This window comes from Anolis carolinensis, unplaced genomic scaffold, assembly GCF_035594765.1.
Source record: "Anolis carolinensis isolate JA03-04 unplaced genomic scaffold, rAnoCar3.1.pri scaffold_8, whole genome shotgun sequence".
Taxonomy (NCBI): domain Eukaryota; kingdom Metazoa; phylum Chordata; class Lepidosauria; order Squamata; family Dactyloidae; genus Anolis; species Anolis carolinensis.
The window spans coordinates 13003869-13148047 of record NW_026943819.1 but is presented as its reverse complement, the minus strand read 5'-3'; the positions used below and the strand labels follow the sequence as shown (position 1 = coordinate 13148047).

General features: G+C 41.9%; 1 long non-coding RNA gene and 1 pseudogene across 1 annotated transcript; both read left to right on the top strand.

Moving 5' to 3' along the window:
• The first annotated feature begins 6141 nt into the window (after positions 1-6141).
• LOC134293504 (tRNA-splicing endonuclease subunit Sen34-like) lies at positions 6142-7070 on the top strand (annotated as a pseudogene).
• A 26926-nt stretch (positions 7071-33996) lies between these two features.
• LOC103281113 (uncharacterized) lies at positions 33997-91311 on the top strand. The gene is made up of 3 exons (XR_507578.3): positions 33997-34812; positions 79963-80167; positions 90475-91311. It is a non-coding gene; the product is annotated as an uncharacterized LOC103281113 (long non-coding RNA).
• The last annotated feature ends 52868 nt before the right edge of the window (positions 91312-144179 follow it).

The following is a 144179-nucleotide window of genomic DNA, read 5'->3' as shown; positions in this document are numbered from 1 at the left end:
CACCAACCCCCAGAGTCAGACATGACTGGACTTAATATCAGGGGAAACCTTTACCTTTTTAACTACAATAATCACATCTTTGTTTTCAGATAGCTTAGTGTACACACACTTCAATTTATGCACAACATTATTTAAAGTATTGTGTGAAATTGCCTTCAGGCAATGTGTATAAAATGTCTATGAAACGTAAGTGAATTCTACTTTGAGATTTGGGTCTTTTCTCCATGTTATCTCATTATGTACGAATACACAAATATAGACATTCCAAAATCCAAAACACTCCTAGCATTTTGGATAAGTAATAGTCAGCCTAACATTGCACTAATGTTAGTGTTGTTTCTATAGCAATCAATCAACACAGTCACCCCGTCCTTTCCTTTCTTAGATGTTACAAATACACCCTCTGTTAAATATTCAAAGGCATGACAACCACAAAGCATATTCCTTCCTCTGGGTGGCACATTTCCCCCCCTCCAATCCCATAGGCTGTCAAGATTGTTCCCTTGATCTCTGCCCTATGTTCTTCCAAATTAAATTTCAACTTTTTAACAAATCTTCTGGAGAGTGACAAGTCAGGGCCCGAGCTGTCTTTTAATACACAAAAGCATAAATAATGCCATCCATCAACTCTGTCACTCTGAGAGATGGATTACTCATTGTCTACATCCTGGAACGACATGGAAGGAAAATTTCGGGGGAAATGCCTTTTCCCTCTCTTGTTTTGGGTTTGTGGTCTGCTCCGTTCCCTCATTTTCCCCCCTCTTCATTTCTGTTTGATTCTGATTAATGGTGCTGTCAGGGTGGAATTCCACTTGCCCGGGTAATGAGTTAGGAATATATTCCCTGTCACAAACACACCAGATGTCAGGAGCAGAAGGGCCCGGGAATGCCATAAACAATATATAGTTTCTTCCCAGTCCCTTGACAGGCCAATATGCTACATAAGGTCTAATTTATGTAGACAAAATGCAGGCAAGGGGCTGCAGTGGTGGAAAACTAGGCCAGAAAACCAGGACTGTGATGTAGAAGAAGGGGAGAGGTGACGGGAGGCAGAATGCTGGGTGGAACACTAAACAGCATGGAGCACTCAAAATGAGAATGGGCCAGGACTGCTTCAGTTTCATTAACCTGAGCTTGAAATCATCAACAGAAGCTAAATAAAGTCAATGTGATTCTAGGCTACACCAATAGGAGCTTCTGGAATATTGTGTCCAGTTCTAAGCACTACCGTTTAGGAATGATATGGGCAAGCTGGGATGTGTCCAGAAAAGGGCAAGCAAAATGGTCAAAGGTTTGGGAACCAAGAACCATGCCTTAGGAGAAATGACTCCGTTCCCTTCCACACAGCTTTATGAAATCCACATTGAACTGGATTATATGGCAGTGTGGATTCAAATAACCCAAATCAGATATTTTGGATGATTTGTCTTGATATTCTGGGTTATATGGCTGTGTGAAAGGGCTCTGAGGGAGCTGGGAATATTTAGCTTGGGGAAAAAGGCTGAAAGAGACATGATAGCCATATTGAAATGTCTGCAAAGATATCATATTGAAGATGGAGCAAGCTTCCTTTCTGCAGCTCTAGAGATTCGAACAGCAAATTGCACCCAAACAATAGGAAAAAACATCCTGATGGAAAGAGCTCCTCTACAGTGGAATATACTACTTTAGAATGTGATGGAGCCTCCTTCTCTGGAGATTTTAGAACAGGGTTTGTAGCAACCTATACACCAGGGGTGTCAAATCCATTTTTAACATGGACCACATTAGCCATATAGTTGCCTTCAAAGGGTCATTTGTAATTGTAAGATTATATAAATGTAACTATGTTGCCCTGGCACTGAAAGTCTCACGGGACACACGGTGGGCCAGATTTGACCCGTGGGATTTCCATTTGACACATGTGCCATAACCAAAAAAATAAAAAGGAAGAAAACAAAGAGCTCAAGATCCAGCACACTATAGATGGGGTTTTCAGTAAAATAACAATAAATTTGTACAATGGGATTTGTGACTTTTTCATACTACAAAATTATAGCACTTCTTTCCCATTTTAACTGCCATACTTCCATTCAATGAAAAGCTGTGGTTTGCACTGGAACTCTCTGGCTGAGAATTTGAATGATGCTTCTAAATTACATTGGATGAAAATATGGCCACTAAGGTGAATAAAAATGCTATAAATCTGTAGTGTGAATGCCTCACCTCTAGGTGTGTAGAGATATTATGGATGTAAAGAATGCTTACAAATAAATAGATACTAATTCAATTGTTATATTTACACACTGCCTTCCATCTCACCAGGGCTCCTGAGGTGGTGCACAAAAGCTAGTTTTTATCGTGTCAGAAGCAACTTGAGAACATACTGCAAGTCACTTCTGCTGTGAGAGAATTGGCCATCTACAGAGACGTTGCCCAGGGGATGCCTGGAGGCTGACAGATAGGAGCTCACCCCATCTCGCGGATTCGAACCAGCAACCTTCAGGTCAGCACTCCAGTCAGCACACTCATTGCGCCAAGGCTAAAAACATTAAAACAACACTTAGATGAAAACTTTTTAAAGCTACTAAAATAATATTTTAGAGCTTCTGCAAAAAACTATACATATTGTTACAGAACAGTTTGCTCATTCTGCAGAGAGATATTTCAGAATTGGGGAGACTTTGGTGAAAAAATTGTTCACAAGTTGGTTTTTGTGTGCAACCTCCCTCCCAAATATATATATTTGCAGAGACAATAGTATCAATCTATCTAGAGATTATGGGGGTTGAACCTGAAGCCTTCTGCATTACTAGCATGTGATTTATCACTGAGCCACAACATTTTCCCATCAATGGCATTTCAGTGAAAAACATGTTCCATTAATCCAAAAAGCAACACATTTCTCTACACTGGCAATTGTAGAGATCGCTAGGGCATCATTGTTTTTCCTGATCATACATGAAGACACCATGGGCTGAGCGTGGGATGTTGAGTATACAAAGCACATAATCTACAGAGACATGAATGCATTTACACATTAAAGATTTTACCCATCCAGACATATTTCAACCAGCCAACCCTTGAAACATACTAACGGCAAGAGAGGCCCGCTAGGTACAAGCAATATAGTGTTTTCCATAAACATCCAGCTGCTGGCGGGCTTGCATCAACAATGCCTTTTCATCTAAATCATTAGCTTTTCTTTCCCTTGACACAGAATGTTCTCATTTAAAATTGGTTCATTCCTTCTCAGAAAGCCACTAATCAGAAACAGAGCCTACAAGGCTGAAATAAAGGAAATAAAATGATATATTACTGCAGCTTTCATTGTATGAGCCTGGGGCCTAGGCAGGTAAGTGTAGGAAGGGGGCTTTGTTTCGGTAACATTAGTTTTGCTTGTATTCCATTGATCAAAGGAACACATCACTAAGTATGTACACACAGAGAAAGACACCACACACCTCAACATTATGTTACAAAAATTGGGGTAGTCTGGACCCAATCAATACCTAAATCAAGGATTTCTATGCCCTGGGCCAGTGTTTCTCATCTAGTGGTACAAATACGATAAATACTGGCATAATGTAGGTGGAAAGTAAACATTTTGGCCATTAGAAATAATACCAGTACTCATAATAGAAATTTATTGTCTCTTCTTTGTGTTTTTTTGTACATAATTACTGGGGTTAAGGGTGCAGTGATTGCAGAAAAAAATGTAAATAAAATAACTATTTTTAACCCGAGAGAACACCTTTCTAGGAATCTCAAGGTCCGCTTCCACAACTCTGTTTCACATGTGCCTTATACACATAGTCTGAAGGTAATTATATACAAAATATTTTTCATAAATCTGTGCATCCACTGAACCATAGGAAAGCTAAGGAATCACTATATCAGTCACCCAAGTGGACAACTTTTGAGAATTTCAGAATTTCAGATAAGTGATACTGTATAATTTTATGTCATTAGGTTTTAGTGGATGATGTACCAAAAAGGAGTCAAATGAGTTCCCCAGAGGCCATCAAATGTTGTAATGGCACTTCTGGTGGGACTCCGTGAGATTCTGTTTCTGAAGTGCATGGGAACAGAGCCTGAAGACCTTTATCAGGTGTTGGGTGTCAATCAACTCCTGATAGAGAAATATGTGGTAAAGTGGAGGAAAGATAGGGGAAGACTATCATGTGGGATGACTGGCCATCTCTAAAGACAGGTGGGAACATTGTAAGATAGTTTCACGCCACTTTCTCCTCTTTCTCCTGCTTTACCCCCACCCGTCTGATGAGATCCTAAGAGTGTGTTTAGAAGATCGCTTTGGAGTTTTGCTAATCGGGTTTTATAATACATCTTACCTAGAAAGGGGGGGGGTGCCATTTGCTGCGGAAGAATATCTAAGATCGTATCTGAAAAACACTAATGTTGAAATTACTATGAAAACCTTACAGGCCTTCATAAATCCACTAACAATTCATCAACAAACATTGTAAACTCTGTGATCACAGTTTAGTAAAGTTACTTTTTAAAATTACATTTCCTAGGATCCTCTCACCATACTGCTTGGGTAGATACTGTGAGTTGAGCCCAAGAAAGAGTACCTACTGATTTCTGGCTATGTGCATTACCTACTTTCTACTAGGCTATTGTTTCTGAAAGTATAATCTTGTAGGCAGGAAAGTCTGTGAATAGAATTCTTAATAATTTTGAAACTTACAATCTTCAAATAACTCGGCGTGAACATTTATTAATGACACTGCAAATCCATGCGCTGATTTGTGACGTTTTTGCAGGAAGTAGTGCTTCTGAGTTCCTGTAAGCCCAAGGGTATGCACATGTATTTAAGAGAGTGTGTAAAGCAAGACCAAACAAATGACTCATGCTAACCTGCGCATCGATGGCAGAACATATTGCAAAGATCAACCCCATTCCAGCTTGTGTTCAATTTGGAAATGCCAAGGATTGTTTCATAGTCTTCTGCGATGTTCATTATAAAAGTCCCCAGATGGCAGATGGCTATTAGCTCACCATGACCTATATAAATGTCAAATGCAGAGCTATTGCCCCAGTGAAAATCTCAAAATAAATAACAACAGGAGGGATGCTATTCTTCTGTCACTGGGATTTAAGGCTTATGAACTTATGCTAATTTATCCCAAAGTCAGCTATGGAATGAATCTTGTCCTTTCAGGGGGGTACACTTAGCACCTGTTTGACAGTGAAGTCAAATATCATGTGCTTCACCTTCCTCCTTCTTTCCTCCTCCTCTTCCTCTTCCTCCTCCTCTTCTTTCTTCTCTCCCCCTCCTCGCTCCTGAATATACTTGCCAGCTTTCCCAAGAGGAAACAGCCACATATCTGACATTGCAGAGTATATGCTAGTTGGTATTGATTAGAACAGACCCAACAATACTGGTGTCAGCTCTCCCTGATGGAACATGGCAGCCTTTGTTTGCCAGTATTATACAGCACTCGTGTTAACAATGATTTCAAATAGTTTGTTGTTGCCATTATTGATTACTTGGACTGAAAAAAAAAATCTGAGAAAGGTTTTGGATTGTTAAGGACTCTGTGAGAGTGATGTGTCTTGACAAAAATCACTTCTTCCACGTGACGGCCAATATACTGACATCATTGTTTTAGATTGCCTTGAATTATATCATATGTAAAACCTATGGTAGAACAAAACAAAGCAGTAAAAAAAAAGATGGTAGAACTTCTCCTTCTCCCATCATCGGAGGTCGCAACGACCATCCCAACGAGACTTACTTTATGTACCGGGTCCTAGAGAAGTGCACTTGGAAAGGACTAGATGCAGAGCTTTTTCTATTTCTGCCCCTGCCTTATGGAATGCCTTGCCGCCCTATATGAGAGCCATGCGTGAGTTAGGGCCTTTTACCCTAGCACTCAAGACCTGGCTCTTTACTCGAGCTTCTAATCTATGTTAATTTTATCAATATTTGTATGTATGTATTTTTATCCTTTACAATTTTATCTTGTAAATCGCCTAGAGCATCTTGGATGGAGGGCGATTAATAAGTAATTAAATGATGATGATGATGATGATATATGTGTATATTTGCAACATTCTTCAGGAAGTTCATGATTGTAAATAGGACCATCTCACTCCTCCCATTTTTATCGTCACAGAAACAAAAGGTAAGCTAGGATGAAAATACGCTACAAATATTATTATGTCTGGCAGCTGCTGGAAAATGACTTGGCAATCCTGTGTAAAAATCCAGCATACCCAGTCCTTAGGAAGGATACAAACCAGGAGGTGGCTGCTTACCAAAAAGATCTGGAGGAAAACTATCAGGAGCAGTTTTCACCATGTGGCTAAACAGCAGAAGGCCCTCCTGGACACTCTGACAGGATGTATAGCCCAGCGCTGGGCAAAGAAGAGACAACAGGAAGGTGAAGAAGCAGAAGAGCCTTCCTCCAAGCTTGCAGAGCTAGAGCCCAGTTTTGTGCTCCCTTGAGACTCAGTGATGGTCCGGCTCCCAATAGAACAGATCAACCCAGGCCAAAAAGAAGTTGTGGACTGGCATGGACCATCCAAAGACTGGCCAGACAACCAGACCACGAGGCACATTACCATATTTTCTGAAACCTCTGGGAAAGGGGCTTCTATGTCACCAGTGGGAGCAAGTTTGTGGGCAACTTCTTTATTTATCCAGGTGATCCCATGCTGTTCCATGCCCATTTCATTGCCCTCTGTGTCCCCTGAGATACCTCTCTCTCCTTGTGTGACATCATCAGCACTGGACGGCTGGGTACCGATGTCAGGAAGACCGTTTTACTCCTGAAGATGCGACTGTGATATATACATCCTTGCAATGGATGGAGATGCACTGAGAATGATCTATAGTTATATCTCCTATGACTGTGTCTTGAAGGGGTAACATGCCTCTTTTAGTGCATAGGAATAACTATGTTTTTAATGTTCATAATTTTATTATTAATTTTGTTGATTGTGTTGTACTTTGTGTTTTATATTGATTTGAGGTGTTACTGTTTGTTCTATTTTATGTATTTTATTGTATTGTACTTTTTATTGGGGCCCCTGGTGGCACAGTGTGTTAAAGCACTGAGCTGCTGAACTTGCGGACCAAAAGGTGCCAGGTTCAAATCCTGGGAGTGGAATGAGCACCCACTGTTAGTCCCAGCTCCTGCCAACCTAGCAGTTCGAAAACATGCCAATGTGAGTAGATCAATAGGTACCGCTCCAGCAGGAAGGTAACAGTGCTCCATGCAGTCATGCTGGCCACACGTCCTTGGAGGTGTCTACGGACAATGCCGGCTCTTCAGCTTAGAAATGGAGATGAGCACCAACCCCCAGAGTTGGACACAACTGGACTTAACATCAGGGGGAAACCTTTACCTTTTACTACTTTTTATTATAATTTATGTTGTAAACTTCCCCGAGCCCCTTTGGGAGAGGGGCGGGATATAAATAAACATCATCATCATCATCATCATCATCATCATCATCATCATCATCTTATTATTGATATATCCTACCATTTATTACACTTACATTCCAGAATATTTCACCAAGGAATGAAAATGTAAATGGTTGATTGGTTGCTACTTTGTCTCACTGACCAAAACTTACCTAGTGAATTTCATGGCTGAATGAAAATTTTAACTGGTTTCTCCAAATCTAGTTCAATATTTTTAAAAGGGGGTTACAGAGGTCCTATCTACACTGCCATATAATGCAGTTTTAAACTACATTATATGGACAGTGTAACTCATATAACAACTGCTTTGAAATTCATTATATAAGTCCATACTGACCATATAATACATTATTAATACATGGCAGTTACAAATGCTGTATGTTACATATTGGTAACTTTCTAACAGGATCCTGGTCACAATTTCTTTAAAAGCAATTACATTTGCTGTAGGAAAGGAAACACATATTGTATTTACTTCTAATAACGAGGCAACCGAGTAACCTGCACCTTTCGTATGCCAGAAATTATTTCATTACTGCCATATCTTCACATTTAGGGGATAGTCTTAACTGGTTTGCGTGCTGTAAAACTGCGGTACCAGTTACGGAGTCCCATTTTTCATCCATTTAAAGCTGATGCTTAAATAAAATATTGAAAGCAAACAGGTTAAGAAAAAAAATTGCAACAGCTTAAAAGTAAAAATTAGATAGAACCTGCTGTTTTATTAGATTTATATTATCCTATGACCTATTATTACAGCTATATTCCACCATTTATTGCAGTTTTATTCCAGATTATTTCACCAAGAGGCTCATGAAAGTGTATATAGTTGCCACGTTGTCTTACTTATCTTTGCATCAATCCCATGAGTTAAGCTAGGCTAAGAAATCAGTGAGCTCCTTATCTTTTCTGAAACTCTACCAGGTATTTAGCATCGCTACGATTTTTTAGGGGCCTCGGTGGCGCCTAACAGTAGTATCATTATTTTTGATACTAATGATGAAATTGACAATGAAACAGAAAAGGTCAACCTGTAAGAGCACAAACACAAGTGAAATCACAGCAATTGTCTTTCCTGTGATTGATGGTGTGTTATTTCATTTTTTTATTTTGCAATCCAGCAAAAATTTAGTTAATTTGAATTTGATGCAGATAAAAAGCAGGCTTTCCCCACTGCATCCTCTGGCATGCGTATTACTTTATTTGCAGAGCCATAACTGTGGTGCTCTGGAGAATAGAGTCAGCCAAAGCCTCCATGTGCTGCATACTATAATGTAAATTGCATACGTTGTGCAAAGTTGTTAAAGCGAGTGAGCAGCTGATAATGTGCCTAGAGTTGCTGTGAATGTCAGTTGTCATCTGCATGAAGCAAGCTTTTCCCTTCTCATCTATTTTACCTTTCTCATAAACCTACAAATATAGAAAGATCCCGAGCTAACAGATTCCTAATACATACTGGTTAAACTTTTAGAGCTAGGCCAAATGTTGGAATATGTCTGGAGTGCACATGGGCTGTGTCTGCGTATTCCTGTTTTTGTTTATTGCTTAGCAGGGATTGAAATGTGTTGGAGAAATCTGACAAAATCCAGTATTTGTGTCATCTTTCCAGGCTCTCTAGTCTCCTTTTCTTTCCCTCCTCTTCTCCGTGTGTTCTTTTAAAGGTCCCTTTAACCTTTCCTGTGAGGATATCAGTGTGGGGACTGGCTATCTATATGATCCAGTGCACAGTATAAATTTTCCTAGCAGAGAATTTGTCGTGTGCAGATGCATTTTGAAATGATATCTATCACTCCTGTCAATAGCATTCTTGTAATTTTGAGTGGGAACATTGTGAGTTTATGTGCACCCAAGGGACCGGGCAAGCATCATGGAAATGTGACCTTTAGCAAATCACAAAGAAACAGCTGTTGCAAAACAGAAAGATCTGTTTTGAATGAGAGTATCTTTCATGTAGAACTAACTACCCATTAGTTTTACTATTATCACAACCCCAGATTCTGAATCAACAGACCCACCCCTCTGAATATACCTTTGACTCCACCATCCCAGGGACCCATAACCAACAACTGTTCCCACTTGGCAGGGCCATGCCTGATTAATCCTCTGCCTTCTACTTTTTCAGCAGCTTTTTCAGCTTGTCCTCATAGTGCAAAAGTAGATTGAATTCAGAATTCCCCAATTGATCACATTGATTAGCAAAGAATAGCATTGCAGCTTCAAAACTTGGCTGCTTCCTGCCTGGGGGAATCCTTTGTTGGGAGGTGATTAGCTGGCATTGATTGTTTCTTATCTGGAATTTCCCGTTTTCTAAGTTTGTTCTTTATTTACTGTCCTGATTTTAGAATATTTTTAATACTGGTAGCCAGATATTATTCATTTTCATGGTTTCCTCATTTCTGTTGAAATAGTCCACATGTATGTGGATTTCAATGGCTTCTCTGTGTAATCTGACATGGTGGTTGTGAGAGTGGTCCAGCATTTCTGTGTTCTCAAATAATATGCTGTGTCCAGGTTGTTTCATCAAGTGCTCTGCTATGGCTGACTTCTCTGGGTTAGTCTGCAGTGCCTTTCATGTTCCTTGATTCGTGTTTGGGCAATGCTGCTGCATTTGGTGGTCCCTGTGTAGTCTTGTCCACAGTTGCATGGTACATGGTAGAGTCCTGCAGAGGTGAGAGGATCCCTCTTGTCCTTTGCTGAACTTAGCATTTGTTGGATTTTCTTAGTGGGTCTGGAGATAGTTTGTAGGTTGTGTTTCTTAGCTTCCCTACGTCGTCAGTGGTTCCCTTGATGTATCACTTTTCCTCTGGGTGGACGTCTTTCCTCTGGGTCTTTTCTCTCGTATCTTGTTCTTGACCTTGTAGCTCTTCTGATGTCTGTGGTGGAATATCCATTGGCCTGTAGAGCTCAGTTTAGGTGGTTCAGTTCACTTTGTGGGAGGTGGGGTTTACAGATTCTTTGCCAGGGCTTTAATTGTGCTTCTTTTTTCACTTGGGTGATGGTTGGAGTTTTTATGCAGGTATCTATCTGTGTGTGTAAGTTTTTTGTAAACTGTGTGGCCCATTGTGTTTGTGTTTCTTTTCTTTTTCTATGTGCTATGTTTGTTTGTGGGTGCTTTCCTGTCTGCCTTGGGTGCAAGGAAATTTGGCTCATCCCAGTACATTTGGGTATTTACGGCAAAGACCTTGCTGCATACCATGCTCAAATATACAGCTGAAATGGGAGTTGAATACTCTGCACAACTGATGATAAGAAAAGCAGAAAGGTAGAGTGGGGCAGTTGTACAAAACAGGTGATGAGACAAAACAAAATAAATGAATCCCTTTCCTCTGATATTTGCCCTATGATATCAACAAATCACTTCGTTTAATGATAGGGCTAGTCTTGGTAGCCAATAATTGATTTGCTGTGTAAAAATCAGCTCTCTCGCCTCTTTCCTTTTTTTGCACATATAATTTAAAAGAAATCTGTTACCGAAGCAAAAAAAAATATTCCAGCTCTCATCTCCTTTATTCCTTGTGAAGTGGCTTCCTCTTATCCTGTCTTGCAAGTTTCCTATGATTGAAATTTGAAAGCATGTAGTTGTTCATCTGAGAGTGATTAAAGAGCCTCATTTCTTGGAAGAGTCAGTACTCATCATCTGCCGTGATGAATGAGTGTCTAACGTCCCACGATCCCATTATATTGTGATTAATTGTGCCAGTTTAAGTCAATAATTCATTTGTTAAAAATAGGTTTGCAAAGTATCATTTGTCTCTGGGGAGCAATCAGAATATTAAAAAAATCATTTGCTACTTCTCATTAAATTAGTGTTGGGAGTTCTCCTGAAAGGTTCTGTTCATCAAACATTTATTGCATGCTTATTTGATAAGAAGTTGTATTTGTCTAAAATTATGTCTGCTAACAGACATAATGGCTTGTGTTTTCCGAACATTAATGAAAGGGCTTTAAGCCTAAATAGGTGTGTAACTGAAAGGGATAGGCTGGGGCTTAGGATGAGAATGATTTCTGCATGCTTGTTTTAGGAAATTGAAAGGAATAATGTCCTCGTTTTTCAAATAAACTGGGGACATCTCCCCTCCTCTTGGTATGACACTCCTTTAATGGCAGGTTGAGCATCTGCAGAGAGAAATATAGGGACCCCAAAGTCTCATATTTATAAATGGCTGTAAATGCTGCATTCATATTCATTGAGCCATTAAAAGATGCTCTCAGCTGCAAATGGTTCTAAGAGGAATGTATCGAGAATATCACCTAGTTTGTTACTAATGATTGTAGCCATAACCAGATAAAGCCACGTTTGCGTAGTATCATTCTCTTCCAACTTCTGTAATATTGCTACAGATATACTGATAACACAGATTAGATGGTTTCGCTCAAAGGTTCAAAAGACAGATTCCAGGCCAGGAACACTTATGTTGCAATAATTTAGTTCTCCCTTGAGTTGTCAGAAGAATTTTTTGTGATTGTTCTTAAAATGAAATAAATAAAATAAAAATCTTAAATGGAAATGGCACTAGTAAACTTATTTATATTTACTGTGTCAAAAGCAAATTGAGGATACAGTTATAATGTATTTAAAAACACAAACAAAGTTAAAAACTTGGCATTATACTAGATTTCCTTTGACAAGAAGCTGGGCACTTGGAGTGCCTCTGGTGTCGCTGTGACAAGGTCCTCCACTGTGCATGTGGCAGGGCTCAGGCTGCATTGTAGTAAGTGGTCTGTGGTTTGCTCTTCTCCACACTCACATGTTGTGGACCCCAGTTTGTAGTCCCATTTCCAAAGATTGCCTCTGCATCTCGTTGTCCCAAAGCTCAATGTGTTCAACGCCTTCCAAGTCGCCCAGTCTTCTGTGTCCCCAGGAGGCAGTTTCTCATCTGGTATTAGCCATGGATTGAGTTTCTTGGTTTTAGCCTGCCACTTTTGGACTCTTGCTTGCTGAGGTGTTCCTGCGAGTATCTCTGTGAATCTTAGGAAGCTGTTTCTTGATTTAAGGCATTGGCATACTGGCTGATATCCGAACAGAGGCTGGGCTGGAGATGTCAATGCCTTGGTCCTTTCATTACAGGCTGCTACTTCCCAATGGATGTCAGGTGGTGCAATAGCGACCAAACAGTATAATTTCTCCAGCAGTATAGGGCATAGACATCCTGTGATAATGTGGCATATCTGTTGGTTGTCATCCTGGACTGCACAAGTCTCAACTAGTTATGTAGAGGATAGGATTAGACTGAGGGAACCCTCTCTGTATTCCCATGCATGCCTAGACAGGCCTTGTGATGCCTCATGGGCCCTGTAGTCCTGTTCCTAGTACTATTGTGGCAGATGAAGATGAAAACATGGGGTTTTCGCCGGTGCAACAAGAGCCGGAGTCTCTTCACCTGCCGGATGTTGACGTTTGCCCTCAAGAATTCAGCAAAACAGGCCTTGGGCAGGAACCCCCTCCGTTTCCCAGGAAAGAATCTTATTCTAGAGACAGGGGAGTTAGGGAGGCCCAACGGAGGAGTTTACGGATTGCAGCCAAACAACAGACTGATTAGGCCTGCTTCCCTTGGGAAATTCTAACGAGTCTTGCATCTGGACAGAGTTGGGTTTCGCTTCTTGTTCTCTAGGGAAAGAGATTTGTTGGCGGGAAAACGAGACCCAATATAGGTGTTTGGCGTGAGAGATTCTTTGCGGAGTCAATTGATCAGCTTCAGGAGAGAGATCGTGTGTGGACTTCGTAACCCCAGTTCCTTGCTTCCCGAATCAAGCTTCAAGCCCTTGCCTTGCCTTGCCATGTAACCACGGACCCTGCTCCACGCTTCATGTTTTGCCTTGTCTCCAGTCACGGACCTAGCCAAGTACCAAGTTTATTTCCAGCCTTGTTGTCAAGCTTCATTGGACTCTAAGACTCTGTCATTTCCCCACACTATTGCTTGGCAATAGTGTGTGTTTCGGTCAAGTGGATTAAAACTTTGAACTCTAATATCATTTATTGGACAATACATTTTTGGACTATATTTGACCTCATTTGAAAGGTCTGCTTCTGAACTATATTCTTCACTTGTTTTTATTGCTTTTATATATTTCTTTAATAAAGATATTAGATAGAGACTGGCCTCCGTGTAAGGTTATTGGTGCCCAGCAGCCAGGGTTCTGACAGGCCTTTGCTGTTTTCCCTCTCTTCCTTTCCTGTTTACATCCACTTCTTCACCTTGTTGTAGTAGTAATGTGAACCCTTTAGGGATGAGGCAACTTTATCTAATTGGAATGTTAATTGCCCCAAAGGCTTGGACCTTTTGGTCAGCCATTCCTCTTCCACCTTTGTCTTCGACCTGAGAGAGGGCAAAATGTAGCTATTTAGATATTTTGTTATTTTTACCTTCCTTAGTAGCTAGTAGGGTTGTCCAAATATTCGTTATGTTTCTCGTTTTGTAATTATTTTGGATTGTTCTCGTTTTTTGAAACGAGTATTGAAACATTTTCCCTGGGCGCAACTGGCAATGTAATTCGAACCATCGTTGGCCCATTCTCTAATTGTTTCTTAAAATTTTCGTTAAATTTTTTCCTTCCAAATTTTTTTAATTTTTTTTTAAAAAAATAATTTTTTTGTTTGTTTCTGCAACCTAACATGAATGGGAGCCTAGCGCAGCCTAACATGGTTACCGCTCCCTGGCCAATCAGAGACTTCCACGATGGCTGAAAAAGGTGGGGGCTTGCGTCCTCCGCGTCCACGTGAGCCAAGCCATTCTGGACTAGGATACCGAGGAGAGAGGGTGGTTCGCACGCGCTGGGAAGCTGCTTGCTTGCTTCGGGGAGAGAGGGCTAAGTGACTGTTCTGGCTATAGGGGGTAGAGTGTCTGTCTGTTGTTGCTGGTTCGATATTGTGGTTTTTTTTGGGAAATTGGCTTGGGGCTTGTGGCAGAGTCCTTGCTGTGGCTTTAGGGAACTTTTATTTTCCAAAGGACGTCTGCGTTCCTGCAAGTGCAGAGCTTGGGGTGCTTTACTTTTCTACTCCAGAGGGAGTCCCTTTGCCTTTCTGTTTTCTTTTTTGGAATTTAGCAATCACCACATCAGCCCTTCTTTGCAATCCTGAAAGGGGGGGGGACTTGAAAATAATAGCTTCCAAAGGATGTCTGCGTTCCTGCAAGTGCATTGCTTCCCTCCCGCTCCATTTGTAATCCCAAGCCTTGGGCTGAGTGTTATTGCAGCAATCACAAAGACACACATTGTTTTCAAACCTAAAGGGTACATTGGAAGAAATAGTTTCCAAAGGACATGGGGCACCCACCAAGGCATTGCTTCCCTCACGCTCCATTTCTATTCCCAAGCCTTGGGCTGAGTTTTATTTCTGCAATCACAAAGTCAGACATTGATTTGATTCAATAGAGGGTCCACAGCAATTTATAGTTTCCAAAGGACGTTGCCAATCCTGTCAAGGCATTGCTTGGCGTGTGCTGCATTTCTAATCCAAAGTCCTCAGCCAGAGTTTCATTTTTGCAATCACAAGGTCAGCCAGTGGCACCATTGATCAAAAGGTTCAAAGGCAATTTATAGTTTCCAAAGGACGTTGCCAATCCTGTCAAGGCATTGCTTGGCGTGTGCTGCATTTCTAATCCAAAGTCTACACAAGTAGAAGAGGGACTTTTTACAGTGATAAGAACCCAATTGAACAGGAAATGAGACTTTCAAACCAGGAACAGGTTTCTTCAAATATTGAAAAATAGTATATTATAAAAAGTTATGAAAATTCGCCAAAAATCATAGGAGACAGGAAACATTCTGCAATTTGTTGAGCAAAGAGTGTGGAATGTGTTCTCCCACTGTACCAAATTTGATGAGAATAGCTCAAGAAATGAGGGCGGGAGACCCCCAGAAAAGTCCCCCCCAGTTTCCTGTTTTTTGGCAATTGCGCATGTGCGTCCGCCATTTTAGAAACATTTTAGAAACATTACGAATTTTCAGAAATATCCGAAAATTTTGGGTGAAAAATTAAGAAATAATTTCTATATCGAAGAGCCGGCACCCCCTACTTTAGAAACGAGAATTGAAACATTTTTTCCATCAATCGGACAAGCCTAGTAGCTAGCCTAGAGAGCTAGTTAGCTCCAAGAACTTTTTCTATCTACAATGGATTTTTTTTTACCTCAATAAATGATTTTTGAACTTTCAAGGAGACTTTGCAATCCTTTGCCATCCTGAGAAACAAAGGCCTCTCCAAGCTCACTACACATAAGTTTCTGCTGCTTATGAAACGTGGTTCTGCCACTCTGCTGTATTTTTGAGGAATCACCCCAAAAGAGGGTTGTTCTTGAGTCTAACTGCTAGGCTTGAGCGATCCATGAAAAAATTGATTCTAAACTCGTTTCAAAAGTAGGGGGCGCTAGCGTTTCGTTTCTGATGTCATTTCCAAATTTTGCCCTCAAAAATTTTCGAAATTTAACGAAAATTCGTTAGTTTCAAAAGTAATTCGTTAATGGCGGACGCGCATGCACAGTAGCAAAAAAATAGCACGTGGGGAGACTTTACAGGACTCTCCCGCCCTCATTTTTCTTCAAACTTGGTACAGTGGTAGAACACATTTAACACTGATATCTCACCAAAATTCAGAACGTTCCCCTTATCCTCTGATTTTTGGCGAATTTTCATAGCTTTTATAATAAACCATTTTTTAATAATTGCAGAAATCTGTTCCTGGTTTGAAAGTCTTATTTCCTGTTTCATTGGGTTGTCTTTACTGTGAAAGTCATTGTTCTACTTGAGAAACTTTGTTTTTGTGGCTGAAACTTTGTTAAATTGGTGGACCAAACCATAATATGTTCCATCCATGTCGCTTGCACAAAGTTCAGGCAGTGTCATAGATTTTGCCATGTTTCTATGACAGAACCAATTAGGAAATGACATTTATCACCCAGGAACAGAAATCATAGTACACCATCAAATCATTCCTGACAGATGGCTATCAGCCTCTGAATAAGGAAATCAGTTCCTGGTTTGAAAGTGCTATTTCCTGAGAGTCATCTCTGGTTGTTTGAGAGTTTGTATTAATGCTATGACAGTCGACTCTCATTTAACCGGCACCCATGGAGAGCGGTCAATGTTGGATAACCGAGAGTCGTCTCTGGTTGCTTGAGAGTATGTATTAATGCTATGACAGTTGACTCTCATTTAACCGGCACCCGAGGGGAGTGATTGATGCTATGACAGTTGACTCTCGTTTAACCGGCACCCGAGGGAAGTGGTTGATGCTGAATAACGCAGAGTCATCTCTGGTTGCTTGAGAGTTTGTATTAATGCTATGACAGTTAATGCTATGACAATGTTTGACCCATCCACTGATTTTTGGGGATTTTTGAAGCAACGTTTTTTAAAAATGTTAGCAGATCGATGGCCACGCCTCCCTGTCCTTCTTCCTTCCACTTTGATTGGCTTGCTAAGGCTTCTGGGAAATGGAGTTTTTGGCTCATAATGGCGACTTGCTTCATTTCCACTTAAAAGAATGGTCAAAATTCAGAGGCTTCGTTCTCCTGCCTTTTGAAAGCTATTATGAAAGCAACATTTTTTAAAAATGCTAGCAGATCGATGGCCATGCCTCTCCCTCCCTCTCTCTTCCGCTCTGATTGGCTGAGAGGCATGCCAACATGGCTTCTCCTCTCAGAGGGGCTACAGCTACATCCGAAGACATCAGAAACAAACGAAAAAAGGTACTTTTTTGATTCAAATTCGTAATATTTGTAAGGCAGTGAGCAGATGTTTCAAATGTCAATTCAAAAGTACTTGCGGAACGAATTTTTAACGAATTTAACAAACTAACGAAAAATTTGCTCAAGCCTACTAACTGCTCAATAGATTCCCAACAATATCTCATTGAGAGCCACATCCACTGTTTTAACATGGTGAGATGTATTCCACACTGGGCATGCATATTCAGCAGCAGCAGAGTAGCAAAGCGCAAGGGCAGATGTCTTCACTTTATCTGGTTTGATCCCTTGTATGATATTATTTCTAGCTCCCACCTTTTGCTTGATATTCAAGCTATGTTTCTTGTAAGTCAGAGCACAGTCCAGAGTAACTCCCAGGTATTTTGCTGTGCTGCAATGCTCCAGTGGAATTTCTGGGAAAGAAGGGTCAGTGGCCCAAAGTCCAGAATTTGGGTGGTGATCTTTGGTTGGGTCTTTCTTCTTACTATTTCAAGCTTTTGCATTGGGGCCACCTGCATATTAATAGATGAGTACCCTATATATTCATGTATAAATCTAAAAATCAACTGAAAAACCCGGGTTGATTTATCCATGAGTCAGTGAGATAACTATATGTTAACACTTATGAAAAAGGAGAGTAGTGGTGGAAGGCAAGAGCTTTGTCAGTCTTGGGAAAACCTAAAAGAAGCAATGGCCTCCTCTTCTCGCTCTGCCATGATGCTGTTTCTGGCCACCTAAGAGAGCAATTTCCCCTGTCAATGGGATGCGATTCAACTTATTAATGGGTCATATCAAAATCCATAATGGGAATATTATTTCAACTATTTTTGCAATTCAGTTTTAAACCAATCCTCACCTTGAGGAGGGAGAGTGGGAATAATAATAGATAACCTTGTTCTGTTAAGGGAAATATCCCTTATTCCTCAGCAAATTAAAGGAGGAGGAAATAAAACAAAAAAGGGAAAAAATACTGAATCATGGTATCCATTTAGGGAAATATGTACATTAAGGATTTGAAAGGGTGCAGCCCTGAATAGGTCTGCTTTTATTTTAGAAAGATGGCATACAATTTATGAATCTATTGTTTCTCTACAAGATTGGCTTCAGCCTTGTTGCTTGTGTCTCCTTGATACCTTATAACTCCAGGTTTTCTTGGGAACCTGCCCAACAGCCAAAAGGCACTGCACAAACTCTTCATTGTTTACAAAGCTTGGGGTTTGACAGCAAGTTCCTGTAATGTGACAGCCTTGGCCAAAATATATGCCACTGCTACAGGGACACTTGGCGAGAGCTGATGAGGAAGACACTTTTTGACATTTGAATGAACAGTTACACATCTGTGTGAAGCATCTCATTGTAAGCAACTCCCTAAACAGAAGGAAACAGGAAGTGAAAGTTGGCTTAAAAGGGCCAGGACTGGCATGGCACGGTTGCGGGCTCATTACCTCAGTGGAAACTGCTTGTTCTCCTTCAAGGAAGTAGATTGCCATGTTATATTGCCTTGTTCCAAATATTTGACTGAAGTATCTGGAAATGGAGGATCATAGGTCTGGACCACTTCAGACTGTATCTCACTCAGGTGCAAAGTTATACATTTGAATGCATCCCCAATGACCTACCCTGTTTTCCCGAAAATAAGACATCCCCCAAAAATAAGACCTGGTAGAAGTTTTGCTGAATTGCTAAATATAAGGCCTCCCCCGAAAGTAAGACCTAGCAAAGTTTTTGTTTGGAAGCATGCCCAGCACCTGCCAAACAGAACACCAGAGCATGCAGGATTGGTAAATGTACATACCAGTTGTACATGGAAATGATGGTAGTAACAAGAAATTCTTGATAGGATTCAGTTTGTCTGTTTATGCTGGTTTGTGATGACAACTACTGTACAGTATATAATAAATGTTCATTTTTTAGTTCAACAATAAATGTGAATTCTTCTTCATGGAAAAATAAGACATCCCCTGAAAATAAGACCTAGCACATCTTTTGGAGCAAAAATTAATATAAGACACTGTCTTATTTTCGGGGAAACACGGTATGAGTCATGCCCACAACAAACACAATGGTCAATTTGGTATGCAGAATGAAACTGTGGCATTCACTGTCAAGGATCAATAGATCAAGTATCCAAAAAACACCAGCCAGATCTTCCAACTGTCCTGATTAATAATAATAATAATGATGATGATAATAATAATAATAATAATAATAATAATAATAATAATAATAATACTTTATATTGGGGCGGTTCACAAAACACTCAAGGTGTGACACAAAATACAACAAATGCAAAACAAAACATAGATAATAAACAGTCAACACATCATAAATTCACATTGGGAGACAATCCCAATTAATCCTTTGTTATCCCATTTTAATTGCAGAATACTACTGGTGTAAAAAAAATTTACTCACCAATTCAGTACTAAATAAAAACCCACATTTAGTTTTTTGAGCAACGTGTTGTCGAAGGCTTTCATGGCCGGGATCACAGGGTTGTTGTATGTCTTTCGGGCTGTGTGGCCATGTTCCAGAAGTATTCTCTCCTGACGTTTCGCCCACATCTATGGCAGGCATCCTCAGAGGTTGTGAGGTATGGATAAACTAAGAAAGGAAAGGAAAGAATATATATCTGTGGAGAGTCCAGGGTGTGGCAAGAGTCCTTTGTCACTGGGAGCCAGCATTAATGTTTCAGTTAATCACCCTAATTAGCATTGGAAATGTTTTGTCTCATGCCTGGGGGCATCCTTTGTTCAGTCAAGTCCTCAGAGTTTTGGTTCCCATCTATTGTTTTGATTTTGGAGTTTTGTAATACCGGTAGCCAGATTTTGTTCATTTTCATGGTTTCTTCCTTTCTGTTGAAGTCGTCCACATGCTTGTGGATTTCAATGGCTTCTCTGTGTAGTCTGACATGATAGCTGTTGGAATGGTCCAGCATTTTTGTGTTCTCAAATAATATCCTGTGTCCAGGCTGGTTCATCAAATGCTCTGCTATGGCTGATTTCTCTGGTTGAATTAGTCTGCAGTGCCTTTCATGTTCTTTGACTCTTGTTTGGGCGCTGCATTTAGTGGTCCCTATGTAGACTTGTCCACAGCTGCATGGTATCCGGTAGACTCCTGCAGAAGAGAGAGGATCCCTCTTGTCCTTCGCTGACCGTAGCATTTGTTGGATTTTCTTTGTGGGTCTGTAGATAGTTTGTAGGTTGTGCTTCTTCATCAGTTTGCCTATGCGGTCAGTGGTTCCCTTGATGTATGGTAAGAACACCTTTCCTCTGGGTGGATCTTTGTCTTGACTCTCATGGCTTGTTCTTGGCCTTGCAGCTCTTCTGATGTCTGTGGTGGAGTATCCATTGGCCTGTAGAGCCCAGTTTAGGTGGTTGAGTTCACCTTGGAGGAGGTGAGGTTCGCAGATTCTTTGTGCACGGTCTGTCAGGGCTTTGATTGTGCTCTTTTTTTGACTTGGGTGATGGTTGGAGTTTTTATGAAGGTATCTATCTGTGTGTGTAGGTTTTCTGTAAACTGTGTGGCCCAATTGTTGATTGGGTTTGCGGATGACCAGAACATCTAGAAATGGCAGTTTTCCTTCCTTTTCTTTTTCCATGGTGAATTGGATGTTTGGGTGGATGCTGTTGAGATGGTCCAGGAACTTGCTGAGTTCTTCCTCTCCATGGCTCCAAATTGTGAAGGTGTCATCTACATATCTGAACCAAACAGTTGGCTTTTTTGGTGCTGTTTCTAGGGCCTGTTTTTCAAAGTATTCCATATAGAAATTTGCTACTACTGGGCTGAGAGGGCTAAGATAAAACCAGCTGAAGGTGCATCTTTCTGAAGGTTACCTGTGGCCAATCGTGTTGTTTTGTTGCTTGCTTGAGGGATTGCAAAAGTGCTTCTAATTTTTTTTATTTTACAAAAATTACAGAACAGCAGAGGCATGGGAGGTTATATGGTTATGCAAAAAGATGACCACAGGACCATGTATTGGCAAATTGGTGCAGTTGTCTCAATGCAGAAAGCTGTGCTTATCCCCATATGTTTCTGCTCTCTGTGATCTTGCAACTGTTGTGGAACAGCAGCTTCATGTAATAAATTCCTAGGACTCTGAGATGCAATGATTCAAATCCATGCCTAATCATGGAAAGTGTGACTAAGGGCAAGTCACACCTTCTCAGCAAGAAAAGAAAGCCAAAGCAAAAAACAAACAAAAACAAAAAAAACCCTCTGAATAAATTTCGCCAAGAAAATGCCATGATAGTTTCACCTTGGGATTGCTATGACTTAGAAATGACTTCAAAGCACACAACAGCAACAACAATCTGTCTGTCCCACTAAGCAGAATAAATTCTGCCAATGAAAAAAATAGGAACATTTGCATGAGAGCATCATCAATATAGCATACCAAATTTAACTATGTGTGACACTGAATGTTGGTTTCCTTATTATTATTATTATTATTATTAAACTTTATTTGTACCCCGCTAGCATCTCCCGAAGGCCTCGATGCGGCTTACAAAGGCCAAGGCCTCAACACACAATATAACAATACAAAACAAAAAGCAAATTAAAAAGAATTAAAACAGTATAAACAACAAGCAATAACAATACGCTAAAACACAATAGAACTGGGCCGGGCCAGAGTAATGGGTACAAGATTAAAAGTGCTGATGTGACAGGTGATATATAAGGCTTATAGGGCAAGTGCAGAGTGCGATATGCGATCTTAATTCTAATAAAGTGCTTATGGGACTTGGTATTGGAGATTTCCTATTAATCTGGGAAGGCACATTGGAACAGCCAGGTCTTCAAGTTCTTTCTGAAGACTGCCAATGTAGGGGCCTGTCTGAGATCCTTGGGGAGGGTGTTCCAGAGTCGGGGGGCCACCACAGAGAAGGCCCTGTCTCGTGTCCCCACCAACCGTGCTTGCGATGCAGGCGGGATCACGAGCAGGGCCTCTCCAGATGACCGAAGTGAACGCGTGGGTTCGTAGACGGAGATGCGGTCACGGAGGTAGGATGGTCCCAAACCGTTGAGGGCTTTGTAGGTAAGCACCTGCACCTTAAATTGGGCTCGGAAAATAAATGGCAGCCAGTGGAGCTCCTTGAACAGGAGGGTTGACCTCTCTCTGTAAGGGGTCCCAGTTAACATCCTGCCTGCCGCTCGTTGGACCAGTTGGAACTTCCAAGCCGTTTTCAAGGGCAGCCCCACGTAGAGCGCATTACAGTAGTCCAGTCTGGAGGTGACCAAGGCATGGACCACCCTGGCCAGATCAGCCTTCACGAGGTACGGTCGCAGTTGGCGCACGAGTCTCAATTGTGCGAAGGCCCTCCCAGACACCGGCGACGCCTGGGCCTCGAGCGTAAGCGATGAATCCAAGAGGACTCCCAAACTGCGGACCTGTGGCTTCAGGGGGAGTGTAACCCCGTCCAGCACAGGTTGCCACCCTATACCCCGGTCAGGTTTACGATCGACCAGGAGGACCTCTGTCTTGTCGGGATTGATCTTCAGCTTGTTCCTCCTCATACAGATAGACACAGCGGCCAGGCACTCGTCCAGCACCCGAGAGGCCTCCTTGGAATTAGGTGGGAAGGAGTAGTAGAGTTGTGCGTCATCTGCATAGAGGTGACACCCAACTCCAAAACTCCGGATGACCTCTCCCAGCGGTTTCATGTAGATGTTAAAGAGCATCTTTCTTAGGAGCCCCCGTGGCCTAGGGGATAAAAGCCTCGTAACTTGAAGGTTGGGTTGCTGACCTGAAAGCTGCCAGGTTCGAATCCCACCGGGGGAGAGCGCGGATGAGCTCCCTCTATCAGCTCCAGCTCCATGCAGGGACATGAGAGAAGCCTCCCACAAGGATGGTAAAAACATCAAAACATCCGGGCGTCCCCTGGCCAACGTCCTTGCAGACGACCAATTCTTTCACTCCAGAAGCAACTCCGGTTGCTCCTGACACGAAAAAAAAAACATCTTTCTTTTTTAAAAAAAGCCAACAAATACATAGCCTTGTCTTATACAAATCATTTGACTATACTCCCTTTCACACTTGCCATCTCGTGGTTGAATTAATCAATGTTTATGAGCTCAATAATTCACATGCAGGTGCTGGTGAAGACATGCAGTAGGCTGCTGAGAAATACACTTTGGTGTGATTTATGGCACAATAACTTATGCATTGTCAGGTCTCATTGTTTAACCCCATAAAAATGCCATTAGTAAAAATAGTTTCACATTTTATCCCCTTATTTGTTCTTTGACAGAAGTCCCATTCAACCGTGTCAAAGAAAAAGATTCATGGGAGAGGGCAGAAGATGCAGCCAATACAATGGCTGGGGGAACCTAATGCTAAACCAAATGCTTAGGTCCCCACATATCTTCTCAGCAATGAACCAGATCTTCAGACTAGTATTTTACATAGAGAATGTCCCTACCCATAATTCTGACCAATATCTGCCTTTGTCTGTAACACTCACAGAGATATTTGAGGATAATTTCTCATATTGGAAAATATTACATTGTGGTTTGTCTGCCTCGTGCAATAAAGTCCTTAGAACTAGCTATTAAAATGTATATTAGAGGAACTGAATTATGTTTTATTAGGAGACTGAAAGTTTGACTATATATCCCTTTATTGCAATGCATGAGGATGCCATACACCTTGCCAGGCATTAAAGTATTTCTTAGTGTTGATGGCTGGATTTCAGTTGGTGTTGATCTACTCTCTTCACAAAGTCTAATCTCTATTGACTTTTGGCTGACCTTTTGTGAAATAGTTGTCATGCTGATCTTGCTTACCTAAGAAGTAACGTCTCTGTAAGTGCTGAGCTACTCAGGTTGTGCAAAGTCTCAACTAGCATTTTGAGTATTTCTGGCAAGTCTTAACAGACTTCCTTTGGGCTGACATAAGGTACTTACCAAGATCTACCTCTCCACAAGAAGATCAGTGACAATCCTGGGAGCCTCCTGACTCTGCTCCTCCTTTAGCTAGTGTCACTGCCAATGCACCCAATCTCTCAAAGCATACAAACAGTTAAAGGAGTGGGGAGATAAAGCACCTTTACTGTCATCAAATCTCATCTGAACTGCAATGTCCAGTTCTAAGCATCACCGTTCATGGAGAATATTGAGAAACTGGAATGTGTCTAAGCTAAAAAAAGATTATCAAAGTTGTGGAAGACCAGGCATTTCTTCTTTTTCTTCAGCATTTGTCCCACTTGATGGCAGGTCCACTTCCCTGGCAACAAATGGCATTTGTTGGTGCCATTTCACCCAGTCGTGCACCTGATCAAGGTGCATGCCAGCAGTCTTCAGATCATTATGCAATAGATAGATTTTTGATTTCAGGTGATCGGGCATCTTCTTGTCACAGAGTACACCTGCTACCGAGTGCCATTTCATCCAAGCTGCGTTAATCCATGTGGTGACTTCATCAAAAAGGTTGCCATCTGAAGTTGTCCTCAATTGGAGATACAGTAGAGTCTCACTTATCCAAGCCTCGCTGATCCAAGCCTCTGGATAATCCAAGCCATTTTTCTAATCAATGTTTCAATTTATCGTGATAATTTGGTGCTAAATTCGTAAATACAGTAATTACAACATAACATTACTGCGTATTGAACTACTTTTTCTGTCAAATTTGTTGTATAACATGATGTTTTGGTGCTTAATTTGTAAAATCATCACCTAATTTGATGTTTAATAGACTTTTCCTTAATCCCTCCTCATTATCCAAGATATTCGCTTATCCAAGCATCTGCTGGCCCGTTTAGCTTGGATAAGTGAGACTCTACTGTACATGAAGGTGTCATGGAACCCAGTTACAGGGCTGAATTACCAAGCCCTGGACTGGGAGTCATAACATAAACAATCCTAGAAGCACCTGGCAGAAGAAGATAGAATATGCCTGGGAACTTGGGGTTGAAAATATAAACAATTATAATTGGTCTAGTGTGTGAAAATGGTAGTAATGTGAGATTGGGGGTGGGGATTGATGATGATATTTACGTGTGGTGTTACGTAGCATCAGAGGTGATAAAAATGATTGTATGTAAACATTAGGTCATTCTTGACTTTTCCAAAGTCGTGTATTCTTCAATAAAGATTGGATTTGAGAGCAGCTATCTCTGATCTGCGTTCAGACTGATCCTTTGAAGTGAGCAGGACAATTAAGTCAAGAAACCCGTTCTCACCCTCCTGCGAATTCGCAGTGAAGTGATAATGAGTGGAGAAGGAGATCAAAGCCCTGACGGAGCAGAGAGGCCTTTGCTAGGGGCTCGGCCGTTGGCGGAAGAAACGTTGCAAGCCATAGCTTCCTCTACGGGGTACCCCAAGCCGGACGGCGTGACCCAGAGGATTCCCAGAGGAGGAAGAGGCGTTCCGGCGGCGGCAGAAACCAGTTGGGGATCTGGAGGAAGCATGCCGGAGACCGTGGCCCTGCGGTTATCCATCCTGGAAACGAATTTATCCAGGCTGTCGGAAACCGTGGGGAGGTTGGTGCCACTGTTGGAAGAAAATCTCCAGAAGGAACCCACCCGATATGGCACCGAGACAGAGCCACGTAAGGAAGGAGTTTGGAGCCAAAGGGGCCAACGCGCCTCAACGCAGAGCCCCATGGCGGCGAGGAGCGAGGGGGATGAAGAATACTGGCAGGAACTGGAGTTCCGGGACAGAATGGCGCGCGAGGTGGAGCACCAGCACGCTCGGGGAACTCTGAGACCACCGACTCCAATAGAACTTCCTATCCAGCTTCCAACCCCCCGAATGGGCGTCGGGGTGGAAAGACCCCTGGGGCCAGGAATTGGGTCCAGTGGATTAGCAGATGAAGGCGGAGAGGAGCCGGAGACCCAGGAAGGGGAGGAGAATATGCCGTACGGCGAGGAAAGGCGAGATGCGGGGGCTACAGCGAGGCCCGAATTCGGGTGGGTGGAAGGACCGACAGCAGCGGCAGAATTTCGGGAGCCGCGCAGGACGACCGCCGGAGTGGGGCGCGGCGTGTTAAAAGGAGCCGTCCAAGGAAACCCGATGCAACCCTTCCCCATGCCCCCCAGACAGCAGCAGCGGGCCGTAGAATGGATGCAAAGGAGGGAAGATCTCAAACTGGAATACGGAGGGGAATCATCTGAACTGAACTTTTTCCTCATTAGCGTCAGAGGATATATAGAAGACAATGCACACACATTCCCCTCCGAAGCAAGCATGGTTCGGGCCATCGGCAACACGCTAAAGAGAGGAGCGGCCAGCTGGTATGTACAACTACATGCCAGAAGCGACCCGTGCCTAAGGTCAGTGCCCCGCTTCCTCGCCGCACTGGAAAACCGGTTCCGAGACCGGCTAGAGCAATTGAGGGCTCGAGACCAGCTTAAAGGAATAAAGCAGAGGGACAAAACGGTGCCCGAGTACGCAGAGGAATTCCTCCATCTCGCAGAAAAGGTACCAGAGTGGTCTGAAGTGACCAAAGTGGAAATATTCAAGGAGGGACTACGCCCCGAGGTTTTTAGTTGGGCGGCACATAGAGACGACCCAGAAACACTACGGGGCTGGATACAACTAGCGGGGCGCGTTGAATCCACCCTAGCCCAAGTGAAGCGTTTCAGGGGCGGCGGCGGCCAGCAAAGACCGACGGCGAGAGGTCGAGGAGAAACGAGGAAGCAGGAAAGGCCCGGAGCAAGGCCGGGGATCCCCTTCAAAGGAGATGACAACAAACCCAAACCGGGATGCTTTGTATGTGGAAAGACGGGCCATCGAGCAGCGGAATGTTGGGCCCGGAAGGGGGAGCCGCCAAAACCCTCAAAGCCCAAGCCAGCAGTCGGGAGGCGAGCGGAGGAGGAGATGCGAGCCCCAGAATCTCCGGAAAGGCTGGTGAGTCGAGACAAACGCATGCTAGTAGTGCCGATCTGCCTATCGGGGCTAGAGAATCGGGCCACCTGCAGGGCATTCGTGGATTGCGGTTGTTCTAGGAACATTATAACTCCGGAACTAGCAGAAGCACTGAAATGCCAGCAGACATTTCTTGACTCCCCAATTGCATTTTCGCAGCTAGATGGATCAGTTGCTGCTGGGGAAGTATCTACAAAGGAAATGCAAGGGGTCCCATGTAAAATAGGCAAATGGGAAGGAAGAATATCCTTTGTGATAGCCCCTATTGCCACATACCACGTAATACTAGGGATACCGTGGCTTGAACAGGCAAACCCTGAAGTAGATTGGAGAGGGAAGAGCCTGGCATTTAAAGAACAACAGACGCGATGGGAGATAAGCAGATTAGCAGGAGAGGAGGACGAGGGAGATGAAGCAGGCGAAATAGACCCACAGCTATTGCCGCCGGAATACAGAGACTTTGTGGATGTTTTCAATCAGAAAGAGGCGAGTAAATTACCCCCCAAGAGGAATGTAGAAGTAGAAATTGAAATAACCCCAGGAGCAACCTTACCGAAACCAAAAGTATATCCCATGTCTGTTCAGGAGAAGGAGGAATTGAGGAAATATATTGATAAGAACCTGGCCCGAGGCTTTATTAAGCCATCCAATTCTCCTCTAGGAGCCCCAGTGTTATTTAGAAGAAAGAAAGACAACTCCCTAAGACTGTGTATCGACTATAGAAATTTAAATGCAATTACTAAGGACAATAAATACCCTATGCCATTAGTAAAGGATTTAATTACCGTATTGAAGAAGGGGAGTATATTTACTAAACTGGATTTAATTGAAGCGTATCATAAATTAAGGATTAAACCTGAGGATACTTGGAAAACTGCATTTTCCTGCGCATTCGGCCATTTTGAATATAAAATTTTGCCATTTGGATTAAAAAACGGCGGCAGTTGCTTTATGCAGCTTATAAATGAAATACTGCACCCATTATTATATCGAGGGGTATTCATATTTCTTGATGATATCTTGATTGTAACTGAAGATAAAGAAAAGCACGTGGAATTGGTGCGGGAAGTTTTACAGAGACTAAGGGAAGCAAAGCTGTATGCAAAATTATCCAAGTGTGAATTTAATAAAACTCAAATTGACTTTCTGGGATATCGGATATCTCCAGAAGGATTAGCTATGGACCCGTCTAAAGTATCAGACCTAAAAGAATGGGGAGTACCTCAAACAAGGAGGCAATTGCAATCATTTCTGGGGTTTGCAAATTTTTATAGATCCTTTATAAAAGGCTTCGCACAAATAACCGCACCCCTTACTGAACTTTTAAAAACAAAAGGAAAAGGTGAGACAGCAAAAGTGAAAGCTCCTGGCGCCAAACTGAGTTGGACGCCGGAATGCCAAAAGGCATTTGAAACCCTAAAAGGATGCTTCACAGAAGAACCCATCCTAAAACACCCCGATATCAAAAGCCCTTTCATAATCCATTGCGATGCTTCAGATTGTGCATACGGGGCAGTACTATTGCAAAAGGATCAAAATGGGAACTTAAAACCTTGTGGATATTTGTCCCGGAAGTTCAGTGAAACTGAAAAATGCTGGCCCATATGGGAAAAAGAGGCATTAGCAATATTAAAAGCCTTAGAATGCTGGCGACACTTCCTCGAAGGGAGCGGAATCCCATTTGAAATTTGGTCCGACCATAAGAATCTCCAGTATTTAAAATCTCCTCGAAAATTGTCCCCCAAACAAATTAGATGGGCGCAATACTTCAGCAGGTTCGATTTCCAATTAAAGTTTTTCCAAGGGAAGCAAAATGTCTTGGCAGATGCTCTTTCACGCATGCCTCAACACGAAGGCCTGGCCGCAGCAAAAGAGGGAACAATATTCTCTGATAAACAATGGGGTTTAGCGGTCAGGACAAGAGCGCAAACACAAAAAGAGAACACTGCTATTATTGAACTCGACGGGGAAAATAATTGGGGAAAAGAACTGAAACAGTCTTATGAGGGAGATCAGTGGATCACATCCAATTCGGAAAAGGGGGAGCAGAAGAGGGGATTTTGGTTCGTGAACAAAAAACTGTATATCCCAGCAATATTAAGGATTAAGATTTTGGAGCGTTTTCACAATAACCAGAGCGCTGGTCATACAGGAATCACAAAAACAACAAAGGCAATAGCAAAACATTGTTGGTGGCCAGGAATGAGGAAGGACATAAAGAATCATGTTGTTCAATGTGATGATTGTGCCAGAAATAAATCAAGAGGAGGGAAGCCAATGGGATTATTACAAACAGTAGTGGAACCTACCAGACCTTGGGAATGTGTAGCTATGGACTTTGTAGGGGAACTGCCGGTCAGCAAAGGACATCGTTATATTTGGACAGTATTAGATTTATTTTCTAAACAGGCCCACTTTATACCACTGACGAAATTACCATCGGCAGAGAAACTAGCTGAATTATACATAAATCATATTTACAAACTTCATGGATGTCCCAGTAGGGTGGTCAGTGACAGAGGAGTTCAATTCACAGCAAAATTTTGGGAAATTTTTTTGGAAATGCTGGGAGCAGAAAGGAGTCTAAGTTCTGCTTTTCACCCCATGACAAACGGAGCAGTGGAACGTACTCAGCAGACACTTGGGCAGTTCCTTCGAATGTATTCTAATATAAGACAAAATGACTGGTCTAAGTGGTTGGCTTTTGCAGAACTAGCTTTTAATTCGACTATACATTCAGCAACAAATAAAACTCCCTTTGAAATAGTTTACGGGTATGAAATACAACCTCTGCCCCAGTTGCCAAAATGGACAGAGAATGAGGAAACAGGGGCAGGGAAATGGAAAAATCAAATGCTAGAATGCTGGGGTCAAGTGACTGCATCCTTAAAGGAAGCACACAAAAAGTATAAAACATTCGCAGACAGAAAAAGGGTGGAAGGCGATAAATTGGAGAAAGGAGATCTAGTATGGTTAAGTACCCAAAACATCAAATTGGGGCTACCTTCAAAAAAATTGGGCCCTAAATATATTGGACCATTCAGAATACAGAGTGTTATCAACGAGGTGACTTTCCAGTTGGCGTTGCCAAAAAGTTTGGGGAAAATACCATCGAAGTATTCCATCGAAGCTTACTGAAAAAGTATAGGGGTACTTTGGACAAAATGGACACATAGAATTATTGTTTGGTTTGTTTCAGATTTGTGATGAAAGAAGAACCGAAGAGGAGGACGAAGAAAAGGAGGGCACCATGTCATGGAACCCAGTTACAGGGCTGAATTACCAAGCCCTGGACTGGGAGTCATAACATAAACAATCCTAGAAGCACCTGGCAGAAGAAGATAGAATATGCCTGGGAACTTGGGGTTGAAAATATAAACAATTATAATTGGTCTAGTGTGTGAAAATGGTAGTAATGTGAGATTGGGGGTGGGGATTGATGATGATATTTACGTGTGGTGTTACGTAGCATCAGAGGTGATAAAAATGATTGTATGTAAACATTAGGTCATTCTTGACTTTTCCAAAGTCGTGTATTCTTCAATAAAGATTGGATTTGAGAGCAGCTATCTCTGATCTGCGTTCAGACTGATCCTTTGAAGTGAGCAGGACATGAAGGTGTTGACTTTTGGGATATCTACCCCGTCTGCTCGGATGGTACCAGTCTCCTCTTCATTGGTCATCAGGTACTCCACCTTTTTAATGTTGAGGTGAGTCTGTTCCTACATGTTGATGCCACTGGAGACTTCCCAACAATGGTCAGGGTGAGCTGAATGCAGACACTCGGCGACAGGCCTATTTAAGTGACGGGTCGGCCAATGGAGGACCTTCAATGTCACGTCACATGGTTATTGCCCATGGATCCCCTATAAAGACTACAATGCCCGTGGATTTACAGGAACCAATGTCCTCTCATAAAGCCTGGTGATAGTGGAAAGTATGTGAGGGTCCCTGATTCAAGGATGGAATTAGGGGCAACGAAGCTAGCCCATGCAGTCATGCCGGCCACATGACCTTGGAGGTGTCTACGGACAACGCCGGGTCTTCGGCTTAGAAATGGAGATGAGCACCAACCCCCAGAGTCGGACATGACTGGACTTAATGTCAGGGGAAACCTTTACCTTTACCTTAAGCTAACCCAAAAATGTCACAACTGTCAAGATTCAAGTTGCGACACTGAATGTGGGCACTATGAAGGATCATTTGTTTGAGGTGGTAGCAGTACTTGAACATCATTAAATTGATCTTGTGGAAAACCAGCCAGATTAGGAAATTCTTAGGGTTTGTTTAGATTGTAAAAAGAAAGACTATGAGTTGACATGATAGCCATCTTTAGATATCTGGAAAAAAAATTGGATCTTACTTTGACATTGTGATAGTTTGGACTCTCGCTCATTCAAGATTTGCATTATTAAAGGCAAAAAAAATATAATGATCTACTAAAGTAGTGATATTTCTTAGTTTTAAATGTAAAAAATTACCCAAAATTATCAAGTGGTTGCATTATGGCAGAGCACCAGAGACTTACTGCTGATTAGACCGCCCACAGGACAACTCATTTGCCCACGTTATAAATTTGATTCATACAGGTGATTCTGACAATTCTTATCCCATGTGTTTTTGTACTTTGAAACTGAATATATTATCCCTGTTCATGAGTCCAGAAGACAATCTCAGACAGTCTTCTTCCTTTTTTGGGGGGGGGGGGGGGACTGTTTATGATGTTTGACTACTGAATTGTGATGGGTGCAGACAGGAAGTCCCCTTGTGTTGTGGGATGGGCTCTGTCACCTTTCATTGCCTCAATTGCTCAGAACTGTTTTAAAATGTGGGAGGGCCAGAGGGAAGGTGGAGACAGGATACTCAAACAGGCATTAATGGCTTCTTGGCCCAGGATCCCCAAATCTGGAGTCAGTACTTGAAAAGCAATACTTCAGTGAGAGTAACCTTGTACTTTCCATATGATTTGAGGTACACTCTCACCAGCCTTGACTGGTGACACTAGGCTGGCTGTGGCTGCTAGGAGCTGAATGTATAACAAATGGAGGTCACCACTTATTGCTGCTATTGTAAACCGAAATCTAGCTGGTGTAAGGCATTTTAAAACACAGTGATTTCCTGGAACAACATGTGTGAAAAGACAAAGTATTCCTACTGCCTTTCCACTTCCTGTAGTTTTTCTCAAGTCATAAATTGTTGCCAAAAGGAAGGAAGTAGAGGATAAAAACACTGGCCTAGTTTGCATTTCTTTCCCCACTCTTTTTCTTTGAAGAAAGAAAAGATTTTCTTCAGTTACTAATTCTGCCCAGGCTCTCCTCTGAGCAGAAACCCAACTGTATCCCTATTAAATTATATAGAGCGAGTCCAGTCCTTGGCTGTCACCGGGACCCATCAGTCCTAATTTATCGCCCCAGGAAACACAGTACAATTATGGTAATAAATAATAATAGGATTCAGTACATGACAACATGACTGATGGAGCCTCTCCGAACTCATTTACATTGCTTTGTGTTGCAATCACCCTGCCTCTAATGTGATGCCAGGCAAATGAGCCTTTTGAATATTGTGCAATCTATTGCTAGTCAACTGGCACAAAACTCACTCAATAAATCTTGTTCAAACACATGCCTTTAATGACAGGTAAATCAACAATGAAGTAATTGTATTTAATGCAGTGAAAGGCTGGACAAAAACAGTGACCTCAAAGTGACTTTTTGTAAAATGATATGATCTGCTGCACGGGGTGTATCTTGGGGTTTTTTTCCTTCCTTTTAAAGTGGGAACTCCTTGCTCAGATGCACACCACAGAACTAATGAAAGTGTTCCCTTCGTATCCTTTGATTTAGTGCTTGACCTCACTAGCAACTGGTGACCCTCGATGAGTTGGTTTAGACCACATAGCTCTTAATGTGGAGTAGACCCTGGACTGCATTTGACTTTCAACCAATTAAACCATATATTATAAAGTATGATCGAAGCATGTGTGTTCCTTAACTCTCCTCCCTCCTTCTTGCCTCCTCATCTCATCCATTTAAAGCAAAAAGGGAAGAAATTTATTTGTTTATAGAGGAAAAGACCCCTGACTGGTTTCTCCACTGATGTAATATAAATAAAGGCTGCTGGTGGGGGGCAGATCTGATCAAAGCCAGGTCACTGAGCAGGCAGGTTTTAATCCCTCTTCTCCTTCACAGTATTCCTTAAATTGTTCTTTAAACTTCAAACTAAGTGAGGGGAACAGGGATTAAATCCTACTTTGATCAGATCAGCCCTCTTCCCGCTTGCTGCATTTATTCCCTAATGTAGAAACCCATTTTTCCTACAGTAGAAAAACCACAAAGCTTTGGAAATTTTAGTTTAATGTTGTTTGATAATTCCGTATACCATGGTTACGTATACGTCAGTTTGCCTTAGATTTATTACACAGCCTTTTGTATTTCTGGCTGGATAATTCAAATTAAAGAAAAGAGATTCCACTTGAAAATTAGGAAGAACCTACTGATAGTAAGAGCTGTTTGCCAGCAGAAAAGATGCCTCTGAGGCTCTTTCTACACTGCCATATAAAATCCAGATTATCTGCTTTGAACTTGATTATATGGCAGTATAGACTTATACGGTATAATCAAGCTCAAAGCAGATAATGTGGATTATCTGATTTGATAATCTGGACTCTATGGTAGTATAGAAGGGCCCTGAGTCTTCTTTCAAAGGGATCGGAATGGATGGTCTTATGGTCTTCCAACTCTAAGGTTCTGTGGTTGGAATGGAAATTCTGATATCTGGACTTCACAAGCTTAGAAAAATAATTTATAGGAGTCTTGGGTCACCCGCTCATTCTTGGCTGTCTCTATATTCTTAAATACCAGCCCTTGTTTCTCAGCTCTATCCTTCTTTCTTTCCCAAGTATGGCATTGGTGGAAATATCTGAGAGGTCAGTGTGAAACCAGTAAGGTCTGACTATCTCCCACAGCTCTTGTAGTTGATGGCTCCCATATGATGTAAATTGATTAGTGGAATGGCTAGAGGCAGCAGAGAAGAATAATTAAGAAAGGAGGAGAATAGAACAACAACATCCTTCAATTTTCGAAAATTGTTACCAGTTGTGTGCATCACAGAGCTTGCTCATCCATGCTGACAATGTCAGACCAAGTTCACACAGTTTTCCCATTTGGACTAGGCACCAGGCCTTTGGGATTCTAATTACAAATATATCTTCAGTGTTGATTGTGGTTCTTTTTCTCTGAGTTCTGTGTTGTATCTATATCTTTCTTAGGAGCATGACAGATATTTGGCACCAGGGCATTCCCCAGCAGGAACACCAGACATCCGTCACCAGGTGCAGAATCTTATTATAGACCGCGGTGCTGCTAGTGGATTCAGTATGGGGTGGGGAACGTTTTTGGCTTAGTTTGCATGGTCGACTGCAGTTTGTTAAAGTTGGCTTGAGTGTCAAAATTTAAAACAGGCCTTGGCTTCAGAGTCACATTTGCAGCGAGAGGCTTCTTGGAGTTCTGTGCAGGGGAAGCGTTCCTCTTTGAAGGTGCCAAGCCCTGAAACCTCTGAAATGATGACAGACTGGTCTGAAATTGAACCCTGAAGGATGGTTAAGAGATGTGTGTGTCTGAATTCTTCACCCAGTCCAAAAGCCACCAAGGAGAAGGAGGCTGCAATTTGTGATCTGAGCCATTTAGAGTTGCTAAATGTCATTTGGATCATGGAAATATGATCCACAAATGGAAATAAAGTCATTGGTGACATCTAGTTAGGTTGCAAGGCCATACGCAAAAAAAATGAAGACGTTAATGGACTGGAAGTTTCAACCGCCAGGTAAAAAGTCTTGAAGCAGCAGGTGGGTTGGGTATAAAGAGAGCAAGCTCAGAAATGTATGGTTGGATGAAATTGGTTGTAGTACATATTGCTTTTGAGAAGCAGTGCAGTGACCCCAAAATGTTTACTTGGTCTTTAATAATCATGACATTTAAAAATGTGAAGGGGAGTATAGTGGGCCTATGACGATCACTCAGAGCAATAGCAGACTGAGCTTTTGAGAAAAGACTTACTTCCATGCCTACTTCATTTGAAATCTCTCATGGATTTTAGACATCCATTAAAATATTTTACTAAAAATACATTTTCTTAATGGATTTTTTTTCATGGTGTTTACTATGTTTTTTTTTGCTGCTGCTTGTAAACTTGTTTTATGCTGTTGTTATCTGTGCTTAATCTCTTTTTGTTGCTTCAATGCCTTAGGTTTATTTTTAATTTTGGTTACACTACTGTTTATATGTGTACTGTTGCTTTTATTATGTTGTTAAATCTCAGAAAAAGAAATTGAGATGCAAAACTCTTTTTTAAAAACTCTACAAACCTGTAATGTTTTAAAAGCTTACACTAGAAAAATCTTTATTTGAATGCTCATAAGCACACCTGAAAGAGCACTACTTGCTCAAAGTATTTTGCTTTCCCAAAAGACATTCCAGATCTAGAGATAACCTAACACAATTTAAGATTACCCCATGTTGAATCACTATAGGAAACTATCAGATATGCCATGTGACGACGGCAGTTCTGCAAATGTCAAAAATATAGATCTGAATTAGAACTAACCATCAACCACCAGAAAGAAAGGTTCCAGATGTTTTCCCCCATTTCTGAGCTAATTTCCAAAACTCTATGTATATGTATGTGTGATACTGTAAAAGTAATAGTCAGAAATTCAGTTTGGTTGTGAAATAGAACTATGTATATCCCATCTGTCCTTATTTAATACAGACAGGAACATATTTTCTCAGTTTTGTCCTTCCTTTTGTTCCTGATATAATGGATTCAGGACTTGGAAGGTTTAGCAAGGACTATGACACCACTTTGCACTCTCCTCAGAGTTTAACTTTGTTTGCCCAGTAGCAGAAGGGAGAAATGGACTTTTTCAGCAAAAGTTTAATTTTACAACCAACCCTGTTGTAATCCATTGTATTTTGCAGGGGTTAAGGATCGTATCCCATGGACTGAGAGCTCAGTTTTCATGTGCTCCAGAAATGGAGTCTCACGGAAGCCACCAGATGATGTGAGGGCACTTCTGGTGGGACTCCGTGGGACTCTGTTTCCACAGCCCAGAATGCTTCTTCAGGAGTCAGGTACTACCCAACTCCAAACTGAGGAAAGCAGGGGAAAGTGAGAGAAAGATGGAGCTCAATGGGGAAAGAACGTGGGATGGCTAAGCATCCCAGAAGACAGACTTTGACAGGGGAGAATGGAGTAGGACATTTTCCCCTGCTTTCCCCTGTGCCTGTGGGATGAGGTCCTTAGACTCAACTGAGCAAGATTCATTAGCTTTACCTTCCACACTACAGGGTTATAGTGTTATGACTTGCAGGATCCCACAGTTGTATCCCACAAAATCCTGGAATTTGTAGTAGAGTGAAGCACTAGAGCTCTCTGGCTGAGAATCCTATAAACATCTTCCAACTGCAAATTCCACTTTTTCATAGACACCATGAATGTTAAAGAGGAATCATTTAAAACTATATCAGATCTTTTACCCTATCACATGCCTAATCGCAATTTTTGAAATGGTTAGTAAGGAAATAATTCTCCAATCTTTATCACTTTTTTTCTGGGCAAAAAAAATGGTACTGTTCTATTATCGAGGCGGACTCCAAAAAGGGGCCTAGACAGAGAAGAATAGTGCATTTTATTTTTTTTTGGGGGGGGGGGGGGGAGAGAGAGAGTCGAAGGAGGAAAACCACTTTCCCTATTTTCACTGGTTATCCCCCCCCCCCCCCCACCTTTCCCATATATTGAACGATGGTTGTTTTGATGACAGCAACATGGGTGTGGGGAATAACAGGAAAACAGGGACAAATTATATAACTCCTTCAACCCCGTTCACCCCATAAAATGGACTATCCTTCTCTGTCTGTTGCCCCCTTATGGCTTCTGCCCAGATAGTAAAGGTAAAGGTTTCCCCTGACGTTAAGTCCAGTCATGTCTGACTCTGGGGGTTGCTGCTCATCTCCATTTCTAAGCTGAAGAGCCGGCGTTGTCCGTAGACACCTCCAAGGTCATATGGCCGGCATGATTGCATGGAGCGCCGTTACCTTCCCGCCGGAGCGGTACCTATTGATCTACTCATATTGGCACGTTTTCGAACTGCTAGGTTGGCAGAAGCTGGAGCAACAGCGGGCGCTCATTCCGCTCCCAGGATTTGAACCTCTTACCTTTCGGTCTGCAAGTTCAGCAGCTCAGTACTTTAACACACTTTGCCACCGGGGTTCCCTGCCCAGATAATGTACCCAAAAAAATAATAATGAAATGAGAGAACCTTTTTGTATAGAGTCAAATAGGTCATCTTACCTCTGTCAACAACCCCCCAATGAAGGCACACAACAATGAGAACTATGGTATGGCATGATGTCCAAATGAGGACACTGAGTCCAGGAAGGCATATTATTTGATTGATATTGTGTCTGATATTTGATTATTTGATTTTTTTCCCCAGCATCCATTTCTTTATTTCTTTCTTGTATTTGTACCTTTTCTGATATGATTTTTTTTTAAAAAAATGTGAAAAAACGTGCGTTATTAATTCTTTAACTTGTGGTAGAAACTACACCTTGCTCTGCTGAAATAGAAATCATGACCAATCATCCCATTTCCTGGCCCTTCATTCCAAGATGACAAAATCTAGAAGAGGAACAAAGCAGGGAGTAGATGGTTTAGCACTTCTAAACAAATGTTGGGGTCATGATCCAACCAGCTCAACATCAGAGGAAATTAGGTTGCTAGGATCCTGGGATTGTTTATTACTCTTCAGTTTTAATTAGCTGCAAGTAACATCACATCAGGTTCTGCCATGAACACTCAACCTGTCAGCATGGTTTTACTGACTCTGACAGATTAAATCAGAAACAAGAAAATCAACGTATCAATAATGGGACTTGACATTAAGAAAAACCTGGAAAGTTCTCAATTTCATTGTGTCTTAGATGTGCAAAACTTTGTGAGGCAGTGGACAGGCTAAAGAATTGTTTGGACTGATTATCCTGCTTGGTTCTCCATTATTTCTGCTTGCCTTTAGTTTTTATGTAGAGTTCATTTCAAAAATTTAAATGCCAAAGTTGAGAAAGACGCCTTCAGACATAGGTTGTTTTTGTCACCATACAAAGAGATGAATAACATTCTGTGGATCCATATCCCACCTGCTCCGGCAGAGAGAAATGGAGCCATATGATCAAAACTAGCTAATTCTATTTATTCGTTATATGAATTCTTTCATGTTAAAATAGAGCTAGGAAACCTAACCATAGGCAAAGAATATTGGGAATTGCAGTTTAGCAATAACTGGAGGAGCACACTTTGCCACAATTGCCTCCATTTTGAAGTGTAGTCCCAATACATTAACTAGGAGATAGGAATGGAAAAATATTCAAAAATATTTGAGTGTCAAGAAACCATGTTGAGAAGAATCAATTTGAGTTTGAGACATGCTGCTCAATCACATAGTCATTTCCAACTCTTTGTGACCGCATGGACCAGTCCACGCCAGAGCTCCCTGTCGACCGTCACTGCCCCCAGTTCCTTCAAGTTCATGCCAGTCACTTCAAGGATACCGTCCGTCCATCTCGCCCTTGGTCGGCCTCTCTTCCTTTTTCCTTCCATTATGATCTTTTCCAAGCTTTCTTGTCGTCTCATGATGTGGCCAAAATACTTCATCTTTGCCTCTTGTATCCTTCCCTCCAGTGAGCAGCCGGGCATTATTTCCTGGAGGATGGACCGGTGATCCAAGGCACTCTCAAGATTTTCCTCCAGCACCAGAGTTCAAAAGCGTCTATCTTCCTTCGCTCAGCCTTCCTTATGGTCCAGTTCTCGCATCCATAGGTTACTATGGGGAATACCATTGCTTTCAGTATGCAGACCTTCGTTGCCAGTGTGATGTCTCTGCTCTTCACTATTTTGTCAAGGTTGGCCATTGCTCTCCTCCCAAGAAGGAAATGTCTTCTGATTTCCTGGCTACAGTCTGCATCTCCGGTGATCTTTGCGCCTAGAAATATAAAGTCTGTCACTGCCTCCACGTTTTCTTCTTCTATTTGCCAGTTATCAATATGTGTGGATGCCATAATCTTGGTTTTCTTGATGGTTTAACTGCAGCCCAGCTTTTGTGCTTTCTTCTTCCACCCTGGTGATAAGGCTTCTCAGCAGTTATGTCCTCACTTTTGGACATAGGTGCTTTTTATATAAAATGGCAGTTTATGTTCAGCAAACAATACTTTCTGTTAAGAAATGCCATAAATCCAAAGCTGTGAATAATATTTCCAAGACATTCTCACAAGATAAATAAAAATTGCCAAATAACATATTGCTTCATTTGAGAAGAAATTTAATTCCTTGATCTTCTGGGTTATATGGTTGTATGGAAGGGCCCTAGAATGAAGCCAGGACAAAGACCACCGAAGCCCATCACATGATGCAGAGCTGTATTCAACAGGGCTCTGTCCTCGCTCCATCCTGGAAGTGTCCTAGGATGGAGCCAAAATAACATGGGAGGCCTCGCAGGGATCAGCAGAGGGGGAAGCAGAGCGGTGATGTTTCCCCCCATGTGATAGGAAAAGCAACAACACGGAACATGGGGTAACGGTTTTCCTCACTGCTCCACGGATTTGCCACACTGCTCGGAGAATCCCCCCATTGTCATCCATATTAGAGATCTCCATATGATGAGGTACTAAGACCAATGGTGCTTGCAGTCCAAAATGTGCCTCCATTTGCTTTTCTTTGATATATATATATATATAAATGGTCAATATTTTTATATCTTCAATGTCTGTGCAGAACAGGGAAATTCAGCAGGAGTTTAAGGTTTCTAGGCTGTATGGCCATGTTCCAGAAGTATTCTCTCCTGACGTTTTGCCCACATCTATGGCAGGCATCCTCAGAGGTTGTGAGGTGGCAGGCATCCTCACAACCTCTAAGGATGCCTGCCATAGATGTGGGCAAAACATCAGGAGAGAATACTTCTGGAACATGGCCATACAGCCTGGAAAACATACAACAACCCTGTGATCCTGGCCATGAAAGCCTTCAACAACACATTCAGCAGGAGTTGCTCTTCACACATCAAATGCTGAAATGTCTTCTTCATCCAAAAGACAAGAGGTGGTTCCAGTCAACACTCTGGCAAACATTGCTTTCTCTTGTAGAAGAAGTGGAGATACAATCCCCATCTTTCCCAAATAATCTGTGAATGTGCCACTCATGTTAACCCAAGATAAATTGGGAGCGAGGATAGGAAGTGAGCAGAGGAGTCCATGCATTCCTATGGATTTGGTGGAGCTCTTAAGATGTAGAAAGGCAATGGTGCACTTCAGACTGGGAGCCTCTTCACCTGGCGATTCATAACTGCTTCCACCTCACATGTATTCTTCTCCGCACTAGTCAATGACTGCATTTCCATCTAGGAAAGCCCTAGAAGCAAAGCTGACTGGCAGGAGGCAATTTCTGTTGCTTCCCTGCAGCCTCCAACCCTTCCCTCGCCTCCCCATGATGTTCTTTATAGGAGGAATAAACAAACAGCCATTAGCAATTTTCTCTCTCTCTCTCTTTCTCTTTGGTCTCTCTTGCTCTCAGGGCCATAAGCTGGATCCCCGAGAGGTGGCTTGTGGCATTTATTAGACCAAGTGGAAAACTGCTTGTTTCATCATAGAAAGCAGCTGGAGAGAGAATGCTTTGCAAAGGCATTCACCACTGACCTCCCGAGCATCTGCGGGATGCCAGGGCATTGCAGAGGGAGAGGATTTACCCCCTTCATTTCCTTTTCTTTCTTCTGTGCACTTCTTTCCCTCTCGCTCATTCCCTTCCTCCCCCCTTGGCTCCCCCCTCCTTTCCGCAGTGTCCTGACCTTGCAAGGCCTCAGTCTCCCCTATCCATCTCCGGGCATTCATTCTCTCCCGTGAACTCACGCTGGGAGATTAATTGCCGCCATCACCCCTAATCCATCACACTTCCCCAAGATTGTTTTGACATCTAGTTAATTTTTGGCTGATGATTTATCAAATTCTTATTACCGTGCTCTGAAAGGGGTCATTTATTGTGTTGATTCATGGTAATGATAAAAGGAGGAAGCTTTTTGAATTTTAACTACTAGCCTTTTGCCCAGCTTGGTTTAAAAACAGAGAGAGAAAGAAGAAGAGAAAACACAGAAAAGAGAATCAGTAATTCCTAAATGTTCTGGTGGGCGAATAGTCCTTCCCCCTTTTTTAAAAAACCTTCCTTATTTGTTTGAGGGAATTAATCTGAAAGAGGTTAATATATAGTAAGATGTATTTTTAGAATTCGGGTCTGGCCTGTGTTTCAATAGCATCCCCTAAGGCTCTTTAAACCTTTTATTACCCTATAATATTACCTAAATGTCTACTACTATTTTATTCATATAGAACTTAATAGGGAGTGATGTCAGTCATGTACCAGTGGAAATATGAAACACACCTCTTGGCCAAGCCATCGGGCAGTTCCAGTATTTACAAAGTACACAGAATTTTTTTAATTTTTTTTTAATTTGGTATGACTTTTATGTTATTTCCCCTGTCTCTATTCCTCCCGATTTTAATTTGTTTTTTCATTAAAAAAAAAGATAAGCCCAGATGGCTTATAGTATAGATGCATACTGTGATGCATGTTCATTTTTGTAAAAGATTTAAACATCTAATATGTTGACTTGGAAGGAGACACAATTGAATGTATTACAAGTATGAAAGTACATATACCTGAATCATCTACATTGTCTACATCAGATGGATATCAACTTACAATGAGACTGTCAATGAGAGACCTCCAAGCACACTTCTATGATCCTTATAAAGCAGTGGTTCTCAACCCGTGGGTCCCCAGATGTTTTAGCCTTCAGCTCCCAGAAATCCTAGCAGCTGGCAAACTGGCTGGGATTTCTGGGAGTTGTAGGGCAAAACACATGGGGACCCACAGGTTGAGAATCACTGTTCTAAAGCATCTGGAAGGAACAAAGTTGGGAAAGTACAGTCTGTAAGATTTCATTGGAATTGTTTTTGCATTGGGTTTGTTCTTTTGTTCTTGTTTATTTATTTATTTATTTATTTTTCGCAGTTGCTTTTTTGATTAAAACATGCCCCATGAGTGCTCAACATTTAATGCAAAACTCAATATACTCAGAACCTAGAGAAACTATTCCTTCCTCCTGTCTACCAAGAAGATCACTTTTCACTTTACTAGTTAGTGACCACTGTGCAACAGACAATGTAAGTTGTTTGATGCAAGTTTGCTCAGCTATGTATTACTTCTGGAATAACAAAGCAGTGAGTTTGTTTTGCCTTGTTGTGTTGAAACCAAAATATTCCCGAGTCATTCTTGAGAGGTGAATCAATTGTGTTTTGTTTATTCACTTGTTGAGACCATTTATCCATGCAATATCCTAAACTATCATCATCTTGCTTCAGACCTTTGTTGATTGGTAAAATTTCTTAATATATACCAATTTACATCACACTGAGCAATCTGTTACCATTATAGCAGGGTTGCCATAGTCTATACATGATGGACATGTATAAATATGCAAAAGAAAGTGATAGGGAGGAGGGAGAAAGCTTGTTTACTGTTTTTTGGACCAAATTCGGTTTTGGGACTTGCAGAGTAGATGCATTCTTATGAAAACCAAACTGGTTTTTTTTCCTCCCGAATCCCATTCGTCAGCTCTGCCCCACTTGAATCAAAGGACATTGATTCATTCGGTACCATGGGGTTCTGTTATATTTATGACATATGTTCAGATTTAGAACTGCCATCTATGCAGTGTCTTATTCTAGAACAGTGGTTTTCAAAGTGTGTGGAACCCTTGGAGCTCCACGGTTCCCCCCTCCTCCTCTTCCTCCTCCTCCTCCTCCTCCTCCTCCTCCTCCTCCTCCTCCTCCTCCTCCTCCTCCATTCTCCTCCTCCCCTTCAAGCTTTCCCTCCTCTTTCCTGCTCCTCCCCCCCCAACTTCCTTGCCCCCCCTCCAAAAAAACTTTTTTTCTTGCCTCTCTATTACTCCTATTGCTCCTATTACTTCTACTACTACTACTACTACTACTACTACTGCTACTACTACTATTATTATTCCAAAGGCTGGATGGCTATCTGTTAGGGGTGCCTTGCATCAAAAAATTTGTCAATGCCTGAGATATATACATTATATATAATATATAAACACTAGCGGTGCCCGCCACGCGTTGCTGTGGCAAAGTATGGTGGTATGGGAAATCAAGTATTGAGAAATTGGTGGTAGTTAAGGTAAAGGGTAAAGGTTTTCTCCTGACATTAAGTCCAGTTGTGTCTGAGTGTGTGGGTTGGTGATCATGTGTATTTGTAAGTTGAAGAGGTGGCATTGTTCGGAGAGTCCTTGGAGGTCATGTGGGTGGTATGACTATGGAGCGGCGTTAGTTTTGTGTCGGAGGAGTAGGTATTGATGTATTGATCTTTGGATGTTTTGGAACTGTTGGGTTGGGAGAAGGTGGGGTAATAGTGGGGGTTGACTCTGTTTTTCGAATTCAAACCTGCGACGTTTCATTGGAGAAGTTGAGTAGGTTAGTGGTTGAAGACGCTGCGTCATTAGGGGAGATTATTTCCTAAAGGTTGTGAATATACAATATTTGTGATTATTGGGGTTTTTTCTCTGTTGGAGGTAAGTATGAATGGTGTATAAGAGATGTTGTAGGTGTTGTGAATGGGTAGAGATGACGTTATTATCGGCATATTAAGTTGTATAAGAGATGTTGTTGGTGTTTTGAATGGGGATAGAGTACGTTATCATCGGTATATTAGAGTTGTATAAGAGATGTTGTAGGTTTTCTGAATGGGGATAGTACGTTATCATTGGTATATTACAGTTTTCTAATAGATGTTGTAGGTGTTGTGAATGGGTAGAGATGACATTATTATCGGTATATTAGAGTTGTATAAGAGATGTTGTAGGTGTTTTGAATGGGGATAGAGGACTTTATTATCGGGATATTGCAGTTGTGTAAGAGATGTAGGTTTTCTGAATGGGTATAGAGTACGTAATCATCGGTATATTAGAGTTGTATAAGAGATGTTGTAGGTTTTCTGAATGGGGATAGAGTACGTTATCATCGGTATATTAGAGTTGTATAAGAGATGTTGTAGGTGTTGTGAATGGGTAGAGATGACATTATTATCGGTATATTAGAGTTGTATAAGAGATGTTGTAGGTTTTCTGAATGGGGATAGAGTACGTTATCATCGGTATATTAGAGTTGTATAAGAGATGTTGTAGGTGTTGTGAATGGGTAGAGATGACATTATTATCGGTATATTAGAGTTGTATAAGAGATGTTGTAGGTGTGTTTTTGAATGTGGTGTGTTGTTAGAGTGAGTTTCCCTGGGGCATGGGTTTGAAACGGGATATGGTGTTGTTTGGGTTGGTGTCTCAGTGTAGATGGAGGGTAGAAGTTGATTCTAAGTGAAGATAATCCAGTTGAAATATGATATTGTGGATCTGGGTGGTTGTGGGTTGGAGTGGGTGGGTGCTGTTTGTATGAATGGAGGAGGAAGGAGAGAGTGGGAGGGAGGAAGTGGATGGTTGTGGTCTTGCTTTGAAAGGGTAGAGATGGGGGGGTATGGGTTGTAGTGGATGGCCCTTGTTTATAGGAATGGAGGGGTGGGTGGGAGGAAATGGATGGTTGTGGGTTGTATTGGGTGGGTTTTGTTTAGGTAAATAGAGGAAGAAGAGTGGGATGGGTTGGGTAGTGGAGTGTGTGGGATGGGCCTTGATTTTATGAGTGGAGGAGGAGGAAGAGGAGTGCAAGGGAAGAAATTGAGAGTTCGAAAGAGAAGAAGGGGGGCTAGGGAGTTGTTTTGGAGCTGAGGTCCAGGCTGTGAGGTGGGGGAGCGGCTTGCCCTTCCTTATTTCTCGGTGGAAGCGTTCTGTGGGCCCAAGGAGGCCTGGTGGTGCCTCAGGACGGAGGAGGAGGAGGAGGAGGAGGAGGGGGGTGGCGGGTAGGAGCAGCACCATGTTTCCCGGCAGTGGGAGCGGCGGCGGCGCTCTTTCCTCCTCCGGAGGGGAAGGGGAGGTGTTGGAAGAATCGGTGGCGGTGGGGAAGAGTTGGGGCGCTCAGGCGGCTTGGGGAGGGTTGGTCTGTCTCTGCCTCCTCGCTTTGTCTGGGGTTGGTTTCGCCTTCCGGCTAAGGGAACTGGCGGTGGGTTCTGTGCTGGCGCAGGCGCAGTTCGCCTGTTGCCGCTTTTTGCCTTTTTTCGGCCATGTGATTGTGTTTTTAATATAATGGTGTGGTATCATACTGGAGGCGGGGATGATGATTTCTGTGGTTAATTTGCAAGTTGGGGGGGTTTGGGGTTTAGTTGCTTTGTGCGTCGCCGCGACGCCAAAACTCTTTTATATATATAGATTTCTTGGGGTTCTGTGAGAAACTTTTGTTTCTAAAAGGGCTCAGCAGCTAAAATGGTTTAAGAACCCCTGGCTCTTGACATTTGTGCCACAAACACCTCTGTGTTTGATTGTTTTGTCAGTGATAGTCAGAATACTTTTCCTTGCCAATGCTTTTACCATAAGTAACAATGAGCAAGTTGTGTCAGCACCCAGACAGGTTGTCCCGGGGCAGGTTATATGCAAACAGCCAGTCATAAAGAGGGAGAACGATGTTGACTGTGTTAACATCCACGCAGAGACATACTTTCCACTTTCCTGAATGCTACTTACACGATTAAGCATTTAATGTGTTTGCTGAGCAGTGGAAAATCTCGACCCATAATAAAACAAGATTAGTGAAATCCTCAAGGAAACTGATCCTTCAGCGAGCTAGCAGTGTCTGAAATCTGCTGCCGGCTTCATTCCAGTCCTATCATTAGACCAAATGAAGCTGGCAGGTTAGGTGCCTGTTTTTTAGGGGCAGTGGGAATATCCTGACTATTTTTCCAGAGCCTCCTGTCATTGTTCTCTGTTGGACACCTCCATCTACCTTACTTTTTCAATTGAAGTGGGAGAATATTGCCCATCATTAGTGCTGAAGAAGAATTCAACCATTTGTTCCTTTTACTTCTATACTTAGAATGGAATGAAGAGGAGGACATCTTGTTCTTTACATCTGGCAGAAAAATAGCCTTCATCCCATGTCCAGGTCATTCTTTTCTTGATAGTTCTTCACTGGTATTTTCTAGGGGGCATGTCAAGTCATCACTATTATAAAGCGTTCTGACAACCACACACAATGACAACCACACACAAAGAGAAAGGTGAGAACAAGCATACTAAATCCACTCATTAACTACATCTTGGTTATTTTCATTATTCATGCTGTTCTGGGGATTTTCACTAAAGATGGTGACTGCCTGGCAAATGCAAAATAGTGACTTGCCAATGGAACAATCAGACTACAAGAGCAAATTTCCCTTATATCTTTGAGAAAGTGAATCAATGGCAAAGTGATTATGTAGAATATTTATTTATTTATTTATTTATTTTTCAAACTTATATGCCGCCACTCCCCTAGGGCTCGGAGCGGCTTACAAGAACCGGCTAAAATCAACAATTTAAAAAAAACATCTTAAAAACATCTTTAAAAACATCTTTAAAAACATCCTAAAAGCACCTTTTAAAACATCAACAACAGAACTCAAAAGCCTGTCGAAACAGATGTGTCTTACATGCCCTGCGGAAGGCCAACAAGTCCCGCAAGGCACGAACTTCAGGTGGCAAGGTGTTCCAGAGTGATGACGCCACTACTGAAAAGGCTCTGCGTCTAGTTGCAGTTAGATGAAAAGTCTTAAAACTGGGGACCTCCAGTAGGTCTTGGTCCTCAGAACGGAGGGATCTCTGGGGTTTGTAGAGAGTGAGGCAGTCCCTCAGGTACATCGGCCCTAGACCATGTAAGGCCTTGAAGGTAAGCACCATCACTTTGAAAGTGATCTGGTGCTCAATTGGTAACCAGTGCAGCTGCCGTAAGATTGGTGTTATGTGGCATCTTATCGGGACTCCGGCAAGGAGCCGGGCAGCTGCATTTTGCACCAATTTGAGCTTCCGGATCACCGACACAGGAAGGCCAATGTAAAGGGCGTTACAGTAATCCAGTCTCGAGATGACCGTAGCCTGGATCACCGTAGCCAGGTTGTCCCTAGACAGATAGGGGGCTAGCCGTCTAGCCTGCCGAAGATGAAAAAAGGCAGTTTTGGTAACGGCGGAGACCTGGGCCTCCATCGTCAATGAAGGGTCCAAGAGGACTCCCAGACTCTTTACCAGTAGAGACGGGCGTAGCACTTCGCCATCCAGGGTTGGCAACTGGATATCCCCACTGCCTGGTCAGCCCAGCCATAGGATCTCCATCTTTGCTGGATTCACCCTCAACCTACTGGAACGCAACCATCCAATAATGGGCTCGAGGCATTGATGAAAACTGTCGGGTACAGACTCCGGTCGACCCTCCATCTTTAACACAAGCTGAGTGTCGTCAGCATATTGATAACACTCGAGCCCGAAATCTCGGACCAGCTGAGCAAGTGGTCGCATATAGATGTTAAACAACAGAGGGGAGAGAATGGCCCCCTGAGGAACCCCACAATGTAGAGGGGACCTCTCAGAGACCAGGCCTCCCCTCTCCACTCGCTGTCCACGGTTGTGAAGAAAGGAGGCCAGCCAATTTAAAGCTGTCCCCCTAACTCCAGCAACGGCAAGGCGGTGGGTCAGAAGATTGTGATCGACTGTGTCAAATGCTGCTGTGAGATCCAATAACACAAGCAGCACCGACCCGCTCTGGTCAAGCTGGCATCGGAGATGATCCGTGATGGAAACCAATACAGTCTCTGTCCCATGCCCCGCACGGAAGCTGGACTGGAAAGGATCCAGTCCGGCTGTGTCATCTAGGAACTGCTGCAGCTGCACCGCTACTGCCCTCTCAATCACCTTGCCCAGAAATGAAAGATTCGAAACTGGGCGGTAGCTGGAGGGAACCGAACGATCTAAATCTGGTTTTTTCAGCAGAGGAGAGACCACCGCCTCTTTTAATCCCTCTGGAAAGACTCCTTGCTCAAGGGAGCTGTTTATTATCTTCAGCAGCGGGTCACGTAATCCCTCCTAGCAGGATTTAACCAACCAAGAGGGACACAGATCGAGGGAGCAAGTGGTCGGTCTAACTGCAGCTATGAGCCTATCGACAGCCTCTGCATCCAGTGGGATGAACTGGTCAAGGGTGGGCCCAGCAAGTGGCCACGGAGTCTCAAGTTCTCTCATTGTATCAATTGTGGCGGGGAGGTCCCGGCGTAGTAGTGAATATGTGATCTAAAGTCTTCAATTAAAAGCCAAGTTTTGATTTGGCATCCTTTCTATGGAACACAAGGTTGCATCTAAACTACACTGTAGAATGAATCCAGTTTGACACCACTTGAACTGCACTGGCTCAAAGCTATGGAATCTTGGGATGTGTAGTTTGGTGAGGCACCATCCTCTTTAATGGAGCAGACTGGAGCCCCTGGTGTTGTAATGAGTTAAACCCTTGTGCCAGCTGGACTGCAGACCCAAAGGTCGATGGTTTGAATCCGGAGAATGTGGTGAGCTCCCATCAGTCTGTTCCAGCTTCCAATTCAGGGAACCTCCCACAGGATGGTAAAACATCTGGGCATCCCCTGGGCAACATCCTTGCAGATGGCCAATTCTCTCACACCAGAAGCAATTTGCAGTTTCTCAAGTCGTTCTTGACACAAAAAAATGGAGAATAATAATAATAATAAAACTTTATTTATACCCCACCACCATCTCCCCACGGGGACTCTAGGGTGGCTCACATGGGGCAAGGCCCGACTAGCACAATTTACAAAAACAACAGCATAAATACATTGAACAATATTTTTAAAAAATAAAACACAGTAAGACAATAAAACAAGAGTTAATACAGCAGTAATAATATCAATCAACCACCCATGACCTTATAATAGTACAACTTCCATGTTTCTGTAACATTGAGCTGTGACAGTTAAAATGGTATCAAACTGCATTCATTCTACAGTGTAGATGCACTCACTGTCACAGTGTTATACTATTCACAACTATCATCACAACTTTTAAAAGAACACCACATTAGTTGGCCTGAGTTGTCCTCGCATGTGTCCCATGCAATTCTTGGAGACCCAGTTTAGAAACCACCCAAGATTCAGAGGAGGTGGTGAAGGAGCTTCACTTACTGAAATCATTCATTCTCCTTGTCTTTTTCTCCGTCACTTGCCCTCTATCTCTCTCTTTCTCATTCTCTCTCTCATTTTCCATCCCTTTCAATGAGGTCACCCTGACTGAAGGAAGGACAGAGGTCAGGCATTAGCACAACTATAACTGCACTGCTACTGAGGGTATGAGTGCCATCCATCACGAGCTACACTACTCCATTAGGCTGCGCATGAAATATTCCCTGCTCTGAATCACGGGGTCATACATCTCCCAGTCTAGACACCTTCCTGTTGTGTGGAGATCAATGCCGCACGGTCATGCATCATGTGTCATCCTGTAGCCCTTGCTCTAATAATCGTGTCTATTCTCTAGTCTGCTGTATAAATTATGGTGCTGGGCAAAAAGTGCTATATTATTCAGCAACCTTGGTCACTAATGGATTATTGGTTTATTGGCTGATAATGTGAGCTCCTGTTTTTTGGCTGGAACTCACATTTATTTATTTATCTTTTCTCATTATTGTGCCGTGTGAATGATGGCTGCTGGGCACCTATCCCTTTATGCCCCAGGCTCTGCAGAACAAATAAAGAGCTATGATAAGCAGCACAATAATAGGAGCGATATATAGGTTCCCCACCCCTCACAAAAATACCACCAGTCAAGCTAGAGGGTTTCAAATGGTGCTGTATCATTAACACAAATGCAAAAGCCCCAAAGCAAGAGAACAGAAAACAGAACCATTGCAACCTGCTTTGCTATGGCTATGAAATCCAATACCATGGGAGCAGTGACTATTACATTATAACCAGTTTGAATTTGTATGACTTTGGACTTTATTTCTCAAAGCTGCTATTCCATGGCAGTCACATGAGCACAGAGAACTGAAACATATCAAGATCACCCTCATTATCACACCTCTTGGCATTTGCACAACTATGTAGATTCACCAATGCATGATCCCACAACTGTCTTTCCACTTAGCTTCCATCTTGACACAGTTCTGATGCTCTGTAGCATGCCAGTTTGCTTCCTTTGTGCAATAAAACCCTTAGTGCCATACAATTGATCTGATGGAGTTCACCAAAACTCTTTGTATATGTAAAATTCAAGAAATAAAATTAAGTACAGTAGAGTCTCACTTATCCAACATAAATGGGCCGGCAGAATGTTGGATAAGCGAATATGTTGGATATTAAGGAGGGATTAAGGAAAAGCCTATTAAACATCAAATTAGGTTATGATTTTACAAATTAAGCGCCAAAATATCATGTTATACAACAAATTTGACAGAAAAAGTAGTTCAATATGCAGAAATGCTATGTAGTAATTACTGTATTTACTAATTTAGCACCAAAATATCACGATGTATTGAAAACATTGACTACAAAAATGTGTTGGATAATCCAGAACGTTGGATAAGTGAGTGTTGGATAAGTGAGACTCTACTGTACTGAAAACATGCTTGCTGTTAATCATTTTTCCCTTGAGAAACATCATTTATGTGGATGCTTTATGTAAGAGAGTGATACCATTTTAAAAACCTGCAAGAATTGTTGCCCCCTCACCACCACATATTACTAGGAATGAAGTATCTGCAAGCTCTCGTCTCAGTCCACAATGAGGCCATGGAAGGAACAGCCATCTTTCTGAAGGATCTAATCTCAGATATGAGGAGCCTTGGATATGGAGATGTGCATTGAGAACCTCATTTTCAGTCCTCATCCAGATTGTGGAAGAGTATAACATTAGGATTCCTGGGTAAAATTGTAGTGGGCTTGTTGAGAATCCATGAGCTGTTAGGCTCAAAAATAACCCTCTTTGTGGGGTAGATTCCCAAGAATATAGCTGAGTGCAGAAGCACGCCTTCCAAAACAGCAGGAAACTTACGTGAGGTGAGTTTAGGGGAAGCCTTTCTTCTTTAGGATGGCAAAGGATTGCAAAGTCAGCTTAAAAGTTCAAAAGGTATTTATTGAGGTAAAAAGAAATCCAGTGTAGATAGGAAAAGGGTTTGGAGCTAACTACCTGTGTCTAAGCTAGTTCTAAGGTAGGCAAGCAGGTAAAATAACAAAGGTATCTCAATAGCTACTAGGGTTGTCCAAAAATTCGTTATGATTCTTATTTCGGAATTGACTAGAGATCTGGAAATACTTCTACCGACTTATAGCATGCAAACTATGTTCCTTCTTTTTCGTATTTCATATTCTTACCTAATATCTGCATGTCTTTCAACTGTTCATCCATTTGCATTTACAGTTCATCCATTTGCATTTTAAATAGATTCATGGCTTTGCATGTAGAATATTCAAAATGTGTTACAAGCCTCACAATTGTGTATATAAAAGGAGCAAGGTGTGCTTTGTCTGTCAACAGTTCCCTAGAAAAGCACAATCAGGATATTCATTAAAATGGTAGGAATCCAGCTTTTCCCCCATTCCTAATCATAACCAGAAGTCATGAGTAGGCTTGTCCTTTGCATTGCTCCAGTCTCCATCCAAACTAATGTCACAGAACATCTGTTGTGCTGCTTGAAGGTTCCTATGTGTGCTGCTAATTTGCTGATGCTTGTTTGTACAAAAGTCTAATTTGTTTATCTCATTAAGACATGTCAGAGTTCCAAACCTGGTGCTTGGAAAGCATGGAGTTCCTGTCTTTGTGAACTGAGGAATAGCAAGTGATACGTCAACTTTATTATGTTAAATTAGATGTGATTCACCTGTCTTTTTATTGTTTTAATTACCGTATATACTCGAGTATAAGCCGACCTGAATATAAGCCGAGGCACCTAATTTTACCACAAAAACGTGGGAAAACATTGACTCAAGTATAACCTAAGAGTGGTAAATTTCAGAAATAAAAATAGATACCAATAAAATTACATTAATTGAGGCATCAGTAGGTTAAATGTTTTTGAATATTTACATAAAGCTCACATTTAAGATAAGACTCTCCGGCTCTGATTAAATCATTATTCTCATCTTCTTCAATGTAAATGTGCTGTATCCTTTTAATAATAATAGAGTAAAATAATACATGTAATAATAATAATAATAATAATAATAATAATAAATAGAGTAAAATCATACATATAATAATAAATAGAGTAAAATAATAAATGTAATAATAATAAGCTTGGAGTGAAATAATAAATGTATTATTATTATTATTATTATTATTATTATTATTATTATTATTATTATTATTATTAGAGTAAAATAAATGTAATAGCAGCAACAATAATAGACAAATAATAAATGTAATAATACCAATAATAATAGAGAAAAATCATAAATGTACCATATATTCTCGAGTATAAGCTGACCCAAATATAAGCCAACCAGGACCCTCACCCGAGTATAAGCTGAGGGGAACTTTTTCAGTCTTAAAAAAGGGCTGAAAAACTAGGCTTATACTCTAGTATATACAGTACTATTGGTAGCCAGAATCCTATTAGGAATCCATATTTTTGTAAGTGGATTTACATTTGTAGGAATCAGAATTAGGCCATTCCATAAAGTCTGTATGCCATAAAGTCAGGTTTTTTTTTTGGGGGGGGGGGGGAGTTACCAATGTGTATTGAGATCAAAACACAAAAAGACTTAGGTGTACTGCTCTTAATGTATATTGGTGCTGTTGGACATCATTTATTTACTATGTAGTGCAAACTGACTTGGGTAGAGCAGCTGAAATTCTAATATGAGCTGTACTCCATAGTATCTCAAAATTCATATGCTTCCTGTCCTATTGCAACACACTCAAAAGGCAGGATGCATGTATATTCCAAAAGACTCAAAATAAAATAATTTCCTGAGTTGCAGTTTGTTCTTTTGGAAACTCAACAATTCTGCCCTGTGCATTTTCTAACTTTATACCTCTTTCATTGTGTGAAGAACAAGCGCATGTATCAGCGCCATATGTAGAATGGTAATGCATGGTCACAACAGCATGAGAAAAGGCAAGTGGAAGGAAATGAAAAATCCCCAGCTTCCTTCTTGCAGCGGCCCCAGAAATTGCTTTCTTCTGAAATTACTTCTTGCTACAGTGATATAGGGTTTGTGGTGCATGTTGGGATATACTATCCATCTTCTGACGCACGTAGTCAGCAGGATGGTGGGGGGAGAGGGAAAACCAGGGAAAATGAAAAGCACACTTCTAACCCACATATCAGTATTTAATCCATAGCCAAGGTCTTCCACCTGCAGAAATCTTCAACTATCACATTTCTACTGTTCTGGCTGATAACGAAGATAATTGTTTCATCCACTTTGTCAAGCTGAAATGAAAAGAGGGCAAAAGCAAAATGATGCTGCCATAAATCACAGAGCTGAGACAGCACAAAGAGGGAGGGGGAGAGGACAAGATAGTGACTTCATTAAGGGTTATGTATTGTGTCATTAAGTTGGCAGGGGTCACCTTTCATGTCACCCCAGCATCCCATGATGCATCGCCAGCTCCCCTTTCCAATAAAATTAAACGTAGATGTAAAACTGATTAGGGTGTGTTTGCTTCAGCCCAAGGCAAGGAAATGGCTCAGGGAATAATTGATACAAGATCACGACTGATTCGTAATGGCAGCCATTTCTCTTCCTGGTCATTTCATTGCTGACCTTGCCCATTAAAATAAGCCCAGCCACCCTGAAAAAAGGCACTCTATTTGCACATACCCCCTTCAACCTTCTTTACCAGGAATTCATTTTCACATCCGACATTGGAATTCAAAATGATGGCCAATGAAATAAGAATGCAGGTATCATGGGACTGGGGGAGAGCTGGGTGTTGGTTATGACAAAGTGCCCAAGAGTTATCCTTCCCGTATCTTCTTGATGTCACTCCCGATACCAGCCTCATGTTTCAATGAAATTGCTGGCATGCAACTTTGTTGCTGGCTTGGAGCCACCTGCTCACCTCCAGCAGAACGCAGGCCAACAGAAGAAAACTTCAGTGTATTCAGCAGGATTCAGCAGAGTCAGGATGAATTTCAAGATGACTCTGATGTTGGGAATTACAGATCAAGGTGAAGAGCAGGGAGTTGTTCCCATGGGAGAAAATGATGATGTTATTTCTGATGAAGGTTTTCAGGTGCAAGAAGCAGAAAGGGAGGGTAGCTCTCCATCTTTGCCGGATAACACTAATGAGATCAGTGGCCTTGACTCTTGAGCTCGATTGGGCTAGTAGACTGGAATTTAGGGGGTTGCAGAGAAGCCTCCAAATAGCAAACAAACGAGAGGTCAGAGGGCAAAGAAATGCCTTCATGTCATGCTTTTAAAAGAGTGCTAAAAGAGAGATCTCTGTCAATGCAATTTCATCGCTTGATCGAGAAGAAGCAAGTCTGCTTTCCTGTACCAAGTTTGCTTTCCTGTATTATCGTATAGTTTGGATATATTCTGATTGCTGGGACTTTTGACTTCTTTGAAAGGGACCTTTTTTTATTCTCTATGTTCCTATGGACTCATTGCTTACAGCCTTGTTTTTGTAACTATCTTTTGGAACTGAACTTTTACCTTTTATGAACTATCTTTTGCCTTTCTTCTAAATAAACTACAAAAGACTACTTCTGTGTCCTGCCTGGTGTCTTTAGCAAGGTGAAGCTAACCTGAGGTGCGACAGTACTGTCAGTAAGGGGAATGAACACTTGTGAGATTTCTTGCCCTGGTTGCCAAAAAACCCCCAAACTTGACTGTACTTGAGAATCACCCTATGGACATGTATAAGTCTAATAATTTGGTCAATCTTATGTTGACTTATCCATGGTAAGGAAAAACAACCATCCCCTAAAGACAAGAGCCAAGTCCATCCCAGGAGAACCTAAAAGAATTACCAACACCTACCTACTCTCTCTATCATGGTGTGGCTTCTGGCCTTTTTGAGTGCTTTTGCAGGTAAATGGCAGTGGTGGCCACGGGCAGCTGGCTCTCTGAGACGGTGCCCCCCCTCCCCCGAAGAATAACATGTTTTGAAGGGCAAATCCATGGGTTCCATCCGGGGCGTGGAAAAGCCACCATTCCACACCCCACATCACCCGCATTACCTTGCCTTACATCCCAGGGGGAAAGTATCACTGCCCACTTTCCCCTATTTATTTCCATCATTTCTATCCCATCCTTCTCACCCGAAGGGACTCAGGGCAGCTTACAAAACTGGCAGAATTTGATGCCAATACACAACAATACAAAGGAATAAAACATAAGCAGTTAAAAACAGATTTAAAACAATACAAAATACTTGAGCCATTCATCCACAGAACCTTGTACATAAACCTTAGTCCAGACCGAAGCCAATGAAACTTATTCTTTGAACGCTTGCTCTCATAACCAGGTCTTCACTTTCTTTCTAAAACTCAAAAGGGATGGAGCCTGCCGTATGTCACTAGGGAGGGAGTTCCACAGCCAAGGAGCCACCACTGAGAAAGCCCTGTCTCTCATCCCCGCCAGCCGCACCTGTGAGGCTGGTGGGACTGAGAGCAGGGCCTCCCCTGAAGATCTTAAATTACGTGGTAGGTCATAGCGGGAGACACGTTTGAACAAGTAAGCTGGGCCGGAACCGTTTAGAGCTTTATAGGCTAAAGCCACCACTTTGAATTGTGCTCGGTAGCTAATCAGCAGCCAGTAGAGCTGACGTAACATAGGAGTAGTGTGCTCCATGTACGCTGCTCCAGTTAACAACCTAGCTGCCTCCCATTGGACTAATTGAAGCTTCCGAACAGAGTGTGTTGCAGTAGTCTAATCAGGATGTAACAAGAGCGTGGACCACCATGGCCAAGTCCAGCTTCTCAAAGTACGGGCACAGCTAGCACACAAGTTTTAGCTGTGCGAAGACTCCCCTAGCCACCGCCGAGACCTGGGGATCCAGGCTCAACGATGGGTCTAGGATCACCCCCAGACTGCGGACCTGCATCTATTGCAGTAGAGGCATGCATTGTTCCCTCTCCCTTTTTGGCACAGAGCCCATATGTTGTGTGAAGGGCTCTGTGCCAAAAATTGAGCAAATCAGCCCGTCTGATGAGGTAGTAAAAGAACAAAAACATTTGTAACTTACTTTATATACCCATTTGAAAAATATGTAAAATCATACATGATGTCCATATTTTTCTGTTTACCAAAATCCACCCAGAACTAGAACAGAAAGACTTGGTAAAGGAAAGAAATGAAAGTCTCTGGAAATTGACTTCAAAGATGTGCCCACCCATAGACAAATTTAGAAAATCACTCTAATTTTTTTTTCTTTACAAAGGTATTCTCTCCAAAAGTAAAATGGCTGCATCAATTTACCAGACATAGGTATCAGAAAAAACATATTTTTTATTAAACTTGAATAGATGGCACATAGGAAGTTCTAGGAACTCCAGTACAAAATCTAAAACAAATACATAATGTCACCACAAAATAAACCATTTATATCCAGAGGTATAGGCAGGAAATGAAGAAATTACCTTGGGATTACTTACTAGATTATTGCAGCAATGATCCAGGGTCATTTATATGCATACTAAAATTAAGAGTTATTCTAAATTTGAACAAGAAAGATCTGCTCAGTGTTGCAGCCCATCTTGCACTATTTTAAGCCCTGGAGGCTCAGTGCCCTTCTGAGAACCTGGGAGATTTAGACATGCAGCTCCTCTGTGCTTAGATAACAAGGTGGCCATAAATGTGTCCTCTCCGAAACTTATCTATAGCCCCTCAAATGAGATTTCGTTCTCATACAAAGAGCGAGCTGGCCTCATAACTCAATTTATTTAGTTCCTGGCTGCCCTTTCTTTCTCACTGCAGTGTCCATCCCATAATAGAGAGTGCACGATAGCATGCTACATATCAAAGCAGGCCTCCCTGGTGCTTTATATATCATTGTGCCAGAATAACCTCTGTAGATTTACGCTCCTTCTGTTTACTACACTTCTTTTTCTGGGGAAGGTTAGAGAATGTGAGTTTAAAAGCAAGCAGGAAGTATAAGGAAAGTCATCTGAATCTTGAAGTTTTTCCGTGCACTTTACTTGAGTCTTTGAAACTTAAGACCATGCTTTTTCTGAGAAAATTATTCTACATAAATATGTCATAATGGCATTGCTCTAGTTTGTAGGCTCAGAAAGAGAGGAGACATAGAATATCAATGATCAGAAAGGTCTTTTGAATTGGAAGATAATAGATAAGCACATATAAAATTGTACATGATTTTTCAAACATATTTAACTCACCTACATGGTGAGTAACACAATGACTGTTGGTCTGTGTATCTGGAGTGATAGTGAATGTATTGTCCATTAATCTGTTCACTAAATTTATTTGTCATTGTATAACAAACACTTGTCTGGTTGACTAAGGTCAAATCTACACCAGTAAAGAACGAAGGACATGCCTTGAATCCAGTACTAGCAGTCCAGATGACATACAAGTACTTGTAGAGGGACTCCACCTTTATTTCCAGTGTAGATTACTATGTTCAATGCAGTTAAACTGCATTATGAAACTGCATTATATCATGAAGCTTGACTTTCCTGAAAACACATTAGCAATGGTTGAAATATTGTGCTAGACGTCTTCCTCATCCATTAAAAGATGGACTCTTATCAATGAGCAATCTAACATTTAAACTAGAAATTCATGGATTTTTGTAACAGTAACTTTTGCAATATGTAATTTTGGAATCTTAGTGTTCATAGACATTGTCCTGGCTGTGATCTATGGGCTGCTAGCTAGACCTATAAAGAACTCATGAAAATAACTGCTTCTGTGCAGACAAATGTAATAGCATGTAATGAATAAACCACTAGTTAGATTTTTAGAGGATTTTTATTTTGATATACAAGGGTTGAATGAAAAGTAATGCCTCCACCTTCGTAACTCCTCAACACATGGTAGTACTGGTATGTGACAGGTTTATGGTGTTTGTGTTGATGTTAGTACTGTGCGTCATTGGGAGAGGAAGTTTAAAGATGTTAAGGTGGGAACATCTGGCTTGCATGACAAACAAAGAGTTGGACGTCCTGTGACAGCAACCACCGGTTTTCACAAGCAAAAGGTTGACAGATTGATTCAGGACGGCCGTAGTATCACTCAGAGAAAAATTTCAAGCATAATCGACATTTCACAAGAATGTGTGGGTCACATTGTTGCTTTGCTTGGCTATCGGAAGATCTGTGCACGATGGGTACTGTGAGACGCTGGTTGCGGAAACAGAGTGTCGACTTCTTCCATGACGGCTTCAGAAAACTTGTTCATTGTTGGCAGAAATGTATCCAATTGTCTGGTAATTATGTGGGAAAATGAATAGTGGTAGTTAAAGGGCACATTCTAAGGATCATTTCTGTGTTTGATTTATTAAAATGTTTCCATCCAAACCCAAGTAGCAAAGGTGGAGGCATTACTTTTCATTCAACCCACGTAGATATGTAAATGGAAAAATTCTCCACATATAGTTGTCAAGTGCATGAAATCTGACATCCATCAAAGGCAGAATGCCTGAAGTAAGAGGAAGGCTTTGGTCTAATGTCTAAATGTTACCGATGAGGGATGACACTGAATATACATGGACTACTAAGAGAAAGCTTTTTCTGTGATGGCCACCCATTGCATCACAAGGGCTGATAGTACTCAAAAGAGACTCGCCAAAGATACCTTTGGTACTACTGGGCAGAAATATAGGCTACCATTCAGCCTTTCTTTTAAAACTGCCAAAGAAGGAGACTCCACAGCACTCTAGGGAGTGCATTCCACTGTCAAACAGCTCTTACCATCAGGAAGTTCTCCCAAATATTTTAAAGAATCTAGCAGGTTTGAATAGGGGAATATAATCTTATAGATAGTCTAGACCTATGCTATATTTATTAACAACATGATACTGTGCAGGCTCACTTGCATTCCTCCTTATCCTCAGATGAGATACTCTTCAATTTATACTAATGAGCTAGATCACATTTCAAACTGTGCTTATACTGGAATAACTGAAGCAATGACTTACAATAATGACCCTGAAAGTCAGAATTATTGAGCATAGTTTTACCCAATTAATAACATTTAAAGAAATGGAACCGATAAAGGAACCCCATGTTGGGCTTTTTAGCATAAGGGTCAGAGAAACAACTTGAGATTCTGAATGTAGATGGCAGGAGAAAGCTAAAGCTTTAGGTGGAGAGAACATGACAATACAATCTTTTTGTTGCCTGCAAAACCAAATTGTGACAGCAAATAACAGATTGGGGTTTTCCTGCCACAAACAATAGAATGAAATATCAAAATAAAATTATATCTCTCAGCAGGCACAGATGGTCACCACATTTGCTTGACATCCCCATTCCCTATATATTTTACAGCCAAACTCAGTCATTTGTGAACAATGTGGTGATAAAAATTAGGAATATTGACTGGAAGCATCTTTGTATAATTTTAATAGGCCCAAGTGACTGTCATTATGGTGAACTCATTTAATTTCAAATACTCCAAGCAGATGCTTAAGAGGTGTAAATGTTGATGGCTTTGATGGGCAACACACATGCGGTTGAATGTGTGCATTGCATAGATCTAAATCAGTGGTTCCCAGACTTATTTGGCCTACCGCTCCCTTTCCAGAAAAAATATTACTCAGCGCCCCTTGGAAATTAATTTTTTAAAATTTAATAGCAATTAAACAGAAAGATATATCTATTAATGTTTCTACCTGTCGCCATTACCGCCCCCCTGGATTGCTGCAGCGCCCACCAGGGGGCGGTAGCGCCCACTTTGGGAATCACTGATTTAAATCCTGCCTTTAGCCTCAGACTCCTTGAAACATTGACTTTATCTACCTGTTTGTCAGACCCCTGGCTGCTGGGCACCAATAACCTTACACGGAGGCCAATCTCTATCTAATATCTTTATTAAGGAAATATATAAAAGCAATAAAAACAAGTGAAGAATATAGTTCAGAAGCAGACCTTTCAAATGAGGTCAAATATAGTCCAAAAATGTATTGTCCAATAATTGATATTAGAGTTCAAAGTTCTCAATCCAATACCGAAACACACACTTTTGCCAAGCAAAAGTGTGGGGAAATGTCAGAGTCTTAGAGTCCAAGGTAGCTTGACAACAAGGCTAGAACAAGGCTGGAATTAACTTGGTTCTTAACAAGGTTCGTGGCTAAAATACAAGGCGACCGGTGAAATCCTGGAACGAGGTCTGTGGTTAAAAGCAAGGCGAGACAAAGACTTGAAAGCTTGATCCGGGAAGCAAGGAACTGGGGTTACGAAGTCCACACACGATCTCACTCCTGAAGCTGATCTGTTGACTCCGCAAAGAATCTCCCGCGTCAAACACCTATATTGGGTCTCGTTTTCCCGCCAACAATCTCTTTCCCTAGAGAACGAGAAGCGAAACCCAACTCTGTCCAGATGCAAGACTCCTTAGAATTTCCCAAGGGAAGCAGGCCTAACCAGCCTATTGTTTGGCTGCGATCCGTAAACTCCTCCGATTTGCTTCTCTGACTCCTCTGTCTCTCAAGTAAGATTCTTTCCTGGGAAACGGAGGCGAGGAATGCCCAAGGTCTGGTTTACTGAAGTCTTGAGGACAAACATCAACATCCGGCAGGTGAAAGGACTCCGGCTCTTGTTGAACAGGCGAAAACCCCATGTTTCATCTTCATCTGCCACGATGAAGGACTACAAGGCCTTCTGCCAGGACTACAAGGCCCATGAGGCATCACAATGTTGACCTACCTTTCAACAACCAAACAGAATGGCAGTCTCATACTACACACAGGTGGAAAACTGGATCTTTGTGTATTCCAATACAAATTCATTTGACCATCACCTTACAGGCTAATACACAGATCAGAACTTATCTGTCCACCAGCTTTCAACATTTTCAAGTGTTCCGACACAGTTATAGATTCAGAACACAAAAAAATCCATATATAGGCTAAGATTCTGCATCATGAGATGGAAGGTGATGTTCTGGCTAAGTGGAGCTATGCAATGTCCCCTTTCTCCCCTCCCACAGGATTCCTGTTAGTTGTGAGTTCTTCCATATGTGCCCATGTAATGAAAAACATGACCAGTTGACATGCATCCAGCTATGTCCTTATAAACAAATGTGAAATGACAAAATCATTGTTTAGGACCTGTGGAGAACCTACAGAAGATATAAGGATATAGTCAGATGTTCTTCCTGTATCCCCAGCTCACTGCCCTTTTCATCTTCAGATCAACCCTAGAATCATAGAATAGTAGAGTTGGAAGAGACCTCATGGGCCATCCAGTCCAACCCCCTGCCAAGAAGCAAGAAATCGCATTCAAAGCACCCCTGACAGATGGCCATCCAGACTCTGCTTAAAAGCCTCCAAAGAAGGAGCCTCCACCACAGTCCAGGGCAGAGAGTTCCACCGCCAAACAGCTCTCTCTCTCAGTGAGGAAGTTCTTCCTGATGTTCAGGTGGAATCTCCTTTCCTGTAGTTTGAAGCCATTGTTCCGTGTCCTAGTGTGCAGAGCAGCAGAAAACAAGCTTGCTTCCTCCTCCCTATGACTTCCCTTCACGTATTTGTACATGACTATCATGTCTCCTCTCAGCCTTGTCTTCTGCAAGCTAAACATGCCCAGTTCTTTAAGCCGCTCCTCATAGGGCTTGTTCTCCAGACCCTTGATCATTTTAGTCGCCCTCTTCTGGACGCTTTCCAGCTTGTCAACATCTCCCTTCAACTGTGGTGCCCAGAATTGTACACAGTATTCCAGGTGTGGTCTGACCAAGGCAGAATAGAGGGGGAGCATGACTTCCCTGGATCTAGATGCTATACCCCTATTGATGCAGGCCAGAATCCCATTGGCTTTTTTAGCAGCTGCATCACATTGTTGGCTCATGTTTAACTTGTTGCCCACAAAGACTCCAAGATCTTTTTCACACGTACTGCTGTCGAGCCATTCATATGACATGCCAAAAGGAATACAGTGAGGTTCATCATGCCTGAAATAGGATTTCAACCCAAGCCTAAATAATTCTAGCTGTATCCTCTTTTTAAAAAATCTAACAGAGAGTGAAATGAGCATATTGTGTTAAGTTCTGATGCCACAAGGATGCTTGGGAATGTCTTCATAGGGGCAAGCTTCACTCTCTTATAATCTTGTGCCTCTCCCGCCCCCTCACCCCATTCCTTCTGTCTGACCTTGGCATTTTCTTTCCTTAGTTTCGCTGTCCTCCTGTGTCCGGCTTTGCCTCTCATTTGTCAATGTTGTTATTGAATTTTCAAATGCCAGGAGTGCACATAAATCAATGGCTTGGTTCTCCCCAGTGGCATATTCCTGCCACATGTGGTCATTCATTTTTTTTAATAAGTCTAACTCTGCTTTCTCCCATTTATAAAAATGCATCTTGTTCAGCCGTTGCCGTCCATCATTTGAGGAGTCTGGCTATTTGTTGTCCTCGAGTGCTTATTCATCAACATTTTCAAAAGCAAAATCACTCTTTGCCTCTTGCTCTTATTGTGCCATCAATCTTGACTGGGGATCAATAAACTGCACTGTTGCAATTTCCCTCCTCTACCCAGCCAACGACAACAACACATTCAGGCTGTCTTTCCTGGAGTAAGTGTTTTTATTTACATTTTTTAACAGATTGTCTAGTGTCATGCAGTGGCGGTGTCATTGGTAAAAGTGCTTTCATTGGTTTCCAGAGTAACAATAAGCATCAGAGCATTGGTCATTTTGTGTAGTAAGCCAAAGAAATGGATACTTACTCTGCACATTCATTTGCTGTGCTTTGACAACTGAGGGTGTGTTGGAAACAAAATAACAGAACAGCCAGATGATGGGATCTATATTGAAGAAAGTGCACTTTTTTCTGTTCTAATCAGATTGGCAGGGATACATTGGCATGAATTGTTCCAGAAACTGCAGCTGGGGTAGGGAGAATTGGCTGCCATATGAATGATGTTTGCAGTACCCTCCATGTAGAAAATGTAAAGTTCAGACTTGATCCTGAATCTAAATATTTAAGTCTATGAATGACAAAAAATTAAAACAAAGGGTTTATCTACATTGGCTGTTTAATCCATGGCTGGTCTGAAGCAGTAATACTCCAGACTGGTCCCAAAAGTGGCCACATACTCTGTGCCTGATCCACAACAGGGTAAAGTCTAGACAGGCCAGTTGTGTTGAAGCTGATGTGACCCCACTGGACTGTCACCTTATTTTCCCTGTTGCTATTTCCATTCAGCCTCAGGCTCTTGGCCATCAGGGGAACCTTGTGCCAATATCAGTGAAGATTCCCACATGACCAGGGAGAAGACGGGAGTGTTTGATACATGAAAAAAGGAAAGGTGTCATCAGCCAGCCATGGTGTCCACATTGTGTTGCACAAATTCTGGGGCAGTCCTTGACTTTCTTTAGCACAGAGCTAAACCAGTATAACCTGGTTTGCCTTGCAAATAGCAACCCAGGAGAGGTAGTGTGGAGCATCAGGATGTCATCATGTTTTTCTCAATGTACTGGCCTATCCTCAGGAGACCCCTAGGTTTTTCTTGGGAAGACCTAGGTAACTGGCTTCCTAAGTTGCCATCCTGTGATAAGTCCCTGGCATTTGGGTCAGAGAATAGGGCATATCAACTAACAGTTGAGTCATCCATTCACTGAATTTCAGTTGCATGCCAAACCTACAATATCCAGTGATAAGCTTAAAGTTGTGCCTTTTTCTGTCCAACCAAATGTTATGTGTATGTTTTCAATGTTGCTGCCTCTGATAGCACCAACGTCTTGCGGCTAGGTCTGCAAATCATAATTTAACTACAAATCTGTGTCTGAGGTGGAGGTGAAAATTTTTTAACAATGGAGGGAAAATATTGCAACTCTAAATAGAAGGGAGAAGTTAGATACATTGGGGAAAACAGAAAAATAAAGGGGGAACCAGTGAAGCTTATCAATACAGACCCCAATTGTTCCAATTCTGTGGTTTGATGCTTAATTGATTAATTTAAGGCAACAAGATTTAGTGTAGCTGTAGATTTCTGTCAGAGGGATAATCATGGCTAAGCTCTTATTTCCAGGCAGGGTTTCAGCTTCAGTTTGAGCAAGCTAAAGCCTTCTCTCTACAGCCAGTTTGAAAGGTTCTTGGAAGAGGTTCCTTTCCAGCCCTCCGCAGTGGGAATACAATGGAAAGGTCAGGCATAGACAAAATCCCTTCCTATAATGTATGTGTTTATTCTCAAATTTAATATATGAATGTATTATTTGTTCTTAAAATGTCATTCAATAGATTGTAAGCTTGGGTTTCCTGGAAGACCTTTGAAGCTTAAAGAGTAATGTAATAAGAGTATGTTAATCCATAAGCTATACAGCCATCCCTCCACAGACACCATCGCTCTCCACCTCCTGCCAAGAATTGGCTCTGAAACAGAGCATTTGCCATGCCAGCAGGCATTTGGAGGAATTCCTCTCTTAACAATAATATGCTTGTTAGATACTTATATGCATGAACGTTGCTTTGCTCCTGTCCACCTTTATATTAGAACCCTAGCCTTCAACATTTTACAGATGAAAACCAGGGCACATGTGGTCAAGCAACATCAGAGTGTGGTCACAATAGCAACAGTTATTAAAGAAGTAGAGAGCACATGCTAGAAGAGGCTGCAGCAGTTTGCTTTGGCCTGACTTTACTGGAGCCATTAAAATTATTGCTGTGGGAGCAGCACCAGCAGCCAAGAGGCCCTTCTCGCTTCCTCCCACAGCCGCCACCATTTATGCTGCTTTTTCTTCATTCCATCTGCCCTGCAACCCATGTGTTTATGTGTGTGTCTGTTGAGAAACACCTAAAGTTTCTTTTTCTACTCATGCCCACTCACCGGGCTATAAAGGGGGAAAGGGGATGAGATAGGTCAGGCACCCAACAATAGTGCAAGGAGAGTGGATTTTTTTATCATGTCAGAAATGACTTGAGAACATATTGAGTGAATTTGCTGTCTACAGAGAAATTGCGCTGGGGACTCCAGTATGTGTTAGCTGGGAGGTGTCTCTCATGTCCACACAAGCTAGAGCTGACAGACGAGAGCTCACCCTGTCTTGCAGATTCGAACTAGCAATCTTCATGTCAGCAACCCAACCTTCAGGTCAGCAGTTCAGCTGGCACAACGGTCACTGCGGCTCTAAGGTGAGTGGTAAAATTGACAGATAAACAATAAAGGCTGTTGGTTGGTAGGTTTTTATTTGCCAGGAAGAAAAGAAAAAGTATAGTCATTCTGGTTTGTGTGCCCTAAAGTATTCAGATTCAGACATGGGATGAAACACTTTTTTGTACTGATTTGAATTTGGGCAAGGGACATGTGTGGCTATCAAATACAATGTCCCTTACCCAAATTCAAATCAGTACAAAAAAGTGTTTCATCCCATGTCTGAATCCAAATACTTTAGGGCACACAAACCAGAATGACTATACTTTTTCTTTTCTTCCTGGCAAAAAATTTAAAAAAAATTCAGTTTTGAGGTAGCACGTCTAGTTTATGAAATACAACCATCCCTGGGGTTCTAGTTTGATGCCCCTGGGATGCCTCAGGCATTGTTCAGACTGCACACAATATAGGTGCCCAAATACAATAGGAGCCTCCAGTGGCCTAGGGGATAAAAGTCTTGTGACTTGAAGGTTGGGTTGCTGACCCAAAGGCTGCCAGGTTCAAATCCCACCCAGGGAGAGCGCGGATGAGCTCCCTCTATCAGCTCCAGCTCCATGCGGGGACATAAGAGAAGCCTCCCACAAGGATGGTAAAACATCAAAACATCCGGGCGTCCCCTGGGCAACGTCCTTGCAGACGGCCAATTCTCTCACTCCAGAAGCAACTCAGGTTGCTCCTGACATGAAAAAAAATCAAATACAATTGGAGTCTGGTTTATTTGGTACTGACAGGGCAAATCCATGGAAGAATACTCTGAATTGTGATTTCAGTAGTTTCAGTAGGTGTGGTTTGCTCCTTCCTTGCTGGTTGTGTTGGGAACCAATTATGGCATTAACAGATACAACAGACAACAGTTCCATGCTCAGTAGAGAGCAGTGGCAGGAATGACTGGACTACAACAAAAACAACTTTTAATACAAAATCTAGGCCTACCACTTAGCCATTATTAGTTTTCTTCTCCCAGATAATTGTTCTGCATTTTTACTTTATTTTTTTTAACTTGATGAAGTCATTGGGAAAAAGAGATTTCATGATTTATTTCTGATTGGCCAATAGAGACATCACCCTTTTGTGGATTTTGGATTTCATAATAACAGCACAGGAGACCTTTTGTCCAGTTAAGCTACATTGGTTGGGACAGAAAATGGCAAATACCTATGTAGATATATTTTGGGACATTTGTTGTCTCCGGCTTCATTTGCTTGTTTAAATAAATCTTGCACAATTCCGGTGACTGAAATTCATAGCCCTTGCTTACAACTCATGAAGTGCCGATGTCAGAAAATATCTGCTTTGTAAATCAAGATCTGTGTGAGTTTGGAAACAAAGCATGTCTGGGGAACACGATCTGCTGTCCTAGATGAAAAAGTTTAAAGGCTCCTAACAATAAGAGCAACTTCAAGGCTATATTATAAAAATGTGGTTGCATGTAAAACCTAAAAGGTAATGTTAATCAGAAATGCCAAGCAGCAATGAAGGGCCATAGGAGAGTTGAGGAATCAAGAAATATCTCTAACTGTGAGCCTTGGATCAGAAGCCATAAAGGTCACTGCAAGAACATGGCAAGACCCTTCTCCTCAGCATTTGTAATGGTATTAGCAATGACTGCTTCTTACTCAATCACACTCCCAAAGGATTTTCAATAAACTTTTTATGTGCCATAACTGTTACATTAAATAAAGCTGAAAGTATTGAGTAAACTGACGGTAAATCACTCTCGATGCCTTGGAATTACATTAAGTGTGAGAATTATAGATCTTTCATTGCTTGCAGAAACAGAGATGAGAGAGCCAAACATTTTTATGCTGACAGTATGGCTGAATTTTTTATATATTTATTTTTAAATATGTGCAACAGGTTTCCCTTCAGTAAATGGCTTGTTCGGAGCTGTAGAGGAGATGGCAACTGAGCAGCTTCATGTATACTTTGGGCCTAAATGTTTCCTTTCCTACAGGTGTGAAAATGTTTGTGGCTTCAAGGGATAATCAAGTGCCTAAATTATCAATAATTCAACTCTATATCTGAGTCTGAGCTCCTGAAAACGCTTTCCTCCCACCTTATATATAGTGTAACTGCATGACTCCTGCTGATAAACATTTAAGTGCCATAACTTTTACATTAAATAAAGCTGAAAGTATTGAGTAAACTGACGGTAAATCACTCTACAACTACTTTGTTACAAATGCATAACTACTGTATATACTCGAGTATAAGCCTTGTTTTTCAGCCCTTTTTTAGGATTGAAAAAAACCCTCCTCGGCTTATACTCGGTGAGGGTCCTGGTGGGCTTATATTCAGGTTGGCTTATACTCAAGTATATATGGTATATTTATTATTTTTCTCTATTATTATTGGTATTGTTACATTTATTAGTTTACTCTATTTATTATTATAATTACATTTATTATTTTACTCTATTATTGTTACTTTTACATTTATTTTACTCTATTTTTATTATTATTATTACATTTATTATTTTCTTCTATTTATTATTACATTTATTATTTTACAGGCATTTATTATTATTATTACATTTATTATTTCACTATTATTATTAAAAAGATACATAAGCACATTTATATTGAAGAAGATGAAAATAATGATTTAATCAGAGTTGAACAGTCATATCTTAAATTACTGTTTGATGTAAAGATTCAAAAACATTTAAACTACTGATGCCTCAATTAATGTAATTTTATTGGTATCTCGGCTTATACAGGAGTCAATGTTTTCCCAGTTTTTTGTGGTGAAATTAGGTGCCTTGGCTTATATTCGGGTCGGCTTATACTCGAGTATATACGGGTAAGTGTACTATTAACAAACATGACTATCGGCCACATAACCTGTGGCCAGTCCAGAGCAGGAATGTCCTGGAGGTGGTCACATACTCTGCCCCCAATCTGTGGTCCAGACAGTCCAGTTGGGCCAAGACCAGTTTGGCTCTGCTGGGCGTCACCTTACTGTTCTTGTTGCCATCACCACTGTGAAACAGCTGCAGAGTTCCAGTATCACTAAACTTCCCTGGTCATACAGGTCGATATTGGGCACAGGGCACCCATGATGGCCAGGAGCTTTACTGGAGATTTATGGTCATCTGCATTGGCAGGAACCATGACACAGTCCTTATCCTCTACATTGATGAGTGCAGGTAAAGAGGATGGTGGCTGCACCCTGTGTGAAAAACAGGCGAGTTCCCATCAGATCTGGTTGTATTATCCACACAGCACCCAAACTGTCTAGCTGCTCCAGTGTTTGGGGCAAACTCTGGAGACTTCTCCAACTTTCCTTAGCACAGAGCTAAACAAATTCCTGAAACAAAACCACAGAGCCACCAAGAGGGCTCTGTAATTTCAACACCAAGAATCTGCTCTCTTCCAGTCTTTTTATGGGAGATTATGATGATAGTGATTATTATTATTATTGATATTATTATTATTTTATTATGACACAGCAAACAAGATAGATATCCTGGATTTCGTATCACAAAATCACAAGTTGAACACTTCCCAAGTGTCTAGGACTGTGTGATGTATTTTTGGATGATGCGTGCAGATCCCAGTAGGGTGGCCTTTTGCAGTTGGCAGATCGTGATTTTGTCAATGTCTATTTTTTCCAAATGCCAGCTGAGATCTTTTGGCACGGCATCCAATGCACCGATCACCACTGGGACCACCTGCACTGGTTTCTGCCAGACTCTTTGAAGTTCAATCTTGAGGTCCTGATAGCGGCTGAGTTTTTCCTGTTGTTTTTCGTCAATGCGACTGTCACCTGGGATGGCAACATCAATGATCCAAACCTTTTTCTTTTCCACAACTGTGATGTCTGGTGTGTTGTGTTCCAGAACTTTGTCAGTCTGGATTCAGAAGTCCCACAGTATCTTTGAGTGCTCATTTTCCAATACTTTTGCAGGTTTGTGATACCCACCAGTTCTTTGCTGCTGGCAAGTGGTACTTGAGGCATAAGTTCTAATGAATCATTTGGGCCACATAGTTGTGCCTCTGTTTGTAGTCTGTCTGTGCAATTTTCTTACAGCAGCTGAGGATATGATCAATGGTTTCGTGGGTTTCCTTGTAGAGTCTGCATTTTGGGTCTTCAGCTGATTTTTCGATCTTGGCCTTAATTGCATTTGTTCTGATGGCTTGCTCCTGGGCTGCAAGGATCAGGCCTTCTGTCTCCTTCTTCAGGGTCCCATTCGTGAACCAGAGCCAGGTCTTCTCCTTATCAGCTTTTCCTTCAATTTTGTCAAGGAACTTTCCATGCAATTATTATTTTGGCAGTCTGTACAGGCAGTCTGTAAAGGGTCTTAGGAACAAGATTGCCCTCTGATGCAGTTCAGTTGCTCACCCTCCATTTTCAATGGCACCAGATAACAAATTTATTTATTTATTTATTTATTTACTTACAGTATTTATATTCTGCCCTTCTCACCCCGAAGGGGACTCAGGGCAGATCACATTGTACACATATAAGGCAAACATTCAATGTCATATAACATAGAACAGAGACAGAGACAGATACAGAGGCCATTTAAACCTTCTCCAGCTTCCAGCCTTCTGAGGGTATGCTTGATTCCAGCCACAGGGGGAGCAGCTGCTTCATCATCCACTGCGACAGCAACTTCCTCATTCCAACGGTGTCTGGGTAATTTTTATGGTGTCGTAAATTAGCCTCCCCACATATAAGTGGTACCTAAATTTCCTACTTGATAGATGCAGCTATCTTTTGGGTTGCTTAGGTCAACAACGAGCAGGGGCTATTTTTTTAAAAAATTAATTGTCGGGTGCTCACTCCGACATGGGCTGACCTCAAACTCATGACCTCTTCGTCAGAGTGATTTATTGCAGCCTGCGCCACAGCCTGCCACTAGCTGCTCCAGTGTTTGGGGCAAACTCTGGAGTGTTCTCCAACTTTCCTTATCACAGAGCTAAATAATAATAACAATAATAATAATAATAATAATAATAATTTTATTTTTGTACCCCGCCACCATCTCCCCAGAGGGACTCGGGGCGGCTCACAGTTCCTGAAATAAAACCCAGTAGTCACCAAGAGGGCTCTGTAATTTCAACACCAAGAATCTGCTCTCTTCCAGTGGGAGATTATGATGATGGTGATTATGATGATGATTATTATTATTATTGATATTATTATTATTATTATTATTATTATTATTATTATTATTATTATTATTATTATTTTGGCAGTCTGTATAGGCAGTCTGTAAAGGGTCTTAGGAACAAGATTGCCCTCTGATGCAATTCAGTTGCTCACCCTCCATTTTAAATGGCACCAGATAAGAAACTCCTTCATTAGAGACTTGTCTTAACTTAGAAAGGTCAGTGAGATTCGTAGATGGTATAATTGTTTGACAGCCCCCATGTACATGCTGCAAGCAGTCCACATGATCTATGGGGGCAAACTCTTTTTTTCTTCATTTTTTTCTTTCAATTTTGTGCTTTCCCCACCTGGATTCCTTTTTTCCCTAATTTTTTAAAGAATTGCCTAAAGATCAGCCCTGGGGTAAATGAAGTGTCATCTTGTTCCTGTGCAAAGCTATTTTCATCATGGAAAAAAGGAAAGTTGCCTGAAGCAGATCTACAACTGTTCTTAATTCTGAGAAAGCAACTAAGAAAAGCAAGGCAAAGAGCTTCTTGGCACAAACGACTCTTGCTAACTGAGTAAAAGCTGACAAGATTTCCCGTGGGGTCATGTTAGTGGTCCCTTAAAAGCAGCTATTGCTGTTTACACTTTGGCTGTCATGCATCTTATTGTGCGTTTCAAAATGTACGCTGTCAATCAGCTGTTTTTAAAACCCCAAGCAATTTTTTCCCCGTCTTTCTTGGAATTACACCACAGACGTTAACAGTTTTCTTCTAAGATTGCACATGCCTTTTTGGTTTTGAGTTTGTTAGCCCACATTCAGCAGAGTGGGATAATACAAGGAGAAGCTGGTGAGAGTGATTTCTCTCTAGAAATGTTTTTGTTTATTCTTCCTCTAGTTTGGATTGTTTTTCTTCTCAGGAAATAATTGCATTGAGCTCTGATCTTGCCAGATATCTTTTTGTTGAAAACTTAGCAAATGCGCCTAGAGGTTAATAAGCCTCTGTGTTAAAGAAATGTGGGCATTACTTCGTGGATCAAGAGGTCTTCTAGCAAGACTGTGAATCATATGGCATCTAGAGTTGTTTTTCCAAACCACAATCCTTCCAAACTCCTCCATTCATTCTTTTTATGACTCAAAAGGATAAACTTCCAGTTCTGAAGGCCTCTAGGTAGAGCTATTTGTCTTTTAAACAGATAACAGGGCACTCTTATGGACTTCTGTCTTTGGGCATCCTATATTGTGTGCAGTCTGAAAAATGCCTGAGGCATCCCAGGGGCATCAAACTAGAACCCGAGGAATGGTTGTATTTCATAAATCAGACGTGCTACCTCAAAACTGAATAGTTCAAAACTGAACTGTTTTAGCATGAAAAGTTGAACTATAAAAGTGTGTTTTCATGTATGTTAATAAAATAAAGTTTTCTTTTGTTGTCCTGTAACCTATGAGTCCCTAGAGAATTGCCTCAATGTTTCTATCTAATTCACAGCAAGCAACCATGTTTACTCTGTGTGCAGCATTTTTGTGCATAGCTGCACATTGCACATGGATGTGCATTCTTGTGTGTATCTGCACACTGCACATAATACATTTGCACAGATACACATTCACTCAGGTAGGTAAAGGGTAAAGGTTTCCCCTGACTTTAAGTCCAGTCGTGCCCGACTCTGGGGGTTGGTGCTCACCTCCATTTCTAAGCCGAAGAGCTGGCGTTCTCCGTAGACACTCCAAGGTCATGTGGCCGGCATAACTGCATGGAGTGCCGTTACCTTCCCACCGGAGCGGTACCTATTGATTTACTCACATTTGCATATTTTCAAACTGCAAGGTTGGCAGAAGCTTGAGTAAACAGCGGGCACTCGCTCCCCAGATGTAAACCTGCAACCTTTCGGTCTGCAAGTTCAACAGTGTGTTAAAGCTCAGCACTTTAACACGCTGCTCCACCGGGGGCTCCTCAAATGTACATTCACTCAAATGTACATTTTATTGTTTAGTATTATGAATCATTAATAAGACATGTATTCTGCATTTCCTACATAACTCTGGGGAAAAGCCAATGCTCTGTCTCCACAGTGCAGAACTCTGGCTCTTAAATTAATTATTAAATATGAAGAAGTTATGCAAAATTGGGTTGATAGCAAGGTTAAAAGATGGTGTGTAAGCTCTTTGCCTGACCTGATCATGACACGCCAATTGCATACACAGATTTCAAAATGGTTCTGATTGTCCAGGCAAATTATTTGCCTTCCACTTCAAGGACAATTTTCTGATCAGCTCCTACTCTCTGGCGCTTTAAGCGAGTAGAGAAGATGAGAGAGGGAGGGAGAGAGAGCATGAGAAACACTTAGATTTTAATGGCATCTCATTTTTGTAAAGTACCCCCGTGGCCCCTCTGGGTCCACGGAATTAAAGACTGTCCTTCAGAGAAGGAACACGGAGCCATCCAGTTTGCAGACACCTGTCATAATTAAACTAATAGCTCTGAAAATGGGCCTTGATATTAAATCTATCTTCCACAGAGGAGCTGGGCTGATTAAAACCACTGTTTGACAGTTAATGATGAACCTCTCCCTCGCAGAGCTCCGTAACTGGAATAGACCAGTTCATCCCTCTTCCTTTCACCGTCCCCTTCCTGCCCCCCTCCCTCCCTCCCTCTCTCTCCTATTGACTAAGGAAATGAGTTCTTCCTTGATCCTGGGCTTCAGGGGTGAGGAAACAAGAAGCTTTACAGGTTTAAAAGCACCAATGCTTGAAGAATTTGATCCTTCTGAGTCCTGAGATGACCTGACCTAACACTTCCCACAGTAACATGAGAATTGGAATGAAGTTCTTCACCCCATGTACTGCTTCCTGAACTTTCAGGCACAGTTCTTAGTTCATAGAGGACTATTGCATATGGAGCCCCAGGTAGCCTAGTGGGTTAAAGCCTTGTGACTTGAAGGTTGGTTTGCTGACCTGAAGGCTGCCAGGTTCGAATCCAACCCGGGGAGAGCCCGGATGAGCTCCCTCTATCAGCTCCAGCTCCATGCGGGGACATGAGAGAAGCCTCCCGCAAGGATGGTAAAAACATCAAAACATCTGGGTGTCCCCTGGGCAGTGTCCTTGCAGACGACAAATTCTCTCACACCAGAAGTGATTTGCGGTTTCTCAAGTTGCTCCTGACACGAAAAAAATATTATTGCATATAGATCAGGATGTACATCAGTGATTCCCAAAGTGGGCGCTACTGCCCCCTGGTGGGCGCTGCAGCAATTAGGAGACGGGGAGGGGCCAGGGGAGGGGCGGGGCCTCTTCCCAAGTGCCGGAGACAGGGCTGAGTCCCTGAGGTGCCTGTTAGGATGGAGCTAGAGGAGTGGGTGTGGCTTCTTTCCAAGAGCCTGAGACAAGGCTGAGAATCTATCTATACCTCTCCTGAGGTGCCTGTTAGGACACAGAGGGCAGAGCTAGGGAAGGGAGTGGAGCCTCCTTCCAAGAGCCCGAGACAGGGCTGAGCCTCTATACCTCTCCTGAGAGGCCTTTTAGGACTAAGGGGTGGGGTGGGGCCTCTTCCCAAGAGCGTGAGACAGGGCTGAGCCTCTGTATACCTCCCCTGAGGCGCTTGTTAAAACACGGGGGCGGGATATAGAGGTTCAGCCCCATCAGGCACTTGGGAAGAGGCCCCCACCCTCTAGCTCCACCCCCTGTGTCCTGGGATAGAAGCTCAGCCCTGCCTCAGAGCTTGTAACTCCACCTGTTGTCGACCGCGTTTTAGGGGATCGGGCCCTTAAGGAGAGACCCGACCCGGTCCAGAGGGAACGGACCTTGGCGAAGCCAAAAGGAGAATATAAGCCGCAATACAACCTGAAGCCTGAAATGAAGAAGGTTCGCCAAAGTTGAAGGAAAATCCGCCAAGGAGTCTTTATTGAGCAATTCAGCTGAAAAGGACGCTAATAGCGATCATTCAATCTACTAGCGTAACATATGTTTCAAATAAAGCCATATTTATACAATGTTTCGGTCTGACAGCCCTTTGAATTTCCCGCCCCGCTTCCCCGCCCATCCGATCGCGGATAGGCTGGGAGGTTGAACGAGGCGGGCTTTCGTTTCCCGCCTTGCCTTGCTGGCCCAATGGGGAGCCGCTTTTTTGTCCCCACTCGGGCCAATCAGAGAGGAGGAGGCGGGAGCTATTAAAACAATGAAGTGACCGGACAGGAAATATCAGATTAATCCTGGCCCGGCCAATTTCTAAAGGAATTAATGGCACCCATCAAGGATGTCCGGGGTCCTGTCACGTTCACAGATTTTAGATATGTCTTTGGGGTGTCAGACGGGAAGTAAAGAAGGGTGGTGATGAGCCGTCATTGACGGGCTCCACAGGGGTGCCTTCCTGAGGCGTCCTGGCCTGGGATATGACAATGTTTGCCTTGGGGGCGAATCACCTTTAGGAATTTGGTGACTCAAGCCCTATATTGTCCATGCGATCGGAATGAGATTGGATTAAACTGTGGCAGATTATCCTTTTGTTTTTGGGAAGGGAGGTCTGGGTCATAGGGCTAGAGTTCACGTTGGGGTCATAATATTTCCCATTTGATTTCATGATTTGACAATTATATGGGATAGAATGAAAATTAAAATAAAGTTGGAACATAAACCCTGCTGGGAAAAATACATATTTTCCGGGGATCCCAAAGAGTATAAATACATATAGGCAGATAGGTAGATTTCAAGGAGGAAAGGGAGAATCCATAGAAGGGGGGGTTACATTGCACAAAGGGGAACCATGGATGATATAAACAATTGAAAACATTTGATAAGAATGAGGTTTACAACATCTGGGGAACCCAATATGGAAAGTCATAGGAGTGGAGTTCAAGCAGCATGATTTCATACAACAGTGGGTCATGAGGGTGCCCAGGTACATAGAATATGCAAATTCATGGATACATGAGGAAGAAGAGTTCATCTGTGATGGGAGGAATTCGTAGAGATGGCATGGGGAAGAGGCACATGTGGGTTGCAGTCTTTGGAAGTATAGGATTTCATAAGTCCAGGGGTAGGTCTGGGGAAGAGTGTTCTTCTCCTTCATAAAATTATGAAAGTATGAATGAAACGTGGGGGGCACCCGTCCGGGCACCCCCTGGCAGCTGTAGAGAGGGTAAGGGTTCTTGGAGAACTATGTTTCCCCAGCGAGAGAGCGATCCCCCCATCCCCAGTTCACAGAAAGGGGCTAGGGATCTCTTAAAACCATTCCGCGAGTCGCGGGGAGAGGAAAGTCCGGGATAAGGCTGGAAGGAAGCGGTCGGTCCCGTTTGACAATCAGCTGTTGAGGTGCCGAAAACTGGACCGATTCCGGTTCCGCTGGTTGTCTTCGAGTCAGGAGCCTTAGAAAGGGTTAGGACTAAAAAAGGAGCGTTCTAGGAGTAATTTTGATAGAGATATGAGCCGATTTGTATCGTCCGCCATATTAATCTATGGCGGAGAAACCTCAGCCGGAGTTAAAGGGATGAGAGAGAGAGAGAAATTGCATGCAAAGGAAGGAGTCAGAGAAAGATACAAAATAACCAGATAGAGAGTGTTATTGTTAAAATAAATGCTACTTTTATTGGGGGATTTGTTACATAGTTCAGGGAAGGGGAAAGTGAAGAAAAAAGATCTTTTAATAATAGTCTGCTGCGGTCCCGTTCCGTTCCTTTGGTGAGCGATCCACGGAACTCTCCGCTGCGTTTTCAAATCAATTTGAAAGCCGGGGTGACGGTCATCACACCCATCCCAGTCCTGAACGCCCATTTGTGGCTCTGCCCACCTCCCTCTCCCCCTCCCAGTCCTGCATCTTGGACTAGGGGAGAGGCTCAGCCCCGCCCTCTTGAGCAGGAGCCATGCCCACCCCTCTAAGCCACACACCCCTTTCCAGGGGGAGCTGAATAATACTTTTTCTGGAAAAGGGGTGGTAGGCCAAATAAGTTTAGGAACCACTGATGTACATTAATGACCATTTAATAGTGCCTGATTACACTCTTTCTTTATAGAATCATAGTTGAAAGAGACCACATGGGTCATTCAGTCCAACCCCCTGCCATGGAGGAAAAACATAATCCTTGTATTCTAAGTTGCATTGTTTAGGTCAATGCCAAATAATTCAGGCAGAAATTAGGAGAAATGTTTGAGAAGTATCTCAAGTTACAAAGCATCCATTCAGGAGAAAGACTCTGAATGATAAAACATAGGAAGCCCCTTCCAGTATTCAGCTGAGCATGAGCCCTTGTATAGCACAGCGTCTGCAATGCATTAGATGTCCATCGGCTTTCTTACCCAGCAAGAATACCATCCAATGCCACAGCAGTAATTACCAGGAGATTAGGCAGCATTAAGCACTCCTTAATTTGACACAGTGCAATGATCTCTACTTCAGCCTTTCTGCCTGAATAGCTTCCCATAAATAGTTTGCAAGGCCACCAATATAACCAGAGGCTGCTGTGTTTGCACAGCTGAGGATCTCCTGGATTTCAAATATCGAAGTCACTAGGTGTGAGTTTTAAACCAGAGTCCAATGGGGCAGAAAGTGATATCCGAATACAATTACAGGACTTGATTTTTCTGTCCATATGCCATGGGTCTGATACATTAAATGGGGGAATTTTTAGGGTTGTTGTTAATATCCACAAAGTGAAAATAATCATGTGTATCATTAGTACATTATTGTAGATAATGTAATAGGGAATTGCATTTATATTTAATTAAAAAATAAAGAAATTAAGAAAATGAATACTACACGGAAGTGGGTGTACGCTTATGATAGTTTGGATATATTGTGTCATCCTGTTCTCAAATATAATGACATATGTCAGACCAATATCATTGAAGCACATTGTGGAATTCACTACCAATCATCCCACAAAATGATATGCTCCCCTCAAACCCATGTTTTATCAGTTACAAAACCCAAACTTGGTCATGTCTGGTTGTTGGAGAGCAGAAAGGCCACCAGATAAGTGGGGACATTAGAGAAGCCTCCTAGTAGGATGGTAACAAATCCGGGCATCCCCTGGACAATGTCTTTGTAGACAGCCAATTTTCTCACGCCAGAAGCAACTTGCAATATGCTCTCAATTTGCCTCTGACACAATTAAAAACCAAGATAAGTACCCACTCATTTCCTATCAATGGGGTGCAGAATTATGGCATCATCTTCAGGATTTAATGGAGGAGACCCCAGGATAATTTTCTGTAAGGAGAAGGTGTTTTAAGAACTTAAGTAGAACTTTGCTCAGTCAAACCAAAGCCTATCTAGCTGAACACTCTGCCACTCAAAGCACCTAAAGAGATGCTCACAGTCAGGGTTTAACCTGGTCCCATTAATTTTCCCCAGCAGCTTATATTCAGAGGCCTATCAATACTGATCCTGGAGGTATACTTTAGCTGTTCCGACTGATAAAGTTTGGGTTGTCATCCTTTTAAAGTTGTACAAATCCTTTTAACCCCATATAAGCTAAAGATGACTTCGATCTCCCACAGAAACAAGCTTCATACATTCATGATTCAATGTCTTCTACCCATAAGTTTAATCAGACAGCCCTGAATTCTGGTCTCTTAGAACAGTGGTTCTCCTGTGGGTCCCCAGATGTTTTGGCCTTCAACTCCCAGAAATCCTAGCAGCTGGTAAATTGGCTGGGATTTCTGGGAGTTGTAGGCCAAAATACCAGGGATGCACAGGTTGAGAACCACTGTCTTTGAAGAACTAGTGCATCTCCTCTGTAGAATTGACACCACTGCCATGGCTTAATGCCATGGGATCCTGGGGTGGGGGTATTTTGTTGAGGTTCTAGCACTGTTTTACAGAGAAGATAGAAGACCTTGTAAAACTACAGCTCCATTTATTCCATAGCTTTGAACCCTGGAAGTTAAAGTGGTGACAAACTTAATGCCATGGGATCCTGGGGTGGGGGTATTTTGTTGAGGTTCTAGCACTGTTTTACAGAGAAGATAGAAGACCTTGTAAAACTACAGCTCCATTTATTCCATAGCTTTGAACCCTGGAAGTTAAAGTGGTGACAAACTACTGTCATTCTATTGTGTAGATCAGCGGTCCCCAAACTAAGGCCCGGGGGCCGGATGCAGCCCTCCGAGGTCATTTACCTGGCCCCCGCCCTCAGTTTTATGATATAATATATTGTATATACATATAATATTGATAATAATATTATAATGTAATACAATATAACACTAATAATAATACCATATAATAATATTAATTATATATTCTATATTACATATAATATTACTAATAATATTACAGTATAGTGGTATAGTTCAATATAGTAATATATAATGCTAATATTGTGCTATGCTAATAATATAATATATTGTATGTACATATAATTTGTAAGCCACTCTGAGTCCCCTTTGGGGTGAGAAGGGTGTGATACAAATGTAGTAAATAAATGCAGTAAATAAATAATAAATAAATTTTAGACTTAGGCTCACTCAAAGTCTGAAATGACTTGAAAGCACACAACAACAACAACAACAACAACAACAACAACCCTAATTAACTTGACTATCTCATTGGCCAGAAGCAGGACCATACTTCCCATTGAAATCCCGATAAATGTATGTTGGTTAAAATTGTTTTTATTTTTAAATATTGTATTGTTCTTTCATTGTTCTTGTTGTTGTTGTTGTTTTTGCACTACAAATAAGACATATGCAGTGTGCATCAGAATTTGTTTGTATTTTTTTTCAAATGATAATCCGGCCCCTCAACAGTCTGAAGGATTGTGGACCGGCCCTTGGCTTAAAAAGTTTGAGGACCCCTGGTGTAGATGGACCCTGAGTTGAAGTCCAACAATATCATGCAGTCCATATGATTCCTTCTCATGTAGCAGGCTTTATCACATTGCTGTTTCTGTTTCACTTTCAAGATGTAAAATGTAAATGTTGTCTGACAATTCAGTCTAAAAAAAGAATTTCTGGAAATTTTGTCATAGAAACATGTGAAAATCTTAACCTCAGTACCACTTCTGAGATATTTTAAAATGGATCTGTGTTCAGTTTTATAGAGCAACTCGCTGTTCTACTTTATAATGGATGAATTGGACTTGAGTGGTATTTCTTCTTGCTAATGAAAAAACTCACCCTGAAATGAAGTGGTCAGCTTTTTGAGGTGGAAGATGTTTCTTGGTTGCTGATCTTTTTGCAACCAATTGATTCTCTCTTGGAATACATTTCTTCTTCAAGTAGAGTCTTTTTTTAACAGAAGTGAAATCTTCTCAAATGTATCTTCCTGGAGTGCTAAGTAAACTGTCTCCATTTAGGGTGTCAATAGCCAGACAACATCTTCCCTGTTTCTTGAGAAGCCCTTAGCAGATTGTGGTTGCCTTACATGCCACTGACTCCCATGCCCAATGAAAGATGTAAATAGATTTGTCAATAAGATACCGGGGTATTGATTGGCACAGACATTTGGGGTCATTGGTCGATGAGAACTCTCAGAGAGCAATGTCGGAAATGAGCACTTTCAAATACAGGCAGCAAAGTGAGACTCCCTAAGGAGGAATAATATGACTCAATTTCCCCCATTCTCTTGCTTTGTCACTTTTTCCAGTTGGAAGAGAAGAAATCAGAATGATCCCTTCTGAACATTTCTGGGCAAATAAATAATACCATATCTGAACACTTATGAAAATCCCCATTGAGATGAAAGAGGCCAAACTCACTGTCGGGCACGTTGTGATATTTCAAGAGAGATGCCCTTTTGTCCAAGGCATCCTATGTGGCATCAACACCTAGGAGTAAGAAGTCTATATGAGGTGAGTTTTGTTTGGATCCAATTACACATGTCAGATTCAAGTATCATAGACAAAGAGGAAATTGTATACAGAAGTTGGGCTTGAAGGGGAAAACAAGTAGTCTCCATTAGGAGATCTACTTAAGGCATGATCATCTGGCTACCCAATAAGGGATGAATCTGGATCAAGGAGAATGCAAGAACCCACTGGAGCTTTGCTCCATTGGATTTACTGCCACTATCAAATTTCATCACTACCACCCAATTTACCAATAGCTCCAAAATTCAGAAACAACAGTCTTAATGGTCCATGATGATAGAGGTACCTTCTGGGTCTTTAAACTCTTCAAGACCATATTGATGAACATCTGTTCTCATTCGTGAAATGAAAAGAAAGGAAAGGAAAAGAAGGGAGGTATCATTACAGTTTTGGTGGTTTGGAGTGTGATATTATGGGGTGTAAAAGCGGAGCAGGGGAACCCCCTTCCTCAAGATATCTTGAGGTGTTGGTTCATCCCTTGGTGACTCAGGGACTACTATCCTAGGTCTTATGAACTGTGAAATATTTACTCTTTAAACTGACCTGAGATGTCTTTAACCTCATCAATATTCTTCCCATGGTGGAGTTATTGGTGGGCAATCAGGTTTCACAGTATCTCAATATATGATCTATGTTCTGCCAAACTTTATGAACCAATAAAAACCCATAAACGTTATGGCAATACAACCCGTTCTCCATCTATGCATTAATCTTATGCCTGTGCCTCTATGTCACCCTAAACTGCAGACATACTGAAATGGTTAAAATGCAACAGAATTGGGTTGTTGTATGTTTTCCGGGCTGTATGGCCATGTTCTCTCCTGACGTTTTGCCCACATCTATGGCAGGCATCTTCAGAGGTTGTGAGGTATGGAGAAACTAAGCAAGGAAGTTTTATATATATCTGTGGAAAGTCCAGAGTGAGAGAAGAACTCTATCAGTTGGAGGCCTGTGTGAATGTTGTAGTTAATCACCTTAATTAGCATTGAATAGCTTTATCTCCTGGCTTCTTCCTGCCTGTGGGCGAAACGTCAGGAGAGAATACTTCTAGAACATGGCCATAAAGCCTGGAAAACATACAACAACCCTGTGATCCTGGCCATGAAAGCCTTCGACAACACATTGCAACAGAATTTCTAGGAATATAAAATAGAATAGGGGTGCAAAAATACAATCAGTTCCTAGGGGCAAGCAAATGTGATTTAAACCTATGGTTTCGCTCAGCTACCCTCACACCCACTGCTCAGATGATAAACCAGTTGGTGGTGCTATAGGAGGAGATTTCCCACTGGCAGGACTTCAGCTACACAACCAGCACAAGAAACAATTTGCAAATAAATAAAAAGGATTTGCAAATACTGTGTGAAAAACATGTTTGCATCCGCACTGCTATTAAGTCTGCTCATATCATATCAGAAAACATCATGTCAGCTTGGAGAGGTTCCTAGTTATTTTTTCATCCCCTTCTCTTCCCCTGTGAAATGTTTTTCAATGCCTGAGTGAATTAAAATGAATGTAAATGAGGTTTATTAAGTCAGCCCCACACGGCGCTGCATTGTTGGCGTTTGTAGGCTGTGACAGGTTAGTTATTGAAGTCTGAGGGAAATGTCACAAGCACAGCGGTCTACAGGAGAAACTTTTTAAAAATTATGATAATATTAATGCAGTGACACAGGGCTTCTGGCACTCTTTGAGAATCATTTACACAAACAGGGGACCTGCAGGCAGGCTGGCCTGGAAACAAAGGGAATAGAGGCCTTAAGAATTGCTTTGCCAAAATATACACTTCTTGAATTGAGGCATGGCCAGGGCTTTAGACTGGAGACATCCATGGAGGATAGAGGGCTGTTAGCTGGGGTAGCTAAACAGGACTTCACATTTTGAAGGCAATTGAGCTACCAAAATATTGGAACTACCTCACTGTATAAAAGGTACCTCGGGAAATTTTGACTTTGAGAGAAACCCATTTTGGCTTTGCATATTTATTTCTACTTTAAATCATTTCCAAATCACTAAGCCATTTTACAATGTGAAGGAAAACAGCACTTGCAATTAGACTGTGGGAGAAAAGCTTTTCAAAAATCAGCCCAGGTAGTATTGTAGTATTCTCTAAATGCTCCATAATATGACAATACCTCTGAATTTTATTCCTATTTATGTTTTGATTTGTTTCTTGAAAGGCAGGTGTAATGACTGTGACTAGTAACATACTCAGAAAAGGGCCCTGAGTCTACACTGGCATTATGATCCAGCTCAGTGCCATTAATCTGCATCCTGAAACTGTATTATATGTTAGTGAAGATCTAATCGGAGAAGGTTCTCTTCCTCATCCTCACCAAGCACAGCTATAATGGTGATGGAACAGAAAGAAAGTCTTTCCCTTAGATCAATCTTAAAAATCAGATGGACCTCATAGAAGTAGACATAGTCTCTCACATAATCTGGACGTAGACGTAGACTTCAGAGGTCATGTCCAGCGTTTTGTATTGTGCCTGGAAATGCACAAGTGATCAAGTGAAGTTGTTGCAATATGGTAGACATGTGTTCGCTGTACCCAACCAATTAATATACTGAGACCCATAGACTGGGACTGGTACCCACCCAATTAATATATGGGACCCACTGCAGTTTCTAAACAGTGTCCAACAGCAGCCCACATAGATTGTGCTGTTGTTCTATGTTTTCATTTTTGTTGTTGTTGTTTTGCTTATGGGCACTCTAAAGCAATTGTATAATGAGGTTTTCTTGTTAAGTTTGTTCACAAAATGTTTATGTTGTGCTGACTTGTTCAAAGGCACTGTCCAAATTCAACGAGTACCCCGTTTTATGTATTGAGAAATCAATTAATAATGCCTGCCCACCATATAAAGGGCCAAAAACATCTGGGGACCCCAGGATGAGAACCACTGCTCTAAAGTCTGAGCCCTATCTACATAAGCACCAAAATCTGACTTGAAGCCTGCTCACGGTCTGGGGGGCGTGGGGTCCAAAAAAAGCCCTCTTTAATCTCCAAAGCGAATCCAGCCAGAATCAGCATGATTTCAAAATCCCACCAGAAATCCTTAATCAAGAAATGAAATCCATTGAGTTACTCATGTGTATAAACAATGCACAGAAAGAAGCAAATACCAAATGCAGAGAGCTCATGTAAACAAAACAGGAATAAATAAGCAGTTGGAGTAAAATGCAGCTGCACACTGGAAAGAAAAACCCAGCTTTCTTATGGGAATGCTCAGTTTTACTGCTTAACCTTGTTCAGTTGTCAGACAAGTTCTGCTGGAAAGCTATTTATCTCTCCAAAGAGGGTTTAAAAAAAAGAAGAAGAAATAATCCTTGATTTTGTTTGAGTCAAATAATCTGGAGCACAATGTGGATTAAGGGATCTGGTAGATCTGTGTGGACTCTCTTGCACTTTCCAGCTGATTCATGTGCTGTCTATATAGACACTCCAGAGTGAACTGGATCTTTATAATCCACATTCTGCTCCAAATTATTTTTCTGTGTAGGAGCAATTTGAGTCCAATGGTCAAACTACCACACAATGACGGTTCTCATTGATGCAAGATTGTGTGGTATTCCCCAATTTGGAGTGGAATATGTTTTATGGTTTCTTTCATTCTTAAAATGTTGGATTACCATTGCCAAAAGAACAGGGCCAAGTTCTAGCTATCACGATTTCACTTCCCAATCCCTCTGTACTTGTCAGATCCTGGAAGCTTTTTTAATTAAGACATGCTCACAATGAAGATCACTGGAAACAAAGTTGTTGTTTTTTTCTTGCCAGCTTTCAAGAAAGTCCATTTTAACTATCCTCTCTACTGCCCCTGGTATATACCTAGAAATGAATCCCCCAACCCACTTATGGTTTGAGTTCTCATAGTCTACACTTTCAATTCCCAAAATACTGCCAGAAGCTCTTATCCTTGTAATATCCCCCAGCTTCTTCCCATAGTCCCCCTTCTCTCCAGCATGGCCTCTCTTCATGTATTTATGACCTGGGCAGCTTTTTCACATGGCTGCATTGGGCTTCCTGACAGTACCCTTAGAAAAGTATCATGGCAGATTTACTTTGGAAGAGCTCTTGTTGATTCAATTCCCAGGTAGTGTTGATCTGAAATCTGGGCAGCTATGACTTGACTTAATTCTGGGGGTATAAATACACATATAAAACTTATTTTTAAAAGTGGAAATTAATGTGACAACTGTACGTGTCATTTTGTCAATGTTCCTGTTTGCATTTTGTTTTGTTTTGGAGTGACCTCAGGACACAAATCAACAGAGAGCGTTGTTCAAGTTTGCGTCAGTATCTACCATGGTGCTCCATGAGCAAAGAAGCTCTCTGCCATAATTTAGGTCAAGCAAATTAAATTAGTGACTAATTGGTTAATTTGTGAGAGGCTCGGCAAAACAGATAAGAGCATGTTTAGCTCAAATGAATGGAAGTCTCATTCACAATTTGGCCAGTAACATCAGAAACTGGAATATTAACAAGCAGTCTCAAAATAGGATACAATTCTGTTTTGCTAACAATGAGTACGAAGTCATTTTTTGAGCAACCAGGATAACTGTTTCATATACTTCAACATTTCACAGATGACCAAGTAATATCAGAACATAGTCAAGAGACAAAAGAAGCTGCAACAGTTTGCTTTTGCCTATAAGGAAAGACATGAATGCATACACAATCACTAGAGATGTGATTTTTTTTTTTTTTTGCCTTTCAGGAAGACCCAGATCTAATCCAGTACCTAATTAATTTGGGAGAAAACAGGGTTTTCGTGCATTGTCCCAAATTAATTCGCTTTTACCGGAGGCATCATTTGGAGTCCTCCTGTAAAAGCACGTGAGCCTGCGTATTTTGGGCCCTGTCTGGATGGGCCCTCAGAAAATTAGATGGTTTCTGTTTGATAAAAGCAAAAGTATAGTGTTCACTTTGGGCTGTAGATAGGTCAGCCTTAGGATTTTTAGTTGACTTCTTGACTAAAATGTCTACATTTATACATGAATATATAGAATAAGTGCTCTTTGGTTTTGTTCAGAGTAATGAGCTCATCTTCCATTTCGGCAGATTCAAAAGTGACAGCATTAAAATGGAATGGCCACAGACTCAACAGCATGAACAGAAAGAAGGAAATGTCAGCGATAACATCAGGTGCCATTGCTTCAAGAATCCCATTCCTACAGTACATGGTTTTTCAGATAGTGACTTCTGGAGCTAAGGTGTTCTGGTAGAGGTGTTTGGATACTTACCTGTCATATAGCAGCTTTTCTAGTTCTCTTCGGCTCTTCCTCCCCCTCCCCTGCAAAAGCCTGGAGAAAATACAGCTATTTGTATCATTGAGCTGTTATACATGCATTGTGTATCAAAAGAAGGAATCCCAGCTTTGTAGATTTTTACTCGTCACAATAAGCCACCTCTGATTTCCTCTCTTTCCCTCAGTCTTCTTCTGCTGTCATTTCAAAGTGTCAACAGGTTTGGAAAAATTACCACTTGATAACTTCACTAAGCACAGTGCCAAAAAGCATCATGTCATGATGTCACCCAGGATTATGTGTGGTGCAGGTCTAAGCTTTAAAGCATACTTGGCAACTGGCAAGCTCTGCAATCGTTCACTCACACATGCAAGTTGCCACCTTCTGCTGCTTCCATGAAATAATGGACATAAATGTCTGAAAAGGTCCAAAGTACATTTCTTGTCGTGTGTGTCTTTGGACTGCACCTACTATCTAAAACTAAGGTTCAGAGTATGAAAGAGCATCTACACTGTAGAATTAGTGCAGTTTGACATCACTTTAACCAACAGGGTTATGAGTCCTGGGATTTGTAGTTTGGTGAGGCACACCACTCATTGCCAGAGGTTAAATACCTGGTAAATATTGGAAAGAAAAGAAAAGCATAGCAGCTGTGGTCTTGTGACTGAAAGCAATCTAAAATCATGAATACGTGGACATGCAAGAAATGTCTTTTATACCAAATTTACTTTGGAGACAGGGCTGTGTCGCTTTCAATTTGCGTTTGTATTTAAATGGTTGATTGTGACCAACTGTGGTCCAACTGGGTCAGGATAGAGATCATTAAAGCTGTGAGATATCCCTCACATGGATGCCAAAATCACACATCTGGAGAGTTGCAGATTCTCACTGTTAAAAATATACCCACCCACCCAGTATTAGTAGAGCCAATCGCTTTTGTATCAATTTTTCAAACGTTGCTGTTTGACTTAAACTGCATCTCACCATGATGTCTCCAGATGGCGCTCAAGCCAGCAAAATTCCAATGTTTCAACCATGAAAAATCATGCTGTTTCGACTGTGTTTCAAAAAGTGCCTATTAAGCAAGATCAAAACTTTTCTGCAAAAACATGGAGCTATGGAAATCTTCACTTACAAACAAAACAGCTAACAGACTACTTCCGAAGTCAAATATGCTACCCGATCAGCTAAACAAGCTCTGTATTTCACAGCTGAAGGCAAAGACTCTGTATATATTTTAGAGTGCCATGGCAATTTAAATACCAGTGAGGTACCATATTAGATTGCATGACTCTTTGTTTAATGTGACTTAAGTCAAACAGAGCCAAAGTTTATAGGGAAAGACACAGTGTTTGGAGGTCTGGTTTGCACCTGATTTGAGCTGGCAGTGGGCACATAGATATTTCTGCAAACCAGCAGATATCTCTGCTTTGCCAGCAAATCTAATTACTCCCAACAACATTGGCAAACCCATAATCTAGACAGCATTGCAAAACTAGAAATGTCATTTAGGTCAAAATGCAAAAGACATGGGGAAAGAGAGAGAAACAGGCATTTGCTTTGTTTGTCTTTTTCTGTGTAGACAGGCAGGTTTGATTATGAGGATGGACATCCACATTTGTAAACCAGATCACTTAGCTTTGAATAGATCTGGTAAAGTCTGGGCTTCAGACTGCTTCTAAAATTAAAGCCAGTTCTGACTGAATTATACCTTCCCAATATAAGGCCAATGCTGCAAATGTACATAGCATACCCTAGCGTTTACTAACCAAAACATGACCTAGAAATGGCAATGTCTTACTCTGTCCATGTTTATGATCCTTGACCCCCTTCTTGAATGGTCTCCTTGGTTCAAATCCCCTAGCAATTACTTTCTTTTAAGGGAGTAGGATGTTGAACTGGTTAGTCCTTGCCCTTTCTTCCAATTGTAACATTCCATGCGAGATTTCTTTTTCTTTAGAGCAATAGGTCTATTTTCTGTGCATTATATTTAGAGGCAGATAAGAACTTTGAAGGGGCTTCTGGGAGCTCCATTTTTGCTTGTCAATAAGGTGCGTGAGAAGTGCACACCTTTTTCTAGGGCAAAAATAATGGCTCCTATAACATGTTGCTTTTGGCATATCACAGCAGGAGAATCTGGAGATACGCAAGAGTCTGGTGTGTTCCTAGTGAATTTGAAGGACGATGCAGTAGCATCCCCAATACATTTTCCACCTCTGTTGGGTAACCGTACCTTGCATTGTCAGACATTCCAGGAAGGTCTGCTGTCACTTGAACCAATGTATTGCATTCCTTGATTTGAATTTGTCAAGAGCCTTGAGCAATATGGCAGCTGTCATGAACAGGTTAAAAATAGTTTCAACCAGTGCCATTTTTCTCTTCTTTTTTAAACACTTTTGTCGAAGGAAAAAAATGTAGGTGTGAAGTTGAGGTAATGGAGAAGAATATATTTTCCCTCGCTGTACATGTGAATCCTAATCCAAGTGTGTCCGATTCCATCTTCTATATACTTACTTTGGAGTAACTTGAAACAGGGCAACAAACTGAATTCTACAGAATTTTAATGTAATACTGTATGTGCATAGTTTGGGTTTTGTTCCACCTAGTGGCTTAACATCTACTTCTGCTTTATTGGCTTATTCTAAAGCCTTCGACTTTATAATAAACTGTGGCAAGTTCTTGGTGGTATGGGGATACCAAATCACCTTGTCTGTCTCCTGAGAAATCTGTATAAAGACCAAGTAGCCACAGTAAGAACAGACCACGGAACAACAGACTGGTTCAAGATTGGGAAAGGAGTGCGGCAGAGCTGAATACTTTCACCCTCCCTGTTCAACTTGTATGCAGAACACATCATGCGACGTGCGGGGCTTGACAATTCCAAGGCTGGAGTTAAAATTGATGCAGATGATACCACTCTGATGGCCAAAAGTGAGGAAGAGCTGAGGAGCCTTATCACCAAGGTGAAAGAAGAAAGTGCAAAAGCCGGGCTGCAGTTAAACAGTTAAGATAGATGCTTTTGAACTTTGGTGCTGGAGGAAAATCCTGAGAGTGTCTTGGACCACAAGAAGATCCAACCAGTCCATCCTCCAGGAAATCATGCCCAGTGGCTGCTCACTGGAGGGAAGGATATTAGAGGCAAATATGAAGTATTTTGGCCACATCATGAGAAGACAGGAAAGCTTGGAAAAGATCGTGATGCTGGGGGAAATGGAAGGAAAAAGGAAGAGAGGCCGACCAAGGGCAAGATGGATGGACGGTATCCTTGAACTGACTGGCAAGAACCTGAAGGAACTGGGGGCAGCGACAGCTGACAGGGAACTCTGGCGTGGACTGGTCCATGAGGTCACGAAGATTCGGAAATGACTATGTGATTGAGCAGCAGCAGTGGCTTCACCATGTAATGACATTACTCACACAGTTCACAACTACCATGTTGACATGCCCAGTGCCTGCCCACTATGTGCCGGGAATCCTGGCCCAGGATGATATTATATTGGTGCATTGATGAAAAATATAGGCTAATCTGTGTCTTCTGTTCATTTTATTGAACAGATGCATAGGCGAGAAGGGTACAATTCATTTCCTGTGAGTGGATTCCACAGTGAGAAAGAATTACAAGAATCTTACTCTTAACAGTCACACTAGGGTTTCCTCAGGGGAAAGGAATCGAAATATCAGTGCGCCACATCCCAACCATTCAGAGAACAGACTCCTATAACTCCTGGTAAATCAGAGCTGGGGGTCTTTTACAAGCCCTATGCACTGAATATGTAAGGATTATGACTATGACTCAGTTAGGAACACATAACTCTACATTACGCATTCATAACTGTGACTGTGGATTTCAGCCGTTATTAGTTTAGCTTAATCAACACTACACTGTTGTTATCTATCTCACTATTCCTTGCTACCTTGAAACCTGTATGTATGCTACACAATTGTTTCCACAAAAGATTGGGATGGGATGGGTGGAGAGGAATGAAAACATGCAAAGGGTTTGCAATGGCTGTAGCCACCATTCCTAATTCTTTTTCTCCAAGCAGAAAATCATTCTTCCACTGATCTCACTTGTGGTCAAAGCTCTGAGCCGGCCCATCCGTCAGCAGGCTGATTTGGTTCAGCAGGTGTTGGTTGTGCAATCATTCATTTGAAGCTAATCGGCTGGCGGCTGTCAAGGGTTATGGAGTATTTATTGAGTTTATGTCAGGTCCAGATGACCAATAGCTGGCAGGCACTGGATTCCCATTGACATTGATGATATTGCTGAATTAAACTGGGAGATGTTGACAGAACTTGCTCGGAGCTAGCAAAGCAGCCCTTGGAAACACAATGCAGATGACTGCGAGCACTGGGTTTTTTTTTATTATTCTCTCTCCTACTCCCTTAAATAAAATATTATTATTTTCATGGAAAAATCAGGAAAGCTGTGAATTGAAGACCCATGAAATATTTAGTGAGAGAAACTGTCAGCCAGTGGGAATGAGACTCCTTTCTCCTCAGCAGATTTACTGCCCATTTGCTAGCTGGTGATTTGAAGAATTTCCTGATGGATCTGTAGAAAGGAACCCAGGGAATGATAAATTGAGTCTTTATTGTTCTGAGGGGAAGGTCATACACACACACACACACACACTATGTGCTTCTGATCAATGCCAGGCAGAAACTACTTACAAATATGCTGCTTAGTAGCATCACCCAATATATTAACCAATTTAATCACTGTAGAGTAGATTGACCCTGCAATCCAGCCACAGAGCTTCCTTGAGTAAAACTAATGGAAATAAATTCTGGTGCTCATTGTGACTCCTGTAACCCTTGTTCTCCTTCCCTCCTGTTTTTCTTCATTCCTAATCTTTAGTCTCCTGATGATTTACGGTATTTCATATTAAATCTGTGGTAAAGTACCCAATTCCAGATCTTTTTGTTTTGATTTTACCTGCAGATTCTCAGGTGGGCATGCAAACTCTTGCTTGAAGTGTCCTGGTTTCTCTCACTTCTCTCATTGTGTGCTTCCTTCTCTCCTTCCCATCTAGAATTCCATCCAGATTCACGGGACATTTCTAAAATTGATTTTCACCAATTTCCATCATCTTCATTTTTATCATCATCATCATCATCATTCCGTTTTTCCAAGCAGAAACAGAACTGTTCTATTTTTCCAACCAGTTAAATATTAGCAGTGTTTTGTTTTGGTGCAAACACTTCTCTTTCCATTATTTACCCATTATTGAGTCAATGTTAACATTAAAAGAAAAATGTTGGTTTTTGTTATTTCACTTTGCTTAATTTGACCTACAATTTTGCCACCAGAGTGAATGTGTCATTAATTAATAACAATTTTAGAATTAAATGAATGCTGAGTTTCATCTGAAGTCAATCATTTCAGCTAAAAATAAATTTAATCAAGTTGCACCTTTACTCTAGAAAATGTCTAAGTTAATGAATAACTTTTTTTTACTAATTAGCTCTTTAGTTGGTATATGTTGCAGTTCAAAGTTTTTTCTCTAGTCTTTGTCACTGACTGGCTTTTGCTTGTCAGGGATGGAGAGAGGGGGGTCTTTATCTAATTTATAGATAATATAAGGCTGGGTGGATAGGAATAAATGTAAATAAAGTAGAAAATCTAACAGAAATTTTTTAAAATTAAAATTCCACAGAAACTAATGTAAAATGTTACACCTCAGCCACCCAAACCACAGATATAGGATGGAAGATACTTGGCTCAACAAATTATGTTGCCAAAAACAACACCCCTTCCCAATGATTTCTAGTTCTCTAAGAGGACCAAAATAAAATGAATGATTTTTCTTCCCTTCTCCACCAAACTTCCATGACTCTAGCAAAGAGCAAGACTGGAAGAAAGACCAACAACTACTATCCTCCCTTAAAGTTCTCTCATATATATATATATATATATATATATATATATATATATATACACACACACACACACACACACAGTAGAGTCTCACTTATCCAACATAAACGGGCCAGCAGAACGTTGGATAAGTGAATATATTGGATAATAAGGAGGGATTAAGGAAAAGCCTATTAAACATCAAATTAGGTTATGATTTTACAAATTAAGCACCAAAACATCATGTTATACAACAAATTTGACAGAAAAAGTAGTTCAATACGCAGTAATGCTATGTAGTAATTACTGTATTTACAAATTTAGCACCAAAATATCACGATGTATTGAAAAAATTGACTACAAAAATGCGTTGGATAATCCAGAATGTTGGATAAGTGAGTGTTGGATAAGTGAGACTCTATTGTGTGTGTGTGTGTATATATATATATATATATATATATATATATATATATATATATATATAGCACAGATATGCGCTGATATGTATTAGCACACATGCGGACTGGATCTGCAGCAGTGAATCTCACACAGAGAATCAATCCCTTCCCAACCCTTTAATAAAATGTATCTTTTCTTAGATTAAATTGGATAATAAGGAGTTGCTTAAACTAGAGGGCCATAATTTAAGATATGGATGGCATGCCCATCTATGGAATGAAAAGGACAGAGTGAATAAAGAATTTAATGGACATATAATAAGAGCCAGGCTATTAGCAATGTGGAAAAGGTACAAGAAGGGGATAGAGCAAAAACAAACAAACAAACAAACAAACAAACAAAAACGCTTATGGCTGTGTCCATTGAAGGTGGTCCTGAGACCACCTACACACACTGAATCTGGAATATACAAGGAATATCATGTTAAAGAGAAATGGCAATGGATACTCAGGGGGAGAGAAGAATCAGGGATAAAAGACTGGTTTAGCTTCTTCCAACTGCATGATAGATTTAGGAAGGATGCAAGGGTAGGATTTGTCTCTAAAAATCAGAGTTAGAATGCATATTTGAGAAGGGCAACAAAGGCATAATCTCTAGTCTTTATAAATATATTCTAGAATATAATTTAGTAGACAACTGGATAAAAACTGTTATGATTACGTGGGCCAAAGACTTAGGTAGAAATATTGATTTGGAAGACTGGGAACATCTTTGGAAAAATGGGTTTAATTCAAACCATTTATTTTAACCCATGATTGGAGTATGAACATTTAGTTAATTCCATGTTTAAAATATTCAAAACCCTCAGAACAACTTTAAGGGTAATACTCCTCTCTGCATCCGGACAATTCTCCTATATCTTCACCAGGCACTGAATATAGGCTTTTCATCTATTATAGGACATTGAACCTTGAGACCCTTAGCTCTGAGACTTTTGCTAAGGTCCACTTGATAATCAGCAAGCTAAAGAAAAGGATACAGAATAAGATTAAAAAGGAAGAAAAAATGGAAAGCAAGAAGGGATTTTTTAATGTAATGTAAAAAATGAAGTTTTTAAACATTCAGGCAGCTTTTTAATTCCTAAAGTCAAAATGGAGCTGGAGAGTGACAGGATTAAAATTGTGGGTTGCATTTTCATCTTCACTCATAAAAGGCTTTTAGTGCTATTTAAATTTAAATAGCAAAATTTAATAGTTCACCCCCTCCTCTTTTCTAACATAAATTCAGTTGAATTAGTGGGTTTTTAGAGTTAACAATTAACTAAACACAAACTCCTCTTTCTGTTTCCTATCTCTGAATTCCAAGAATGAAACGGCTATCATGGCAAGAAATTTTGGTCATTGTTGTTCAGAAAGCAAACTTTTTCCCTGCTTTGGTTAGCAATGAAGCCAAGCAGCTCCATTTGGGATGTAAAACGTGGGATTGGAGTACACCTTGCTCATCAAGTGGACCAATATAAGAATGAGATTTTTCAAATAGAAATAGAACCAGAAATAGGTAAAGCCTAGTCGCGTCTGACTCTGGCGGTTGGTGCTCATCTCCATTTCTAAGCCATAGAGCCGGTGTTGTCTATGACTATGATGATGACGATGGTGCAAATATATTGCCCCGACTTTGTGATCTCTGCATTTCTCAGCATGTTTGATGACCCATTTCAGCATTTGAAGCCCACCTGTCTCTTTAGGCATCCATGGTGTGGTAAATATCCCTGCTGGCAGTAATTGGTGGCATTTTATGTTAATTGTCATTTCCTTTCCTGTCAAAATGTTGAACTGTCGCCGTATGATTTACAAGCCTGGGTTGTCAAGTTTCCTTTGCCTTAATGACTTCTCTGTTTTATCAAAAGGCACCTGGTCACTTCTTAGCTTGTGACTAATTGTTCAAGGCCATCTGATGCTGAATTAATCTATAATAGCTTAATCTATTGGTGTCTGCACAGCCAGGCAGAAGAAGGCCAGGAGGAAAGCACTCTGCAGAGATCAATCACTTAAAATTCATCAAGCAGCACTGGATATTGGCAGCCAGGCCTCTGCTTGCTTCCCAGCTGGGAATGTGATGGAACTGAGAGACGAAGCCTCCCAGAAAGCTCTTCCGTGAGCCTATCTTGATCTGGATTCATGGGGTGAAGAGAGACATGATATTACAGCCAACACTGCAGCAGGTTTTCACCTCATAGAGTGTGGACCCAACTTCCCATTAACTTTAGAAGATAAAGGGAAAAAGAAAGTTATTGAATATAAAATTGGAGAAAGATGAATTTAGGGCAAGGTAACTATTAATTTTGATATGAGAAAGCAATATTTAAAGGGTAAGATGGGGGAACCTACTCTATATAGTAATGATGAATAAGTCTAGAAATGTTAGTCAAAAAAGTAAAAAAAAATCTAGGTTAATTTATCAATGGATCAATACAAGTACTGTATCTTAGTAAGGTAAAGGTTTTCCCCTGACATTAAATCTAGTCATGTCCGACTCTGGGGGTTGGTATTCATCTCCATTTCTAAGCCAAAGAGCTAGTGTTGTCCATAGACACTAAGATCATGTGACTGGCATGGCTGCATGGAGCACCGTGACCTTCCCGCTAGAGTGGTACCTATTGATCTATTCACATTCACATGTTTTTGAACTGCTAGGTTGGCAGAAGCTGGGGCTAACAGCTGCTTCCTGGATTCAAACTGCCAATCTTTTGGTCAGCAAGTTCAGCAGCTCAGCAGTTTAACCCGCTATACCATCGGGGCTCCAACTCTGTATTTTAACTCCCATTTTAAAAAAAAAAAGAACCATCTCTGAATAGAGTAGCAAAAAATGAGAGATAAGTCTATCCCAGGAAAACCTAAAAGAAGCACCAACCCCTTCTACTCTTTCTACCATGGTGCCACTTCTATCCTTGTTTAAATGCCTGGTAGAGGCAATGGCAACACTTTCCCCTCTCTGTGAAATAACCTTTGACTTATCCATGAGTCATAAAATCATAGAATCATAGAGTTCGAAGGGACATCATAGGCCATCCAGTCCAATCCCCTGACAAGAAGAAGGAAAATTGCATTCAAAGCACCCTCGACAGATGGCCATCTGTTTAAAAGCCTCCAAAGAAGGAGTCTCCACCCCACTCTGTGGCAGAGAGTTAGACTGCTGAACAACTCTCACAGTAAGGAAGTCTTTCCTAATGTTCAGGTGGAATCTCCTTTCCTGTAGTTTAAAGCCATTGTTCCGTGTCCTAGTCTCCAGAGCAGCAGGAAACACGTTTTCTCCCTCCTCCCTATGACTTCCCCTCACATATTTATTAAGGCTATTATGTCTCCTCTCAGCCTTCTCTTCTGCAGGCTAAACATGCCCAGCTCTTTAAGCCGCTCCTCATAGGGGCTTGTTCTCCAGACCCTTGATCATTTTAGTCACTCTCCCTTCAATTGCAGTGCCCAGAATTGGACACAGTATTCCAAGTGTGTTCTGACCAAGGCAGAATAGAGGAGTAGCATAGCTTCCCTGGATCTAGATACTAGGCTCCTATTTAAGCAGACCAAAATCCCATTGGCTTTTTAGCCATCACATCACATTGATGGCTAATGCTTAACTTGTTGTCCATGAGGACTCCAAAATCTTTTTCACACGTACTATCAAGCTAGGCATCCCCCATTCTGTATCTTTGCAAAAGAGTCATATCAAAATCTATAATTTGAGCCCAAAGGCTTATACACAAGCGTATAGGAGTTGCTCTTCAAGTATCTGTGACACATGTTAAATTATTACTTTTTGGTGAACAGTTTATTGGTATGCAGACATGGCTTTTCATCCAGAGCAGCTAGCAAAAAAAAGTGATAGCATAACTGGTGGGCAGTCTTTGGAGACTTGCTTTTTTTATTCTAATGCAAAGTACCCAGCAATTAAAATAAATATAACATTCTTATTATTCTCAGTAAAAAGAAGCAGGTACTGTGAGCAGGATAGGGTGATGCTTCTCCCGTGAATTAAATTCAGCAATTGGCAACAAAGATTAAGATGCAGAGACTGGAAAACATAACCTCTTTTGAGGTTATTCTTCTCTTTTCTCATACAATATGTGCCATGATTGTATAAACCGTCCATATTTTTAACACACTCAAGAGTTGCTTGTCATAACAATAATGTGGTACAAACAATTGGTTTCTATATGGGCACAGTATATATTATTTTAGCATTAACAATGTGATATAGAGATGTAACAAAATTAACGTTAAATTAGAAATGTCTTGGAAAAAAAAGCAAGGGGAGTAAAATATATCCATATGAGAAGTCTTGAAATCTGTGAATTTTTTTGGAATTGGGAAAAATTACAAGCACCGCTATACCCGATATTGAATTTCTATAGATCTTACAGTTCATTGCATCATTATCAATATAGTCTCGAGTCCAACTGTTGTGCTGTCACTGAAAACTTGGCACCTCTAAGCATTAGACACTTCACTTGATTGGCCATAAGGTATCTTACTTTAAATATGCCATACAAAGGAGACAAGCCAACTAGCAAATTTGCAGTGAATTTCTTACTGCATTTCACAAAAATATCACAATACAGAATGTCCTGACATACGTTTTCTGCCTCCTTGCACTTATAAACATAAAGTTGTTTCACCAGGATGTTACAGTAATGTCCTTTTACAGAGTGGGTCATTTAATTAAAAAAAATCCCTTTAAGACCCACCCCATTTTCCATACACACAATAAATCATGGAAACAACTCTTTAGAGCACATCACCCTAAAATACTACAGAAGATGAGAATGACATTAAAATCTTGCCTGTTTTCAGCAGAAACTTATGTTCCCTCAACCTATTTTTAATATATGTCAGCACTAGTGTCCAGATTTATTTTTATTATTTTTTTACATCTTGAGGGTCAGTATTAAGATGCTGTGTTATACCTCTACATCTGTTTGTCCGCTAGGTCAATGCCTTTTTTTATAAGCCTGATCTCAGCCAAAGCACACAGCTTGAACGCAGGAAAGTGTGCATTGTTATGGATTACCATTAGTCGGAAAAGCTTGAGGACACACAAAAACACAAACAGCAGTTCAACTGGGCATGAGCATATGGATCATCTAGCATTATTCCTCCCTGTGGTCACCATTAAAGAACTTCTTTGCCATCCACTGGATTAAACGAAGGATCCAATGTCTCCGTCCATTGCCGGCATGTGATGCTGTGAGTGCCCATCTTTCTTCTCTGTGTTTCCAGAGGAGTGGAGCACCGTTCTGAATACAACGCAAGTCTTTTGATGCCAAAGTGTTCAATTTCACTGTGCCTGAGCATCAAGTGTAATCCATCGAAAGGGCACTGTCCTTCAGGCCTTTCAGCTAGGCTGACAGCTGCCCACTGATTAATTGACAGGTTAAAAAGATTGATTCCACGTGTCAGAGCTGTAACCCTGCCAGAACAATGTGGCTGTCAATTGGGCTGTAAAACAGATGCTTGCATTAACTGCCCTGACAGCAGCAGTGCACAGGAAAGCATGCACCTGCCTTTATGGAGCTGGAACATACAGGCATGTGCCAATTAATCATACTGAGAGCCTCAGCAGAGGATTCAATAAAAGAGTCCTGTGTGCCAGTCTCATTTGGCAGGTCTGTCCCTTTCCTTAAAAGGAGAAAGAAAGGATCTAAGGAGGCTGAGAAAAGGCAGGCACCCTCCCACCCACTCCCTTCTCCAGCTTATCATTCCTTATTCCAGGCCATATGTCCATCCTCCACCACCACACATATAAACATCAACACCTATTCAGGAGCTATTTCCTCTGCCTTATGTTACTGTGCCCTTTACCTGTTTACACATGAAATTGGGAATGTGAGATGTTTCATATCTATAGTTAACTATGTAGCCCACTGGGCAAATGCAACTAATCTCACGGGGAGGTTGTAAACTGGGGCAGAGGGAGGAGAACCATATATGCCCCCAGGACCGGTTCTTAATGGAGGCCCATGAAGCCACCGCTTCGGGCACAGCCCTTGCTGGGCACACTCGAAGCGGAAGCGGCTGCAGTGGCGGCAACGGCGATGGCGGCGACCATTGGCTCGCTCGCCGCGGAACAAGGAAGTACTTGGTATTCTCATGAGAATACCAAGTACTTCCTTGTTCCACGGCGAGCGACCCAATGGTCACCACTGCCGCTGCCACCGCCGTTGCCACTGCCGCTACCGCCGGTAAGTTGGGGGGGAGTAATTTCGGGGGCGCGCGCAGCCCTAGGTTTGCTTACATACTGAAAAAACCTAGGGCCGCTCCTGTATGCCCCCCTGAATTCCTTTGATGAATGATGGGATAAACCTTGGTTCATTTGCCAGGATACAGAAACAAGTTTGCGTATTACTTGTAGGGTTAAACAAGAACTATCTCTGCTATGGCAGTCTCTCTGGTTGAGCTAGTCTGCAGTGCCTTTTATGTTCCTTGATTCATGTTTGGGCAATGCTGGGTTTGGTGGTCCCTATGTAAACTTGTCCACAGCGGCATGGTTTATGGTAGACTCCTGCAGAGGTGAAAAGATCCCTCTTGTCCTTTGCTAAACATAGCATTTGTTGGATTTCCTTAGTGGGTCTGTAGATAGTTTGTAAACTCCCTTTGCCTAGTTTCCAACAGACCTCTCAACCTCTGAGGATACCTGCCATAGATGTGGGAGAAATGTCAGGAGAAAATGCTTCTGGAACATGGCCATATATCCCGGAAACTCACAGCAATCCAAACATGTTGGTTTAAACAGCTGATTTTAAAGTAGAGATAACTGATTTTAATGTTTAATGTTTTTAATGTCATAATGTTTGTGTATATTTATAATTATTTTATGTCCTGGCATGGAGTGCTTGCCAGTTATATATATCGTGCTCTGCCCTGAGTCCCCTTTGGGATGAGAAGGGCGCAATCTAAATGTTTTAAATAAATAAATAAGCATTACATTTCTATCCCCATAAGTCCTCTTAGAGGGATGGGTGCTGGCACCTCATCAAATTACAAATCCCAGGATGCCATAGCATTGAACCATGGCAGTTAAAGTGGTGTCAAACTTCATTCATTCTACAGTGGAGATGCACCTGTCGAGAGAAACAGCTTTTCAAACAGTCTAGATCCAAGCCATGTAGAGCATTTAATAGCATCACCAGAATTTTGCCCAGAAACAGATTGTCAATCAGTTTAATCTTTAAAACAAGGAATGTACTCCCGATTCTTTGTGGAGGCATATAAAACCCTTCCTTCAAAAATTAGCATTTCTTTTTGTGATGGTGCATTTCCTTCTTTTCAGCGTTGTGTTAAGTGACCAGTCTACTTCTCTCCACTCATACATTCTCACCTAGAGTCCCAGTTTACATTGGCTTCTTCCTGAAATAGAATCAGTTGCGTTCAGAAACTCCCAATGTTTGTGTTCTGTTTTGTGTTTTTACAAAATATCATGCATTCTGTTTGTTATAGTTTTCAATCAAATCACTTCATGTCTTGTTCCTGCTTCCACTTATCAAGGAACATACATACGTTGGGAGAACAATTACCAAGACAACTAATCAAGTATACTGTGAATATTTCAGGAGTTGAAAGGGCATGCATAGGAAGGAAGTGCTCAGCCTAAAATCATAATAGAGACCAGTGCTGAAAAATGATTTCAATTAAATGGGGAAAACATTATTTAGTCGAAGTCGAGATCTACTGCTGTACAACTCCTTAGTATACAGCATGAACTGAACTTTTGCAAAGGCTAACCAGTGAGTTCAACCAAGCACAAAGAGCACAGCAGCATTATAGAAGGCCATGCATTTTGGAAGTGGGAAAATTAATACAAGAAATGAAGATAACCCTTATACCAAACACCCTCCCGGCCACATATCTTGTGGTTTTTTTCAGTATTGTGGGATCTCTGTGAAATCTTTCTGGAGATAACTAAGGGTCACCTCTGAACATGGTTCTGCCAGAAGATGCCTTAAAGCTTTTATGGCTAGATTCAATATATACAGAGATCCATTATCTTAAAAGCTGTGAGGAGGTCTAACAAATATTTCCAGCCTGAAATAGGTTTATTTCCATCTGCACTTATCGGTGCTATTTAGACTCCATTGCTTGCCGTTAATCTTTTCTAATGCAGCATAAGAGGGCTTATTTACTTTCTAATGACATCAATTGGCTATAAATATTAGATATCTAAAGTTGGCTGGTGCTGGAAGGCCCATTTTCCATTCCAGCTTGGCATTTGACTATTTGCAAAGCTGCCTTTCTGTTTGCTCTCGTGTGAGTTACTTATCGGCTGTCATAGGCCAATGTTCAATTTATTTAAATTGAATGAATAAGTACATTAGGAAGAACTGTCAGGAACTGAGATGATGAGAGACACACCGGGATAAGTGAGAAGTCCACAAGCTGTAAGGGAGATTCATCGAAGGAGTGCACAAATCAAAGCACTAAAGAGAGATAGAGATACCAATGTGGTAGGAGGAGCGTGGTCATCGTGAAGCTATACATCTCAGTGTAAATAAGGTCCACCAACCATCTATTGGCCATGAAGCAACATTTGTTCTGCAAGTTTCCTGCTCAGACTAGTAATTTGGTAGTGCTTTAAAGAGACAGAGATGTATTATAGGATAAAGACCACAGGATTATTATGAAACACAGATCTAGGAGCTGTGTAAACAATCAGATACTTTATTGCTTAGGACAGCAGTTTTCAAACTTCTGATACATGTGGGAAATATATATATCCTTAAGTGCTGTCTTCAAAGTCACATTCCCCCACTACTTATTTTAGAGTCTTTAAGAAGAGGAATCACCAACAATTTTCTGCATTTTGGCCAATGTTTTGTCGATCTTTCAAATTCCTTCCATCCTCTGAGAAATGTGAAAAAGCTAGCAATTTGAGAGGTGGGAAAAATATCACTCTGAAATATTTTATCTAGCATCTTATTTTTTTGTGCTGACACTGATACATCAGCTCCCAGCATGGAGTTGTTTGTTGTGTGCCTTCACATTGTTTCTGACATATGGTGACCCTATCACAGGATTTCCATGGCAAGATTTATTCAGAGGAGGTTTTCCAATGTTTTCCTCTAAAACCAAGATAATGTGACCTGCCTAAGGTCATCCATTGGGTTTCCAAAGCTGAACTAGGATGTGAACCCTGGTCTCCAGAGTCTTAATCCAATATTCAAGCCACTGCACCAAACCGTATCTCCACCATGGAGACATTCCTGTTATATTTTATTGCTTGGGAGATATTAAAGTGGAGGGCAAAAAACCCAGAGACTGAAAGAGAGAGAGGAGGAGGAGGAGGATCAGCATTACAAACACAGTTGAACACAGTGATTCAAAATCCTCAAATATATAAGGAATGAAAAACGAAACATTGAAAACACTCAAAACAGTTACATTCAGTTACAGTTACATTCACATGTCAGTTACATTCACAATTCTCTCCGACTCATGCTTGGCATCCTTTTCAGAAATGGCATCATCATAACATGACTTACAGTCACATAAAATTAAATTGTGCTCCAGTACAATGTTCATACTTTCAGGAGGGGAGCAGAGCCGTAGCTGTGCCATTGGGAACATCGTGGGAGCAGAACCAACAGCATTGCAATCAACATGGTCCTGCATTACAATGTGTCCTGTTGTGCAAGGAGTCCTAAATATCCAATTGGTCCCAGTTGCAATGGTCTACACAGGTGCAACAGGATAACTTTTGATGCAATTCACTAGCATGGTTGTGTGTTATATCCATGACATAGCTCCGTCACCATAAAGTGATGCAAGAAAGCCTCTGGTGCACAATTATTACTATCTTGATTATGAAGACATTCACAAGTGTCTTTCCAGTAGTTAACAAAATTAAATTATTGCCCTGCACCTAGCTATAACTGCAAGCACTGCAAATGTTCATGAGGGTCCTTTCTTACATGCTCCAAACTGGATTCGGTTTAAGTGTCTAGTGTAGACAAGGTCTCAAAGGAGATTTGCTATGGTCTTCCTCTAAGAGAGTGGGAATCTCCAAGGATCATATTGCACATTTGATGACACAATATGAGAATTAGTGTACAATTTACAGATTTCCCTGTGATCACTCTTTTTTCCCTGCTAGGTCTGGATTCTAATCATTTCTGCCAGTGATACGCATTGGCTTGATGTGTTTTACCCTGCAGTGGAATTCCTGGTTATGCTTGTCATTGTTGCTTGCATTTGAAACACACACACTCCAAAGTATGTGAGTTAAAATAGCGATTAGTTCTCTGGAGAATGTTTATTCTCTTAAGCCACCTCTTCCTTGCATTTGACAGAACCATTTTCTTTTCCCAAACAGTTTATATTTCTGATTCCAGCACTATCTTCCTTGCCAAACACACCAGCGTTCTTTCACTTAAAGGCTCTTCTGCTCTAAATACAACTGTATTTATTTATAGGCATCTGCAAACAGCACTTGATATATCTCTGTCTGTTTGCTTGTCTGTCTATAGCAGTTGTGGGCGGAGTACAACACAAAAGCTGCATACAGCTCCCAAGGTTGTTTCTTTGGTTCTCAAACTCTTCCTGAATGACTTTGTTTCTAGTCATCTGAAAGAATGAAACAATTCTCCTGAAAGCACCAAGGATAGTTTTCTTTTTTAAAACAAAATGCAGAAACCCTAACCCAATGACTATTTAACTTTCCTTTTTAAAGAATGCTTGTTTTCCAAAAGCACAACTGGACTTGTACTTATTTGTCAGTTTTTCATTTGATAACACTATGTAACACAATTTTTGTTCCTGGGTTATAAATGTCATTTCCTAATAGGCTTTATCATAAAAACATAGAAAAAAATAAACTGCAAAAACTTTGTGTCAGGCTCACTTCAAAGGACCAGTCTGAACGCAGATCAAAGATAGCTGCTCTCAAATCCAATCTTTATTGAAGAATACATGACTTTGGAAAAGTCGAGAATGACCTAATGTTTACATACATCTAATTTTATCACTTCTGATGCAACGTAATACCACACGCAAATATCATCATCAAATCCCACCCCCTGGATCACATTACTACCATTCCCACACACTACATCAATTATAATTGTTTATACTTTCAACCCTGAGTTCCCAGGCTCATTTTATCTTCTCCCGCCAGGTGCTTGCAGGATTGTTTATGTTATGAAGTCAGATTCAGGGCTTGGAAATTCAGCCCTGGGATCTGGCTCCATGACATGGCGCCCTCGTTTTCTTCGTCCTCCTCTTCGGTTCTTCTTTCATCATAGTTCTGAAACAAATCAAACAATAACTCTATGTGTCCATTTTGTCCAAAGTCCCCATATACTTTTTCAGTAAGCTGCGATGGAATACTGGGTGTATTTTCCCTAAACTTTTTGGCAATGCCAACTGGAAAGTTACTTCATTGATAACACCCTGTATTCTGAATGGTCCAATATATTTGGGGCCCAGTTTTCTTGAAGGTAGCCCCAATTTGATGTTTTGGGTACTTAACCACACTAGATCTCCTTTATCTAATTTATCGCCTTCCACCCTCTTTCTGTCTGCGAACGCTTTATACTTTTTGTGTGCTTCCTTTAAAGATGCAGTCACTTGACTCCAGCATTCTAGCATTTGCGTTTTCCATTTCCCTGCCTCTGTTTCCTCATTTTCTGTCCATCTTGGCAACTGGGGTAAAGGCTGTATTTCATACCCGTAAACTACTTCAAAGGGGGTTTTATTTGTTGCTGAATGTATAGTCGAATTAAAAGCTAGTTCCGCAAAAGCCAACCACCTAGACCAGTCATTTTGTCTCATGTTAGAGTACATTCGAAGGAACTGCCCAAGCGTCTGCTGAGTACGTTCTACCGCCCCGTTTGTCATGGGGTGAAAAGCAGAACTTAGACTCCTTTCTGCTCCTAGCATTTCCAAGAATTTTTCCCAAAATTTTGCTGTGAATTGTACTCCTCTGTCACTGACCACTCTACTGGGACATCCATGCAGTTTGTAAATATGATTTATGTACAATTCAGCTAGTTTCTCGGCCGATGGTAGTTTCGTCAGCGCTATAAAGTGGGCCTGTTTAGAAAACAGGTCTAATACTGTCCAAATATAACGATGTCCTTTGCTAACCGGCAGTTCCCCCACAAAGTCCATAGCTACACATTCCCAAGGTCTGGTAGGTTCCGCTACTGTTTGTAATAATCCCATAGGCTTCCCTCCTCTCGATTTATTTCTGGCACAATCATCACATTGAACAACATGATTCTTTATGTCCTTCCTCATTCCTGGCCACCAACAATGTTTTGCTATTGCCTTTGTTGTTTTTGTAATTCCTGTATGACCAGCGCTCTGGTTGTTGTGAAAACGATGCAAAATCTTAATCCTTAATATTGCTGGGATATACAGTTTCTTGTTTACAAACCAAAATCCCTCCTTCTGCTCCCCCTTTTCTGCGTTGGATGCGATCCATTGATCTCCTTCATAAGACTGTTTCAGTTCATTTCCCCAATTATCTTCCCCGACGAGTTCAACAAAAGCCGTGTTCTCCTTTTGGGTTTGTGCTCTTGTCCTGACGGCTAAGCCCCATTGTTTGTCAGAGAATATTGTCCCCTCTTTTGCTGTGGTTATGCCTTCGTGTTGAGGCATGCGTGAAAGAGCATCTGCCAAGACATTCTGCTTCCCTTGAAAAAACTTTAATTGGAAATCGAATCTGCTGAAGTATTGCGCCCATCTAATTTGTTTGGGGGACAATTTTCTAGGAGACTTTAAATACTGGAGGTTCTTATGGTCAGACCAAATTTCAAATGGGATTCCGCTTCCTTCGAGGAAGTGTCGCCAGCATTCTAAGGCTTTTAATATGGCTAATGCCTCTTTTTCCCATATTGGCCAACTTTTTTCAGTTTCGCTGAACTTCCGGGACAAATATCCACAGGGTTTTAAGTTCCCATTTTGATCTTTTTGCAATAGTACTGCCCCGTACGCACAGTCTGAGGCATCGCAATGGATTATGAAAGGGCTCCTGATATCGGGGTGTTTTAGGATGGGTCCTTCTGTGAAGCATTCTTTTAGGGTTTCGAATGCCTTTTGGCATTCTGGCGTCCAACTCAGTTTGGCGCCAGGAGCTTTTACTTTTGCTGTCTCCCCTTTCCCTTTTGTTTTTAAAAGTTCAGTAAGGGGTGCGGTTATTTGCGCGAAGCCTTTTATGAAGGGTCTGTAAAAATTTGCAAACCTCAGAAATGATTGCAATTGCCTCCTTGTTTGAGGCACTCCCCATTCTTTCACATCTGATACTTTAGCTGGATCCATAGCTAACCCTTCTGGAGATATCCGATACCCCAGAAAGTCAATTTGAGTTTTATTAAATTCACATTTGGACAGTTTTGCGTACAGCTTTGCTTCCCTTAGTCTCTGCAAAACTTCCCGGACCAATTTTACGTGCTTTTCCTTATCTTCACTCACAATCAAGATATCATCAAGAAATATGAATACCCCTCTGTACAACAATGGGTGTAGTATTTCATTTATAAGCTGCATAAAGCAACCGCCTCCATTTTTTAACCCGAAAGGCAAAATTTTATATTCAAAATGGCCGAATGCGCAGGAAAATGCAGTTTTCCAAGTATCCTCCGGTTTGATTCTTAATTTATGATACGCTTCAATTAAATCCAGTTTAGTAAATATGCTCCCTTTCTTCAATACGGTAATTAAATCCTTTACTAAGGGCATAGGGTATTTATTGTCCTTAGTAATTGCGTTTAAATTTCGATAATCAATGCACAATCGTAGGGAGTTGTCCTTCTTTCTCCTAAATAACACTGGGGCCCCGAGAGGAGAATTGGATGGCTTAATGAAGCCTCGCGCCAGGTTTTTATCAATATATTTCCTCAATTCCTCCTTCTCCTGCACAGACATGGGATACACTTTTGGTTTTGGTAAGTTTGCTCCTGGGGTTATTTCAATTTCTACTTCTATATTCCTTTTGGGAGGCAATTTACTGGCCTCTTTCTGATTGAAAACATCCACAAAGTCTCTGTATTCAGGTGGCAATAGCTGTGGGTCTATTTCACCTGCTTCATCTTCCTCGTCCTCCTCTTCTGCAATTTTGCTTATCTCCCATTGCGTCTGCTGTTCTTTGAATGCTAGGCTCTTTCCTCTCCAATCTACTTCAGGATTTGCCTGTTCGAGCCATGGTATCCCTAATATTACGTGGTATGTGGCAATAGGGGCTATCACAAAGGATATTCTTCCTTCCCATTTGCCTATTTTACATGGGACCCCCCGTATTTCCTTTGTAGATACTTCCCCAGCAGCGACTGATCCATCTAGCTGCGAAAATGCAATTGGGGAGTCAAGCGCCATCTGCTGGCATTTCAGCGCTCCTGCTAATTCCGGGGTTATAATGTTTCTAGAACAACCACAATCCACAAATGCCTTGCAGGTGGCCCGATTTTCTAGCCCCGAGAGGCAGATTGGCACTACTATCATGCGTTTGTCCCGACTCACCAGTTTTTCTGAAGATTCTGGGGCCTGCACCTCCTCTTCCGCGCGCCTCCCGGTTGCTGGCTTGGGCTTTGGGGGTTTTGGCGGCTCCCCCTTCCGGGCCCAGCATTCTGCTGCCCGATGGCCCGTCTTCCCACATACAAAGCATCCCGGTTTAGGTTTGTTGTCGTCTCCTCTGGAGGGAATCCCCGGCCTCCCTCCGGGTCTTTCCTGCTTCCTCGTTTCTCCTCGACCTCTCACCACCGGTCTTTGCTGGCCGCTGCTGCTCCTGAAGCGCTTTACTTGGGCCAGGGTGGATTCGACGCGCCCCGCTAGTTGAATCCATCCCTGGAGCGTTTCGGGGTCATCTCTGTGCGCTGCCCAGCTGAAAATCTCGGGGCGTAGTCCCTCTTTAAATAACTCCACTTTGGTCACTTCAGACCACTCTGGTACCCTTTCCGCGAGGTGGAGGAATTCCTCTGCGTACTCGGGCACTGTTTTGTCCCTCTGCTTTATTCCTTTCAGCTGGTCTCGAGCCCTCAATTGCTCTAGCCGGTCTCTGAACCGGTTTTCCAGTGCGGCGAGGAAGCGGGGCACTGACCTCAGGCATGGGTCGCGTCTGGCATGTAGCTGCACATACCAGCTGGCTGCTCCTCGCTTTAGTGTGTTGCCGATGGCTCGAACCCTGCTTGCTTCGGAGGGGAATGTGTGTGCATTGTCTTCCATGTATCCTCTGATGCTAATTAGAAAAAAGTTCAGTTCATCTGATTCTCCTCCGTATTCTAGTTTGAGATCTTCCCTTCTTGGCATCCATTCTGCGGCCCGTTGATGCTGTCTGGGAGGCATGGGGAAGGGTTGCATCAGGTTTCCTCGGGCGGCTCCTTGGAACACGCCGCGCCCCACTCCGGTGGTCATTCTGCGCGGCTCCCGAAAGTCTGCCGCCGCTGTCGGCCCTTCCGCCCATCCGCATACTGGCCTCGCTGTAGCCCCCTCTCGCCTTTCCTCGTCGTACGGCACATCCTCCTCCTCTTCCTGGATCCCCCGCTCCTCTCCGCCTTCGTCTGCAAATCCACTGGACCCGATCCCTGGCCCCAGTGGCCTTTCCACCCCGACGCCCATTCGGGGGGTTGGGAGCTCTGTTGGAGATGGCGGCCTCAGAGTTCCCAGAGCTCGCTGGCGCTCCACTTCGCGCACCATTCTGTCTCGGAACTCCAGCTCCCGCCAGTATTCCTCATCTCCCTCGTCCCTTGCCGCCACGGGACTCTGCGTTGACGCTCGCTGGCCCCTCTGGCTCCAATCTCCTTCTTTACTTGGCTCTCTCTCGGCGCCATATCGGATGGGCTCCTTTTGGAGATTCTCTTCCAATAGTGGCACCAACCTCCCCACGGTTTCCGACAGCCTGGATAAATTAGTTTCCAGGATGGATAACCGCAGGGCCACGGTCTCCGGCATACTTCCTCCAGATCCCCAACTGGTTTCTGCAGCCGCAGAGACGCCTCTTCCTCCCCTGGGAATCCTCTGGGTCACGCCGTTCGGCCTGGGGTACCCCGTAGAGGAAGCTATGGCTTGCAGCGTCTCTTCTCTCTTCGGCCGGGCCCCTTGCAAAGGCCTCCCTGCCCCATTTGGGCTTTGATCTCCTTCTTCACTCATTATCACTTCACTGCGAATTCCGCAGGAGGGTGAGAACTGCATTCTCGACTTAAATGTCAGGCTCACTTCAAAGGACCAGTCTGAACGCAGATCAAAGATAGCTGCTCTCAAATCCAATCTTTATTGAAGAATACATGACTTTGGAAAAGTCGAGAATGACCTAATGTTTACATACATCTAATTTTATCACTTCTGATGCAACGTAATACCACACGCAAATATCATCATCAAATCCCACCCCCTGGATCACATTACTACCATTCCCACACACTACATCAATTATAATTGTTTATACTTTCAACCCTGAGTTCCCAGGCTCATTTTATCTTCTCCCGCCAGGTGCTTGCAGGATTGTTTATGTTATGAAGTCAGATTCAGGGCTTGGAAATTCAGCCCTGGGATCTGGCTCCATGACACTTTGTTTTGGTGGGACATCCTACAACACATTTTACTAGTTTTTCAGTGAATATCTCCCAGGACTCTTCACATGGGGCCAGGCTTAATATAGTGGGTTAAACCGCTAAGCTGCTGAAAATCCTGCGGATCGAAAGGTTGGCAGTTCAAGCCTGAGTCAGGGTGAGCACCCACCATCAGCCCCAGCTTCCTGTCCACCTAGCATATCGAAAACAGAAATGTGAGTAGATAAATAGGTACTACTTAAAAAGCGGGCAGGTAATAAAAGGCACCCACAAGGATATGCCGGCAATTTCATTAGGAGGATGTCTATGGATTTTGTCATCCTCACCATGGAAGATGGAGTGACAGCAGCCCCTGTGGCTGGAGCGGAGCATAGCTTCCTGATGTCGAAAATGGAAAGGATGGGAAAAGCCTTTACCTCTGTTTAAGTATTATATATTCTTAAAACACCATTAAAAAGATGCAAAGGGAAATCTGAGAGTGATGGTATTAGAGTCGTGTAGTCTGCCTGTTGTCTTCAAGATGGCATGAGAGGAAAGTCCTTCAGATTATCAAATTAGTCCCATCAGACCATCTCTTGGGTGCAAATGGGACAAGAAAAGTTGTTTTTATGTCATTCCAAAAAGACAAAGCATCTTGTGGCTCATCTCCTTGTCTTTGATGTGGTTTCTCAAATGTCATATTGAATAAATTAAAAATGAAAATATTAATCATGAGTATTCTTCAGTATCTGTATATTTCAGAGGAAACAAACAAAACATCTCTGAGTAGTCCTTGCCTAAGAAAACTTTACAGTATTCCTGAGGTCACCATAAGATAATAGTTTGTTTGTTTTTTATCATATCAGAAGTGAATTGAGAATATATGGCAAGTCGCTTCTGGTGTGAGAGAATTGGCTATCTACAGAGACGTTGATCCAGGGGACACCCAGATGTGTTACCATCCTGTGATGGATAATTTCAATTGTTGCATGGGAAGCTGGGGCTGACAGACAGGAGCTCACCCCATCTCACGGATTCAAATCGCCAACCTTCAGATCTTCAGGTCAGTAGTTCAGCTGGCACAAAGATTTAACCCATTGCTCCACCATGGCTGTAAGATGATAGGTAACCTGAAGGCACACACCAGTGAATAAAGCCAGAGCCATCCATGTCACAGCATTTCAGATTTCTATGTATGGTATGAAAACTGGGTAGGGAAGAACAATGACAGGAAGAAAATCCACTGGTTTGAAATGAGGTGCTGGAGAAAAGTTCTTAAGATATCTGCTAAAAGAGACATGAATGGATACTAGAACGAATCAAGTCTGAACTTTCCCTAGAAACTAAGCTGCTTAAAGTGAGCCATCTTGGAGTTATCATGAAAAGATGGGTCTCATTAGAAAAGGCAATCATGCTTGATAAGCTAGCAAGCAGGAGAAAAAGAGGAAGATGGCATTACAGAAGGGCACACCCAACCCATAAAGTCAGGACCCTGGGTTTGCAAGAAGGCAGCATGGCTATTGATAACAGTGACTTGGAGGTCTCCCATTCAAGGTCACCATAAGTCAAAGTTGACTTCACAGCCATTAACAGCAGGATTCCTAAGTCATTCCAATCCAAGGTAGTATACAACTCTCTTTCCTTCAAGAGTAGGATTCCACTGGTGAGCAACTAAATGTAATATATCTTTGAATATACCAAAATTCAAACTCAGACCTTTTAAGAGGTAAATACTCAAACCCATGGGTTTGGATAGATAAAGTTGCCAGTTTTTCTTTCTCCCAAACAGAAATTATCCAAATTCTTTCCGTATTGACTGTGAATAAATGTGCACATTCCTACAAAAAGTCAAGTCAAATCCTCTAGCAACAACTTAAATTATTCAACACAAGTCAAGCCAAGTGAGGCAAGAGAAAAGATGCATAACTGGATATGCAATCTTCCTCAAATGGTAACTCATGAGCAGGCCTGGTTGTGGTCTCATCCCCACAACTTGCTAAAGATTCATGAGTAAATAAATGTCTGCTCATCTGAGAGCTCAGCATCTCAGCTGTATCTTCGAGAAAATAAAGAGTCCCCTTCGCTCCACATCTGGTGGTTTGGCAGTGCTGGGAAGGGAGAGGAGGGAGAGGAGAGAAACAGGCCTGTATAGCAAGAGCAACTTGGCATTGCCTGGCCATAAATCTGAGCTCCCTTCTCCCATTTATCTGAGCTCCCTCTTTGTCAGGGCTGAAGCCAAAGGACACCAGTTTCAAACAGCACAACTTGTCAAGTTGCTCTGTGTGCCATAAATCATTCACAGCATCTTCTTTTTCATGTCTGCGGAGCTGGGAGATTCATCTGACGCTGCTTAAACACTTCCATATTTGCCAGAACACTGTTTGCTTCAGCTCAAATTGTGTGCCTTGGCTACAATGAAGAGAGGTGCTGTCCAGTGTCCACCTCAAACAATTCACTTGGTGAGTTGCAAAGAATGAAAAGGCATTCCTTGAGTTAGAGAATGTCATTTCAACCAATGTACTCTTATAATCTGTTTGCTTCTCTTTGGAGGTGGAACATTATGGGACTGCCAAACATTGTTGCTGCTGCTGCTGTTCCACCAGCAGGTAGACGGTTGGAATCAATTGACTATGTGGGCAATGGGCCTGCCCATTTTGTAATCCAAGAATTTGAGCTAATAACCATGTGTCGTGATGGCAGCATTGCAAAGGCAGTCATCTCTTCCTGCTGAAGGTGAGATCGGTTTGCTTTGTGCAATGCCAACCCTTCAGCTGCCAAGTAACATGGACATCAGTTGCTCATGTTAGACCAATGAGAGATCTTGCATAACCCAGATATATCAGCACCATTGCATTGGTGTAACTGTGCTTCCCTGAAGTGCGACAACAGTCTGCATTTTGGCTACAGTAATGCAGTAGAAGAGCCTTGAGTAAACCTCATGGCATCCTTTGGCATCTACTGAGCCATCAATAAGCAGTGACTGAAGTCCATGGCTTCCTGATGCAAGGACAAGATGGTGCCCTCTGAAAGGTAGATAGAAAGGATAGCTGAACAGTGGAAACTTACCGTATGTACTCAAGTATAAGCCAGCCTGAATATAAGCCGAGGCATCTAATTTTACCACAAAAAACTGGGAAAACATTGACTCAAGTATAAGCTGAGAGTGGTAAATTTCAGAAATAAAAATAGATACCAATAAAATTACATTAATTGAGGCATCAGTAGGTTAAATGTTTTTGAATATTTACATAAAGCTCAAATTTAAGATAAGACTGTCCAACTCTGATTAAATCATTATTCTCATCTTCTTCAATGTAAATGTGCTTATGTATCCTTTTAATAATAATAAAATAATACATGTAGTAATAAATAGAGTAAAATAATAAATGTAATAATAATAATAAGATCAGAGTGAAATAATAAATGTATTAATAATAATAAAAAGAGTAAAATAAATGTAATAGTAGCAACAATAATAGAGAAAAATAATAAAGGTAATAATACCAATAATAATAGAGAAAAATAATAAATGTACCATATATTCTCGAGTATAAGCTGACCCAAATATAAGCCAACCAGGATCCTCACCCGAGTATAAGCTGAGGGGGGCTTTTTCAGTCTTAAAAAAAGGGCTGAAAAACTAGGCTTATACTCAAGTATATATAGTATTTAACTCTTCTTAAAGTCATAGGTCAGTGTTTTGAATCTTAAGTTTTTTTGCATGGGTGCCCCTCGCGTTTCTTAATATCGAGTTATATGTCAGAATCTTACAAAATAGATACGACAAACGAGGCATAAACGAAACTTTGAACAGCCCTAAGAAATAAGCATAAGGGGGAAATGAAAGCTCAGCTGGTTGTGCTCTGAATTCCACAGTCTGAGGTTTGCCTGGAATATATTTACCACCTTTGTTGCTGGCTCTAATTCACAGCTCTGTAAAGCACTCTGCCAATAGAGCATTTGCTGATGTATAGCTACAGCCATTCCCACTGTTTCCCTTGTTCTGTCTCAGTATAGAATAATATGCAATTAATTGATTTTCTGTCGCTCTTTTAGTACAGAAAATTAATTTTGGAGCAACCTTGTTTTCTCAGGGTATGAATTCTCTACATTCTGAGTAATTTCACTGGTGCATTATTCATGAGCAAGCATAGTGATCGAGTGTATAACCGAGGCAGCCCTCGGGGCCTCAAGTTGAGAGTCTCTGCTAGTGATACAACAATATTCCACTGATGCCTCTAAATAATTCACATCTACAACTCAATTTGGCACTGGATACAGGGTCCTAGTTGTAAGTGAGGGAGGAATAGATGAAGAGAAGTGCCTTGGCAGAGAATCATCAATGACAAAGCAAGTGAGGATATATGTGCCCCTTCTTTATTTCTCTGAACATCTTGAAACATCACAGAAGCGTCCTTCAAGTAAAGCACTGTGACTGATCCATCCATATCCAAACCACCCAATTTTCTGCTATCAGGGAACATAAGTAATCACATGTAACTAGTTAGCTGTAGCCAAGAATTTCTAATCTTTAGTTGTTAGTGTGATCTGTTTGTATTACAACATAGGACACAATTTTATAATATATCATACTGCTTTTCCCCATTTAAGCCAGTTTTAGAACCGCTCTCCAAGGTCTCATCTACATCTTTTTCATCACTGACTCCCTGGTCCCTTTTAATTGGAGATGCTTGGAACAGAAGCTGTGGCCTTCTGCAAACAGAATAGATGTTCTTAAGCAGAGCTATATGGGGACGTGGTGGCACAGTGGGTTAAACCGCTGAGTTACTGAACTTGCTGATCGGAAGGTCAGCAATTTGAATCTTTGGGATGGGGTGAGCTCCCTTTGATAGCTCCAGCTTCTGCCAACCTAGCAATTAAAAAACATGCAAATGTGAGTAGATCAATAGGTACCGCTCTGGTAGGAAGGCAATGATGCTCCATGCAGTCATGCCAGCTATATGACCTTGGAAGTGTCTATGGACAATGCCGGCTCTTAGGCTTAGAAATGGAGATGAGCACCAACCCTCAGACATGACTAGTCTTAATGTCAGGGGAAAATCTTTACCTTTACCTAAGCAGAGCTATGGCCAGCCAATGAGAGTTGTAATACAGGGTGTTTGAAAAAGAACCTAGTTTTAATGTAATTTACATTAAAACTAGGGAGTTCTTTTTCAAACACCTTGTACTTTAAGATTGCGTTTTCTCCCTGGTTTCTTGTGATAGTTTGGTTAGATATTCAGTACTAGGCTGCAGATTTGTAGCCTAGAGTTATGAATCCATAACTGGTCTAGTATTCAGTAAGACTATACATTTGTACTAGAAACATACTGCATCGTATTATTTTCCCGAACTAACTTGCCAGGTATGCTGCCACTATCTCGACATCCATTTCCATCCAGGTTTTTGGAACCTTAAAATACCATTTGAGTAAAACTTACTCTGTGTTTTTTGTTGTTAGATCTGCTTCTTGTTTTTATTCCTTGTTTTGCGGCAATCCATTATTTTACCATTTTAGCAGCTGCATTTAAGTCCTAAATTTGTGAGAAAGTCAAGCTATAATGGCAATAAATAAACCTTAGCAGATGGAAAACAGCTCCCTTCCTGATCCTTCATTTGAAGGGAGCACAGGTCATTCTTTTCTGGAGGGACCAACCCTACATTTTCCAAAACATCTGCAAGCAAACACTGAAAGTGTCATATCAAGAGACAGGACTTTACATCTGCTGTGTCTCATTGAATGCTTTATGACAGAGCAGCAGCTCTGTTCCAGGGCCTCTATTGTAAAGGATGGGTACAGAATGTTTCTTACCATGATTCCTATCCAGCTCTTGAGATTCGGTCAGATCTAATCTTCTTTCTGGGGGGAAAAACACTGTTGCATTAAGTCTGTGGCCATGCTGCTGATAGATTATGAGAATAAAAAAATACAAAGCAATCTTTCTCCATCATACTAGAATGCACAATGAGTACATTCAATCAGTGAGTTCAAGTACAAAAGTTACTTACTTACTTACTTGCTTACTTTACTCTTACTTTGGTGATCCCTCATTGTCTGAGTATGATGGCCTTCCAAGTGTAGTGTCCTGGAAGTGGATACGTAGATACGTAGGTGACTGACCCGCATGTTTTCCACAGTGAGAACATCAGTTTCAAGGTGGAAGGCGGGCCCGGTCAGAGTTGGCTTGATGTGCCTTCCTCTTGGCACATTTTTCCCTTTCACCCTGTGTTTATGCCTATTCAAATTCCACAGCATTGATGGTCACAGCTGACCTCCAGTTAGAGCACTTAAGGGCTATGGCTTCCCAATTCTCAGTGTCTATGCCACAGTTTTTAAATCTCTTTAAATCTCTTTTCCGGCCCACTAACATTCTGTTTTTTATTATTGAGTTGGGAGTATAGTAACTGCTTTGGGAGACAGTGATCGGGCATTCGAATGACGTGGCCAGTCCAGTGAAGTTGATGATGTAGGAGCATTGCTTCAATGCTAGTGGTCGTCGCTTCTTCAAACATGCTGACATTTGTCCGCCTGTCTTCCCAAGAGATTTGCAGGATTTTACAGAGGCAACACAGATGGAATTGTTCCAAGAGTTGAGTGTGATGTCTGTAGACAGTACACGTTTCATAGGTGTATAACAGGGATGGGAGGACAATAGTTTTATTTAAAAAAGCACTTTGGTATCCCTATGGATGTCCCAATCCTCAAACACTCTCTGCTTCATTCGGAATAATGCTGCACTCGCAGAGCTCAGGCAGTGTAGTATTTCAGTCTCAATGTTGAGTTCTGTGGAGTTCTGCTAAGGTAGTGGAAATGGTCAACATTTTCTAATGTTACACCGTTAAGCTGTATTTCTGGCATTGCAGAGGGATTGGCTGGTGACTGCTGGAAGAGCACTTTGTTTTTCTCGATGTTCAATGAGAGGCCAAGCTTCTTGTAGGCTTCTGTTTAGAGTGGCTTGTAGGTCTTCTTCTGAATGCGCATAGATGTCTGAATGTCCTCAACTCAGCAATAGGAAAAGTAACGGAGAGAAGGAAACTTGCCCTTCCCAATTGACTCTGGCAAAAGCAAACTGCCACAGGTTCTCTTAGCTTGTGAGTTGTGCCTTGTTAATAACTTCGGCTATCTTGACAACACTTAGATGTCACAAGGTTTTTACCTTGTTTTTTTTTTTAAAAAAAGGATTATATCCGTTTAGCAAAAAACACACAAAATGATCACTTGCCCACCTATCCTCAGTGTTTTTAAACATGTGTATGCATTGGTGGCACAGTGTGTTAAAGCGCTGAGCTGCTGAACTTGCGCACCAGAAGGTCCCAGGTTCAAATTCCAGGAGTGGAGTGAGCGCCCACTGTTAGCCACAGCTCCTGCCAACCTAGCAGTTCGAAAACATGTAAATGTGAGTAGATCAATAGGTACCGCTCCAGTGGGAAGGTAACGGCGCTCCATGCAGTCATGCCAGCCACATGACCTTGGAGGTGTCTCCGGACAACGCTGGCTCTTCGGCTTAGAAATGGAGATGAGCACCAACCCCCAGAGTCGGTCATGACTGGACTTAACGTCAGGGGAAACCTTTACCTTTACGTTATGCATGCTTCAGAAAAGAAAAGATGGAAATGAGCTGAAAGAACTCCACACTGTGCATGGATTTATTCCCTAAATTAACTTCAGAGTGTCTCTTTGTTCAAGCAGAATTTGGTGGGAGTGGATCACGGGGCAGATTGAATTCACACAAAGGGCATAAAGGGATTAAATTGGAAGAGAACCATCCTTCCTGACTCAGTACGCTTTGTCACCACTCATTAATGCTATGGAATCAATCACTGAAAGCAACTGGGAAATCGGAAGTTTAAATCTGACCTCTTTTCTACTGAAAGTTGTCGGTGTCTGCGGAACATCAGCAATATAAGCCACAAGAGAGGGTCCATAAAGGGCCTTTCTCCTCTGCTTCCAAACTTTGCTGCGCGGCCACTTTGTGGAGCGCTCACCAGATGCAGCAGCCGCAGCTCAAGGCCTATAACCTTCCTCCCTCCAAATGGTAATAATTCCCCGCAGGACCCTAGCACTCTCATAATTTACGACTGCGCTAAAATGAACATTATTTCAAGCTAAGCTTATCCTCTAAGGGTCCTGTGAATTGCACCAGTTTCCTGCTGACAGCAAGAGTTTCTGTTTTTAAATGTCATGCATTCGTGTTCATTACTCCCAAATAATTGCCTAAAAGATCAGCAGCGAGACAGGCAAGAGCGCTTTATATCACTGTTAGTCAATTTCATCTCTCTGCAAAAAGAACCAGAGGGATCTGAGCTTTTGGAGGTGGTGAGCTAGCAGTTATCTCACCCAATGAAAGCAGGGAATGCATGATATGACCAGGGTGACAATTTTGTATCCTGATTCTTATCGTTTTGATCTGTTGTGTTCTTACATTGAAATATCATGCTTCCCGTTCTTTTCACAGTGCCACGGCAAGTGCACCATTATTCTCAAATGCTTTTATTTTAACTTAAAGCAGGCACACTGGCTCATTAGCTTTGTATATTTTAATGCAGTGATTTAGTATCATTTCAGGCTCCAAACACAGGGTTGCCTCAAAAAAGGAGTGAGGGAATATGTTTAGCTGTGGCATTTGTTCTTATAAGGGACACAGAGGGAGAGAGACAGAAAGACAGAGAATGAGACAGAAACAAAGACAGAGTTGAAGTGGAGTCAAGGTTGGCAAGGTCAAGCCAACAATAAGATTGTCTTATTCACAGACATCATGATGTTCTTTTTTATCCCCTCCCCCCTCTATATTTCTTGTTCTCTTTTAGTTACAATCCTCATAAACATATTTGTGATTCACCCCTACTGCAATGCAAAATACTGTTGGGGGTGTCTTGAATGGGCAATTAAAAAAATATGCCAAACTAATCTTAAAACTGTATTGTCGAAGGCTTTCATGGCCAGAATCACTGGGTTGCTGTTAGTATTCCAGGCTGTATGGCCATGTTCCAGAAGCATTCTCTCCTGACATTTTGCCCACCATCTATGGCAGGCATCCTCAGGAGTTGTGAAGTCTGTTAGAAACTAGGCAAGTGAGGGTTATATATCTGTGGAATGTCAAGGATGGGAGAAAGAACTTTTGTCTGTTTGAGACAAATGTGAATGTTGCAATTGATCACCTTGATTAGCATTGAATTGCCTTGCAGCTTCAAAGCCTGGCTGCTTCCTGCCTGGGGGAATCCTTTGTTGGGAGGTGTTAGCTGGTGCTGATTATTTCCTGTCTGGAATTCCCCTATTTTTTAGTGTTGTTCTTTATTTACTGTCCTGATTTTAGAGTTTTTTTTAATACTGGGAGCCACATTTTGTTCATTGTCATGGTTTCCTTTCTGTTGAAATTGTCCACATGCTTGTGGATTTCAGTGGCTTCTCTGTGTAGTCTGACATGGTGGTTATTAGAGTGGGCAGAGGCGGTTCAACCACCAGGCCAACTAGGCAGTTGCCTGTGGTGCCATCTTGTTGGGGGCACCATCGAGGCAACTCCTGTCTCCTGCGGCCTGCCTCCGCAAGGTATTGAACTGCTTTTTCTGTTGATTTGTTGTAAAACATGATGTTTTAGTGCTTAATTTGTAAAATCTTAATGTAATTTGACGTTTAATAGGCTTTTCCTTAATCCCTCCTTATTATTAAACATTTTCACTTATCCAACGCTTTTATTTTTCAGTGATTGGTTTCGGGGGGGGGGGGGGCAAAATTCTGTTCGCCTACACTTGAAAAATACCTAGGGCCAGCTCTGAGAGTGGGTCAGCATTTCGGTGTTCTCAAATAATATGCTGTGTCCAGGTTGGTTCAACAAGAGCACTTTCTTTCTCCTGCCCTAGACATTCCACAGATATATAAACTCCACTTGCCTAGTTTCCAACAGACCTCACAACCTCTGAGGATGCCTGTCTTAGATGTGGGTGAAAGGTCAGGAGGGAATGCTTCTGGAGCATGGCCATACATCCCGGAAAACTCACAGCAACCCAATCTTAAATCTATTTAGTAGCGCTACAAACTTGGTGGATAAAGGGGATAAAGGCCTATCTTAATATCAAAATCATAGCACGAAAACTGTGTGGTGTGAAAGAGCTGAAATACGGGAAGCAATGTATAACGATTCTGAAGTCCATAATTTTGTCTGACCCCTTGCTAAAGCATTCCAAGTTGACAGTCATCACTGAGACGTGTGGCAGTGAAACTCACTGTTTAACTATGCAGTATGTTATCAAGGTTCATCCTAAATTTTCTACCATTCAGTTTTGGCAGATGACCCCATAGTCTAGTATTATGAAAGAGAGAGAGAGGTAGAGAGAGAGAGAGAGAGAGAGAGAGAAGCTTCTTCCTGTCCATTTGACCCTCTTCATACCTGATTTTATACAGATTGATTGAGACTGGTCTTAGCACACTAAAGCATTTTTCTAGGTTGAGTGGAAGAGGTGGTACACCCGCTGCCCTATTCATCCTAGTGAACTTCATGGGTGAACAGATTTCAAACCACATTTGCCCTGTCTTGGACTGTGAGCAGATAATATTTCCTGATTCCCAATCACCTGGCTCATTTCTGCCTTGCAGTCTCTACTTGTGTGGATGGTTGGATGCTGGAGGATGGGTGATGGAGATGAAGCCTGACAGCCTGAATTCCCCCCTTCCTGTTGCCTGAGTTCCCTGATGAGTTGCCACTTTTTGTGGCAGGATTAAATATCAAGCCTTCTAAGATTTGCTACAAGCAGGATAATCAATCACTTCATCACTGCCAGTGCATATCAGGGAGGCTAAAGGCTGGAAGAGACAGAAACCACAAAGCTTCATCCATCTGATTTAATAGATCGTCAAGTGTGTGAAAGTCTGTTTCTTTTCCTTGGGTGAGAAAAAAGAAACCCTGGTTAAAAATGCAAGCAAATGAGACAACCAGCGGTGATGAGATCTAGAAATTGTGTCTAAAAATATCCCCCCTGTACAATGCAGATCAGCATTGCTTTCTTATTAAACCTGCAAGGTGGTCAGTGGAGGTCACCTGTATAATTACTGGAAATTAGTCTTGGTGGATATAGCTCTTTATATCAGTGAGGCAGCACCAGCCTATGCAACCTGTTAGTAAAGTGCACTTCTGCTGCCAGGCAGATGGGTATTATTATTATTATTATTATTATTATTATTATTATTATTATTATTATTATTATTATTTGAAACACAACAAGATGAGTTCACAGCAGACACTTTGCTAGCTGTTGTATTGAATCACACGTCAGACACTTCCCAAGTGTTCTAGGACTGTGTAATGTATTATTATTATTATTATTATTATTATTATTATTATTATTATTATTATTATTTTATTATGACACAGCAAACAAGATAGATATGCTGGATTTCATATCACAAAATCACAAGTCGAACACGTGTGTGATGTATTTTCGGATGATGCGCGCAGATCCCAGCAGGGTGGCCTTTTGCAGTTGGCAGATCGTAATTTTGTCAATGTCTATTGTTTCCAAATGTCGGCTGAGATCTTTTGGCACGGCACCCAGTGTGCCCATCACCACCGGGACTACCTGCACTGGTTTCTGCCAGAGTCTTTGAAGTTCAATCTTGAGGTCCTGATAGCGGCTGAGTTTTTCCTGTTGTTTTTCGTCAATGCGACTGTCACCTGGGATGGCAACATCAATGATCCAAACCTTTTTCTTTTCCACAACTGTGATGTCTGGTGTGTTGTGTTCCAGAACTTTGTCAGTCTGGATTCGGAAGTCCCACAGTATCTTTGCGTGCTCATTTTCCAATACTTTTGCAGGTTTGTGATCCCACCAGTTCTTTACTGTTGGCAGGTGGTACTTGAGGCATAAGTTCCAATGAATTATTATTATTATTATTATTATTATTATTATTATTATTATTATTATTATTGGTTCGAATTCCACCCAGGGAGAATGTGGATGAGCTCCCTCTGTCAGCTCCAGCTCCCCAGTGCTGGGACATGAGAGAAGCCTCCCCCAAGGATGGTAAAAACATCAAAACATCCAGGCGTCTCCTGGGCAACATCCTTGCAAATAGCCAATTCTCTCACACCAGAAGCGACTTGCAGTTTCTCAAGTCACTCCTGACACACACAAAAAATATTATTATTATATTTATTTATACCCTGTTTTATCTCTCCTGAAGGAGACCCAAGATGGCTTAACATAAAAGCATCAGCATAACAATTTAAAAATATACAAATATGTGACCATTAAAACAGGATTAAATATAAACAGTATTTTAAAATGCCCAGCTAAAAACCATTAAAAATATTCAAAGTTATAAACCTCAGCATTCCCTGAATTGATCTTTGAAACCATCATCTTTTAAAAGTCTGTCTGAATGTTTTAGCCTACCACCAGAAGGACGGCAGGGAGAGGACCATTCTGGCTTCTCTGGTCGGGGAGTTCCTTCCAAAGAGTCGTTCAATAAAGTGGAAGACTTTATTTGAATTAATAACCTTGTTGCATACTTTTTTGTATTTGCTTTGCAGTTTGAGGCTAGGAAAAGAAATGAAGGCTGAGAATCAAGGGTGAGAATCAGGAATCTGTTTGTAACCTACTTGTACAGTCTCTTCATTATCAAGGACAGATGGGTCACACTTGTGCATGTTGGCTGTACAACAAGGGGGAAAAGAAAGGAAAGATAAGGAACATAAAGGGATTTATTTATTTATTTATTTACAGTATTATATTCTTTACAGCATTTATCTCACCCCGAAGAGGACTAAGTGGATCACAGAACACATATACGCAAACATTCAAAGCCAGACAACAGGACAGATATATAAGCATTTCCCATCTTCGGCATCCTGAAGATTGTGCCCAATTCCAACCTGGGGGGGGGGGGGAGGGGTGCTATCACTTCATCCTCCATGTCAAAGAACCCTGTTCACAGACTTCCCCCTTTTTTGATCACCGGGATTTTCCTTTATGGTGCCATTAAAATATCTCCCCGCTTAAGCGGTACCTATTTATCTACTCACAGCTGTTTTAGATCTGCTAGGTGGACAGTGAGCCGGGCTGAAGGTTGGGCTTTGAACTGCCAACTTTTGGGTGGCAAGATTTATTGCAGCTGGTGGTTAACCTGCTACATTAAAACCCAGCCCTATATAGTATGTAAGTTACAGTGCCATGTTAGTTAAATAGTTTTACACGTAAGTTTATTGTATCGTCAAAGACATAGAGGGGGAGAGTATCATTATACATATTCTTCAGTAAAAGAAGGAAGTGAAGTTTAAAATGTTCCAAGTTTGACATCTTTTCTAACAGGAGTAACAAATTGTCCTTCCGAATCTGCGTTAGTTTCTTTTATCTTCTCTAATTGTCCCTTCTTCTCTTCTCTTCCAACTCTGGGTAGTATTCCTTCTCTTATTTTATCAATTGACTATTACAAACTGTATTTTTCTACTCTTAACAACAGCCAATTATAGTAAAGGTAAAAGTTTCCCCTGACGTAAAGTCCAGTTGTGACCGACTCTGGGGGTTGATGCTCATCTCAATTTCTAAGCCGAAGAGCCAGCGTTGTCCATAGACATCTCCAGGTCATGTGGCCAGCATGACTGCATGGAGCGCTGTTACCTTCCCGCTGGAGCGGTACCTATTGATCTACTCACATTTGCATGTTTTCGAACTGCTAGGTTGGCAGGAGCTGGGGCATTCATTCCGCTCCCGGGATTTGAACCTGGGACCTTTTGGTCCGCAAGTTCAGCAGCTCAGTACTTTTACACACTGTGCCACCAGGGGCCCCGCAGCCAACTATATGCATATCCTAAAGTTAATTTCATTTGTTAGTAGCTTAGTAATATACATGTAAATATTTGTTATAAATAGATTAACCAGCCTTGATCCTAACTCCAAAGGCTTTCGACTACAGCTCCCAGAATCTCTTATTATTATCCATGTGGGGTTGTATTTCAAAATCTCTGACAGGTGGCAGATTGTTTGCACCCGCTCTAGGCTGCTTGTCCTTCTGTCACATTGCCCCCTCTCTCGCGCACAAACAAAATCAAAGGCTGTGATTTCAGTGGGAGATGAGCACAGCCAGAAGAGATTGTCTGCTGTCACGGAGCCCTCATGAAGTACTGTGCTTCATTGCTTTGTGTCCTCTGCATAAATGCAATTTCCCCAAATGTCAGAAGAAAAGCATTACAGATAACACACTGCATGTGTCTTTGACCCAGTAAGTGCTGAAATCACAGACCTCATTATTCTGACATGATAGGATTTTTTTTCCACCTCCACGCTGCAGTCCTCATGATCTTGTTTTCCAGACTGAGGATGTAATTGCCCAAGGTGCAAACATTCCATCAGTGAATAATTCTCATACACTTCCTAAAATCTAACAAAATGCCAGCTATGTGGCCACAGAAGAAAATGTGCTTCCAATCACATGAGTAACATTTTGCATTTGGGTCAGAGTGAAATTGACCTTTCAAGGAGTCGCCAGTTAGGCAACAAGATCGGTTAGTGCGCCAGCAATTCAAAGATTCTGTCTTTTACTTCCATGTTTGATGAGTCGTGACCCAGAGTTGGTCACGACTGGACTTAACGTCAGGGGAAAACCTTTACCTTTTTTACCTTGATGAATGGCAAGTCCCAGAGTTTGTCAGTCAAGCAAATAACAAGCATCACATATTCACAGACTGAAGTCTTGGGCATAAATATGTCTGGATCCAAACATTTTCTTTTTCTTTTTTATTATATAATTTTTATTGATATCTTTTGATACATAATTAATAGGGTTGTCCAAATTTTCGTTACAATTCTCCTTTCGTAATTATTTTGGATTGTTCTCGCTTTTTGAAACGAGTATTGAAATGTTTTCCCTGGGCGCAACTGGCAATGTAATTCGAACCATCGTTGGCCCATTCTCTAATTGTTTCTTAAAATTTTCGTTAAATTTTTTCCTTCCAAAAATTTTTTAAAAATATTTTTTAAAAATTTTTTTTAATTTTTTTTGTTTCTGCAACCTAACATGAACGGGAGCCTAGCACAGCCTAACATGGCTACTGCTCCCTGGCCAATCAGAGACTTCCACGATGGCTGAAAAAGGTGGGGGCTAGCATCCTCCACGTCCACGTGGAGGATCTCTATAAAAATCCCCTCCCCAACCGAGCCAAGCCATTCTGGGCTAGGATACCGAGCAGAGAGGGTGGTTCGCGTGCGCTGGGAAGCTGCTTGCTTGCTTGGAGGAGAGAGGGCTAAGTGACTGTTCTGGCTATAGGGGGTAGAGTGTCTGTCTGTTGTTGCTGGTTCGATATTGTGTTTTTTTTGGGGGGGGAAATTGGCTTGGGGCTTGTGGCAGAGTCCTTGCTGTGGCTTTAGGGAATTTTTATTTTCCAAAGGACGTCTGCGTTCCTGCAAGTGTATTGCTTCCCTCCCGCTCCGTTTGTAATCCCAAGCCCCCGCGCTGAGTGTTATTGCAGCAATCACAAAGACACACATTGTTTTCAAACCTAAAGGGTACATTGGAAGAAATAGTTTCCAAAGGACGTGGGGCACCCGCCAAGGCATTGCTTCCCTCACGCTCCATTTCTATTCCCAAGCCTTGGGCTGAGTTTTATTTCTGCAATCACAAAGTCAGACATTGATTTGATTCAATAGAGGGTCCACAGCAATTTATAGTTTCCAAAGGACATTGCCAATCCTGTCAAGGCATTGCTTGACGTGTGCTGCATTTCTAATCCAAAGTCCTCAGCCAGAGTTTCATTTTTGCAATCACAAGGTCAGCCAGTGGCACCATTGATCAAAAGGTTCAAAGGCAATTTATAGTTTCCAAAGGACAGTGGCACTCCTGTCAAGGCATTGCTTGGCGTGTACTGCGTTTCTAATCCAAAGTCTACACAAGTAGAAGAGGGACTTTTACAGTGATAAGAAGAACCCAATTGAACAGGAAATAAGACTTTCAAACCAGGAACAGGTTTCTTCAAATATTGAAAAATAGTGTATTATAAAAAGTTATGAAAATTCGCCAAAAATCATAGGAGACAGGAAACGTTCTGCAATTTGTTGAGCAAAGAGTGTTGAATGTGATCTCCCACTGTACCAAATTTGATGAGGATAGCTCAAGAAATGAAGGTGGAAGAGCCCTGTAAAAGTCCCCTCCGGTTTCCTTTTTTTTGGCGATTGCGCATGCGCGTCCGCCATTTTAGAAACATTAAGAATCATTACGAATTTTCTGAAATATCTGAAAATTTTGGGTGAAAAATTCGGAAATAATTTCTATATCGAAGCGCCGGCACCCCCTACTTTAGAAACGAGAATTGAAACATTTTTTCCATCGATCGGACAAGCCTAATAATTAAAACACTTGAAGTAGATCACTTTGTGGGGGGTGGGGAAAAATAGGAGTGGATTTTGGGGTGGGGGGGAGAACTTTCATGCGGGAGAAAGTGGGGGGGGAGAATGCTGAGGGTAGGAGGGATTGTGGAATGATTTGATTTGTGGTGAAATATCTTCTCTTGTTTATTCCTGTGGTTTGCTATAGGATATTTTCAATTGTCATGATGTAGAGAAAGTCTTCTCTTCTTTGTGTGTTTCCTTCCGTTTCTAACATTTGCCCAGTTACCTGTTCCTCAAGTCACTTTCTCCGTTTATGCCCTTCTTAACCTTATATATTCCTCAAAGTTTGACCAGTCTGTCTCTTTCATTGGTTTTCCTTGATGTTTCTTCATTAGAAATGTCAATTTATCCATGTTCTTTGTTTCCCATATCTTTAATAACCATTGTTCCGTAGTTGGTATTAGATTTGATCTCCATACTTTAGCGAATACAATTCTAGCACCTATGACTAGATAATTTAAGATCTTTTCCTCATTTGTATCTAACTTCGTACTTATTTGTTTGGATGCATGACCACCACATGTGATAGAAATTGCCTTCTTGCTCCTGGCATTTCCAGCACTTTGTTCGTATATCTTTCTTGTAGTGTCCTAATTTTTTAGGAGTAATGTACCATCTGTACTGCATTTTATATTGGTTTTCTTTTAGATCCATGGCATTGGTGGATTTTATGTTTTTGTTCCAAATTGTTTCCCATTCTTCATACCTAATTGGCCTCCCAATGTCTCTGGCCCATTGAGTCATGCAAACCTTAACATGTTCTGTTTTGGTGTTCCATTCCAATAGTTTTTTGTAAATTTTTGTGGTCATCTTGTTTTCAGACTCCAAAATTTTTCCCCATTCTGAATCTTTCATCATGAATCCAATTTGTTTATCCTTATTGTATTGCTCCTTTATTTGTCTATAATGAAGCCACGTTATTTGCTTGTGTGATTCCAGAACTTCTTGAGATTTTAAAATATAAATGTTATTCTGTCTTGTTAAAATGTCTTTATAAGTTGGCCAGTTCGTTTTTCTTTAGTGATCCTTCAGAATTATTTCCAGAGGCAATAGCCACAGTGGAGTTTTCGGGAACATTCTATTCTTGTATTTCGTCCAGATCTTATATAAGGAATCTCTTATTATATGGTTTCTGAAAATTCTCTTTTCATTTTTATCCGGGGTACCCCGTATATGTATATGCCAGCCAGATTTAAGATTGTGGCCTTCTAGGTTTAAAATTTTCTTGTTTTTTAAGAGGAGCCAGTCCCTGACCCATCTTATTGCAGAAGACTCGTAGTATAAGCGCAGGTCTGGAAGATTCTTTCCACCTCTGGTCCTATTGTCTGAGAGATTTTTGATTTTTATTCTTGGCTTTCGTCCTTGCCATATGAACTTTGAAATGTCTTTCTGCTGTACGGAAGAGTTTTGGAGTTCTAATAATTGGTAAATTTTGAAAAAGGAACAGCATCTTTGGAAGAATATATGTCTTGATAGCCGCTATTCTCCCTAGTAATGATAGACCCATACTATTCCATTTTTTTAAGTCTTTCTTGATCTCTTTCCACTTATAATCATAGTTGTATTTTATGAGCTGGTTGATGTTTGTTGATATATGAATTCCCAGATATTTTATCTTCGTTGTTATTTTTAGTCCTGTTCTTTCTGAAAGTCTTCTTTGTCTATCTTAAGAGATGTTTTTCTGTCATCGCTTGGGTTTTTTCTAGATTTAATTTGAGTCCTGACATTTCTCCATATTTCTCCACTCTTTTTATCCAGTTATTTGTAGTATTTATCGGGTCTTCAATGGTACATATCATATCATCCGTGAAGGCTCTGCATTTATATTTGTATCCTTGAATTTCAGCCCCCTTTAGACTTTTGTCTTCCCTGATGATATTTATTAATATTTCCAAAACTAATATGAAGAGGAGAGGTGAGAGAGGGCATCCTTGCCTGGTTCCTTTTTGTATCACTATTCTCTCTGACTCTGTTCCATTAATTAAGATTTTGGCTTCCTGAGCATTGTAAATTGTTTCTATAGCATTCTGAAATTCTGTACCGATGTCTAGTCTTCTTAGTAAATCTGTAAGAAAGAACCAGTTTACACTATTGAATGCCTTTTCTATGTCTAGTGATAGAAAGAGCACTTCTTTTTGTTTTGTCTCTTCATGATATTCGATTAGATTTAGGATGGTTCTTACATTATCGCTTATTTTTCTATGAGGCAAGAATCCTGACTGCTCTTCTTTTATCCACGTTTTCAAGAGATTTTTCATCCTGTTTGCCAATATATTTGTAAATAATTTGTAGTCAACATTCAGGAGGGAAATAGGTCTGTAATTTTTCATATTTGTTTCTAGTGAATTCTCTTTATGAATTATTGTTATTGTTGCTTGCTGCCAGGATTGTGGGATCTTTCGTTCTGTCATTATTTGATTCATGATATTTTTAAGATGTGGCCTAAGAATTTCTTCAAATGTTTTGTAGTAGGAGGCTGTCAGTCCATCTGGTCCAGGCGCCTTCTGCGAGTCTAAATTGTGAATGGCCTTTTGTATTTCTTGGTCCGTGATTTCTTTATTTAGCTCTCTTTTCTGTTCCTCTGTAGTCCTGGTTAATTTTTGTTGTTCTAAAAATTTTATTATTTTGTCCTCTTCTGTGTTTTCTTGTTTGTAGAGATTATTGAAGAATAATCTGAATTGGTTCAATATATCTTCTTCTTTTGTAAAGGTTGCCTCTTTGGTTTTTATAATATTTATGTAAGACTTTTCTCTTTTTTTTCTCAGTCTCCTTGTCAGCCACTTACCTGGCTTATTTGCGTTGCAGAAGTGGTATTGTTGTATGTATTTTAATTGTTTCGCTCTTTCTTCTTGTTCCCAGAGATCTCTCTGCTTTCGTAATGCTTCTAAGTGATGTTTGAGTTCGTTGTTTTCTGGTTCTCTCTTCCATTGTTGTTCTACCTCACTTTTTTTCCCTCTATCTCTTTTTCCTTTGCTTTTCTCAACTTGTTTTTCCATACTGAATGTTGCATGAAATATCCCCGCATTGCTGCCTTCCCTGCATCCCATAGCGTTTGTTCTGTGATGTCAGGAGTCAAATTTAAGGCGAAATATTCCGTTAATAAATTTCTAAATTTTGAAATGTCTTCTTCCTTTTTTAGTAGATTATCATCTAATCTCCATCTTCGAGTTTTCTTCTTATAATTTACTACTAGTTCAATTGGACAGTGATCTGAAGTTGATCTGGCTAAAATTTTTATTGATTTTACTTTAGATGTTAAGGATCTTGATGTCCATGTCATGTCTATTCTAGACGAGCTTTTTTGTCTGGCTGAATAGAAGGTGTAGTCTTTTTCTCCTTCATGATGTACTCACCAGGTGTCCTGCAAATCGAATTCGTTTTGGATATTTTTTAACATCTGTGGTAAGCTTTGCTTTCTTTTTTCGACTTATTGGTTTGTGTTCTGTCCTGTGCTGTATCTGCCAACGCATTGAAGTCACCTAAAATCATTAGATTATCAAATTCTTGTTTCATGAGATGTTCTCTAAGTTCTCTGGCAAAGTTTGTTTTTGAATTATTGGGTACGTATATGCTGCAAATCAACAGTTTTTTGTCTTGGATGTTTAATATGATCGCCACCATTCTGCCATCTTTATCCTAAAATGCCAATTTTGAGGAAAACCCCTCTTTAACATAGATTGCTACCCCTCTCCTTTTTTTCCTTTGCTGAAGAATAATATTCCCTCCCAATCTTGGGTCTGATTAGATATTTCCCGTGCTTTTGTGCAATGTGAGATTCTTGAATAGCCACCACATCATAGTTTCCTTTCTTAAATTTATTGAATATTTTGTTTCTTTTATTTGGTGAGTTTATCCCATTTACATTATTTGATAAACATTTAAGTGCTCTATTCATGGGTGGTTTTTAGTTATCAGCATGGTCTTTCTCTTCTCGGGTGCCTTTAGTTGCTGTTTCTTTCAGTGAGAAAAGTTGTTAAAGCTCCATGTCTACTTCTAAATTTGTCTTTTCCAGGGAGTCAGATCGGAGCCTTTTTTTCTTTTCTTTATATCCTGTGTCTGGGTCTTTCCCTTTTTTCCTGTCCTGTATCAATATTCTGAGAAAGTCGTTGGCTTTTTCTTCTGTGTTGACTGTCCATCTTTGTTCTTTATAGGAGATTGTTAGTCCTTCGTCTTGTTCCCACCTGTATCTGATTTGATCTTTCCTCAGCTCCTTTGTTAAGTTTGTGTATTTTTTCCTTTTTTGTAAGACTGCAAAAGGTAGTTCTTTTAGAATGGCTATTCTTCTTCCTTTGTACATAATCGGTTTCTCATTGTTTCTTCTCAGTATTTCGTCTCTTGTGGTCGTTTTCACAAATCTTACAATGGTATCTCTTGGTGTATTAAATCTCTTTGCGTATCTTGTGTTTATTCTGTATGTTATGTCTAAACTATCTTCTGCCTCCTGTTGTGAACAGTCTAATATCTGAGCCATAATTTCTGAGATTATTTGTCTTATATCTTCACTTTTACTTCTATGATATTTCGAAATCTTAACTGGAATTCTAATTCCTTTGTTTCTAGTCTATCTTGTCTTTGTTCTAATTGCTCACTCTTGTCACGACCCAGGCTGCAGAGCACCAATAACCATACACAGAGGCCAGAATCTATCTAATATCTTTATTAAGGAAATATGTAAAGTCAATAAAAGTAAATGTAGAATATAGTTCAGAAGATGACCTTTCAGGAAATGTCAAATATAGTCCAGAAAAACAATGTCCAATATGAATTAGTAAGGTCCAAAGTTGTAATCCAATAACCGAAACACTCACTTGCCAAGCAGAGTGAGGGGAGATGACAAGGTCCTTTAATCCATGAACTTAAGCAAGGCTAGGAAGTAAACTTGATTCTTGGAACACAAAGCTTGATTCAAGGCAACAAGGAACGTGGAGCAAGGACAGGATCCGTGGTAAGTTCGTGGCGAGGTCCAAAAGCAAGGCAAGGTCCGTGGAGCAAGGCAAGGTCCTGGGAAGCAAGACAGGGCTGGAAACAGGAGCAAGAACTCGACCGCGGGAGTAGCGTAGTCCACACACAACCTACTCCCGTAGCTGACGAATTGACTCCGCAAGACTCCTTCGTGGGCAAAACACCTAAGTAGGGTCTCGGTTTCCCGCCAAGAGCAGATTCTCTGGGGAACCAAAAGTGAAAGCCATTCTCTGGGTCCAGATGCATGACTCCCTAAAGTTTCTCATGGGAAGCAGGCTTAATCAACTGAATGCCTGGCAGCGATCCTAGCGCTCCTGCGAGAGGCCTCCTGAGCGCCTTTTTGTTGTTTATAATAATCGCGGCAAGAAAATGGGAGAGATATCGGCTCAGGGTTTGTTTGGCAAACTTCTGGAAGGCAAATCTCCTGCAGGTGCAAGGGTTCCAGTTCTGGCTGAGAAAGTTCCAATTCTGACTGAAACGGAGGAAAACCTAAGTTTTCCTCCTCATCTGTCACAACAGCGTTAGGGACGGGACTACATGGCCCATGAGTCATCACACTATCCCCCTCCTCAAGCCCCCTCTCAAAAATGGGCCCCCTCCCCGAGGTGCGGGGCCGCGGCTTAGCGGGGTAGGCCTGATGGAAGCGGCGGGCTAAATCGGGGGCATGTACTGTGGAAGCGTCTTCCCAAGAGCGTTCTTCGGGGCCAAAACCCACCCAGTCAATGAGATACTGGAGGCGGCGGCGATGAAAGCGAGAATCCAAAATGTCCTGAACCTCGAATTCCTCCTCCCCATCCACCAAAACAGGAGTGGGGGCCGGCCGGTCTGCATCAGGGCGCACACCATCCGCCGGAAGGAGCAGGGAGCGATGGAACACTGGATGAATGCGCATAGAGCGCGGAAGTTGGAGTTTGAAAGTCACGGGGTTAAGTTGCGCCACCACTGGATATGGACCAATGAAACGGGCATCTAGCTTCCGGCAGGGACGGTGGGAGGGCAAAAAGCGGGTGGACAATAGGACCCGGTCTCCTACCTTGATTTCGGGGCCCGGCTGGCGATGACTGTCAGCGTGGCGTTTATAGTCCTCCTTGGCTTGATCTAGTTGCTGGAGCAAAAGTTGTTGCACCGCTGTGAGTTCTTGCAGCCAGTCCTCCGCTGAAAGAAACGTGGATGAAAGCCGTAGTTTGCAAAGAACGGGGATTCTTTAGTTGAAGCCTGGACACTATTGTTGTAGGCAAACTCTGACAGCGGCAACAGGGAAGCCCAATTGTCCTGCTGATAGTTTACATAACAGCGAAGGTATTGTTCCAAAGTGGCATTGGTGCGCTCAGTTTGCCCATCCGTTTGGGGATGGTGAGCCGAAGATAAACGAGAGTCTATGCCCAATAGGTTTTGTAGTGCTTTCCAGAAACGTGAGGTGAATTGGGACCCACGGTCTGTGACCAAGCTTTTGGGCAAACCATGTAATCTGAAAACATGCTGAAGGAATAAATCTGCAGTCTCTTTGGCCGTAGGGAGGCCATCGCAGGGAATGAAATGGGCTAACTTGGTAAAAAGGTCCACCACCACTAGGATCGTGGTGAATCCAAGGGAAGGTGGTAGGTCAGTGATAAAATCCACAGAGATTATTTCCCAAGGACGGGATGGGGTAGGAAGGGGATGCAGTAGCCCCGAGGGCTTCTCCCTTCTTGTCTTGGAACGCTGGCATACTGGGCAGGTATAGACATATTTTTCCACATCCTTGCGGATCTTGGGCCACCAGAAGTCTCTTAGGATCAAATGCATGGTTTTAAATAGTCCGAAATGTCCTGCTGGCTTGCAGTCATGACACAGACGTAGTGCCTTTTCCCTGCCCGGTCCTGGAGGAATGTAGACATGATTTCTATAGCAAAGTAACCCATCCTTAAGCGAGAAGGGAAAATGTAGTCCTTGGCGAAGTTGATCTTGAGCCCAGGCATCTGCCTGTTGACTGGCCCTGATTTCCTGAGCACAAAGGGGCCCTGGAGTAGAGGAAGTAGATTCAATTGGAGTGGATTTGGTATTTCCCACTGTGAGTGTGGCAAAGTTCTCGGGCTGCAGCAATTGGGATTCAAAGGTCTCTTTGCGCCCTGCAGCATATTCTGGTTTCCTTGATAGAGCATCTGCTTGCTTGGTCTGAGCTGGGGTTACATAATGGATCTGGAAGTCAAAACGCTCAAAGAATAAAGCCCAGCGTTGTTGCCTCTGATTTAATTTGCGGGCAGTTCTTAGATGTTCTAGATTCCGATGATCAGTATGGACCTCAATGGGAAATTTGGCCCCTTCTAACCAATGTCTCCAAGTTTCAAAGGCTGCCTTTATGGCCAAAAGTTCTTTTTCCCAAATAGTATAATTCCTCTCTGGGGCGGTTAGTTGACGGGAGTAAAAAGCACAAGGGTGAAGATGATCTCCCACTGGTTGCAAAAGTACAGCCCCAATTGCCACATCGGAGGCGTCAGCCTGTACAACAAAAGGGGTTTGAGAATCCGGGTGCTGAAGGATTGGCTGGGACGTGAATAATTTCTTTAGTTGCTGGAATCCTTTCTCTGCTTGCTCCGTCCAGCGGAAAGGCTGTTTCCCACGGATGCAGCTGGTGATTGGATCAGACCAGCGGGCAAAGTCTGGAATGAACTTACGGTAATAGTTCGCGAACCCCAAGAAACGCTGCACCTCTTTCTTGTTGGTTGGCGCCCGCCATTCCAATACTGCTGAAACCTTTGCCGGGTCCATGGAGAGTCCTAGTGGCGAGACACGGTATCCCAGAAAATCTACCTCTTGTAGATCAAAAGCGCATTTTTCCAGCTTGGCGTAAAGTCCATGATCCCGCAATCGTTGTAACACCATTCTGACGTGGTTCTCATGTTCTGATTGTGATCTAGAAAACACCAAAAAATCGTCCAAGTAGATGATCAAGAACCGATCTAGATAATCCTGAAAGATATCATTGACAAAATGCTGGAACGTTGCGGGAGCTCCACATAAACCGAAATTCATGACCAGGGACTCGAATAATCCGAATTTAGTCTGGAAGGCGGTCTTCCATTCGTCCCCTTCCCTAATGCGAACTAGATTATAAGCCCCTCGAAGATCCAGCTTGGTGTAAACCTTGGCCCCTCGAAGCCGGTCTAATAGGTCTGAGATCAAAGGCAGGGGATAGCGGTTCCGCTTGGTGATATTGTTCAATGCCCTATAGTCTACCACCAAGCGTAGGTCCCCTGACTTCTTTTTCACAAACATCACTGGAGAAGCGGCTGGGGATTGAGAGGGTCTGATGAACCCCTTGCGGAGGTTTGTCTCTATGAACTCCCTGAGAGCTTCTTGCTCTGGTTCAGTCAAGGAGTAGAGGTGTCCTCGCGGGATCGGGGCCCCCTCCACCAAGTCAATGGCACAGTCATAAGGTCTATGCGGGGGTAGTCTCTCGGCTTCTTTCTCATTGAAAACATCCCAGAAGTCTGAGTATTTCTTGGGCAAGGTGATGATGGATTCAGCGTCTGTAGCGTGGCAAACCTTGGCTACAAGACAATGGTTTTGGCAATATTTGGACGCAAACTGCAGTTCTCTGTTGGTCCAAGAGATGCTGGGGTCGTGGAGTGTCAGCCATGGGATTCCCAAAATCACAGGGAAGTGGGGAACCTCGGTAACAAAGAAGGAAATCTCTTCCATGTGCTCCCTTATCCACATTCTGGTGGGTTCAGACCATTGGCTTACTGGACCTGTCTTGAGGGGGCGGCCATCTATGGCTTGCACCACACGGGCGTTCTTGAAATCGTGATATTGTAGTCCCAGAGAGTCGGCATACTCTCTATCAATGAAATTGTTTGTGGCTCCAGAGTCTATCATGGCATGGATCATGACGGGTCCTTTTTTGGCTGACCACAAGGTGACCACTAGGAGAAATAGGACCCCGGTTGGTGGCTCTTGAGTGGGGTTTTTGACCGGGTTGGCGAGCCTCTCTACGCCCGGTCGCTGGCTTCCCCTGCCGGCTTTGCGCCCGCCGCCTCGGACGTTTTCGTCTCCACGGAGGACGCCGCCGCCAGACGAGCGGCGGGCTTCCCCTTGGCTGGACACTCTCTGGCAAAGTGGCCCCCGTTTCCGCAGTACCAACAGAGGTTTAGACGTTGGCGGCGGGCCTTCTCGGCAGCATCTAATCTGGGACGCACATTGCCCAACTGCATCGGCACCTCCTCACTTCCTCTGGGGTATGGGGCTGGTGGCGGGGGTCTCCACACTGGACGCGGCTGGATGCCGGTGGGAGCGGGAGGTTTTGCTCCAGCTCTTCCACTCTGGCCTCGGATCCACTGTTTTCTGTTGGCAAGCATGACTTCGGCCCGTAAATATTGATCAATGAGTCCTTCAAGAGAGTTTGGAGGATCCACCTTGGAGATTTCCTCCAACATCTCGATGCTGAGACCCTCCCGAAACTGTCCCCTGAGGGCTATGTCATTCCAGCCGGTGTTATGGGCCAGCACTCGGAACTCGGCTATGTACTGGGACAAAGGCCTGTCCCCTTGGGAAAGGCGTCGGAGTTTGTGGCCGGCCGCCTCTAAATTGTCCTCGATCCCCCAGGTTGCCTTAAGGTGATCCAAGAAGTTTTGCGCGGAACTTAGGTGTGGGGAGGCTTGATCGAACAGCGCCGTCGCCCAGTTGGCCGCTGGCCCATCTAGGAGACTATAAATCCACGCCACCTTGATGTCTTCTTGGGGAAACTCGGCATTACGGGCCTCTAGGTACGCCTGGCATTGGCGACGGAAAACATGAATCTTGGAAGCTTCCCCAGAAAACTTGGTTGGCAACGCCAGGGCAGGGAGACGGGCTCCGCGGTCTTTCAAGCCCCGTATCTCGCCCGCCTGTGTGTTGAGCATGTCCCGGATTCGGTCCACTTCATCCTTGGCGATGGTGTAGCTGAGTGGCTGGTCGCCCGGCCCGGCTCCGGTAGACATTCTGGCCTGGTTTAATTGGTGCTTAAGGCGGCGGAGTCAAACTGTCACGACCCAGGCTGCAGAGCACCAATAACCATACACAGAGGCCAGAATCTATCTAATATCTTTATTAAGGAAATATGTAAAGTCAATAAAAGTAAATGTAGAATATAGTTCAGAAGATGACCTTTCAGGAAATGTCAAATATAGTCCAGAAAAACAATGTCCAATATGAATTAGTAAGGTCCAAAGTTGTAATCCAATAACCGAAACACTCACTTGCCAAGCAGAGTGAGGGGAGATGACAAGGTCCTTTAATCCATGAACTTAAGCAAGGCTAGGAAGTAAACTTGATTCTTGGAACACAAAGCTTGATTCAAGGCAACAAGGAACGTGGAGCAAGGACAGGATCCGTGGTAAGTTCGTGGCGAGGTCCAAAAGCAAGGCAAGGTCCGTGGAGCAAGGCAAGGTCCTGGGAAGCAAGACAGGGCTGGAAACAGGAGCAAGAACTCGACCGCGGGAGTAGCGTAGTCCACACACAACCTACTCCCGTAGCTGACGAATTGACTCCGCAAGACTCCTTCGTGGGCAAAACACCTAAGTAGGGTCTCGGTTTCCCGCCAAGAGCAGATTCTCTGGGGAACCAAAAGTGAAAGCCATTCTCTGGGTCCAGATGCATGACTCCCTAAAGTTTCTCATGGGAAGCAGGCTTAATCAACTGAATGCCTGGCAGCGATCCTAGCGCTCCTGCGAGAGGCCTCCTGAGCGCCTTTTTGTTGTTTATAATAATCGCGGCAAGAAAATGGGAGAGATATCGGCTCAGGGTTTGTTTGGCAAACTTCTGGAAGGCAAATCTCCTGCAGGTGCAAGGGTTCCAGTTCTGGCTGAGAAAGTTCCAATTCTGACTGAAACGGAGGAAAACCTAAGTTTTCCTCCTCATCTGTCACAACAGCGTTAGGGACGGGACTACATGGCCCATGAGTCATCACACTATCCCCCTCCTCAAGCCCCCTCTCAAAAATGGGCCCCCTCCCCGAGGTGCGGGGCCGCGGCTTAGCGGGGTAGGCCTGATGGAAGCGGCGGGCTAAATCGGGGGCATGTACTGTGGAAGCGTCTTCCCAAGAGCGTTCTTCGGGGCCAAAACCCACCCAGTCAATGAGATACTGGAGGCGGCGGCGATGAAAGCGAGAATCCAAAATGTCCTGAACCTCGAATTCCTCCTCCCCATCCACCAAAACAGGAGTGGGGGCCGGCCGGTCTGCATCAGGGCGCACACCATCCGCCGGAAGGAGCAGGGAGCGATGGAACACTGGATGAATGCGCATAGAGCGCGGAAGTTGGAGTTTGAAAGTCACGGGGTTAAGTTGCGCCACCACTGGATATGGACCAATGAAACGGGCATCTAGCTTCCGGCAGGGACGGTGGGAGGGCAAAAAGCGGGTGGACAATAGGACCCGGTCTCCTACCTTGATTTCGGGGCCCGGCTGGCGATGACTGTCAGCGTGGCGTTTATAGTCCTCCTTGGCTTGATCTAGTTGCTGGAGCAAAAGTTGTTGCACCGCTGTGAGTTCTTGCAGCCAGTCCTCCGCTGAAAGAAACGTGGATGAAAGCCGTAGTTTGCAAAGAACGGGGATTCTTTAGTTGAAGCCTGGACACTATTGTTGTAGGCAAACTCTGACAGCGGCAACAGGGAAGCCCAATTCTCTGGGTCCAGATGCATGACTCCCTAAAGTTTCTCATGGGAAGCAGGCTTAATCAACTGAATGCCTGGCAGCGATCCTAGCGCTCCTGCGAGAGGCCTCCTGAGCGCCTTTTTGTTGTTTATAATAATCGCGGCGAGAAAATGGGGGAGATATTGGCTCAGGGTTTGTTTGGCAAACTTCTGGAAGCCAAATCTCCTGCAGGTGCAAGGGTTCCAGTTCTGGCTGAGAACGTTCCAATTCTGACTGAAACGGAGGAAAACCTAAGTTTTCCTCCGTTTCCTCATCTGTCACAACAGCGTTAGGGATGGGACTACATGGCCCATGAGTCATCACAACTCTTAACTTTTATGCTCTCTACCTTTAGATCTGTTTGTTCTAAGTTGGACTTCATTTCAGTTCTCAGTTCTGTTTTTTCTTGTCTTAATTCTTTAATCTCTTGTTGAATATTGTGAATTTCCTTTTTCATTGTTCCTAATTCTTGCTGCATATCTTTCTTAAAGTCCAATAGCTGCTCTTGCGATATTTTTTGATACATACTTTGAGTTTCTTGCATCTTCTGAAGTTCTCTCATGATGTCTCTGAGACTTATTTGGTCTGAGAGCGAGGCTCTTCTTAGTAATTTTCCATCATTGGGATCTCTGTCCATTTTCCTGCTTGTACTCCCTAGAATATTGTATAATATATTTTTCATTCGGAGGATCCTCAGGTCCGTGGTTTAATTGATAGATTTTTTAATAGATCACTGCTGCCGCCGCAGGAATCCTTTTAGTTCCTCCTGTTCCTCTGTTCCTCCGTTCTCCCTTTACTTTCTCCTACCCTTTGGTTTCGAGTTTTGAAGAATTTAAAAGCAGTTGAGCAGCTGGAGATAGGACCTGGAGTTGCCAGGTTCGCCTTCCTGCAATCCGCCGTACCCTATGGCGCCTATTTCTGAACCTTTATAGGTGCCCCCCCCTTGATAAGAGGGCCCCTTTTTAGGCCATCGGATGGCACCCGGGTTACGCTGTCTCCCCGCAATGTCTTCGTGAGAGAGAGGGAGCTTATGCTCTACCCGATCGCTTCGGAAAAGCTGATCCGCTAGCAGCTCCTAGCAGACCCGACTCTCCGCCATTCGCTCAAACTGGAAGTCGTCCAATGGGTAAATATTCTGCTTTAGTTACTTTAGTTAATATACTGTATATATTCGGGTATAAGCCTAGTTTTTCAGCTCTTTTTTAGGGCTGAAAAAGCTCCCCTCGGCTTATACTCAAGTGAGGGTCCTTGTGATGTCTCATGGGTCTTGTAGTCCCGTTCCTAGTGCTATTGTGGCAGACGAGGAGGAAAACATGGGTTTTCCACCGGTTCAGCTTGAATCGGAGCCTCTCCACCTGGAGGATGTTTGTCCTCAGGAAGTTACCCAAACAAGCTTGGGGCAGAATTCTCCCCCGTTTTCCCGAAAGGACAATTATAATAGAGATAGAGGAGTCAGGGAGGCTAATCGCCGGAGTCTCAGAATCGCTGCCAAACAACTAACTGATTAAGTCTGCTTCCCTTGGGAAATTCTAAGGAGTCATGCATCTGGACAGAGTTGGGTTTCGCTTCTTGTTCTCCAGGGAAAGTGTTCTGTTGGCGGGAAAGCAAGACCCTATATAGGGGTTTTGCCGCTAGGGGAACCTTGCGGAGTCAATTGATCAGCTTGAGAGAGAGATCGTGTGTGGACTTCGTACTCCTTGTTCCCTGCTTCCCGGATCTAGTTTCAAGTCTTGCCTAGTCTCACGTTTTGCCACGGACCTTGTTTCATGCTTCAAGTTGCCACGTTTCAAGTCTTTGATCCAGCCAAGAACCAAGCTCATGATCCAGCCTTGTTGTCAAGCTTCAATGGACTATAAGACCTTGTCATCTCCCCACACTATTGCTTGGCAAAGTGTGTGTTTCGGTTAATGGATTATAACTTTGAACTCTAATATCTTATATTGGACAATATTTTCCTGGACTATATTTGGCCTTTCCTGAATGGTCTGCTTCTGAACTATATTCTTCACTTGTTTTTATTGACTTTATATAATTCTTTAATAAAGATATTAGATGGAATCTGGTCTCTGCGCATGGTTATTGGTGCTCTGCAGCCTGGGTCGCGACAGTCCTGGCCGGCTTCTATTCAGGTCAGCTTATACTTGAGTATATAGTTGGACAGTCTTATCTTATTAAAGTCTTATTATTATCTTAAATTACAGTTTTATATAAATATTCAAAAACATTTAACCTACTGATGCCTCAAATAATGCAATTTTATTAATATCTATTTTTATTTTTGAATTTGATCCGTAGCTGCTGCATTTCCCACCCTTGTCTTATACTCGAGTCAGTAAGTTTTCTCAGTTTTGGGGTAAAATTAGGTGCCCTGGCTTATATTCGGGTCGGCTTATACTTGAGTATATATGGTACTTAACTAAGAAACTGCTCTGGCTGGATCCCCCTCGAATCTGATGGAAACATCAACCTGCCACTCATTCTTTGATTGATTGATTGAATTAATGAATGAATGAATGTTGGAGGATAAATAGAAAACATTTGTATACATGGATCATGGGTAAGTATTCACAGTCTTGACCTTGGGCCCTTCCACACAGCCATATAACCCAGAATATCAAGGCAGAGAATCCACAATATCTGCTTTGAAATGGGTTATTTGAGTCCAATCTGCCATATAATCCAGTTCAATGTGGATTTTATACAGCTATGTGGAAGGGGCCCCAATCTCCACCTGTCTAGATTTTCTTCCTTATAGACAACTCTATAAACCTACTTTACTTACTTAGGTGATCCCTTGTTGTCCAAGTATGATGAACTTCTAAGCGTGGTGGTGGGTAGATACGTAGGTGACTGTGGAGCCCTATTCTTGACCCGCCTGTTCTTCCACAGTGAGAGCATCAGTTTCCAAGTGAAATGGTTGGCTTGATGCACCTTCCTCTTGGATCCCCTAAATTGATTGTCACCTTGTTGTGGTGAGGGGGCTTGTGTGTTCCAATGAACCCATGGGCATAAATGTTGGAGTCATGCACTCTCAGGAGGGGCCACAGGGGAGGTTCCCTACCGAGCACAATCCAAACACCTGAAGATCTCAATGATGGATCAGGTGGAAGACAACATGGTACAAGTGACAACAGCTGTGAAGGCGGAAGAAGGCTGCAACAGATTGAGAAGCCACTGTCGTTGTGTTAACCATGCCACTGGCTGGGACCCTCACTCTGTGAAGACTGTGAGTTGATTGGCTGTGCACCGACCTCCGCACATAAAAAAACCTCACACACACGTGTCTTCCAAGAAAAATAAAACGACTCATAACAAGGATGCAAACATATGGACCACATTCACAATCCCAAGTTCAGACTCTACCTCCGTTGCTACTATGGCATTGTCAGATAATATTGTTGTCTATTACTTAAGAAGTATATTCATGTGGTCAACTTCTAAGAAGCTATATTGCCATCTTCTGTCAGCACTATTCTTCTGCAGTCTACAAACATGCAAATAAGAAATGAGGGTTGAGCTCTAAAATAAGAAATGAGGGTTGAGCTCCTAGATCAAAAAATTAATAGTTCAATAGACCCCTGATCAGATTCTCTTCCCATTGTGGAAGAGGATTTTTCAAAGAGAGATTAGAGTAATTGGTGCTGAATTCATTAGGATATTCCAGTCTATCAACTGAGGTCTGGAATGGGGTAACAGATTTTTATCACGCTACATGTGTTAATTGACTTAAGTAGCACCAGGATGTTTGTGTTACCAGCAACAGTTGGATGAATGAATAATGAAATTACCACTTTCCATGACAATTTCCTTCTGCATTTCTGTATTTAATTTCCCAATTTTCTCACTTCCAACCATGTGTAGTGTTTGCGTGTAACTCAGGGCAACACTTCAGGCATCTAATGAATTAGGATGCAGATTTCCAGAACATGGCAAAATCTTTTCTTTTTTTTTTGGTTTCAAGAAATTCCCAATCAGCATAATCACAGTTGTTCAAAAGAGTAACTGTCACAAAAGCTCATGCTTTTAAAAATGTCACCCTACCATTGAGTGCACAGACTCAAAGCCATGACATCCTTGATTGAATCTATCCATCTGTAATGTGGTCTTTTTTTCACTACTGCCTTCTACCTCATCAAGCATTATTGTATTTTCTATTGACTCATGTCTTCTTATGGTAAGTATAACATTCCCAATTTAGTCATCTTTACTTCTAAAGAGAGATCAGGCTTGATTTGATCTCAGATCTATTTATTCATCTTTTTAGCAGTCAATGGGATCTGAAGAACTCCTTTCCAGTATCATATTTCAAATGAGTTGATTTTCTTTCTGTCAGTTCTTTTCACTGACCATTTTTCACTGACATACATAAAAAGTAATATGATGACATGGACAATTTTCAGTGATATATCCTTACACTTCAGGACCTTGCCAAGTTCTTTCATAGCTGCCTTCCAAGTTATAGTTTTCTTCTGATTTCTTCTCTGCAATATGAAATACCGACAGATTCATGGCTGAGCCATACTATGGAAAATGTCAAATAACGGTATGACCCCAATACCAATGGGACTGGTGGCCATAGTTTCACCAACCCTGCAATACATGTCCTCTCTAAGAATCTTCTAGGTCCTCCATCACAACTCTACAGCAACTTCCATAAGATGTCGTTCATTTCAAAAGGAATCAAAGCTTAAAATATTAAATATTTAAAAATTTAGACACAAAAATTTAAACATTACAACAGTTAAAAATCTATGATTTCCTGCTTCTACAGTAAATCCAGGAACATATCCCCATGGATACAAGAATCCATGAGGTCATGGATCCCTGTATCCATGTATTTAAATGTCTTCATTGAAGCAACCCTATTGGTATGACAGTTCCTTACCAGTTGGACTGCTTCAATCAAATACAGCATTGAACTGCATTATATGAGTCTACAACACGTTTCAAACTGCATTACATGCCAGTATAGATGGAGCCTAAGTAGTTAATCTAGACTTGGATTTCTTCTCCTTTGTTTTCCTTGTGCTTTTAAGGTGTTACCTTTCTTCTGCTACATTCGGAGCCCTGGAGGAGGGTAGAAGTGGTTCCTCCCCCTGTTATAACCAAAACAACTTGGATGCTATACTCAATTTTGCAGAATCAACAGGGTTTTCAATCTAGATCTGAATCCTGCAACCCAGAGGATCCATTTTATTCACAGATATTTCCACGTTTGGTTATTTTAACGTCTTCGCCTGTTTGTTTATGCCATCTCTGTAATTATGTGATTTTAGTTAATGAAAGCTTTAATCAGCTTTATGGATCTGCTTTATTAGCAATAACCCCAAAATGCTTTTAATTGCTGTATCATCAGTTCAGCTACACAGTAATGCAGCAATCTAGAAAATAGTTTCAAACGGGGTGTATGCATGTGGAACCGATGCAAATTTGACATGAATGAAAGAACGAAAAGGCACTGCCAAAGTTTGCAAAGACCAGATGCCATGATGTAGGTATTGATCCTTGCTGGCAGATCAAATGGCAGTAGGATCAGTGCCAAGGGATGAATAGAAGCTAGCTATCACATTTATGTTACAGCAGAAAAACAGCCAATAGGAACAAATCAAATGGACACATATGAAGGCACTATAAAAAAAATTCCCAGGGCTAGAATAATCTATCTACAATATCAAAAACATCTGACCTGCATGGTTTAATTTGGAGACAGGGGTACAGTCTGGATTCAGCAACTAAGGTTGGTGCAGAGGGAGAGAAAAATTAGAGTATTGCCCCAAAAATATGAATTCTGACCCCAGGCAAAATTCGCTTCAGCTGTCGGCATTGACAGCATTTCCTTCAGTTTATTTCACTGATGTCCCTTAAAACTTCCATTGGGCAAATAGAACTGGCACAAAAAAGGATGGGCCTTCGACAAAGTTCCCCATGACCTTCTTACAAGCAAACTACAGTGAAGACTTGGCTTTGTGAGCAAGCGTTTGATGAGTGAATTCTGTTGGCTTCGACTCGGTCCGGATTAAGGTTCATGTACAAGGCCTTATGGACGAATGGTTCAAGTATTTTATATCGTATTGTTTTAAATATATTTATTGTACTTTGTTAAATTATCTAATTGTTTTAATTGCTTATGTTTTATCTTTTTGTATTGTATATTGGCATTGAATTTTGCCAGACTGTGAGCCACCCTGAGTCCCTTCAGATGAGAAGGGCGGGATAGAAATTATGGAAATAAATAAATTATAAATAAACTAGTCAAATTTGGGCTAGGTGATACTACTATTAGGTGGATCTGTAATTGGTTAAGAGACCGAACCCAAAGGGTGCTCACCAATGGCTCCACTTCATCCTGGAAAAAAGTGACTAGTGAAGTGCCATAAAGGGGGTTTGGTCTGTTCAATATCTTTATTAATGCCTTGGATGAAGGTTTAGAGGGCATTCTTATCAAGTTTGCAGATGACACCAAATTAGGAGTGATAGCTCCAGGGGACAGAATCAGAAATCAAAATAGCTTTAACAGATTAGAAAGCTGGGCCAAAATTACCAAAATTAATTTCAACAAGGACAAATGTAAGATTTTACACTTAGGCAGAAAGAAAATGAAATGCAGAGATACAGAATGGGTGATGCCTGGCTCAACAACAGTCCATGTGAAAAGGATTTTGAAGTCTTCATGGACAACAAGTTGGACATGAACCAACAGTCCAACTTGCCCCTTCACAGTAACAGCATATTCCTTCAAATATCTTTCTTTGATCTCATAAACATGTTCCATCCTTCAGTACAGCCTGGACTACCTATGGCCCTTGGCCTAATTTCAAAAACACTTATCAAGGGTTTAGGAGCCCCGGTGGTGAAGTGTGTTAAAGCACTGAGCTGCTGAATTTGCAGACCAAAAGGTCCCAGGTTCAAATCCCGGGAGCTGAGCGAGCGCCCACTGTTAGCTCCAGCTCTGCCAACCTAGCAGTTCGAAAACATGCAAGTGTGAGTAGATCAATATGTACCGCTCCGGCGGGAAGGTAACGGCACTCCATGCAGTCATGCCGGCCACATGACCTTGGAGGTGTCTACAGACAATGCCGGCTCTTCGGCTTAGAAATGAAGATGAGCACCAACCCCCAGAGTCAGACATGACTGGACTTAACTTCAGGGGAAACCTTTACCTTTATAAAGGGTTTAGTTCAGATCTCTACAAAAAGTCTTTAAGAGAGGTTGGCCAAGAGAGGTTGGCCAAGAGAGGAGGGGATGGTCCTGGCTAATGTGTCCCATGCACTGAAGCAACCAGTGTTTGTTCGCACCCTGAATCAGTGTGAAAAGAAAAAAAACTTGTCCCCATCACCTGGTCAAGTGATACATTTGATTACGACTTCATTTTAAGAAGATGTTCATGATAACAAGATGGACGTGAAATAGAACTGAAATATCTGGTTTCTGCCTTTGGAACAGATGAATTTTTAATCAAGATGAGATTTCCTAATCTCTCCAATGAGCTTTAGATATCTTGGAGCAAATTATTTGCCACTTACAATTCCATTGCTACAATATATAATAACAGATCAATGCGAGCAACATTGGGTTTGGAAGATTTGTGAACTGATTAACAAATAATGGCTCCATGTATCCTAGAAAATCTAGGCTGAGCGTGGAAAGCAATCACTTTGTGCTGTTGCTCCTAGAAAATTATTTTTCAATTGTCAGGAGCCATAACCACTTTAACAAGTGGCCTTAAAGAGGCATTTTAGTTTGTAGAATGATGTGATTAGATTTTTGAAATGCAGAAACTGGAAGAAGATTTTGCAGTGGGAAGTTGTGTATAATGTTCCCAGCACTCACTATCCTCTTCCCACATACATAGAGTCATAGAATCATAGAGTTGGAAGAGATCTCATGGGCCATCCAGTCCAACCCCCTGCCAAGAAGCAGGAAATCTCATTCAAAGCACCCCAACAGATTGCCATCCAGCCTCTGCTTGAAA